The sequence below is a fragment of the Oreochromis aureus genome, linkage group 15, assembly GCF_013358895.1.
Source record: "Oreochromis aureus strain Israel breed Guangdong linkage group 15, ZZ_aureus, whole genome shotgun sequence".
In the NCBI taxonomy this organism is placed as follows: Eukaryota; Metazoa; Chordata; class Actinopteri; order Cichliformes; family Cichlidae; genus Oreochromis; species Oreochromis aureus.
The window spans coordinates 28,276,411-28,410,189 of record NC_052956.1 but is presented as its reverse complement, the minus strand read 5'-3'; the positions used below and the strand labels follow the sequence as shown (position 1 = coordinate 28,410,189).

Below are 133,779 nucleotides of genomic sequence, written 5' to 3'. Positions count from 1 at the left end.
CTAAGTGACTTTTCACCGAGTAACTTGTGTGCAGCTACTAACCGCTTCCTGTCTTCAGAGAACAGAGAAGTGAAACCTCAGCTCTTTTAGAAGAACATGCAAATGTAGTGAAGGGGAAAAACCAGCGGCTCTAAATGGCGTTGTTACCTTTGTACACATTCACACACACACACACACACACACACACACACACACACACACACACACACACACACACAAAACATCTTGTATAAATAAAGGCGCGGACAGTCGTGGAGGCGCAGTTCGTGCGTTCCATGACTGCCCCTCGAGTGAAAAACTTCTGCAGTGTTTGTGTGTTTTCTAACTCAGACGTCTCAGCTGAAGAACGGCAGGGTGATTTAAAGAAATCCCTGTCATTTAAATTGGTCCTTCGAACCTAGAGATGGAAACAGCAGACTCGTTTCTGTGACTCCAATAAGGTCTGACTTCTGCATCCTGACGCCTGGTGGTAAACCAGCACCGAAGTCTGTCGACAGCCCTCTCCAGGTAGAGGTGAAAGACCTGGGACGTAAGACAAATTCGGGTCCAGGCGGTGTAATAGTACTGGTCCACGATGTTGGGATCCAGCCAGATGACCTGACAACCAGCAAAGGACAGCTGAGGGGTGAGAAAACACTTTTGGTTTTAAACCGCGGAAGGGTTTAGAAGAGAAGCGCATAGGTCTAACCGCCGCAAGGGTTTGAAGAAAAAGCACGTGAAATAGGTTGAGTTCGCGGAAGGAACTAAGTTTAGATTGGTCCTAGAGGTGGCCGTCAAATACCTCGTGACAAATAAGGTTTAAGTTCGCCACAAGGAACTGTGTTTAGACTGGTTTCAGAAGTAGCCGTCAAATACTTCGTGACAAATAAGGTTTAAGTCCGCCACAAGGAACTGTGTTTAGAGTGGTTTTAGAAGTGGCCGTGAAATACTTCGTGACAAATTAGCGGCATAAATGTCTATCTGTGTGTATGTATATGTGTTTTGTGTATGTGTTTTGAAGTAACTTGATTTTACAGCACAATACGCTGCTGAACTACTTCCATTGTTTGTTTTATTGTTTTCTTTGTGTATCCTGCAAAAGCTCAAGTACTAGTGATAAAGGGGAAAGGTAGAAGGGCGTGTCAGCAACCACCCCGAGTTTAGTACCAGAGAAAGCTTTGCAGTTCTGTGATAATGGGGAATCAGCCCACAAAACTCACTGTTGACGAACAGTGGTTAGAGAGAAAATGTCCAGGCGCCGGACAAATTAGTACATATAGATGGAGAAATCCAAAGAACACCTAAATGTCCCAAGTGGGAGGAAAATGTATAACTGTATGTATAATGTATAACTAAATTATAAGAAACCCTCAAGCAGAAATAAATACTGAAAAGGAAGCTAAAAAAGAAATCAAAGCATACACAAGAGTTGTATTTTAAAGCATGGAAAGAGGAATGAAGTGGAATAAACAAAAGGTTAAATTAAGGTTAACTTAAATTAAAGTAGAGCTTATCTAGTGTATTCAACATGATAATAGGAGATAATGGGAAGGATAACAACCTGTAAATTGGTATTACCAAATGATACAAAATTGGGTGAACAACCATACCCAGAATGAATAGAATGAATGAAAGCAGATAATTCACACGAAACCATTTTAAATAAAATAGAGAAATGCATAAGGTATATTAAGGCTGTGTCATTGTTCAGCCAAAGAAAGAGTGTGAAAAAGCAGATGTCTCCAGCTTGGGAAGTGTGTGAAGCTGCAGGTTCACACAGACCCGTGATGGATACATAATAAAATATAAACTAATATACTATTGTATATTAGTAGTAAAGTAGTGAAGTAGTGTATATACTTTTGCTGTTATAAAAAGGAAGAACAAAACAATAATAACATTAATAATGACATAATATTAATAATAAGAGGCACCTCAGTCAGTTATGATGTGAGGTGGATAATTGTTAAAAGTAGTCTGATTCAAGCTTAAGGTTTGCTCAAACTCAGTACAATGATATATGAGATGAAGAAAATAAGGAAAATACCAAATCTAATCAAGTGCATAGAGACACTTGACTTGTTTGTAAAACTGTTAGCCTAGATGAGACTCTCTTGAGATGAAGAGCAATCCTATACTAACAACTAATAAGTCAAGCCCTGAATACAACAGCTAAAGCTACAGGTTTGAGACAACACAACAGTGCACTGGCTGCTGATTCTATTTTTTAGGCAGTGTGTGTGGTGAGAAGCTGTGAGAATGATGAGGTTTCAGTTTTTCTTTTCTTTTTACTTGCTCTTTCTGATTATGAAAGGCATGTTTTAAATTCTCGTATGAAAGTGTATTTTAAGTGATTTTAACCGTGTGAATGCTGTCAGTATTTGATTTGAGTGACTGTGTGATTTGTCTGAGTAAGTGAAAAGGGGAGTTTGAAAGAAAAGGCAGTGTGTGAGACGATTACTGAATGACAAAAAGAGGTTAGAATGTTTAAAAGTGTGAATGAAATAAAGGTGTATTGTTTTTAGATTAAGATTTAGTAGATTTAAGAGGGTCTGTAGATTATAAATACAAAGAAAAAAAACAAAGAGTTAGATTAGTTTGAAGAAACAGGAAATATGGCTCTGTGTGCCTGCTGTGTGAGAGGACGTGGTGGTTGTGTGTCTGGAACAGGAACTTTGCATGCCCATAAAAGGAACTGAGGGTGTAAAGAAAGAACACAGAGAGACAGATGAGTTACCTCTAGGCACATAAAGCAAATGAAGCCTTTAAGAAAAGAAATGAATATGATACTAATTGTATGCTTTAGTGTGCCAATACAGGTGGGCTTCTCTCAACATTGACCCTTGAGTAACCGGCAGAAAGTATAGAGGAACAATTGGGAAAAACAGGCCACATTTGGCTGAAATTCTACAGCTTCACCTGTCACTTTGTCCCTAAACTGAGAAGAAGTTCAAAGGACAGTTAATCGCCTGATGAAGACCGACAGAACATCGTGGACTTGAATACAGCAGGCAAACGACAGTGCCACTGATCCATTAACACTGATGACGACTGGCGACACCAGCAGCAGCATGTAAGAGTAATGCAACATGTACTGTGAAAATACAGGCTGGGCAGTTGAACAGTGGGATAAAGAATTGTGGAAAACACTGGACATTGAGTGTCATATTTGCCATGCTTGGAGTAATTTTGGAAGAGAAGACTGGAGAAGAAAAGGGGAAGGAACAAACTGTGTTTGCTGGAGCTTTGTAGCCCGAAAAGGACAATGTGAATGAAAAAGGGACCAGTGTCAGGTGAATGTGGACGAGTAAGACTGCGAGAATATAGGATATAATTGGATTGGAAAAATTGAAGCGGAACTCATGATTGTTTAGTGATGTCCACCATATCACGTTTAAAAGAGGTAAACACAAATAGACCACACACATACACAAATTGTTACATGTGCAAGTATTTTGAAATGAATTAGAAGTGAGATAGTTTGAATTTAGAACTCAGTGATAAGATGCATGAATTAAACCTTATTGTAACAAATACTTGCAATGAAGAAAGCAGCTTACACTCAATTAATATGAACACAAAGCCTTGGTGCCATAGGCAATTTGTTTTTGTTTTGTTTGTTTGTTTTGTAAGTTTGGAAAACAAATTTGTGATCATACTTGTGGATCACAGTGACATATAATGATTAGGCACATGATTTAACAATGGCGAGTTTTAGAGCTGTAAGCAATGCAAAGTTTTTCCTTAACTTAAAAGTTTGAAATATGTAAGATGTATGAATTCTTTGAGAAATAGGAATTGCCTAAAATGCCCTAAGTCAAAATGTAGTGTTGCATCTACAAAGAAGAAAGCAGAAGAAGCATTCAGTAACTTGAAACTGGCATTACAGACAAATACAGTTTTGGCTTTGCCTGATTATGATAAGCCTTTCTACTTACACGTAGATGGACGTGCAGGCCTGTGCAGCCGCAGCAGAAGCAGTAAGAAAGTCAGCTGACATTGCTTTAGGGCACAATTTAATCATCAGAATACCCAAAATAATATGATTTGATGACTTGTGAAGGTAAACCGATATTCCCCAAGTCCCTGTGCAGAACAGCAGCATTAGTGACACATGGGGTGACCCATGTGTCCTCAGGGGGGGGGATAGTCCAGGTCCTTAATACACACTTTTATACTCTAGTGATTATAGATTTATCCAGTGTAAAAAGCAGATGCAATCTCAGTTGTAAAAAGTGAACCTTTAGAAAAATCCGTCAGAGAAACAACTCTGGCAGAATGGATGGCAAAACTACTAGAAAATAAGGATATTGTTTTGAACAATAAACTGCCGTAAGACTCTCCAGTCTCTTGCAGGTTGACACCAAGTGTTATTGACGACACCCACAGCCTGTAAAATTGCAGAGAGACCCTCCTGGATACATCAGAGCCACTGCAAAAGGGTTGAGGTCCCGGGAAGCCCCATCACTAAGGAGGAAGCACATTAGGAAGGCCTCACCTACGTTTGGTTGCTTCGGGGGTGAGGGGGGGGTAGTGCGATTGGGCCCCCGTTGGGTAAGCCTGCACTCCACTCTCTATCCGATCAACTTTAGGGCAGCCAGGTGCAGGTGTGATGGACCAATGTGCAACAATGTGAAGGGGAAGCCTCCTGGTTACCTTGACTACAAAAGCTCACCCTTACATCCATCCTTGGATGAAAAATGCCTGATACAGACCACAGAGAAAGACTGTTATGTTTGCTCGCACATGCCGAGCATATTAACACAACCATATATGGGAAACACCCTGGAACAAGTGCACCAAATCTGATCTAATGACTTTTGTAAGGTGCACAACATCATCAACATCCTGATCCAGGAAGAAGCCCTGAACTTTAACAAGTTTTAAAGAGACTGTTGATCATCATTGAATTTTTCTTGATTTTATTTTGCTTTTCTTTACTTATGTTATTCTTTGTTTAAAGCTGTAATTTCACAGATGATAAGTTTATCATTCACAGCATACGCAGATGTACTGAAATCTATGAAGATCATGAAGACTTCTTTTCCTATTTGTCAGATGAAGATAAAGTGCTAATGATGTAGTAACTGAGAATGTGAAAGACAAGTAGTTACTCACAGATGAATTGTACATTTCATTTCGTGATCAACAGGAGGGAATGTCAAGAGAATATTGTATAATATGATCAGCTATATGAAATGTATCTTTTTATATTATTATTAAGGACATGTCTAAGTGACTTTTCACCGAGTAACTTGTGTGCAGCTACTAACCGCTTCCTGTCTTCAGAGAACAGAGAAGTGAAACCTCAGCTCTTTTAGAAGAACATGCAAATGTAGTGAAGGGGAAAAACCAGCATGCTCTAAATGACGTTGTTACCTTTGTACACATTCACACACACACACACACACACACACACACACACACACAGAGGGAGAGAAGAGCAACTTTCTAGGTCAGTCAAGCAGCATGGGAGCTGCTAAATTTGAATCCACCAATCAGAGAGGCTGTGTCCTTTTTCCCGCCAAAACAGGTGCAGCCGTTTTTACACACATGCAGCACAGAGACAGGATTTCTGCAGTGAATTTCTCATAGTGAGGATTCCTCTCAAACAAATGGCCATAATTTCCTAACCGTAGGGGCTAGAATGGTCATTCTTACACCGTTTTGTTCAGAAGAGATGGGGGAATCTTGAAGTGTTCACGATTTATCATTAAAATATGAATTATTGAAGATATTTGACTTCTAATGCACCATAACTGAGTAGAGGCGAAGCAAAAACTGCCTTGACCTGCCCTAAAACAACGCTTTCTAACTCTAAATCTATTTGGAGTATCGATATAATTCTTTCACCGTAAGAGACAGCAGGCTTTGGTGAACAGTCATGGAAATTTTCAGGTCTCTGTGGAAATCCAAAAAAAAGATATGACGAGAGAAAAAATGGCCTCATTTCCAGAGTTTGAAATCTGAAGAAATCTGAGCGAAGGATGAATTTCCTACCCTCAAACAAGTGTAACTCATCTCAGAACGGTAATAGGTGAGAAAAAAAATCTTGAATTGTGACCGTCAGGAGTGTCTGAAGATATACTCGGACAAGCCTCATGTTTTAACTTCGCTTCGTTGAGGAGATATGACGATTCGAATATGCCTCTCATTACAGAAATCAAGCGGTGATTTTGAACAAACTCTCCATTGACTTTCTATGGGGAGTTTTCCGACTTTGTGTTGGTCTGAGGAGATTTGCCAAAATTCTATAAATCCCACAACAATGATAGTGACATTTTCTGAAAGCCAGCAAAAATACCTACGTTTTGATGTATAATTTGTGGAAGTTGAGTGAAAATTGAGCAAATAGCAAGAAGTTGTTCGGACATGAAGAGAAGACTGCAAAACCTACAGTGGCACACTGAAAGCCAGGTGCATAGCAACCATAACAACGCATGTATTTTGTGAAAAATCACAAAATGAAACTCAAAACTTAAAGAGGATAAGATGAAAACGGTAACAGATATGAAAAAGCTGAATCATTCATGAATAGCCCAATAATTTGTGAACATTTTAAAATTTGAATGGTTGTTCTAGGCGAAAGTATGAGAAAGTAGTTAAGTTTCAAAAAACAAGCAAGTTTTTAGCAGAATTGTGGAAGTTTCCCATTCATTTCAATGGGACAAATTAAAGGAAAAAAATGTAATATTTTAAAAAGTATAATAGTATAAAATACCAAAAGATATAGCTGGAATTAGCAGAAATAGCAGAATATTGTGAAATTTGAACGGTGAAAATAGCACAAAAATTGTGGAAGTAGTTAAACGCCGAAAAAAATGAAATGGAAGCAACTTGAAACAGGAAAAAAACTAGAAAAATTTGCATTTCCTGCGAAAATGCAGTGTGGATGCTGTAATGCTGAAGCTGTCTGCTGAAACTAGCTGAAAAAGTTGAAAAGTTGCAGAAATTGTAAAACTTTGCAGAATCAAAGGAACTTTGCTAAAATGTAGTAACTTAGCAGAACTGCAATATCTTAGAGGAAACATAATACTTGGCAGAAATACAATAGCATAGCAGAACTTAGCAGAAACATTGTAACTTACCAGAAACACGATAACTTCTCAAAAATACCAGAATTTAGGAGAAATAGTATAAGATAACAGAAAGAATATATTTAGCCAAACATTCTTAAACATTACAGAAATACTATGATTTAGAAAAACAGTACAACATAGCAGAAATGCTGTGATTTACCAGAGACACTGTAATATACTATGAATATTTTAATTTTATATAAATACTATGTTTTAGCAAAAATACTCCAGTTTAGCACAAATAGTATAACATAGCAGAAATACTATTCTATAGCAGAAAATGCTATATTTAGAAAGAAAAATATAATATAGTAGAAATACTATGATTTAGCAGAAATCCTACAATATAGCTTAATAACAATGATTTAGAACAGATACTATGATTGAGCAGAATAGTAATAACTTAAGTGAAAATATTGGAAAGGTAAAATGACAAGCTGAATAAAAAGGAACATGGTTAAGTTTGCTGTTACATTTTTACATTTTTATCCAACAATGAGATGCTACCCTATAAAGGGTCTTTGTCTCTCTCTCTCTCTCTCTCTCTCTCTCACACACACACACACACAGCAGCAGAAAGTGAACAGGGGCTGTTAACAGCATGTTTCTAGGTCAGTCAAACAGCTGTGAGCTTCTCAATTTGAATCCACCAATCAGAGAGGCTGTGTGCTTTTTCCCGCCAAAACTGGTGCACCAAGTGCAGGCTTTTACACATGCAGCACAGAGAGAGACAGGATTTTTGCAGTCTATTTCTCATAGTCAGGACTCCCCTCAAACAAACAGCCATAAATTCCTAACCAGAGGGGCTAAAAGCGGTCATTCTTAGACCGTTTTGTTCAGACGACATGGGGAATCTTGAAATGTTGACCATTAAAAAAAAAAAAAAAAAAGAAATATTATAGATATATGACATGGATTATCTTTTGACTTAGAAGCCATGAAGGTCCCAATATGCAAATTTGAATGTCTCAGCACTCAGATATGATTGGCTGGCTGGGAAGCCATGAAGGCAACAATATGCAAATTTTAACGTGCCAGCCCTCAGATATGATTGGTTGTCTTAGAACCCATGAATGCCCCAATATGCAAATTTGAATGTGCCAGCCGTCAGATATGATTGGCTGGCTGGGAAGCCATGAAGGCAACAATATGCAAATTTGAATGTGCAAGCCCTCAGATATATGATTGGTTGTCTCAGAAGCCATATAAAAAGCAATAAAACTGTACTATGATTTGGTAGAAAACTATAATTAATCAAAAATACTATATTTGGCAGAAATACAATTTTTAGCAGAAACACTATAGTTAGCACAAATCTTATGAAATAGCAGAAATAGTATGATTTAGCAGAAATGCTGTATTTAGCACAAATAATGAACAGCGGCAGAAATGCTATGACTTAGCGCAATATGAATAACTTAAATAGAAAAATTGGAAAAGCAAAATGGACAGCTGAAAAAATCCTGAACATGCTAAGGGTCCCTCACATGTAATTGTTAAATGAAAACAAATCAGCAAAAAAAAAGTATAACAGTCACACAATCAAAAATATGGACACATATGGAAACACACAAGCACAGAGAGACACACAGGATCAAATTCAGTCAACCAGTCCAAATATATTGAATTTAAATCATACAATAAAATGCTCACATAAAAACTCTCTCTCACCCTCTCTTTCTCTCTCTCTCTGTCACACACACACACACACACACACACACACACACACACACTAGCAGCAGCAGCAGCCAAACAGCCTGGGAGCTGCTGAATTTGAATCCACCAATCAGAGAGGCTGTGTACTTTTTCCCGCCAAAACAGGTGCACCTGTTTTTACAGACATGCAGCACAGAGACAGGATTTGTGCTGTCTATTTTTCATAGTGAGGATTCCCCTCAAACAAATGGCTATAATTTCCTAACCGTAGGGGCTAGAACAGTCATTCTTACACCGTTTTGTTCAGAAGAGATGGGGGAATCTTAAGGTGTTGACAATTTATCTTGAAAATATGAATTATTGAAGATATTTGACTTCTAATGCACCATAACTGAGTAGAGGCAAAGCGAAAACTGCCTTGACTTGCCCTCAAACAATGCTTTCTAACTCTAAATCTATTTGGAGTATCGATATCATTCTTTCACCGTAAGAGACAGCAGGCTTTGGTGAACAGTCATGGAAATTTCCAGGTCTCTGTGGAAATCCATCAAAAAGATATGACGAGAGAAAAAAGTGCCTCATTTCCAGAGTTTGAAATCTGAAGAAATCTGAGCGAGGGACGAATTTCCTACCCTCAAACAAACCCAATTCATGGCCAAATGGTAATAGGTGAGAAAGAAATTCTTGAATTGTGAGCGTCAGGAGTGTCTGAAGATATATTGGCACAAGCCTCATGTCTTAACTTCGCTGCGTTAAGGAGATATGACGATTTGAAAATGCCTCTCATTAGAGAAATCCAGCGGTGATTTTGAACAAGCTCTCCATTGACTTTCTATGCAGTTTCCAGACTTTGTGTTGGTCTGAGGAGTTTTGGCAAAATTCTATTATACAGAAATACTGTAATCAGCACATATACTGTAAAATGACAGAAATTCCTCCAGTTAGTAGTAATACTATAACATAACACAAATATTATGATTTGGCACAAAACCATGATTTGGCAAAATACTATGATTGAGCAGAAGTACTAAGATGTAGTAAAAGTACTTTGATTTAACAGAAATACAATTATGGAGGAGTAATACTTTAAAATGGGAGAAATATTGATACACACACACATACACAGAGCCTAAAGGGAACAGTATTTGTGCCATGGAGTGTTAACAAGAATGTGAGGTCCATATTAGAAAAGCTGGTAAAATCATAAAAGTTTGCAGAATTGTAATAAATGATCAATATGAATTACTGGTCTGTGACAGTGTATTAATTTGTAGGTAAAAAACCATGTTGACTAAGGTGGAATTGAACCCACGACCTTTGGGTTGCAGACCTGTGTCATTACAAACTGTGCCACTGGGAAAGAGAACGAGCGCCTGGAAAACAGGGTGATCAGCAGTCAGAATTAGATCGCGGTGAGAGGCAAAGAGCGCCGTTTTTTGGAGTTACAAAGCGATGTGTAACTCAAAAACTAGGTGGACTAGAAGCATAATTCTTGTACTGGGTGAATCTTTGGTGTACTTTGACTGCGATTTTCATTGCTCTTTGTACATCCGTCGCTGAGATATGACGAGAGAAGAAAGGGCAGACCTCAGATATGATTGGCTGGCTGGGAAGCCGTGCAGGCCCTGATATGTAAATTTCAATGTCTCAGTCCTCAGAGGATTGGCTGCCTGGGGACCTGGCAGAAATATATAGTAATAGTATGATTAAGCATAAATACTAAATTTAGCAGAAATACTGTATTAAGCACAAATCCTATAAAAAGCAGAAATACTATATTAAGCAATATAAATATCCTATAAAAATCCTATAAAAAGCAAAAGTACTGTACTATGATATGGTAGAAAAACTATAATTAATCAGAAATACTATATTTGGCAGAAATACTATATTTAGCACAAATCTTATAAAATAGCAGAAATAGTATGATTCAGCACAATAGTAATAACTAACAGAAAAATTGAAAAAGCAAAACGGACAGCTAAAAAAAAGGTTCAACATGCTAAGGGTCCCTCAAATATACTTGTTAAATGAAAACAATCGGCAAAAAAAACATGTAACAGCCACACAATCACAAATATGGACAAATATGGAAACACACATGCACAGAGAGACACACACACAAGATCCAATTCAGTCAACCAGTCTAAATAAATTGAATTTGAATCTTACAATGAGATCATCCCATAAAAGGCTCTCTCTCGCTCTCTCTCTCTGTTACACACACACACACACACACACACACACACACACACACACACACACACACACACACAGAGCGACAGAGAAGAAAACTTTTAGGTCAGTCAAGCAGCCTGGGAGCTGCTAAATTTGAATCCACCAATCAGAGCGGCTGTGTACTTTTTTCCCGCCAAAACAGGTGCAGCCGTTTTACACACACAGAGCACAGAGACAGGATTTCTGCAGTGTATTTCTCATAGTGAGGATTCCTCTCAAACAAATGGCCATAATTTCCTAACCGTGAGGGGCTAGAACGGGTCATTCTTACACCGTTTTGTTCAGAAGAGATGGGGAATCTTCAAGTGTTGACAATTTATCATTAAAATATGAATTATTAAAGATATTTGACTTGTAATGCACCATAACTGAGTAGAGGCGAAGCAAAACTGCCTTGACCTGCCCTCAAACAATGCTTTCTAACTCTAAATCTATTTGAGTATCGATATCATTCTTTTCACCGTAAGAGACAGCAGGCTTTGGTGAACAGTCATGGAAATTTTCAGGTCTCTGTGGAAATCCATCAAAAGATATGACGAGAGAAAAAATTGCCTCATTTCCAGAGTTTGAAATCTGAAGAAATCTGAGCGAAGGACTAATTTCCTACCCTCAAACAAGTGTAACTCATCTCAGAACGGTAATAGGTGAGAAAAAATTCTTGAATTGTGAGCGTCAGGAGTGTCTGAAGATATATTGGCACAAGCCTCATGTCTTAACTTTGCTTCGTTAAGGAGATATGACGATTCGAAAATGCCTCTCATTACAGAAATCAAGCGGTGATTTTGAACAAACTCTCCATTGACTTTCTATGGAGAGTTTTCCGACTTTGTGTTAGTCTGAGGAGATTTGCCAAAATTCTATAAATCTCACAACAATGATGGTGACATTTTCTGAAAGCCAGCAAAAATACCTACGTTTTGATGTATAATTTGTGGAAGTTGAGTGAAAATTAAGCAAGTAGCAAGAAGTTGTTCGGACATGAAGAGAAGACTGCGAAACCTACAGTGGCACACTGGAAGCCAAGTGCATAGCAACCATAACAACACATGTATTTTCTGAAAAATCACAATTTTGCAACTCAAAACTTTAAGAGGGATAAGATGAAAATGGTAACAGATATGAAAAAGCTGAATCACATATGAATAGCCCAATAATTTGTGAACATTTTAAAGTTTGAATGGAGTTTCTACGTGAAAGTATGAAAAAGTAGTTAAGTTTCAAAAACGAGCAAGTTTTAGCAGAGTTGCGGAAGTTTTCCATTCATTTCAATGGGACAAAAAATTGCATAAAAAGCTTAATATTTTAAAAAGTATAACAGCAAAAATACCAAAAGATATAGCACCCATCTCCTGAAATAGCAGAATATTTTAAAATTTGAGCGGTGAAAATAGCACAAAAATTGTGGAAGTACTTAAAGTCCAAAAAACGTACGGAAGCAACTTGAAGAATAAAGTATAAACAATAAAGAGAAACAGGAAAACAATAGTGTGGATGCCTTAAAGCATCCACACAATAAAGTTTAAAGAGAAACAGGAAAACAATAGTGTGGATGCCTAAAGCATCCACACAATAAAGTTTAAAGAGAAACAGGAACTCAATAGTGTGGATGCCTCCAGCATCCACACAACTAGAAAAATTTGCATTTCCTGCGAAAATGCTGTGTGGATGCCTTAACGCTGAAGCTGTCTGCTGAAAAGCTGAAAAAGATGAAAAGTTGCAAAAAGTTGTATGGTGGTGAAAAAAAAAAAGTCACCCTGAGCAGGATTCGAACCTAGCCCTCCTGCTCTCAAGGCGACTATCCATTTCCCTGAACCAAAGTCATTCTTACAAAGAAGAGGTGGAGAGACGGACAATTCTGCTGAAATGAGCAGAAGCTGCTGAGAATTGTGCTGATAAGAGGTGAAAAGGCTGAAAATTTTGCAGAAAAGAGGTGAATCAGCAGAATTTCTGCAGAAAAGAGGCAAAGAAGCAGAACGTTGCGCTGAAAAGAGGTGAATCAGCAGAGTTTCTGCAGAAAAGAGGCAAAGAAGCAGAAAGTTGCGCTGAAAAGAGGTGAATGAGCAGAGTTTCTGCTGAAAAGAGGCAGAACAACCTGGTTCTGCTCAAATTCACCAATCAGAGGTACTGCCTCTGTCTGCTTCATTAGGCTGTGTACTTGTATGTATTTCGGTCCATATTAGAAAAGCTGCTAAAATCATAAAACTTTGCAGAATTGTAATAAATGATCAATATAAATCACATGTCTTGGATAGTGTATAAATGTGTAGTGAAAAAAAAAAAAAGTTGAACAAGGTGGGATTGAACCCACGACCTTTGAGCTGCAGAGCCGTGTCATTACTGATTGCGCCACCTGGGAAGGGAGCGGTCGGCTCAAAAACATAGACATGACCAGTCAGAAAATAGATCGCGGTGAGCGGCGAAAAGCGCCGTTTTTTGGAGTTACAAAACGTCGTGTAACTCAAAAACTAGGAGGGCTAGCAGCATAATTCTTGTACTGGGTGAATCAGCGGACTTTGGTGTATTTTGACTGCGATTTTCATTGCTCTTTGTACCTCCATCGCGGAGATATGACGAGAGAAGAAACGGCTTCATTTTCAGAGTGTGAAAACTGAGAGGAGGACAGATTTCCACCCCTCAAACAAACGTAATTTATGGCTCAACGGTAAGATGAATGTAAAAACTGCTTCCACTGTGAGTGTCAGCAGTGTCTGAAGATATATTGGCACAAGCCTCATGTCCTAACTTTGCTTTGTTAAGGAGATATGGCGATTTGAAAATGCCTCCCGTTACAGAATTTCAGCTCTGAATTTCAAAACCTCCCCACAGACTTTGAATGGGAGTAACCAGACCATGTGTCACTTCGAGGCCAATTGGGTTCACAATAAAGATAGTAACATTGTCTGAAAGCCAGCAAAAATACCTAGGTTTTGATGTATAATTTGTGGGGGTTGAGTGGAAATTGAGCGAGTAGCAAGAAGTTGTTCGGACATGAAGAGAAAATTCAGAACAGACCTGCGCTCACTGTGAGTTAATTGCATAGCAACCATAGCAACGCATGTATTTTCTGAAAAATCACAAAGCTGCAACTGAAAACAGAGAGATAAGATTAAAACGGTAGAAGGTCTGAAAAAGCTGAATCACACAGGAATAGCCCAATAATCTGAGAACATTTTAAAGTTTGAATGGAGTTTCTAGGTGAAAGTATGAGGAAGTAGTTACGTTTCAAAAACAAGCAAGTTTTAGCAGAATTGTGGAAGTTTTCCATTCATTTTAATTGGACACAAAAAGTGTAATATTTTAAAAAGTATAATAGTAATAAACACCAAAAGATATAGCCGGAATTAGCAGAAATAGCAGAACAGTTTAGAGTTTGAACGGAGAAACTCGGCTGAAAACTGAGGGAGTAGTTAAGCGGCAAAAAACGGCGGAGCAACTTGAAGAATAAAGTTTAAAGAGAAACAGGATCTCAATAGTGTGGATGCCTCCAGCATCCACACAATAAAGATAAAGAATAAAGAGAAACAGGAACTCAATAGTGTGGAAGCCCTTGAGGGCATCCACACAATAAAGAATAAAGAGAAACAGGAAAACAATTCTGTGGAAGCCCTTTAGGGCATCCACACAATAAAGAGAAACAGGAACTCAATAGTGTCGATGCCCTTTTAGGGCATCCACACAATAAAGAGAAACAGGAACTCAATAGTGTGGAAGCCATTTGAGGGCATCCACACAATAAAGAGAAACAGGAACTCAATAGTGTGGAAGCCCTTTGAGGGCATCCACACAATAATAAAGAATAAAGAGAAACAGGAACTCAATAGAGTGGATGCCTTTGAGGGCATCCACTCAATAAAGAGAAACAGGAACTCAATAGAGTGGTTGCCTTTGAGGGCATCCACTCAAAGAGAAACAGGAAAACAATAGTGTGGATGCCCTTTGAGGGCATCCACACAATTAAAGCTGCAAGCAGCGATATGAGGGCCCTCGCACCCCAGCACGTCGAGCCAAGCCCAAAACCTAAAACCAGTGCGTCCGATCTGATGTCACATTGATGGAATTCATGCGTTTAACCACCAGCTAACATTTCATCTCATTCAACCATTATTATAGTCGTCCCACTAGGTGGCGCTCTAACCATTAATGACAAATGGCATAACAAACATTTCCGAGCTCGAGTCTCATCATAACTGCGACCTTTGGGAGAGATTGGACATTGGCCGTTTATCAATGCCCAAGTACGCGAGTACGTACTCGCGTGCTCGGTGAGTACGTACCCGCCGAGAACGCACAGGAGTACGTACCCGCCGAGAACGTGAGCACGGACTCGTTGGCGCTTCTCAATTCTCGGCACGCGCGAGCACGGACTCGTGATTTGTACAGTCGGAACACCAGCGTGCGTGATGATGTCACAGGTCCGGAGTTTTTACTGCCGTCCCCTCTTAATGTAACTGTGAGTAACATGTTATGAAGCTTAACTTTAATCACAGCCAAACCGGTTTACTCAGGAACAAATAAAACACTCAAATAAACCAAACATTAACATTTAGAAGTGATCTACGTGACTTATATATCATTTTTAACCTCAGTAGTGAAACCTCTATTAATAAAAATAGTGTACATGTACATACGTGTACATACCTTAATAAAACAAGCAGGTGAGATGTTAGAACGCTTTTATTTCTATTCTAGTGGACACTCAATACTATAGACAGCTGCTGGGGTTTCTTTAACCTGAGTAGTGAGAAGACCCCATGGGGGGCGATGTGCCGGGAGTCCGCTGTTGAGTTTTGGACGAAATGCATTCTGGGATATATAGCTGTCCCAAGTCTACACCGATGCATGCTCGATAAAATGGGCGGATCGAGAACACATCCGGGACTTTTTCGCGTTCTCGGCGTGATGCGTGCCAATTGGAACAGTACTTGGTCTCCGACTGATGACGTATCACGAGTACACGAGAACGCAAGTACGCACAAGTACGCATATTGATAAACGCCCATTGTGTTTTGAGTGACAGCAGATTACTGCTTTTTGGCGAGTGATTGAAACTCCACATGCCGCCATGACCACCCCGTTTCCCTGAGCGTAAAAAGATTTGCAATTTAACATCACAAAGGTCTTTGGATTCCACGCACTGGAGATCGCGTAAATCTAATGAAATCCCTTGGAGGAGTTTGTCAAAGAACGGTGCCTGAAAAGAGGGGAAAATGTCGCAGAAATTACACATCAATTTAAAAATGGCTGACTTCCTGTTGGATTTGGGATATTGCTCCAACAGACTGTTTTGTACATCTTGATATCTTCCATAAGCTTACCAGGTTTCAGACTTATAGACAAAACACAGAGCAGGGGCTGTTGTTTTGAAATTGTCTAGGGAGCGCTGTGGAGCCATTTTGCGCTAATCAATGAAAATGGTAAAATAACAAGAAAGCGCTCATCACATTAGAGGTGTGCGCCAATTTTCACGACATTTTAAACTTTCCAAGCCCCTCAAAAGCCACTTCATTGTTCATGGTGAACCGCGTTGCCACCAGGGTGCGCCGTTCAGTTTAAAGTCACAATTTTCTCACTGAAGCATCATGAGGGACTGATGGTGATATTCACCGCTTTTGAGGTGGCCACGATGAGCCTGTGAAAATCAGTGCAACAAAATATAAGACATGACATTTCCTGTTGCCACTAGGTGGCAGTCTACGTATTCCTGACAATGGGCACATCAATCTGTTCAGGGCGGGTCTGACATCATGCCTTTAAAGTCTGGTGCTGATCAGACTGGATTTCATTGAGTTATACTAATTTGTTTCTTCATGGCGAGACATCAATGTTCGCCATGCTGCTGGGGTCACACCCTTTCGCGAAAAGTCACAGTTTTCACTGTAGGTCTGACATCACGCCTGTAAAGTCTCGTACTGATCAGACTGGAACAAGAAAGCCTTCATCACATTGGAGGTGTGGGCCAAATCTCAAGACTTTTTAAACTTTCCAAGCCCCTCAAAAGCCAATAATAAGAAACGGAGCAGATACAATGGGGCCTTCGCACTCTCAGTGCTCGGGCCCTAATAATAATAAACGGAGCAGATACAATAGGGCACTCTCAGTGCTCGGGCCCTAATTATAACATAATTGTTATCAGTTATTAGTAAGCAAGTTGTAATGAATTTGGGGACTAGTAACTGTGTCTTGAGCAGGAAACCCTTAGATTCAATTTCGTTAATGTTTGTTTTTTCTTTAAAACTCTTTTAATCTGGCCCCTCACCCAGAACCAATTTAGCCTAGGCTACTCTACTAGGGGCAAACTGCTCATGACAGCATGGCTCCAGTGATCACACAGGCACACAAACTCACTCCATCGCGATATGGTTAATGGAGAGGAACCTGAAAATAATGAATTCCAAGAATGCAGCTCAGAATAATGAATCTGTGAACTAGTTTTTCAGCAACACTCCAAGACAGCACATTCCTAATAATAGAGATATTTCACAGACAGTGTTGGGGAGTAATGAAATACATGTACCAGCGTTATGTATTTAAAATACAAAATATAAGTAACTGTATTCCATTACAGTTACCATTTAAAAAGGTGGTATTCAGAATACAGTTACTTTGTTGAAATAAATGGATAACACGGTCTTTTCCTGTTTCATATGTTAGGCTATGCCCTGTCTACTTTTGGTAATTCCACGCCAGTGGAAACCCAAACAAAACACGCATTAAGAGGCTCTAATGCCTGTGTCTCAAACTCGCGGCCAATGTCACCTCTACTTGTGGCTGCATAATGACTTGAAGAAATATTTTTTAAAAATCATTATTCAAAAAATGACCGACCTGAAACAGGAGATGGAAGCATGTAAATATAATACTGCAGTCGAAAAGAGTGCCTGACGAGCCCAGTTGTAAGTAAGCTCCCTCCGCCTCCTGCAGCAGTCCATAGCCAACAACAGTTCCCTGACTCGGTGACGGGGAAAGGCCCTAGGACGTCCCCTCCCACTCTCTCCATCGGGGCCCCCACCAGATACTACTGCAGGGGGGCAGTGGAGCATTGAATGGAGCCCTTTCGTGCCGTGCAGGTGTCACAGCAGTGCACATGAAGTTCCACATCCCATCGACAACCAGGCCAGTAGAACCGTCCCCTGAGACGGTGGAGAGTTGTGGCATTCCCATAGTGGCCGGCCCCCACCGAGCCGTGGACAAGCTTGAGCAGCTGCGACCGCAGTGACCGAGGCACCAACAGCTGGCCGGGGGCCAGCCATCTCCTGCATAGGAGGCCGTCGTGGGTCTCCAGACTGTTGTACTGGTAGTAGTAGGCCTTCACTTTGGGCCCCTGTCCCGACACCCCTGTCCAGTCGTTTCGAGAGGGGCAGCCGGTGTGGGCGTAGACGGATGGGTTGAGCAGAGCCGGTGTCGATGGTGTGCTGAACCAGCCGCGTCTGCCTGTAGTCTTCGTCACTAGCAGCAATGATGTCCACATTCTCGTCCGGGAGGCACTTCAACCGCTGGCGCTGGTCAACAGTGAGACCTACGCTGCTGCGCTGTCACAGGTCATCAACAGCTTGGGTAGTCTCGGTTGAGGGAGGTTTGTCGGGCCTAGAGGCTGGGGCTGAGGCGAGTAGAGATGGTCCAGAGCCACCAGCGTCCTAAGTCTGTTGAGCGGCAGCTGCCTGAAGCCCAGCTTGTCTGTCTCTGGTCCCCTCTGTTCCCTGCTTTTGACTGCACGGGAGGGCCAGAGTCTCTGTACCAAGAGTGATAGCCAGCTTTGCGGTGTCAACGCAGGCCCCTAGTGGGTCAGCAGATCAAGGCCAATGATGCACTGGTCTTGGATGTCAGCAAGCCAGAAGTCGTGCACCAGCTCCAGATCCTTCACTCGGATCTGCAACGGTTTCTTCCTCCGGATGTCAGTTCTCTCCCCCATCACCGTCATCAGCTGGGTGTCGGTGGGCGACCAACCCATCACAAGCGGCCCGGACATTCCAGGGAGCACACCAGGTCGTATTAGGGAAATGGTAGACCCCGTGTCCACCAGGGCCTGGCAGGGCTGGTCCTCAACACAGCAGCTAAGGTAGAGTCCCTTGAGGTGCCCGACTAGGCCCACCACCGTGCATCGTTCTTGGAAGGGGGCAGGAAGCTGGAGCGGTGGTCCCCTTGCTACACCGCTCCCCCTCACATTTCTCTGAGGCCACATAGTTCTGGTCTTTGGGGCGGTGGAGTGCCGCTGCCGAAATCGCCTCTCGAGTGCCATGGTGAGGGCCTGGAGCTCATGCTGCTCTGCCGGGGCTAGGTCAAGCAGTACCTGCAGTGCATCTCCTTCCAATGCTAGCGCTAGGTGCGTAGCAGCCTCTTCGTCGCTCCAGCCACTATGCCTCACTGCTAGCCGGACTTGTGAGAGGTAGGGCTATAGCGGGGTTAGCCCGTTGTATTTCGGTACCTTAGCTGGCGTTGTAGGCATCACTGCTCGCTGTCGGGGGCTCGGCATGTCGGTCGACAGAGGCAGCCCACGAAGTATTGTCCTAGCGTCTGTCGCGACGGGCTGTCGGGACCCCTTGGGGGACTTACATGGCCGGTCGCGTCCTCTCTCTTCAATCGCCAGCTCCCCAAGCGGCGAATGCTCTCCTCGACGGCTTGCTCCAGCCTCTGAATGTCCCTCTCCATTCCGGCGAGGGTGAGCTATCCCACTTCTGACACCAATGTGGCGAGCTCAGACAAGGAGGAGACAGAGGTATCGTTTGGTCTTGCTTCCCGCAGAGTTAGCCAGGGAGCACAGCCGTTTATTAGCATTCAACAGAACACACACGCTGCTACCTCCACTGCTCGGCGCAGCACTAGCATAACAACAACAACAAGGCGCTCTCTCCACCCAGAAAACACACAGTCGCAGAGAGAGAGCGTCATCTGTAACCATGGCAACATAACGCTGCCGCCTGGAACAACAGAACATAGCTGTCAAACCCCAAACAGCCCTGACCTGCTACAATATTAAGATTTAAAAATCTAGTTGTTATTGGTATGGTGAGTAGCCTTCAGTAATAGTAATAAATCACACAGCAATAGTACATTTCGGTAGTTTTAAAAACCACGACAATATATTAAGTAATCCACAGTATTCAGAATACGTTACTCTCATCGAGTAACGTAACAGAATACGTTACAAAATATATTTTGGGGCATGTATTTTGTAATCTGTAGTGGAATACATTTAAAAAGTAACCTTCCCAACACTGTGCACAGATGAACAAAAGCAGTACTACACATTTGTTTAATGTGTATGGTGAAGGACATGTGAAATGACAACAAGGTTCCTCAAAGTTTTACTGGAGGCCAGGGTAATGCATCCAGAGTAAGATTTTTCGGATCAAATATATTTATTTATGTCTTAAAGACGTCCAGTAAGGGGATCTGATTTGTATCATCTGGCTTTATGATATAGCTGCATAGCTATATAGTGTGAAGGGGCTTAACAAACAAATAAATATTACTCTGAAAATGAATGAAAAAGCAGCCAATGTCCAAAAGAAAACACTGAAATACCACCAGGAAGCATGGAGAACTAAGAACTGCTCAAAACTGTTTAAAAAAATTACAAGAAAGTCTGGCTGCTTGGAAGCAAAATCTAAAGAAATTAGAGTGATGACTCAAGACGTTTACACATATTGTAAATCTATAGTAGAACTGTGGTAACTTTCCCAAGATGCTTAGAGAACTGGCCTGCTATCATGGCTGTACTTCACTTTCAAGGAACAAAGAGTTTAATAATTAACAATGACTTTGTCGCTTTTCATATCAAAAGAAATGGCAACATTAGCCAACAGCCTCTTCTCAGTGTCATTTAAATTCATGCTTTAATGGACGAATGTAAAATATTGTGTGGAGCATTGTTTATATACTAAGAAGATGATATAATATAACTATATTTCATATTTCAGGGTCTTTTAACCTCCTAACACCCACCAAGTCAATTGGGGTTAGGTTGCTATCCACTTTTGTAATTTAAGGGCAATAGTTGGGAAATCTTATAACAGAGAGAGTCGACTTGTAAAAGCTAATATCCTCCTCTTGTTTCAAATATGGCAAATTTACAGGCAACATTATGTAAGTAAGGCACTACTGCTCAAAAGGCAGTGTCCATAAGAAAAAAGAAGTGTCTAAAAGTTGACTCTGTTCATCTGGATGTAGCGTTTTTAGTGGGAGAAATGTTTTGTCACTCATCCAAGTGACTTCTTCAGTCTCAGCTTACTCTTACTCTGTTGAGTAACATAGTGTTACTGGAGCCAATCCAGGAGAGAAGGACAGCTGCTGCCTAAGCAAAAACCCATAGTGATCCCGTATCTGTCAGGATTATCAGAACAGTTGAGATTCATTTTTTCAAAACACCGTGTCTCTGCGGCTTTTAAACCCCAAAACACGCTGCGCCAAAAATTGTTCCACCCCAAGGATTGGGTCCCCCGACACAAACAGAGTAACATAGTCTATGCTGTTAAATGCCAGTAGGATTGCCAGGACTTATACATCGGGGAAACCAAACAACCTCTGGTGAAGCGGATGGCACAGCACAGAAGAGTTACCTCGTCAGGCAAGGACTCTGCAGTCTATTCACACCTACAGGCCAGTGGACACTCTTTCAATGATGAGGATGTACACATCCTGGACAGGGAGGAACGCTGGTTTGAGGGCGGAGTCAAGGAGGCCATTTGCGTGAAAAGGGAAAGATCATCTCTGAATAGAGGAGGGCGCCTAAGGGTACATCTTTCGCCATCTTACAATGCTGTGATTGCAGACATTCCCCAGCTCTCTGTGAATGGTACTCATGGCCAATGTTCCCTCTAAGCTGCGCACGTGCGCAATTGCGCGCTGCTGGCACGGTCTCTGCGCACAGAAAATCTGTGTTGCGCACAAAAAAAATCTAACCTGAATTAAATAAAAATTAATACTTTAACAATTCTGTTTTGCAGTGTTAGTCAGTGAGTGACTTGCTGCTCCCATATGGGATTAGAACGATGCCACCTTATCCCATAGCCCAGCCAATAATGCGATTTACATTCGTATATACGCAGCTAATCAACGTCGTTGACAGGCTATGACAGTGTTCTTATGTGCCGACACCGGTCTTTTAGCTAGCAGAGCGGCGTGGAGTGAGCCACATTAATGACGATGTGTACAACCATTGGAGATGTGAGCAGGGCAGATGGAACAGTTGACGGAAAAAGTGGGGACATTATACCAGTTTTTAAATTGTGTTGATAGGCCACGTAAAACCAGAGTTGTGATAAAAATAATATGCAATGTTTGGTTTTCTTCCTGAATACTGTCGTTGTTTATATTTACTGCGGGAATAAACCGTAAAAACGGCGTTTTATAAGGAAAAAAGCTCGAAAGCACTCTCTGCCTGTGAGCAAAAACAAACTCCACCCCCCTCTCCCTTTCCTATTCGTCCAAAAAAGTACCATGTCGACCAATCAAAAAATGATATGGCAACGTGGCATCTAGTTGTTAAGAAACGGGAGGAAGTTTTAGGAGTGACACCGGTGCTTTGAGATGTGAGAGATTTGAGACGTTTAGCGCAAATCTTGTGTAGTTAGTGTGTAGTGTAGTTTTGTTGTGTGTGTCAGAACAATGAGGCGACTGCTGAATGTTACAGGTGTTAGAGGAGTGATACATCTCCTGTTGTCAGGCCTGCAGGCATCAGGCTGTTGTTCTCCTTTATCTCATAGAGGACAGAAATTATTTTTTGCAGTGGCACAAATGATTTGTGTGGCATCAAATTTGATGCAGAACAGCTGATTGTTCTGTAAATAGTTTGAAAGGTTTATTTAAAAACGCCTTGGCTGCATTTAAAAAAAAATAGCTGCAAAAAACTTTGTTGTTTGCCAAACCGAGTTACTTTTTTGAAGAAGTAATTATATAATTAATTGCCCAACACTGGTCATTATATACTATATTTTGCAGACAGAGAGCTACAGGACTCTCTCCCAGACCACAGACTCATAATACAAGTCAGAGCTTTTTTTAAAAAGAAAGAAAGTTGTGTTTTCAAAATTGGAGTTCAAGTTATTTTTGCTTCCAAAAGTGTTAACATACTACACAGGTCAATGACTAGATTTTTTTTTTTACATTTTCATTGTAAGTGGGCTAAAGCAGTTAATTAAAAGTAGTCTAACATAAATGTAAATGCTGTAATTTGATTATTTTAATAAACCATGTAACTTGGATGGATTAGATGCCGGCGTGACCACAGTGCACACGTCTGATGTCGCTCACAGTGGTCCAACGGACCGCTCAGGGAGTTTGTGTGTTCGCTCAGACACATGAAAAATTAGAGGGAACATTGCTCATGGCCATTGATCAGTGGTCTTGATCAGTGGGCTTGATCAGTGGTTGTTGATCAATGGTCATGAGAATTTACATAATTATGATGAAGGAACTGACCTCCCAGCCCATTGTTCCTTCAGTGGTGCTAGTTTCAGTCATTATGCAAATGTACTGTTTATAAGATTGGGGAAACCTGCAGTCAGCTGAGACTGAAGAAGTCACTTGGATGAGTGATGAAACGTTTCTCCCACTGAAAAGGCTACGTCCAGATGAACAGAATCAACTTTTGGAGATTTACTTACCTGGATGCATCAAGGCAAACAAAGAAGTGGTTAAAAACAGTAGGGGTTGGCATTTGGTTAACAGTTGGAGTTCAAACGTGTCTGTAATTGTCCTCATTTGTCTGCAGGGAGGGCAAAGGGTTTCCTTTCTCATTCTCTCAAGGGCTTGCAGCTCCTGCACACTTGTAGTTCGATAAACTGTCAAGACAGACCTAGAGACTCACAATACACAGGAAACACTACCCCTCTTCAAAATAACATTTTAGTGCCTCTTGAGAAGTGACTGCATCAAGGGCGTAGATTTGGCATGGACGGAAGGAACATGTCCCCACCAATATCCAGCCATTATTGAATTGTCCCCACCAATAATCTGATCTCTTCAAGTAAAGAAAAACAAACCCGATAGAAAGAAAAAAAAGATCTGTCAACGTCTCATTCACCTGCGGCGCAGAAAGAGTTAAATTACGTTCTCTACTGGGGTCCTACCTCATGTGACAAATATGGCCAATGTGATTGGCTGTGCCTTTCAGGGAGCTCTGTTTAGTTTTAGCAGCGGCAAGCCTGCGCTGCGAGGACGTGCAAGGAGGAGAGGAGGATGGCAGCAAAAAGGAAGAACCTGGATATAAGAAAGTATTTTTCAAAGAAACCTGTAAGTCACTTAAAGTCAGGTTCACTCATAAAATGTGTCCATCATAATAACGTTACAGGCTATGCTACGCCATACAGGCCAACCCTCCAGATTTTTCCAGGAGAATCCCGAATATCAGTGCCCCTCCCGAAAATTTCCCGGAGCCACCATTCTCCCGTTTTTCCACCCAGACAACAAAATTGAAAAACCATACACCAGATTGGCACTGCCAATTCCAGTTTCCAACAATGGCTACTACTACTGCAGCTACTTAGTTTTAATATTACTCTTATTACTCTTTCTGGGTTGCAAAATAAACTTTTAACATATTTTCAGTCGAGAATGTAGCTGTGTAAACGTCAAATATACGAGCCTGTGTTGTGCCAAAAAGTGATTGCCTGCCAAAAACTGATTTCCAATGTTTCTGTGTGTTTTTATGTGCAATATCGTTACGTATGTTGCTAAATAGACTTCTGTGAACAGGTATTACAAAGGGGTTATATATAAAATTAAAAAATTACCTGTTTCTCAAGTATCTTTGTAACTGTGTTATTGTACTTACATTATAATCAATCAGCTCCCTTTTGTCCACTTAAAATATGTTTACAGAACTATTTTTGCATTTGTTGCAATTTCAGCTGTTCTCTTGGCCAGATTACTCTTAAAAGAGACATTTTTAAAGTCAACAAGAATTTTTTTTAACCGCATAAATAAAGGATACATAAAAGTCACTGCCAAAAACTGATTGCGGCTTCTACCTTGTTGCTCAACATGACTTGATATCATTCATGAGGGATACATTTGACATATGTTTCACATATTATAGACCAACAAGTTATTTATAGCAGTTTAAATACAAGCAATCAGTTTTTGGCAGACAATCACTTTTTGGTACAACACCGAGTCCTCAGGCCTACAATAATAACGGTGACATGTAACTTATTTTATCCGATAAATAAACATTGTAAAATTCAAGTTTTTTGTACATATATATAGACATATATATATATATGTCTATATATATATATATATATATATTAGGGGTGCAACGATACACAAAATTCACGGTTCGGTTCGGTTCGATACTTTGGTGTCACGGTTCGATATTTTTTCGATACAAAGAAATGTTCATGCCTTTTTAATTTGTCATTTATTAAAATTATAAATATATATTTTAACTCAAAAGTACAGTTTTTAAATTTAATGTTGCTGAAACAACAAAATAATAAAAAAATAAATAAATCTATCAGATCGAGAAATCACTCATCTTTGGAAAAGAGTTTATTACCGAGAAAGGGCTCGTTCCAAAATAAAAGCTATACTATATGTTTCTTCTGGGGTATATTCTCAGCAGCATATTAAACATATCAGGTCCCCATAAGGAGAATCATGTGCTAACGGCTGTCTAAATGACTCGGGTAAAGTTTGTTATTACATTAGTTCCCACCAATGTAATTGAGCATTGCGTGGCACAGCCGACATACTGTTTTACTTTTGTCCATGACGCGCTTACCATCAGGGTCATGCTTCACATGAAAACCAAAATAGTTCCAAACGCCGGATCTGAATGAGGGTGGGGGAGATTCAATTTCGGGTAGCATTGAGGCAGTTGCCATGTTGCAACGAGCTTAACTTCTGTCTTGCTAGCTTGCGCTGCGCTCAGTGGATCTGCACTCGACAGTGCAGCCTAGGCGGAGTAGTCGAACGCAGATCCACTGAGCGCTCAACACAGACAGCATCGTCAGAAGAAAAGTTGATAAAATAAATTAAAAATTTTGTATTGTTCGATACATATGCGTACCGAACCGAAAGCACTATCGAACGGTTCAATATTGATACGAGTATTGTTGCACCCCTAATATATCTATATATCTATATAGATATATATATCTATATATCTATATATCTATATATATATGTATATATATATATATATATATATATGTATACATATACATATACATATATATACCCCCCTTGAGACCAATTCTGAGGTCTCAAGGTTGGCAATTATGAATTATGTGCTAGGCTTTGGCCCACATCAGTCTAAAATTGTATGTAACCATGAATAACGTGTTGCCATGTCCACCAAGAGAGACTGGACAGTATAGATGTAAAACAAATATGCCAGCAGTTTATCTCAGTTATCGAGAGGAGAAGGCATGTGTTTGGCTCCTTCACATAGTGGACATTGAGTTGTTGTGTGGGGCACCAGTAGTCCATGTCTGTTGCTGTAACAGTAGTTCATGTTGAGAATAAAAAATCCCAGCTCACTGATTTGATAGGGGCAATAGTGTGCCTAAAATGTTGCATAATTTTGCTGAGAGATCTTTTACTTTGTGGTAATCTTAGATGAGTAGTTTTATGGACAAAAACCACCAGGTCATTCAGTGGTCCCTTAGTGCTAATGTGTAATAGATGTTGGTGTACTATAACTGAAGTAATGTTGTTAAGTCCTTAAAGTCATATTCTTTTATTGTCATGACTGTATTTGAAACTATTTTTATTTTTGTATGATACCTGATTTATATGGACAATGGCTGAAATAAACTAAAGTCTAAAATACTTAGTCATTTGTTTAATAGTAATTTAACATTATATAATTCACATATAAAACTAATTTTAAATGGTTTAAAAGCATGTAGAATAGCATATGTAGGCAAGTATATTTGTCCTTTTTTTTTTTTTTTATCAAGAAGCAAAGACAAAAAGGGAAAAAAAAGAAACAGGGCAGGGTTCGGTGGTTGAATCATCTGTCCCCACCAATGCCAAAACCAAATCTACGCCCTTGGACTGCATCCAATGGTTATCCTTACTTTTACTATCATAGAACAGTAGTGAAGATGTCAAACTGTTAACATATGTGAAATTACATCAAAAAATAAACAAAAACAAAACAAAAAATAAAATTTGAGGAGCAGCTTATTTCATCAAATAGCAATTAAACACCCTGGTGAACTGTTTAGAGTCTACTGCTAAAAATTTAATAATGATTAAATGATGAACACAGCAAGCTCAGATCCCATGACTGTCATCTTTTGATGTCTGTTCTTTTCTGCAAAGGCATTTTGCTACTTCTCCTCCTCCTTTTGACTAATACAGTAGTAGCAGAAAATACAGATGGAAAAAAGTAGACATTTGGTTAATAGTAAGAAGTTTCATTAGTCTAGTCATTCTGTTTCTTGGTTCAAGCAACTCTCTTCCCCTAAGTGTCCTAGAAGAGCCGTTGCATGTCTGACAGCTGCCACATCGTCCTACCACTGATGTTTGCTCTCCTTTGTGGTCCCAGAAATAGTTGAGCCATTTACCCCCACAAATAAATAAAATCAGTATGATTTGCAAAAACCTGACATTTAAGAGCTCAGTGGTACATAAATAAAACTGAATTCAAGACAATAGTGCTTCTCGATTCCCAGTTCAAAATATTCCTTTTTCAATAGTAGGCTTTAGTACTTCACTAGGCTTTAGTTCTTCACTTCATTCATTGTCTAACTCGTGTGTTTTTAGCTCCTATTCCACCCTGAGGAGTTTTCAGTACCGTACTTTCTACCTACACAGTCATTCCTTTGTGCCTGGGGATATTAGGAATAACCCTGGTCTATGATATTATATAGAGTCAGGGCTGACGTTTTTTTCACATACACTGGAGTCAGGCAGGAGATGGGCTAGTCCATATTAAAAAAAAAAAAAAAAAAAAAAAAAGGGGAAAAAAAACTCTTGTGTTTTATTTTGAAAGTCGTGAACGGAACTTGAGTTGGTTGAACGCGCTTGTTAAAGCCGGGCTGCTTCCCTGACTTAAGGCTGCTGCTCGGCAGTGGAGCTTCAGAGCGCCTTCGCAGCTCAGGAAAGTAGAAGCAGCTTCACGGGATTTTTTGTGTTTCAGCCTCAGCAGCCGAGCGGTTTCTTTTCTAACACTGAAACGTGGGACCGTGGGAAATACAGTGACATCGGAATGACTGATGAGTGATGATCAAAGGGTGAGTAAAAAGCCGACCCTTTAACACCGTTTTTTCTGTTAAAGGCACGTGCGTCATGTAAAGCATGTTTTCTGAAAAGAAGGATTTTTTTACTTTAGTCATTTTTATTTTTCTATCATTTTCATATCGTTTTAGTCACAGGGAATTTCCAGCATGAAATAAATAAATAAAAATAAAATAAATCTAATATTAATAACAAATACATAAAGTGTCAGTTAAAAAATATTTTATAATTAACTTAAAAAAAAAGCATTTTTCAAATCATTTAAAATAAATATTCCTGTAATTACAGCGATTCTTTTTCTCATTCATTAAAAAATTGTTTTATTTATTTGTCTTTTTTTATTTTAGGCCTCCACAAATAAGTAGGTGAGTACTTAACTGCAATCAGCTGGGTCTATTTCACTGTTTTTTTCTTGCCTTAGTTTTGACCTTTTAAAACAAGAGGAACGCACCACTAGAACCTTTCTGAATAATTTTGTTACATTTAGTTTTTTTAATGAACAACAGCTTTTTTGTTAATTGCTGTTGTTTCTTTCTCTTTACTTGCTCATCATTGAGTCTGGGACCACAGGTTCCACCCCCCTTAAAGACACAGGTTTTTCTTGTCACTTGGCATGACCACTGCAGACATGTAAAGTAAAATGTTCAAAATAAAGTCATCCACAGGCAAAATTAATATAATAATTCCTTAGTGATGTTGGTCAGCTACTGTAGACCCCAGAGAGGCCTGTCTCCTTGTTAAACATAAACAGATGGTCATGCAACTCTAGTAATATTCTCATCTGGGATTTGGTGAGAGTGGTGCATCACAGTCACTGAGCAGATGAAAATCCGTTCATTATAGCTGTGTGTTACAGCTGAGATCACTACATTGTAAAATTAAGTTCTTTTCCTCATAACTGGCTGTAGATCAGGAGGTAGAGCTGGTCACCTACTGATCGGAAGGTTGGTGGTTCGATCCCTAGCTCCTCCAGTCTGCATGTCAAGTATCCTTGGGCAAGATACTAACCCCAACTTGCTCTCCGATGTATCCATCGGAGTATGAATGTGTGTGAATGTACTTAGAAAGCACTGAGTATAGATAAAGTGCTTGTGAGAATGGGTGTGATTGGGTGAATGTGGCATGTTGTATAGAGTGCTTTGAGTACTCCGTGAGAGTAGAAAAGCGCTATATAAGAATCAGTCCATTTACCATAACTTAATTTTTTTAGAATAATAAAATATTAAGTGATTGTATTAAAATGATCAGAAGTGTGGTATAGCCTAGGGTTTAAGGTGGGATTTGGCAGGTGTAGGAGATGTAGCAGTGGGAAAGGGAATCTCTTACAAATGACAGATGTAAAAATGTATGTTTTTAGTTCCAGTAGATTTTTCTTTGTGCGCAGGCTGTGATCAGCTGATCTGTGTCACAAAGAGCCATTATTTCCTTTAATAATAATCTTTTTTTTTTTTTTTTCATTTTTGGGTGTCACACTTTAATTATTTTTTTCTTTCCCTGATATGTACAGCATTTTTACACAGCAAAATTTCGCTTTTAAGACATCATGTGTGGCATATTGCACGAAACTAGAGATACACTGATTTAAGGTCTCTGAAAGTGTGACCCACTGATTACGTATTTTTGCAAATTTTCTCTCTAACAATTATAACTGACAACCTATAGAAGCAGAAATAAACTTATTTTCATAATAACATAAATGATTAAACTACAATACAAAACAAAAACCAGTATGTTACTTGAAAGAGATATAGAAAATTAACTGAAAATTAGTTGCTGTACCCCCATATGACATATTTTACCTCGCCAAACTTACGCAGCTGCAGGAGATTTCTATAACAAAACAAGTATCAGTTACATGATTTTTCAGTATGTTTATAACTTCATCAGATAAAAGGATTTGTCTCTATGTCTCCATAATTGTTCTCATAACTGCTTTGAACATTTGCTTATACCAAGGCTGCTGGCTTGTAGCTTGCTCTGAGTTTTGGATAGCTTTACCTTTAGCTACTTTCCTTTTTTAGCTTCTTTAAAATGTCAGTGTTCAGGTGGGTGAGGTTAATTTAAGAGTCTGGTTAGATTTGTTGTTATGAATACTTTTGTGGTGTTCCCCATATGGTTTAATTAAGAAAACTTTGTGTCTTTTCTCACAGTAAGGAGTTTCCACACTATGGACATGCTAGTGTGTGGCTGTGTGTATGCATGACTATTTCCCTGTGCCGCTGTACACATGTTGCACATGCATGAAATGCACTTGCTTAAAATTGGTCTTGAGGCTTGCTTACCTGCCGTTCATCAGGCAGGACCGATAACCCTGGAGATGGAGATGCATCTCTACAGAAAATAGGTGGATTTTGCTGATATTTGTTGAACTGTTTGAAAAGTTGTATTTTAAATTATCTGCCAAATATTATTCTATTCATGATCACTCCTCTTTTGTAGTGCTAGTTGATGCTGAAGCACTGCAAACGCAACTTTGACTGCATCATTTAAGCACCACAGGAATGAGACTGAAAAAGGAATCTTGAGGGTATAAACAGGCTGTAGGATGTCATTTTCCTATTATTGAGGAAGTATCTCCATGGATCACATCAGCTGGACCACATGTAAAGATAACAGTATTACATATTAACTTGCCTGTCAGATTTTGAATTTGAATTACTCATTTATTGAAGGTGTTACTCTAACTCGCAGCTGAAATACTTTATGTAATACTTTGTAGTGGAAAATCATATAAATGTAAATACCGCCTTATTTCAAGTTTACTCCTAGATTATGGAAAATACAGTGACTGCATGTATGTAAATTTCAACCTGCATTTCTTTCAGTGATTTCAAAATTAGTGCTTTTTTGCGACGAAATGATCACCAAATTCATTGCGACTTGCTCACGAAATTCATAATAATATTGTTCATTTATAATAACAGTTCTGTTATAAGTTAATATTGTAATTAGAGTTGATATCAGCTATTTGCTAATAGGTCAGTATTGGAGTTTATAACAGCCGAAATGTGAAAATTAAAAAAAGTAGTGTTCTGAGTTTTGACCTTTTCCACTAGAGAGCATTGTGCAACTCTCCTGTTGACAACACTTGTATTCGGAACCCCACAAACAGAACAGCCAGCTAATCCGATTAGAGTCGGGCAGAGTGTAAACAAGTAATCTATGAACTGTTCTGACAATCAAACAAGATTATTTTTAAACTGAATTGTGTTAGTAAAGACTCATAAATAACTACATGTAACAAATGTTGGGGAAATCTGTTTATGGTTCATGTGTCTAAAAGAAAAAAAAAATTGCCCGATATATTGGATTTTTGATATTACCAAGTATCAGTGTTGGGATTGGTTTTAAATCTCATACATCAGTCATGTTCTAATTAGTATTAAGTCCAGTCCATTCCCACACTCAGAAAAATAAAGGTGCCAACTGGAACCAAAAGTGGTTCTTTAGACTGATGCCATAGAGGAACCTTTTTTGGTGCCACAAAGAACCTTTCAAACAATGGTTCTTTGAAGAACCATTTCTTTCAGTGGTTCATTGAAGAACCTTTAAAGGTGCCCCAAAGAACCATCAAGAAATGGTTCTTTGGGGCACCTTTAAAGGTTTTTCAAAGAACCTTTTTTTTAAATGGTTCTTTGAAGAACTATTTTTAAAAAGGTCTTTCAAATGGTTCTTTAAAGACCCATCTTAAAGAACCCTTTTCTGAGTGGTTCTTTAAAGAACCATTTTAAATCTTTCAAAATAAAATGCATCTTAAATTGAATTAGATAGAGTAGGGTAAAATAAATACAAGCATAGACATATATTAATGGTTTATTGGCACTTTGTATTACAGAAAAAGACAAAAAGGCATTTTAACGCTAAGCACAACACCACTACTAATAATAGCATATAAGTAATTTAAACAGTAATAATTAAATATCTTTACTGTACTATAAATAAATACATATAAATATTATACTATAGATAAAACAACAATTATTACATTAGAAATAGCAATACTTTCATAACAGACAATTAAACAACACATTTTCATCAGCATGTTTGCATTTTCAGTAAAACTATTTCAAGAACAATCTTTTTATTTAAATTATCAATGAACTGCAGCCTTAAGTTATGTAAGTTAAGTTTAATGTGATGACTCATGGTCCTTTGTTAGTCCACATTGGGACAATTTCAGTCTCTCACCTGCACTATGCTGGCAATCTAGGAGATATTTAATGCATTTGCCACTCTTTGCACAGCTACTGGTACAGGTGTAGTCAGAGTTCCCAAGTTGAGAACAAATGCCTCCTAAAAGCAAAATGTCTTTTTTAGTTCACTTGGATAGGCAACATTGTAGACATGGTACAGGGAGAAGACAATACCCATCGCCAATGAAATGTCCATTTCCCCACTGTCCAGAATCATTTTTTGTCCATCCATCTGGACATTGACCTCAGTTGAATCACTCAAGGGCTTGCCGTCACTGCTGCTGAGTACGATTGTAGGTATTGGGCTGTGTGGATCCTGAAACAGAAATTAAATTCTTGAAATGAGGAGTATAGTTTAAATAAGTATAAACAACAGGTGTCCCAATGAAAGTATAAAACTCCTGTAAAATACTGGATTAGTTCAAGACTCCCCCCTCACCATACCAAAAAAAATCTAAATTTACCTGATTTATGACGTAGAGATGAGAGGCACTTTCTTTGAAAATAGATGGCAGGAGAAGAACAGCTGTGTTTACTATCTGACCTGGAAAATAAAGACAAATATGTAAATATTTTCTGGCCAATTTTGTTAATACAAAGCAGTAAAGGCCATATGAGTGCCTTCATCAGGAGTTGAATGTCTTGCAGAACATAAGCATTAGTTCAGTAAATGTATACCTAATTAACTTTTCAGTGTAATTCAGTGTAAATGTTAAGCATTTATACAAAACCCCCAAAATGTTGTTCAGTTCTGTAAGTTGCTAGCTTTAAATAATGTGAGTCCTAAAGAACTTGCAGAGCAAGTCTAGCTGCCTCTGAACATTTTTTGGGATAAACATTGTGTGAATGACTGAAAATCTTCATAGATATATATATATATATATATATAGCATCGAGGGTATATCAGTTAAATCTTAAGGTACATCAGTGCAGAGACGAGAAAGGAGAAATGTCAGTCTGTGGATATTGTAAGGGACACTGTGTTTACTAATGTGCTGTATGTGAAACCTTAAAAAGTGGTATCTGAGATAGGAGTTGAAAATGTTTTTGCTCATTATTGCCAAGTGCCCTCACCTTTTCTTTCAGTGTCTGTCTGGCTCTCATCAACTGATTTTAAGCAGAGGCTTTTAAGGTTGCTGTTTGGGGCTATTGACACAAGCTTCGCTGCCAACTTACTGAATCCTTGGATTACTTTTTTGTCCACATCAGTTTTAAGTAACATGGAAGCCTCTTCAAGAAGCTAAAATAAAGGATAAACATATACATATTAGCTTTGTACCATAATATATACCATTATATAGCAAACCAAAACAATCATTATTTCACACATCAATTATCATTAGAGAACAAATTATAATTTTGCATTTGTTTACTTTAATTCTCAAGTACACATTGCTGTGCAAAAGGGATGTTTAGACTATTCTTCCCAAAAAACTATCATTGGCATCAGATTGGTCCAAAATTATCCTGTAGCATGAAAATAAAACCAAAGAGAAAGACATAGTCAATGTGGCAATTTCTGTTAGTGTTCTGTTAGTGTACTTTTATTACTCATGAAATAAATCTGCTGGTTCAGTCACTTTGCCTGTCCTGTAGGTACGTGATTATTAGAAGTCTGTATAAATGTGCAGCACATCAGTAAATATTCGTGTTTTTGCCGTGCACTATTGTTATTGTTGTTTTTTGCTGCAGTTTTTGATAAAACACTCACCACAACAGGGATAGTGAGACATGGGAATTCTCGTAGAACCTCTTCAGTAGTATGCTGAAGAATGTAGTGTGTTCTGTACTTCTGTATTTTCCTGAGGTGCGTTCGAATGAAGGTGTCTTATAAACTCCAGTGTTGTGAAAAGTCTTCCAACAAGAAACCAGTTTGCCCTGATATACACAATCAGGACTATTTTTACAAACAGTGGAATTTGCTCTGCATGCACAAGTTCCAAAATGAAGAAATCTCCAACTGCATATTTTACAGAGTTTAAAATCATGCATTTACTCGTCCAGAGTTTCTCATCCACAGTAACGGCTGCCTCCAAGTTCTGCAAGCAAATCTGCAAGTTCACTGGAAGTTCTTGAAGTGATAAGTTATTAACTGCTGCTTGTGTATGATCGCTCCTGATGATCCGTTCAGGCTGCCACTCCCAGCATTGACGAAGCTGATTCCTCTTTGCCAAAGTCTGACAAATATTAATATAGTTATTGGTGATTCTTGCTACTGTCTTGAAATATTGATGTCTGGCTTCAAACCTCATGCACCAATGAGAGCGGAGTGACCCATAATCAAGGATGAGCCGAGGATAATGTAGCAGAAAATGCAGCTTGGGTGTAAACACACCAGGAAACAGATTGTTGAAATCTGTCAAAAAGTAAGTGATCAGTTCATGTAGATTACTAATCCAGTCAGTGCTGATGGTTGGAGCAAGAATAATCTCTCCTATTTCTCGAACCAACTTGTTACCCTTTTCAATCCTGGAGCCTATGAGGAAAGGCAGAGTCCTAAATAATGTCCATTTCTCAACAGCAGTTCCAGAGATATTTCCATCCAGTGCTACCTTCTCAGGTATTAGAGCAGGTTTGGAGGTGCAGTCATTCTGTCCAAAACTAAAATTCCTTATGCTGTCATTCACCTCTTGGATAGTAACGGTTTTGTCCTTGTGCAAGGCTTTTAAAACAGACTTCAAAACAAGAGGAATGAACCCCTCAAGAAAATCATGCATTACATCAGGTGGGAATGCATTTGTGGTATCAAAATATGACAGCTTGTTGAAGGCACATGGGCCAGTTACACCATACACTGACCTACAGTGGGGGTCATCTTTAACACATTGCAGATGGTATGCATGAATAGTCTTTGTCCTAAGAACACAATCTCCCTCACTAATGATCTTAGACAGGTCCTCGTAATGACACATACAAAACCTGCATATTCTACCATTACTGAATGAGCAGCTAAAACCTGCAAGTGTGTGAGAGGTTAGGTTGTCTGCAGATATTGTGGCCAGACCACCTTTGATGCAGTACTGTCTGTCTTCAAATTTTAATCGTAATCCACGTTCTTGCAAAACCTGTAGGTCACAAATTAATGGTTCTAATATTTTCTCAAATCCATATGTTTTCACCAATCTATGTTTGACAAGTATCAACAGATGAATATGTCTTAAAACAGATCTGTCTTTTGGTGGAATATTTCCCAAAGTAAAATAAAATGCAGACACTTTATGTAGAAGTTTCTTTGATCCGAATGGATTAGCAACTTCAAATTCATCACTATACAACTGAATTCTCAAATGTGGGTTGTCTGTGTTAAAAAAATCACTTTCTTTGTAAATTTTCCCATCACTAAAATCTGTTAAGGTTTCAGGAGCACGGGGATCTGGCCTAAAAATTTGTCTTAAAATGTTAGGATCATTACATATTAATTCTAAGACTTTTAGAAGTGGAATATACTGAAAAGTGTCCTGTTTCCCAGTAAAAGGATCTATCCCCAGGATACATTCAACAGGTTCAATCAAGTTTAATTTCTCAACACAGTATCTGTATAGTTATGTGTTGCTGACTGCACTGAAGCAATGTTAAAACAAAACAAAATGCCATTACATTGTTTTATTCTGTGACATCAAAAACTTATTTATTTATTTATTTTTTGTTCATTCATTTTCCAAGCCGCTTTATCGTCATAAGGATCGGAGGGGTGCTGGAGCCTATCCCACCTGTTTTTTGGGGGGTTTTTTTAGGCGGGGTAGACCCTGGACAGGTTGCCAGTCCATGGTAGGGTCGTCATTCAGATATGTATGTCTTTGGATTGTGGGTGGAAACCCACACAGAAACAGGGAGAATATGCAAACTCCACACAAAAAGGCACCCGGTTGACCCCGGGAATTGAACAGTCTTTCTAGCTGTGAGGCAACAGCGCTAACCACTATACCACCGTTTATTCTAACTTTTAAGCCTTCTTCAGATAAAAATTGATTATTTTATGCTTTGGATTATCTGGTCTTGTTAGTATGATGACCTCTTTTTTTGCCTAATGTATGATGTTGGATAAATGAAATGTACATAAAAAATTTAACTATATTAAAAAAGGACATTATCTTGGTAACATCAAATGACCGGAGCATAATTTGTCAACTACTCTGAAAATAAGTTATACAGTAACAGTCAAAGACACAACTTCTCATGTGTCACATTTCTATTTATTCAAAACACTTATGCATTGCTGTATTTTATACAGCTACTCCACAATTCGAAGTACAGGCTACTGAATTTCTGAGTTTTGTAGACCAGACACAGAGCTCACACAACAGGCTTCAGGCGCCATTTTGGTGACTTTAACAATATTATTAATTTTAATATCTGTCTAGCTGACATTAGTTTATGTACGCAGCACGCAATAGAGCCACATATTTTAGAGGCCAAATTAATTGGGAGCACCTTCATTTAATTGTAACAGTGGTTTTGTTAGGAAAACAGTTCTATATACCAGATACTAAACTGCGTTAACGTCAAAGGCTAACGTATCTAACATAGCTAACCATTACTGTTAGCACAACATTAACAGCAAGCTACAGTGACGAGTAAGAAAAACAAAACAATAAAAAGGTTTTATGAAAATGTTTTACCTTTTCCAACAGTCCAGGAATCCAGAATCCTTTAAAGACCAGCAGGTACTGAAGACTGAAGACTGCTATCCACTGGCACCGTCGGAGAGAAAGTTTTTTTTTTTTTTCCCTTAGAAAGTTCAAGGCTCGCACAATCTGTGTGCGCATGCGCATCCCTACAGTTGCCCCCCCCCCCCTTGGTTGTACGACGTGTTCTAACGTCTCTCTCACTCTCCATCTCTCTCTCTCTCTCCCTGTCATTTATTTGGCTCGACACAAATAATAATAAATTGCGCAGTGATAAACAAGTACTCAGATCACATGTGCAATTGTTATTTACTTATGTTATTTTATAATTTGACTTTACATACTGCTGGGTGGTTTGTAAAGTTCACAGTAACTTTTATTATCATTATGCTATATTTTCTAATATGTATAGAGAGAGAGAGAGAGAGAGAGAGAGAGAGATCTGATATAGATCAGTATCTGAATCTGTCTAATATCCCCCGAATGGATTGTTAATTTATAAATTCACCATATTCATAAACGTCTTAATAATAAATTCTATATTCTGTTACCACATTATTTGTGATCAGTGGGTTTGCAGGGTGGGTGCTGGGGGTCTTTAGGCTTTAGCCCCCAGCACCCACCCTGCATATTTTTAAGCAAGTGTTTCTAACTTTAATTTGAATATTCAGTATCCCACCATCTGCCCCCCCGCACACGCACACAAACAAAACACACAGTATAATTCACACCCTCATTGAAGTGAATGAATATTTATGCCATTTTACTAGAGTTGGATGTCTCGAGACCGGTCTTGGTCTCGAGACCGGTCTCGAGACCACTTTTACGTGGTCTTGGTCTCGTCTTGGTCTCGACGGACTTTTGTCTTGGTCTCGGTCTTGGTCTCGATGGACTTTTGTCTTGGTCTTGTCTTGGTCTCGACGGACTTTTGTCTTGTCTCGGTCTTGGTCTCGCTGTTTCGGTCTTCCGTTCTCAAATCGACATAGTGTTCGGGAGATTTGGAGTCAACCATTAGCGGAGCGGGGGTGGCTTACTGGGCTTAAGCCCGGGTCATTTTTTTTCAGAAGCATGGGGCACCGTCGTAAATTCCCCTAATTTTGGTATGATCCGAGCTCAGGCACTAGGCGACTGAGCACAGCACGCATGTGAGCGAGGAGGAGAAGCTGCTGCCTGCGAGTTTGCTGCAGACAGAGGACAGCTTAAGTTTGACCAGGTACCAAAGCAAATCATTCGTACTGAACTAATAATGTAAATATGACGGTGTATCACAAAAGATTGATATCAAACTGATCAGTTGGTTGCGTTACTTGCTCTTCGAGTGAATCAACAAATGGATAAATAAAAAGCCGAACAACAATGCTGATTTTTAGAGAGTCTTAGCTTACATTTCATATTTTCAGTTGTTACCCTCCACGGCTAAACAAACTCTCTAAATCGGTTTCAATTGTGTACTGATGAACACAACAATGGACATAAGAAGCTTCTTTCAAAGAAAAACTCAGGTAGATGTTATTTTATATATTATGCTTTGTATGTTGTTCAGTATATCTATGCAAAACAAGAGGAATTTCAATACACAGCAGTATATTCACAGATGAAACAAGATATTTACATACACTTTAGGTAGAAAACATAAAACTATTTTTACTGTTAAACATTAATTTAGAGTAAACTTTTGTTTTAGATAAATAAACTAATCTTTTGAATTAGTTTAATGACAGAATAAAGAGAGACAGAGCTGTCTATTTTTATCCCTTTCATCAAATTTAGGAGAACATATACACTAAGTTTATCGTTAATTAATAAGAAAAACTCCAGACGATTCCATTCTGAGCTTAAGAAGCTTCTGATAGGTTAGTAGAGTCCATGTGAGTAAATTGGTGGCACAGCTGTGGAAGCATATAAGGCAAAACACAGAGCCTGTTTCTGTGACATGTGAAAATCAAGAGATGTCAACCAAAACACCAGGAACAGAATTGTGGAGCTACATAAGTGTGGCTCAATTTTGAATACAATTTGGTGCCATTTGCAATTAAGAAATGCATATAGTTTTCTCTTTACTCTTAAAGTTAACAAATATGTTTTTATATTTATCAATCTAAAAAATAAACATTTAGTCTGATTTGATGTTACAATTAAAAAGTGTTTGTGTTTTTATCTGAAGAGTATGTAAATATCTGGTTTCAACTGTATATTTGATGATGTTGGTGTTTGGCTTGATTGTCAGCACAAAGAAGAGAGAGAGAGGAACAGAGAGGAGATGGAGAATGAGGACAGAACAGAGATGGAACAAGAGCAGGTGAGACACACATGTTAGTCAAATGGTTGTTTGCCAAAACTCATCAGAACATGTATCTAGTACCTGTTTTTTTAGATACCATTTGTTACTTTTCAAATTCTATATTTATTAAGTTATACAGGCTTGTTTGCACAACAAGGCTAAATAATTATATAAACTTTTCAGAATCTAAATAGCGTACTTTGGTAGAATTAAAAAAATAAGTGTAGTGCAGGTCTATGATGATTTTCAGTGCTACTATCATCTAGTTCTGATTCTGGTTCCGTCTTGGTTAAGTCCTAAGTAGTCCTGATTTTGAACTGTTGTAGTCCTGTTTTAATTCCAGATCAGTTCTGGGTCTGGTTGAATTGGGGTTTAGTCCCTGCGTCTTGATACAGGCCCGACTTTGTTCTGCCTTGCTGCTTAATTAAAAAACTAGTTTAAGGTGTCCTGCATATGTGATATTTATTTTTTTTCCTATATGAAGTCATTCTTTTTTGAACAAAACTCAAAACAGAGCCTAATAATCTTTCAGTCATTTCTACCCTCACTTAATTTCCTTTCGCTGCTCAGCTCTCACACAGTGGCTCAGTTATGCTCCAATCCCTCCATATTGTTGCCAATCACATGCGAGGATATAGGATAATATCATTATGTGAAAAACAGAGAGGGTGAGAGACGCGACAGTCAAGTGGAGCCGTGCGTCTGTCCTCTCAGCAAGTGAGTGAGACAGTAGACAGCGGTGAGGAGGGCTGTGCGAAAGCAAAAACACATAAATATGCCTGACACCTGTAAACGAAGCAGCATCTGGCTGCAGTTTAAAGACTTTTTTTGTCTCGGTCTTGGTTTTGGTCTTGGTCTCGTCTCGACTCGGTCTCGGTCTTGGTCTCGTCTCAACTTGGTCTTGGTCTTGGTCTTGTCTTGGTCTCGATACCCTCTGGTCTTGGTCTTTGTCTTGGTCTTGATACCCTCTGGTCTTGGTCTTGTCTTGGTCTCGGATTAGGCGGTCTTGACTACAAGTCTACATTTTACACCGACAAACTCAGATAGCTAAGGATGAAGAACCTTTTGTTCTTTAAAGAACCATTTGTAATAGCTAAAGAACCATCTTCAAAATAAAAAGGTTCTTTGACGTATGATGGTTCTTTAAAGAACCATAGAGACATCTGAAGAACCATTTAAGAACCCTAATTTTTCTGAGTGCAGTGATCATGAGAGGAAACACGAGACTGAGAATATTTGGGAATTAATTTATCTAATTTGTCAGAAAAGAGATTATCTATCTAACTATCTATCTAAATGTCTATATTACAAGTTACACTGAAATGCTTTTTGAAATAGAAGAACTAAGAGCAAGGACAGTGTAATTATTTTCATATTTTTCATTTTTTTGCTTTAGAAAGACTCCTCTGTAGACAGTGCTGCACCAGAAGGAAGAAGAATGGAACTTTGTTTTAGAAAGTACTTGAAAAGAGGGAGCATGCAATGGACACGTGATGAACTATTTTTTATCTCATAAGAAGCCTGTCTCTGTGCTCGGCAGTTGATTTTATTTTAGGCAAGGATTTTGCAAACAAATGTCAGTTAAATGTAATAACTGGGTAGTACAAGTTGCACAAACCTCTAGTACTCAGTTACAGTAAATGTAGTTCACAGCTGTGCTTAAATACATAAGTACTTGTGTAAATATATTGTAGTTAGTTACAGGTAGTTGTTTACCTTTTCAAACGTATGTATGGAAACTTGAATTGTTGTTGCTAGCCTCCTGAACTCATGTAAAGTGTACTGGTCTAAAAAAAAGTGTGTGGCATAAGTTCTTTGGCAAATTCTGAGGTACTTTTATCGTTGGAAATGATCCTAAATATCAGTTTTCTGAGAAGAGGAGTCTTTCAAAGAATTTCAGAGAAGAATGGATGCCACGCATGAAGTGCTACTGAAGTTACTGTCACCCATGAAAATTATGACGCCATTATGATCAGTGAGTGAATTCACAAAGATTCCTTGTATGAAGAATTGCTCCTAGAGCTGAAATTCTTAGAAATTCTTGGAGTTATAAGATTTTTCTAAGAATTTGACCTTAAAGCTGAGACTGTTTCTTGTAGCAGAAATTATTTGCAAACCATCTTAGCCCTTGGGAAAAACCGTTTGGTGAGAAAATGATGACTTGTTGGAAGCTTAGGATTTTGTTTTAAACATTTTTGGAGGACTTTTTTTTTTTTTTTTTTTTTTTTTTTTTTGCTTGTTTGTTAAGCCACTTAACACTGACCTATGAATTATTCAAGTGTAAAAAAGCTATCAAACTCAAGGGATCAACTAGTTTTGTGTCTACACAAAACAGAAAACTGTAGAGATTTTTATTTTAAATTGTATTTTTAGACACGTTGTTACTAGCAGCCTGTCCTGAGAGCATTTCTTTAGCTGAATCTACAAAAAATGCCCTCAAAGTAACACCATTTGACAGGCATAAAATATTATTTTTGTACCAGCAAAGTGATTCCCAAAGAGCTGTTGGCCAAAAACATGGCATATGTCAGCATGGTGTGCAGTGTAAAATGGAAAAATTGAAAAATCCCAACAAAATCATGACATGGGACCTGGGAGATGTATCTGGCCCTTCAGTTGATCAGTTGAGGCTGTAATTTTAGAAATGGTCTCAATGGGAGGTTTGCTGCCAAGAAGCCAATCTGAGGTAATCTGAGGCCAAATTACTCAACAACTGGACTTGAAATCAATGGTAACAGCTTTTATGGGATTATGAATCGAGATTTGGAATTTTTTGTTCAAGTCGTCACTATGTATGGAAGATGTCAGGAGAGAGGTACAACACTGAGTATCTACGCCCATCTGTTAAACATGGGTGTAGCAGCTAGAACCCTATATCACACAAGAATGACACAATGTTCCTCTTCCAAAAGTCAAACTTTTTCTCAGTTTAAACATTTGATATGTTTTCTATGTTCTATTTTGAATGAATAATGGCTTCATGAGATTTGCAAATCATGGCATTCGGTTTTGTTTTTACATGTTACACAGCGTCTCAACGTTTTCCAAATTGGGTTTGTAGATGGCTAATGACGTTAACATTAAGTTGTTTAACAGTTGTGACTTGTGTCTAAAAAACATCCTAAAAATACATCATGTGCAGATGTTTTGACCCAGCAGGGGTCATTTTAGGTCAGGAATAATTTAATAATAATAATTCAACTCTGCTGCAGAGAGAGGGATTTATACTCTGAGCTGTATTAGGAAATACTTGAGATTTTAGTAAGGAGACACTGACTAAATAGATTGTGCAGAAGCCTTAAGGAAAAACAGTACTCTTAATCATGCCATCAGGTACTTGCACTGTGTGAAGCTTTTTTTTTTTTACTTCAATGCCCCACTGTTAATAGTAGTTGATATGCTCCTTTCCAAATGTCTGCTCTCTTTGCTGCAATTCAGTCTATTTCTAGACTTTTGTTGTTTTAGATGTGCTAATTCCTTCTAATCTAATGCATCTAACAAATCTAATCTACCACATCATGTTTTGTCATTATACTCCTATAGATATATGGAGGGTCGATTAATCTTTGTTCCCAGTTCAGGTAGAAGATCAAATACCAGTAACTGGCAGTGCAAAATTGAAAAGGAGTTAAACCTTATTAAATTTTGGCTTAATTATCTGGAAAGGTGATGCAGTATTTCAGCAGCTAGCTTGCACCAAACAAAGGACGTGGGTTTTAAGAAAGTATTATTTTCTAAGTGACAGAAAAATGCAAACTTTCTAACAGCTCAAAGAACACAAACTGTTATTGTGTAGTTTCCCTTGGAGAGAAAACTTCTTCACCAAGAGATGGGAAAAAAAGACATAATGTAAAGTAACAAAAGGACTGACCAACTGTAAATTTAATGCTTAAATGTAAGGTCCTTGTTCTTTTTAACATCTTGCAGTACAAGTTGAAGTATAAGAATATTTTGTTGTTCGCATGTTCACTGAAAGAAATTTGGTGAAATTTGCAATGAAGCCCTGTGTTGGGCTGGTGCAGAGCAGCTGTGATGTTCATGGTCAATATTAGCGTATAAATGTAAGGTAATGAAGCTGTATAGAAAATAGATCTACTTTTTAGATTCCCTTTGGTTTTTTTTGGTTTTTGTAACAGATATTTAAGCATTATTATGGCATAATATGAGGTTCAGTTAGCTTGACAAAAAAATTACCTGGTATAAATGTCCTCCAAAGAACTACTTTTTATTTGTATATTCATCATTTATCTTTTACTTCAGCATTTACCAGAAAATTTTTTAATATTAGTATCTATACTTTGGCTTAAGTGACTAATGTGTATACTTTTGCTTACTTTTTCTTGGTTATAATGTGAAACAGTGAAACAAAAAACAGGTCTGACTGCTCTGCTTGTGTTTTTTCAGTTTTATTTTGTCATAAAAAATAACCCTAGGCTTTTCTCAGCATTATTATGTAAAGCATTCTTAACATAGAAGCCATATCCCAACTTTTGAGACCGAAAAAAACAAAGCAGATGCACCACAAAAGACAAATACTCTCACATTAAAAGACCCTTTAGAGCCTTGACCTTGACTGTGTATGCTGTGTTTTATTAGTTTTCCTTTGACACCTCATCTCAAGCCACATGAATGAGAAATGTTTGCACAAACAGTGCAAAGATATGTCTTCTCATTCTTCTTCTTTTGAAACCTTACCTGTCTGACAGCTTTTGCAATCAGAATTATGATCTGAATGAAACACATTTTGCTTTTCCAAGGTCAGCTCTATAAATTCTCTATAGGCTCATCTCGTTTAGGATTTATGTTTATTTCTTCCTTTCTGTTCGTATTATTTAAAGTTATATCTGGTATACAGTATGACAATGTCTAAGGCAGGACAGGCAGGAGAAAAAAAAAGGGGTGGCTAGGGGGTAGGGGAAGACGTGATAAAAGGACGTTACAAAGAGAAATGCATAATGTATCTAAGTATAAAACACACAGATACACAACAATGTTCTTGAGGGGTGTGTGTGTGAGTCTGGGAGAGAGAAGGAGAGCGTGTCAAGTGTTAGTGTGTATGTGTCTTTGTCATAAAATGTACTTGAAAATGAGGGTGGGAAGCCGCAATAACGCCCCCTAGGAGTCAGAGGCAGACAGAGATGGATCCAGGAGAACCAGGACTTTTCGGTACTCTTGGGGGGGCAAAGACCCCCAAGAATACAGCCATCCCTGTCTTCTAATTATTCTGATCAAACAGATAAGGTCAAAGAGCTTTGTGAGGACAGTGAAATGTTATTTTCCTTGCACATGGCACAATATTAATATAACCTCAGCATGTAGGGTGATTTGTGAATGCAGCAGTTTGAAAATAGTGAGGGTTATGGAAGCTGTGAGGCAGGTTTTGAACATCAGGTTTTGTTTTTAAAGATAGTTTTACAACTTAATACAACTATATATATATATGGCTCACTGTTTCATTCATACTGGCTGTATGTTGAGATGTTGATTAGTGGTTGATCAGTGATTTTACAGTGAGAATGTACTGAAAGCCAAGGTATGTACATCTTTTAAAGGGGCAAAAGTCACTGCAGCCAGTGCTTTATTAGAAAAAGACAGAGCAGATTAAGTCACTGAAAGTGGTTTGGAGCTTGATCTTTATGCCAATGGCAAATATCAATGACTTTCTGCCTGATAGACAAAGAGGATGGATGGACTTCATTATAAAGGTCACTAGGTTTTGGAGCTTGGCCAAACATTTGATGGTATGCGGTTTTACTGTGATCACTCTTACTACTAAAGACATGAACCGAAATGGGATCTAGCCGCATGCAGTGAAGGAAGGATGTGTGCTGGTCTTGTGATCTCTTCATTTAGTTCAGAATGCACAAGATTTCACAGTTCATGCTTAACGGTTGAGCAAAAAGCTTTCAATTCAAGCAAGAAGGACAGTGCTAAATAGATGAACAGCCTTCTCCATTAATATTTGCCTACCTTATGAGTTTGTTAATTAAACAAAATCTGATCAAAATAATAAAATATACATGAATCAGTATAATTAGTCATTATTAAAGCTACACTATTCATTGAAAATGAAGCCATGTAGAAACAAACCATTACCATAAATTTTTAGACCACACAAAGTACACCAAGTCTTCATGTAAATCAGTCAACTTTAGATGTGAAGCAAAGTGTGATATACAGTGCTTAATAAATGTATTAGGGTTAGGGTTACCCACTGTGGTTTATGCCACAGGTGCCCTGAATTAACAGCATTGGTAACTACCAAAATCATTTTTATGTCTGTAATAGGTTAATTCATTAGTATATTTAAGCTCTTTAAGTAAAATAATACTTAATTGCTTAAATGTAATTGTTGTCATAAAAAATAGAAAAAAAAATTAGCAGAGCACATTATTATTTTTTTGATGAAGATGAACCGTTATTTACTTGCATTCCAGAACAGAAACATTTAGCGGTTGAATGTTGTGCTTGAGTCGTTTCTGATTCACAGAGAAGACCCATGTGTCTGCTGAAATTTGGGTATAAAAACATTAATTCATTATGTTTTTTGCCTAATAAATAACAATACATTTTTTTGTTTTAAGTTTTATATTTCTATTATTATATTTCTATTTTTTCCTCCATGTTTTTATGGTAGGTGCTGTAAAAAAATTTGTTAAGCACTGTACAGTGCTTGTATGTAACGCATAAAACTTAACATTTCTCATTTCATTTAGCTGAAAAATCGATACACTTATGCATTTTTCTGATGACTGTCCTATAGATGATTGAACAGTATCAAAAGCTCATAGAGGCCCCCAAAACGCACATAAATATAATTTCAGTCATGCTTCATACAGCAACAGATTACACTAGAAAGCATAACACTTTTAGCTTCAGCTTTTGAATTAATACTGCACATAACAGTTTGAGTCAGAGCTTGGTATAGATGATGAAACTGGACTGAATAAAAACATAACCAAGACATTAAAAGAAGTTCCCTATTTTAGCATAGTAGTATTTGTTCACAGTGGGGTTTTTTTTTTTTTTTGTTGTTTTTTTTAAACACTGTGTTTTAAGGTAAACGCATTTTATAGTAGTGTTGTTTAAAAAGACACGTTTGAATGAAATAAAACTGGGTCTTGATTCAGATCAGTTCAAATTAATTTGGTGCTATATAAAAAAAACTTGAACTGTATTATAGCCCTAATATGTATATCTATGAAGCTTTGTGCTTATAACAACATGACTTTCAGGTTGGTATATTTTTTTTTTAAAGGCAACCAAATCTATGACCTCCAGTCAACATTTTTCCATCAGTGGCATTGTCTAAAATGCTTCCTTTTATTACATCTCTCATGGTATTGTCATTGTACTTGACTGGTTGTTAGACTTTTGACTGACAAACATGCTAATATCTTAGTAGACGTTCATGAGACATGAAAGCATCAGCATTCCCACTTAATCTCAGAGGCTTATTGGCTACCCACACATACTGAACATTACTGGCTGATTTAAGAAAGAGTTTTTTTGAACCTTCTGTTGTACCAAGGTAGATGTTGTTATTTGCTAAGACAGCATAACATTTTTCTTTTTTACATTATAGCTGTAATGAATATTTGACTGTGAGGTATAAAATTTTACAAATTCAAGTTTTCAAGTAGTGCCCACACAACCTACCTCCAAAAGTGCAAGTATATAATCTAATGTAACTTTTGGAATTAGGTGAGCTATTTTGCATGTCTTTTGTCATTTGGTTTACTGGTTTCCCACCTGCTGTAGTAGTTTTGGCTTACTTGGCTGCTTCACATTGCCATTGGTTAACAACATTAAAGGAGTTCTTCTCTGTAACTGCTATATTTCATTTTTGGTTTGCTGATATCATGTCTTACTTTGGGATAAATGAAATGGGCTTCCATGAAGGTTGTGCCAGCCATAAGCATATGATGGGAAAGCCTAATTAGATTCGAGAGAGATAACGAGAGCGGCTAGCAGTGTTGTGAAGTTAACTCAGTGTCAGTGCTAATCATGGCTCCTAGCTTGCTAATTAACCCTAAATCTGACAGATTTTTGATCTATGAATGTACCCCTAAAAAGAAAATGTGTGTGTGTATGTGTGTATATATATATATATATATATATATATATCTCCATTTATTATGATCGCAAAGACGATAACACAATTACTTTATATTTTTGTTACTTCTAATTATCCAAATTAATCAGGGAGGGACAATTTTCATGTTGGCAACCACAGCAAACACCAGAGCACTCAAAAACCAAAAACTCTGAATTTTCAGCATGCTGTCACAATGCTTTGTCAAGGTTCTTGCCCTGTTTTGTAACCCATGCGAGCACACTACAACTGTTATCAATTTTCCCCCCTATTTTTTAAATTTGATTTCTTTTGGTAGGCACTAGAACTTTAATGGAGGTTGATGTTTTCCTCTTCTTTGTGGGAGAGTTTTAATTTCGTTCTTTCTCTGGCAGTCAGGAAAACTGTGCAGTGAGTTTTCCTTGACTGCTACATTAATGTCGAACAGAAATGTTGACACTTGTGACATGTGCAGCTGACTTAGGCGCATATGGAGCATTCAGGTTTGTGTAATGCAGCACAAAAATGTACATTATGTGTCCCTTACCTGATGTCTGCATGTTTGTTTGTGAACAATTTTCATCTTGAGGAAACAGCTCCATTGTTTTAGCCTTTTCCTCTATTTCACAGGACATTCTCTGCTGATGGCAGTGATGGAGAACGCAACATGGCCACATCCCTCATACCTCCCACATTATCTCCTCCGTGGTGACCCTTTCGCCTCAAGACTCTCCAGGGAGGCGGACATTGTTGCAGCTCTTTACGTCTGTATCATAGGTGAGTCTTTTGTTAAGAAGAATCATCATGTTTGCATAAATGTCTGATTTTCTACCATTCTGCTCTATGTCCTACTTCTATTGGACGAGAAAACAGACTCAGGTTTGCTTTAACTAACTTTAACAAACGTAAAAACGATGCAACATACAGTTTGATCAGGCCATTGCAAGACCACTCAGCTCTCCAGATTTTGTTGTACAGGATGCACAGGATGTGGTCCAAAAGGCTAGGGTTTACTTTGGCTGACTCAGATGGAGGTGTACAATGGTCCTGTAGGGAAAATGGGAAATTCCATAACACTTTTGAACATGGTGTCAGTGTGACGTATATGATGAAAAATAATATGCTCTGCTGAACATAGCGTTGTAACTGAGACTACACAATGAAAACAATAAATAAAAACTCTGAGGTCTGAGGCATGATCGTGATGACACAAATCCTAACCCTAACTCAAACCCTCTACCTAAAAATCAATAGTTTTTGGTTTTATGAAACTGGTCAAAATTATTGTTCTACCTGAGACACATAAAAAAACTGTAGGATGAGGTTAGGGTTAGGGTTAGGGTGATGCATCATACTTCATGGAGATTTCAATTACTGATGAAAACCATTATTCAACAGGAATAAACGCGGGGCAGATATCTATTTATAATTAAAACTGAATTAGGATGTCTCTAAGTTGTAAACACTGCTCTTACAGTTTGGCTTTTCACTTCAGGTTTCCTCATTTCAGTCACATTTATACACATACAGGGAGTACAAAAGCCTCTGAGTGTCTCTACTTAAACCTACGGATGCTCCTTTTTGAGTTTGTTAGATTGCACGAGTCGTTATTGTAATGAACTGGTTGCCTCTGTGTCTATAAATTTGTGTCATGTGAGTGGACCATTGGCACAACTATCCACTCTCATATGTGCTCGATTGCAGTATAACGATGAGTCGTCCCAGCTAGTAAATCTGCACTGTGTATTTTCTCCAGGTACACATATGAGAAATGAGGAGCCCAGCAACTGGAAAGTATGCAGACTGTAAATTGTATCATTTGCGTGTAATGTTAAAGGCTGGTCTCCTGGTCTTTTTTTCCCAAAGAATGTTTTCTTAATGTGAAGATGAGTGACTGCAATTTCTTAAGCCCAACAGAATATCAGATTACTGCCTTTTTTCTGAGAAAATCAAAGTCCTTCTGGAGACGCTTCAAGCAGGAAGAAGTACAAAAAGTCATTGTTGAGATCACACTTGGTCACAGTAAAAGTTGTGAACTGACATACTGTTTGTCCCTTCGTTTTTTTGATTATGTAACCATGTTTTCGCAGAAGTACAAATTCAGGTTTGTAAAGGAGGCCATTTGTGCTAAATGGGGTTCATTGTAAGCAGCAAACTAAAAGAATACATTTCAGACTTTGAGGTAAATGACGCAAGCAAATGAATTTTCTGAGAAAGCTGCTGCCCTTTGATTACTTTCAACATGTGATCCATTACCATGGAATCCTAACTTTTGAGTTATCTTCTGTTGTTTTGACTTTATTTAGCTGGACAATGAGTATATAATAATGTGAACTGTATTTTCTTTCCTATTTCCATTCTTATGGACTGGTGTAGACAGTATGAAAAAAAAAAAAAAATACATAACATTTTTTTTTTCAAATCTCTGCTATAATTTTTGCTGCAGTGTTCCCTAAATACAAATTGGTATGTTTCAATTAGTTTTCTAGAAACTACAATATATAACATAAGTCAGACGTTCCCAGTTACAAGGAAAGTGTAAGGTAGGAAGACTTCAGGACTAACGTGTGGCCCTGATGCTTAGTACTTTGCATTTGTTAAATGACCCATGTGTAGCTATTATGTTATTACCCTTTTACTGCTTTTTTTTTTTTTTTTTTTTAAACTTGCTCAGCTTCTACCAGAGGCCTGAGAGTTTAAGAGTTCTGTGCAGTATCCTAGCTGTTCGAAGCACTGTTTTGGAGAACTTTGCTTTGCAGGGGGTCTTGCTGGTCACACAAAATGACTTTAGTTGAAAATAACAAATAACAAGAACACTACAACACTATTATTTGTAATGAAAACCATTTCACTAAAATTCACATTTTGAGTGAAACGAATGTTGTTGTGTAATGTCAAATTTTGCAATGGGGGTAAATTGTATATGATCTAATTAACAGGCCACCAAATTAAAATGTCAGCAGAAGACTAGTTTAGTTGCTGATACACATTTTACTGCGGAAATCTTACATATCACACACACTGACTCATTTAATGACATGTCATTAAGTCACAGGTCTGACAAAAAAAATGTAGTCAGCTTATTAGTGTGCTTTAAAATGTGTTGTCTATAAACCTGAATATCACTGGCAGACAGGGTCTGCTCTCTGTGAAATATATATATGGCAGGCATCCATGAAAGGGTCTCTAGCATGAAGGGTTGGGCAGCACCAGGCCATGACTAGGGATGGGTATCGTTTAGGTTTTATCCGATACCGGTGCCAAACCGGTACTTTTGAAACGGTGCCGGTGCTTAAACGGTGCTTGAACCGGTGCTTAAAGAATGGAGAACACAAACTTTGTCCAAAAACCTCTCATGTTTAGCTGTTTTTTTTGTAAAAAGATAACAATGTTAGCCTTTTCTGCAGCTATAGGGCATATATAGTATCACTCTTGGCTAGAAGCAGTGCTTAAACAATGGAAAAAACACAAACTTTGTCCAAAAACCTCTCATGTTTAGCTGTTTTCCACTTTTTCTTTGGTCAGTTTAGCCTTTTTGGCCAGGGTGACGGGAGTATTTGCCATCAAACAAGAAGACAGCCGCATCTAACTACGACGGTGTTTCCTAGTTCACCTTACATGCATTCATTTAGTAACGTGGTTAGCCTACTCAACGTAAATTACACACGAACAACATTAAGCTACTCACCCAGAGAAGAACGGCTGCTGCTGCCATCATCATCCGTCATCATTTCTGCTACAGTGGCAGGGCTAGGGGCCAGGACTCTCCTCTTCGGGTTCTTGGGGGATGTTGCTAACTCCGGGTCCGATAACAGGCACCACACCTGCAGTAGATGTGCTCGGTCTTGCAGCAAGCTATCAAATACGGTGCATTTCTCGGCTTTTAAAAAAACGCTATGCGTCGCCAGGTGTTTCATCAGATTCGAGGTGTTCCCTCCTTTGCACAGTATCACCTTAAAGCACTTGTTGCAGGCTGCTGAGTTTGCATCTTTTGCTGTGAAGTACAGCCAGACTTTTGACCGCTTCGCCTTGGGTATTTTTAATCTGTAGCTCTGCTCTAAAAGAACGTATGTACCTGGGCCCGCCTACTATTCTTGGAAATGTAAAATGATTGGCTAGAATCCAAAGTGTATGACATCTCAGGAAAAAAAAGCACCGAAATAAATCACCGAAATGTGCGCTGCTTTTCGGCCTGGTTACTACCGTTTATGTCAGAACCGGTGCCATAATGGCACCAGATACCGGTACCCATCCCTAGCCACGACATGGCTACTGGTTGAAGACGCCAACTGCACCCCATGAGCGTCTGGCAGCACAAATGAACCACGTGCTAGTCAATGAGAGACCCACAGAATGGCTAACTGAAGTCCTCCCCAAGGACCCCCAGAAGGGACTGGGCCCACCAACTACCAGCCAATAACCTACCTCAGTACCGCATGGAAGCTCAGAGCAGCTAAGATGAACAGGCACATGGCTCAATACATGAGTGCGGCAAAGAAAGAAATAGCCCATAGCACAAGTCACCATCAAGTGTGGGATCTACCAAGGAGATGTGCAGTCCCCACTGGTGTTTTGATTTATTATTATTGACAAGATTGACTACAGATACCGACTACGGAATGGAGCAGTTGTCAGCCACTTCCAATACATTGATGACATTAAGCTGTATGCCAAGAGTGAATGACACATCGATTCACTGATCCACAGCACCACTATATACACACTACATTTATCCAATCCAAATGTCCAAATGACATTCCAATGTCATTGGACATTTGGATTGCAGAAGTGTAGTGGGTTGGTAACAAAGAGAGAAGTTAGTCACAACTGAGGGGATCGAACTACCAGAAGGCAACATTGCAGACATCAAGGGCAGCTAAAAGTACCTGGGGATCCCACAGGAAAATGGGAACAACGAAGAGGCTGCTAGAAAAGCTGCAACCACTAAGTACACCGAAATTTCTCATCCGTGGGATAATAAAGGTTTATTCTATTCTATTCTATTCTATTCTATTCTATTCTATTCTACCTGCAGAGGGTTAGGCAAGTCCCGAGGAGTCAGCTTGAACGGTAAGAACCAGATCCAGGCTATCAACACCTATGCCCTGCCCTGATCAGTTATGCTGCTGGGATAATAAGCTGGCCAAAGGAGGAGATAGAAGGCACTGACATCAAGACCGGGAAGCTCCTGATACCACATGGAGGGTTTCACCCCAAGTCAACCACCCTGATGCTGTATGCTAAGCAGAAGGAAGGAGGCATGGACTAGGGAGTGTCAGAACCATGGTCCAGGATGAGACATAGAATGAGAAACGAACATTGATAAGTACATCAGGAAAATAGCTCCATCCGACCTTGTGCTCAGTGAATACCTCAGGCAGCAGAAACCCAAGAAAGAAGAGCAAGAGGAGGAACTATCATGGAAGGATAGGCCCCTGCACGGTATGTACCACCGGGAGATAGAGGAAGTGGCTGACATCCAGAAATCCTACCAGTGGCTGGACAGAATACTAACAAACTTCTATCGATGCACCATTGAGAGTATTCTGACTGGCTGCATCACCACCTGGTACGGCAGCTGTAATGCTCTGGACCGCAAAGCTCTAGAGAGGGTGGTGAGATCTGCCGGCCATGCAGGATCTCTATAGATGGCGCTGCATGAGGAAGACACAGCGGATCCTCTCTGATCCCAGCCACCCCAGCCACAGACTTTTCATACGCCTGCTGTCCGGCAGGCGGTTCAGGAGCATTCAGACCCGCACTAGCAGGCACAGAGACAGTTTTTACCCACAAGCCATCAGGCCTTTGAACTGCTGACATTCTATACACACGATTACACACTCACTACAATTACAGGACTACACACTGTCACTTCAACAAATGCCACTTAAATGCTCATTGCACAAGTTATGCCCAACCTGTAAATACTCTTGCACAAACTGTAAATACCAACTTGTCTTAAATTCTCTAAATATTTAATACTTTTTTTCTCTGTTGTTGTTGTTGTTGTTGTTGTTGTTGTTGTTGTTGTTAATAATAATAATAATAATAATATGATATTAATAATAATAATAATAATAATAATAATATTATTATTAATATTATCATTACTGCTATTTTCTGTTATTTTCTTCTTAATATAACTGCACACTTTCTATATGCTCGTGTAAAGCTCAGGAGCATGAGCCAAAGAATTTCATTATGGGTAAATGTGGCTACACTGTTTATCTGTACATGACAATTAAACTTGAAACTTGAAACAATGATGCAACATGTGAAATAACACAAGAAAGTCTTTTCTGTGGCACCCAGATGAAGCAAGCAGCTATATGTGATATTGTGATCTGGTATCTGGAAGTTTTGAAACAGTCTTGCTTTGCATTATTATTTTTATTTTCTTGCTACATATTTCAAATATTAGTAATAACAACTCATATTTTATTTTTGCTTTGAGATTGAACAGGACTCATCTCACTTCAACATGTAACATGTGGTAGGTTTTGTGAAAGGGATTATTTGTACATTAGGAAAGTGCTTTTCTTAATCTGTCATGTACTACTCATTAGTGTAGTGGATATAAAAAGTACTGCAGACTTGTTCTTGTTTCTACTTTTTCTTGTTGTACTGTACCATACATTTTTGTTTCAGTGTCTAGTGGGATGAGCAGACACTTTCTATTAGACATATTAGAAGTACATGTTTGGGGGATGTTTTTGAACTATATTATGGGCGGTATGATTGCACTTCAAGTGTTTGTTTGTTTGTTTTTCTTATCAGATTTCACTGGCAATTCTACATTGCACTGATCATTAGATTTGAATTTGTAGCTCTCTCCTGATTGATGTAGATTGGGGGATTCAAAGTAACCACCCAGATTTGTTATGAGGTCATGAGACTTGCTTCTAGAAGTCTTTGCCTAAACCTAGCCGCTAGAAATTCGTAAGTGAATTTCGGCCTGACAACTACAGAACAAACCACAGTCTCCTCAGTAAAATTCCTGTCATCTACATGCTTTGAGTGCATATTGTCACCCGGGGGAAAGTGTCAAAAAAATGTTAAAGAAATAGAATATTGGCAACTGTTGTTGTTCTTTTAGCTTAATCCCTACTTTGGAAAATACAGACATTAGAATAGACAAAGAACTTCTTTGTAGTGAAGTGAAAAGGAAAGTTAAAAAAATTTGAAAACTACAGTATTGTTCTGTTCTTGTCCTGTCTTATTTTTGGACTGAAACCACAAAACTTCTAGAAGCAAGTCTCATTTGAGCCGCATAATATTTGAGCCGCATAATGAAGATGCACAGTCTATTAAGTATTAATGGGCATATCAACAGCACTAATAGCTGTAATTAAATTCTTGTACTACACATAATTACTTCTTTCTTAATTGCAGGTATTAAATGAGAATAACAGTAAGGATGTAATTAGACCCCAGAGAGTTAAACACAAAATTGTCAGACTAAAGTGTATGAGACTTAATTAGAAATTTAACATCTTCTAGTTTTGGGGGGAAATGCCTATTTATCATGTGGCTTAAAGTCCAGCTCTAACTTGAGACGTTAAAGAGAAAACATGGGATTACAGCAGGCTAGAACACCTTTGACTGTGAATGCTTATCTCTGGTATAGGCTATAAGTGAAATAAACTTCTCATCCCCCACTGTGTTTTTAGAGATGCACAATTAGTCCATCTGTGGTTTCCTATTAGCAATGTAATTACTTGAGTGTGAATTTAAATCTTTCAACCACCCACATCTTCCCTGTCCTGTTCTAAGCTAAGTTAATGAGGAAGAAACCTTGAAAAGTATTTGTCATCAACAGAGACAAATCTCAGAATTCGGATAACATGTTAACAATGCTTCAAAGACCAACTTATAGTCAAAGAAGTTTTAATACACAGAAAAGAGTTGTCCTTGCTTTGCAGCAGTGATAGCAGTTCAAACTGATGATTTCTTCAAACAATGACAGACTTACACACATGCTGCAAGGATGGGAAACTAATTTTCCAAAGAGGCCATATTAGAAACTAGGACTGGGGATGTCGTGAAGGGCTGCACGAGGAAGCTCACAATTCACTTCATCTTATGCCATGGCCCTCCACAACAGTCCCAGTTTCTCATGCAGCTCCTTGGGAAAATTAAGTGCTTACTCTTGTTTTTGTGAGATTTTCATTGTTTAAAAGCTGAAAATAGCAAAAGGGTAATGTGCACAGAAGCAGTTTGCACAGCCAGTGCCTGGAACTCCCCACAAAAAGGAAAATGTGTTCTGATAACATCAGCTGGAAGTCACATGAGGCCTTCAGGCTCACATATTTTCAATCACACCAGTGTCTGTAGATTTCACTGTACTCTTAATCTGCAAAACACATGCACATGATAAAAACATCCTCACCAATTTGACAACACATGTGTAGGATTTTAAAAGACATGGAAAGATGGAAAACAACCAGGCACAGAATGCCCTAATACATAGTGGAAACAAATAATGACATCAGTGCCAGCACAGAACACAGTTGCTAACACAAACCACAAGCCAAACCTGAAACACACGGCAAATATAGCCTGTTATCGGACAAAGTGAAGATAAAAATGGAGTGTAATAAGTTAATGTCTGTTTGCTCTCACTTTGGCTCATTTCCATGAAGTAGGAGATTTGATTTCCCCAAACCATTTACTAGAGGTAAATCTGTCTGCCTGAATCCAACAGTAAATTCAGAACTGTAAGAGCAAAATATATGTGTGAAACCTTAACTGAAAAGTAACCACTTGTAGTTTCTGAAAATGTTCCTGTTGAGCCTGTGGCTGAAACACAGCCAGACTATGATGTTTCTGGAACTAATTTCAGTTTGCTGTGCTCTTTAATGTCAGGAATGTGCAGGGTTTTTTTCTGTGTTTTGTTGTTTTTACACTTTTCAGCTTATGTGTTGCCAGCTTGATGGTTTTCCCCCATCTTTGTCTCTGTTGAACTGTCAGGGTTCAGATACTGCCGTCAGCTTGTCATGACATGATTTCGTTGAGGAAAAAGTAAAAAAACAGCTGCAAGGTGAAACTAAATGAGTAACGCATGTTTAGATACATTTTTGGAAATGTAAAAATTTCTTGTTCTTTATATGTCAGGCCCATGCTGATAGTGTTCACTTTGAGTTCTGCAGTGTTTGTAATTATATGTTGATGACATTAACATACATTACCCGAGTTTGTCTGTGGCTGTAAATTTTTTTAATTGCTAACTACGTGCTCTTGACAGACTCTGTCATTAAATGATAACAACTCACACAAACATAACTCCTCGTGAATAGAAGGAGCACTAACCACAAGGATGGTAACTAATAACAAAATGTGTAATCAAAGTTTATGTTGGCATTTATGTACTCCAAGTGACTTCAGGACCAAAGAGCTCTGGAGACTCTCTGACAGATTCTCCCAGGTATGTAACTTCAGCACCTTTAAAGGCTTTCTCGAACTGCATGTGCATGTGCACTGCCATTGCCAGTAGAAATACAATTAGCAAACTGGCTGCAACAAGGAGGAGGAAATTGTTATTGGAGCTGTGTGATTGTTGTGTGTTACTGTTTTTATAATGACAGAGTAGCAAGAAATGTTGTTAACCCTCTGAGGTCTAAGGCTACGTCCACACTAGCCCGGATAGATTTGAAAACGGCGTTTTCATCTGAAAACGCTCCGCATCCACACTAGCATTTTCAGTTGTTTTCAGAGTTGTGCATTTTCATCCACATTAAAACGGATGAAAATGCTTACGTTCCAGTCCTGCGCATGCGCAAAAGCGAGTGAGAATTAAAGAATTTGAAGAAAAGCTATCTGGAGCATGTACAAACTGATATTCATCTTTTTTAGGGCTGTCAAAATTGAGAGCAGTCAAAACAACCGCTGTATAATGCACTCCGCTATCTTTGTTTATTTGGTCACATGACTGCATCACATGACTAAAATACGTCATCGTTTTAGAAAGTCTGCGTTTTCATGTGTCCACACTGCGATGGGACAGCTGCGTTTTGAAATGTATGCGTTTTCGAGAGCGTTTTCAAAACGCTGCGTTTTCCTTGAGGAAACCGCCGTGTCAGTGTGGACGGGGGGGCCAAAACGGAGAGAAAACAATGCGTTATCGTTTGAAAACGCATTAGTGTGGACGTAGCCTAAGTCATTATCAGTGATGACCCCAACCCTTAGCTCTGAACCCTAACCTCTTGTTAAGTAGATTTCTTTTTAATGTAAATAGGTTTTTCACATTACTGTGAAGAGCCTGGAGATTAGTGTAAAAAAGGTAATCAGAATGGGAGGAGGAAGACCTTTGATGGATACTGGAGCTGTGTTGGAGCAGCTCTTTGCACTCACAGTCAGAGTGAACTTGTACTTTCTTGCAATCCTATTTCTGTTTATTCTTTTTCTATTAATTCTTTGCTCTGTGTGTCAATGCCTCAGATACCAGTTTGAAATAGCGCAGTGAAAATGTTGCTGTATTTCTTCAATAACATAATCAAGTCTGAATGTCACTGTTGCTCCATTATGCCATGATTTAGTTACTTTAGTGGTTTGGAGTTAACTGGTACTTAGACACCAACATCCACACTGATCTAGATCAGTCACTGTACAATTAAGTCACTCAGAAGTTCCTCTTACAGTGGAGGTAGTACTACAGTAGTACTACAAATTACCCAAAAACTGGTTTTAAAACCTTTGATATTCCATAGTTCAGTGCTAAAACACAAAATAAGGAGATCCCTCCTTATAGGGATTTATAGGGTTATAGGAGCTGTGAGTTTGATATGTCGTCCATGTACCATATTCAGAAAATATGATAATTTTCCATTTTCTTTTAAATTTGCCTTTAATGTGGCATGTCAAGTGTTGGCTGTGTGACAGGCAGGTTGTGGACCCAAATGCACCACTTGGGAAACCGGTATGACTCAAAATATCAGTTTAAGTGCTATCATTCACAAAAAATACAGGAAAACCAGATTATACACAGGGCAGCGACTCAGAATATCAGTAAACTGTGGGAACAGAGAACAAGGAAACACAACCACGAGGGATGACATGACAAAAGACAAGGAGAGACCTAGACAATATTCTTACACTCACAAGATAGCAAGAGGAAAGGGAGTGGGTGGGAGCACAGCTGAGGATACTTAATATAATGACTCAAAGGGAAGTAAAACAAAAGAAAAAGAGACAAAAAGACTGTTAAAGACAGAGATTGAAGACACAGAAGTCAAGGAGTTAAATATAAACCAAACCATTACCATTAACAGAACTAGGTGAGTTCTGCTCTGAAACCAGTCAATATAAACATTTTAAAAAAACATAAGAAAAATACCGAATGATTCTCAAAATCAAAAGATTAATAATTTACTGATAAACTCAGAACCCTGAGTCCAAGACCCAGGGACCCTGACACAGCAACTTTTTTGGAGACTGTACATAAATCATATGGCAATGTTATTATTTCAGTGGTCTTTGCTCAGTTATGTCATTGTGTCTTCATCGACTGCACATTGGACTGTTTGACTAAACTAATAAACCAGCCAACCAATATTCATGTTATAGGACATGCACATAGTTTCCATTTTAACTAATTTTCTGGAAACTATTTTAGAGCATAATGCTACATATTGATAGGAAACCTATCGGCTTTACTGTAGTGCCTCATGTATCAATAGTAATTAAGAATGGAAGAAAGGAGGAAGTGAGAACTACAAAGACAATCTGGGGTCAACAAAATATTTGACTTAACAAGTAGGGTCCCCGTTTAACCAATGATAGTTAGATAACCTTAACCACATGATTATTATTGAAACTTTGAAGACGAAGGTCCTCTTTTCATAAACCTATTTCTTCTCACAGATGCTGTCTGCCTTATCTTTGTATTCTGCAGCTTATAATAGTAGATACTCATTTGTTTTTGTAGACTTTAATCTAGTTTGTGTAACAGACCCGGACACTACTTCATCTTGGAGATAAATTTTTTCAACACAAGAATTAGATAATATTTTTTACCTGGCATTGATGAGTTACTGTATATGCTTGTAAATTCAGTAAGACAGGTGGCCTAATTTGATTTTCATCTCACTTTCAATGTGACTGAGATACCGGCGAATAGAGCGGCTTAATGTATGATGACAGAAACAGATGGACAGAGCTAAAGGCAGCGTGGGGGAGTCCTGTTCTGTTTGTTGTGGTTTTCCATTGTTCCTTTCAATCTTGTGGGAATGCTCTTACAGGCCCTTCTTGGCACTCTGTCTTTGCTGTTATATTTATTCCTGGTGCTGTGCATCATATGAGTACATGGAAATGTGGACATATACACTCTCCTCATTGTGCTATTTATTAAATTATTTTTCCTTCAGTGCCCTTATAAATAAACCCTCATAAATGAATCTGGTTTATTCAGCAGTGAACAGAATGTGTGTGCAAGACAAACATGCTGAATAGGAAGCAGCTGACGGGGTGGCTGCTTTATCCCACACAATCTCTGCCATTTCAGTGGGGAGATAGAGTGTTACTAGACTCTGGCTTCTGCATGTCTTTGACACTTCTTCTGATTCACTATTTTCATTAATTATAAAATTAATAAAAATAGTGAGTTAATATCTGTTTGTGAATCTTTTTCATTTGATTAAAATAGTGGAGCTTTTAAGTGGAGGAGTAGATTTGCATTATGACAATGTATTCAGGCCTGTTTGATATTAAGAAAATGACAGCTTTCTTTTTCTTTTTTTTCTTTTTACTTTTTTTTTTAAATTAGATTTTCATAAATTAAACACACACACACACACACACACACACACACACACACACACACACACACACACACACACACACACACACGCACACACACGCACACACACGCACACACACACACACACCAAGAACTGGCAAAAAGAAAAAAACAGAATGAGGTCATGGAGGAGGTTCCCCAAAATTTTTTCATAAAAGAAAAAAAGTTTCAACGCCATTTTCCCCACCATTTTTCTCCAATTTTTAACAATGTTAATAAACTAGGTGCTTATATGTCAGTCTTTCTGGAACCAGACCTTAGTTATGAATTTTTTGCTGAATGCCAGCAGGGTCTTTAAAAGGTATTTGTCCGTGGGACAAATTCATCTGGAAAGTATCCAATTATCCAGAAGGCATGTAAAACCTTAAGGAATATTATTACCTAAACTATAAATATAATGTTTGATACTAAGGTTGTCAGAATACTAGAATTTTAAATTTGCTACCAATGCAGGAAAGTTCTTGATATGCATACCATTTTTGGTACCACAGAGAGGATTTTGACTCCGTTCTGCAACAACAGAAGTGACAAATTCATATCTCGAAAGTTAACTTGTTAATTTTCAACCAGTTCACCCCAATTATACTTAACAAATTAAGTGTTTAAGATTAAATTGAGAGGTTGTATTCATTTTACAAATCATTTAGATTATTTCATTGCTTTAAAGTACAGCGGTGGTGTCTGTTGTTGTGTGTTAGCTGGAGAAGGCAAAGATGCAAAGAGTTTTCAGTTTTAACTTCTGAGTATCAGGTTTTTTTTTTAACTATAATTGATGCTTATTTCCAAAGAAGTTCACTGGAGATGCAAATCCAGAATATGTGACTATGATCTTCCAGCATTTATCCACATTCTAGCCAGCTGAGTTGGAGTTGATTTAAATTTCTGTTTAACAACAGCTATATAGTAATGGCTATAGCTATATAAATAAGTTTGAATTGAACTGAATTAAAATACAGACATTGATTTTGATACAAAATGCTTGCTTTTGTTTTTGTAATACAGAGCAGGCTCAGGTTATCACATAATGAAGATAATTATGTATTACGATAAAATAAGGGTCTATGTCATGGTTTATTCTTTCAAAACCAAGCCCGTTTGTGCCAAGGTCAGTGCAGAGGTATTGGCAGAATAAGTATGTCTTGTAGTGAACTTTAAATGATTGGTATAATATGGTATTTTTTGTTGACAGCAAATCTTTTTGAGAAACAACTTCATAACATCTAAGCCAAGAACTCTATGGAGCACATACGGTTATATCAAGAACTTTATAAAAAACATTTTTTGGTAAGTGAAACAAATATTACTTTGTGCCAGAATGATAGGATAATATGGATAAGGAAAGAAACATCTAATGAAATGGGCTGGAGGTAGAACAGGTCGTCTGCTAATTGAAGGTTGGTGGTTTGATCCCAGCTTAGTCTGACGTGATTAACTGAATCTACACTTGACTGATTAATTTTGGAATCCAGAGTTTAGACAGGCAAAACTACAGAAACCATATTGTTCTTCAAATACTTATGGACCTGAGTTTACATTGATTGTATCTAACTGTATTTACTCTGGATGAACTCTTGCTGCCTGTGTTTTCTAAGAAGGAAACAAACCCTCTGGGTCAAAATAATCCTCGTAAAACATATTTTCTCCTGTTAAAGTTTTCTTTGACATTAGTTTTTATGTGTTTCATATTTATTGTTACAATTTCCAGAATAGTTGAACAGCCTGCACAAACAAGATTTTGTAGTGATGAATAGAGTACATAGAGTTAATGACTGCCTCTAGGCTAATGACACCATCAGCCTTCTTTAATAGTTAAAAAATATTCGAAAGACTTTTGGATTTGATTGTTCTGTCGGATTTTTATGACAACCCAGGCAATCATATTAGTGTTTATTGATAAGTTAAAGTGACTTATTTCTAGCAGACTATAATAGAAGCTCAGTTGGATACATGATTAGAGTTGGTTGAGATATTACGTGCAGTTTCCACATGTCTGCATTTGAATGAATCAAAGACACCCTATGCAGTTTTGAAATACAGAGAAAAACTATTTTGGATATGTATGAAAGAAAAAATATCAGTATTGAGATTTTTGTGATAGTGTCACATGGGGCATTAAACTTTAGCAGTTTTGAGGGGGTTGTGACACTGATTCTCAAGTCAAAAACAGCATCTTCATAACTTGTGTTTGTGTTCTTACTTTAAAAAAACCCAGTTAACAGTAATTTAAATAAATCCACTGTAGATTGAGCCACTGTATCCCTTTGCAATTTACTACAAATTTGAAGGCGCATTTAATGTTAATTTTTAAATAGGGAGAGAAGGAACTCACAACATTGTCCTGAAACTGGTGTTAATTTTGAAACCTTTTTATCATTCTCTTATAAAGTTGTCATGGCTAATGTGTTAGCTTTACAGGACTTGCTTGTTAAATTTTTAGCTTTAAGGTTTCATTTTATTTTTTCTACATCTTCATGAGTCATTGTTTGGTTTGCTTGTCTGACGTCTTTAACTGTTATGTTTTAGCTTCACACACTTTATAAAGTTGGGATATGTTCACTTTGTAGCATAGTGATATGTAGTGCAATTTTTGTGCAATGTTTGGTTATGCATTAGGCACTGGCCAGAAGCTTGTTCACTCATAGCAGATTATGATTACCGAAATAAAGCTGCCGTTTTATAGATATGCATGTGTTGGTAAAAGATGTGTGGAAGAAGAAAAATGTTTTCCTCTTATCACTCGCCACTTGACAAACTGAATTAGGGCAGAATTTGAGAGGATTTTGGAAAATCCAAAGCATAAGAGATCAAAAACAAGTCAATTTCTTTATTTTCAAGGTTTGAAACGAAGGAAGAAAACTGCCTTTTGGGAATCAGTTATGTGCTGCAACCATGGAAGTAATTCTTCTGGAGTTATTTACACAAATCATCAGAACTGACATTCTGACTATACCCTAATTATAAAAATCTTTATAATTATAAAGCTGCATTTGGCTTATCTTATTTAACTTTATCTACATGTTCCTGTTTCATCTTGTGATATTATCCATATCATTGGGAAAATTTTGTACAAGACATAGATAGTGAAGAAAGTACTGAGTGTCTCTGTCAACGAGTGAGAGAGAGTAATGTGTTCTGAGTTCCCAACTCATTTCCTGTAGCTGTATCATCACTGGTCGATTTGAAACACAGCAGATTGAAATGACCCTCAGACCACTGGGAAATACCCCAATGCCTTTGAGACGCTGTTTTATTTTTAAATCTAAAATAAAAATACCTATGCATGCAAACTGCTTCTACAAACATTTGTGAAAGAATGGGTGGCTCTCAGGAGCTCAGTGAATTCCAGCGCAGTACCGTGATAGGTTGCCACCTAAAAATTTCTTTGCTACTAAAATTTGAAAAGTCAGCTGTTAGTTCTATAACTCTAAGCTTCATGTGGCCTTCAGATTAGCTCAAGGACAGTGTGCTTATGGCTGAGTTTACTGCTATAGTATTTCACCATCGTCTGAGATCAGTTTTAATGCTGTTATTTCAGGGGGAATTGAATGTTACGTTGTGACATAGTTTGTGAGGAATAAAAGAATGGATTATCATGCCTTCTATTAATAGACGAACATATGTCTTTACACTTGGCATCCAAAGCCATGAATAAAATGGAACTGAAATTATGTAACATAAGAGCGTCCCTGTACTGGTGGCTGTATGCAGCATGCCCACATTCATTACCTTCCCAGCTGCTTTTAGCAGAAGTAGCAGACAGAAAATTCGTCTCATCACCAAAACACAGGGAGAACTGGGGGCTTCCCACGATGCATTGAGTGTTTCTTCCTTTTACCTTGAATTGAACTAAAATATTTGATATTAACCATAAAGAGTGTTGGCGGTGCCGGATCCAATTTTAAAGCACATGTCAGTGTAGATGTGTTTAGTAGATGCATTTAAGTCTAAATAAATGAGTCCATAATTCTTCAATATTTAAATCCAAACAGTGAGCCAGCTTTTTGGACTTTTTCAGTTTCATATTACAGAAAATCGAAAATTTAAGCAAGAGGGAATAACATTTCTCAGGAGAGAACTTAGCCTGTCCTGCTGCTCTGAACATGTTGAAATAATGAACATGAACACTCTGTTTTAGGTCTGATTTTAGGCACTAAAACTAGGAACAACAAACTCATTGTTTGAGTCTCAGTGTTCCTGTTGAAAATCATACTCACAAACTAACTTGTGGGGTAACTAACAAGCTAGTTTAGTTAGCCGTTTATGAAACACAGATGCTCTGTCAAGATTTGGGCCTGCAGCTTAAATAGTGGTATTGAGCATCTGGTCAAAACTGATGGAAAGTACTAAAAATACTGTCTTGATTTTGATCTACCATGAAGAATGATGGGAAAGAATCTGAACTAATGGATAATTGGTATGATCGCAGTCTTTCTTTCTCTTTTTCAGGAATCATGTCTGCAACAGGGAATGGATATGTCATTTATATGACCATGAAACGGAAGACCAAGTTAAAGCCTCCTGAGCTCATGACTGTTAACCTAGCCATCTTTGATTTTGGCATATCAGGTACTGCATCTCTCAGGTCTACAATGCAGCTATGTTTATCTACAGGTGATATAGACTGTGTGGTAGCTATTAGTATCACATATTATTTTTCAACTATGAGAACTACTGTTCATTACTTTATTATAAACTGTTTTGCATCAAGTCAACTCATGTGTCTTTACTCCTTAATTTGTACTTATTGTCATATACAATGCATCTAATTTCATTGCGTAATAAATACAATTATTATATTGCTTTCAAGTAACAGTACTACAACAACCCTGATGGTGCTTGACACTGTTTAGGAATCTAAAATCTTCAGTATTAATTATGCAATATCATTTGCTACTTACCTTTTTGCTTTGGACTCAAATTATAACTTGTATTTAATACAAGCATTAAAAGCAGGATCTAAACTTGGTGAAACATATAAGTCACTGCTCTCTCATCTACACAGATCGTACAGTGGTTGATTGATTAGGAGCTGCTGTGTTCCTGTGTCTTTAAGGTGGCAGATATTTTACACTTTAAATTGCAGTTACTCTAGAAAGCTGCTTTAACCTGTGTTAATGCACTTAAAATGAAAAGAAAACTATATTTTTTTTAACAATATGCAGTATTCCAATTACGTTTTGTCCTACATGTTTTTAGTGTCTACTGCAAGTTATATTGTAGTTACACTGATTGAGCCAGATCAGTCTGGAGATAAGCAGTAGTGTGTCTTGTGACTTATTAAATTTTGACATGTGCTTCCAAACAAACATGTTTCGTGCTTAAAGAGTTTTGATAGCTTTGAAACATGTCCTATCATTTCAGGTTTACCTCATGCCTGACTAAGTTGACTGTCAGGTCAGTGTTGCACTGCAGTTCGTTCATGGCTACCATCATCAGTAAGAGACCCGAAGGCAGAAATGAGATTCAAGTCCTACTCCCTACTTGTTACATGCTGTAATTCTGTTTGTTAAAAAAAAGACTAAAAGAGAAGAGCTGAATAAATCAAAGCATAAACATGATAGAATAAGAATCTTATATCTAAAATGATTACAGACACCACATTCAGCTGCCAAAAGAGAAAGGAAAAACACCAATAGATATGATAAAATGCCTTTAGCTGAGTATTTTTTCATTAGTCCAGTAGAGTCTAAAATGAGTTTTTCAATGTCCATTTCACACATGATGAGACTGTAGTCAGAAGTGCTCCGCTGCTAACCCTTTGCTCTTAAACGTGATGAAGAGGGTGGTGGATGTACTGAATGCAGTTCCTTGTTTTGCAGGAACCTTGCATGCTGAGGCTTTTCTTAGTGAGCAGCATTGTTCCTAATCTCAGTTTTATGTTGAACGCTTTTACACTCTCAAACACCACATTGACTTGTTTGTTTGAACCCCGCAGGTTCTAATTGAACATGTCACACCTCTGTATAGTGTCAACTAAAAAAAGATTTTGACCCACTTTGATTCAGTGAGTTGAGAAACATGTGTCCTCCTACATGAAAGCTTTGATTTCCTCTCTCAAGCGCTGCCCCTGCTCAGCCAGCTCAGCAAAGAACAGGACATCCCTTTATGCTGCTTCAATTTCCTGACAAGAGGGCAGGAAAAAAACAACACTTCATGACTCCTGACCTGATGTCGCACATCCATTTCACTGTCTGCTAAGGCTATAGTTGGTGTATTCTGGTCCGAATCAGTTGATGAGTTTATAAACATATAGCTTTTCCCTGTGGTTGGGTTTGTTTTCACGCTGCCAAACTGTGGTGTTAATTTCTTTATTAGATTTATTTTTGCCCTACAGTTAAAGGTTTAATTAATTAAAAAGAGAAGATATAAAAACTCCATCTCCCTGATGAAGTCAATGGAACCACATCATCTGCAAAAAGCAGAGATGAGATCCTGAGACCACTTAAGCCTTCAGCCACTTGGCACCAAAATATTCTGTCCATAAACATTATGAAGACAAGTGATAACAAAGGGTGGCGAGCCGAATTTTTTGTCAGCAGTGCGATTCCCCCCCACTTCTTTAAGTCAGCAAAATACATAATACAAAATACAAATAGACTGGTTGGGCAAAGTTCCACACATACTCAGATATCCTGGAGAGAAAAAGGAGGCGGACCGACGTTCCAGGAGCGGAATGAAAACCACATTATTCCTCCATAAACCGACATTTGACTAACAGACTCTCTTCTGGAATCTCTTCTCCAGTACCGTGATGAAGAACTTTCCAGTCACTGGGATTGAAATTCTTGATCCTTCCTTCCACAACCCGACTATATCCTCAGTTGAAGCCAGCAGCACCAAAAAACCACTATAAAGTGTGAGCAGGACAGTGTTTCCCACCCCTGAGTTGCCAGATAAAAGGGTGATGGAAAGTCTTGTTCCATGGTTATAAAAATATAAAGCAATATTAAAGTATCAGATACGCACAATAGATTTCAGACTTAACTATTCGAGGGAAAAAATGACAGCATATTACTGTGAAAATGTTAGGAGATGTTGAGAACTGGTATAACTAAGTGATGAGAACTAACGAACAACAAGCAACCTTGAAAACCACTGGAAAGTCAATCACCTATCTTCAGTGTAAAGGAAGGTGATCCTAGTGCAGGGGTGTCGGACTCCAGGCCTCGAGGGCCGGTGTCCTGCAGGTTTTAGATCTCACCCTGGGTCAACACACCTGAATAAAATGATTAGCTCATTACCAGGCCTCTGCAGAACTTCAAGACATGTTGAGGAGGTCATTTAGCCATTTAAATCAGCTGTGTTGGATCAAGGACACATCTAAAACCTGCAGGACACCGGCCCTCGAGGCCTGGAGTTCGACACATGTGTCCTAGTGTGTTACAAAATGTAACTGGTCCTTCATGTCCATGTATTTCTCATGCTCCACCTCTCTACAACATTTCTTGTAATTTGGGCTGGCCAGAATAATGATATTAAAGATTAGGTGTGGATGTGTATCTAATGTCCAACAACCCCTTAAGCAAGAAGTAAGGTGGAATTTTTATCGTGTTTCTTACTGCTTCCCTAACCCGACCTGAATATAAATTGCCCAGCATCAGTCAGCTCCTCACTCAGGACACCTTCACTAAAGCTGTATTAGCTCACCCTTAGCATTTTCATTGATTCATTTATTCATAGACACGGGACAAATGAAATAATTTCCATTCCAATAGCTCTTTCCTCTCCTGGTGAGATTGGGCTGTCTGTCCGTTTCCTGGCTTTACATTTCATTTTAAGATTTTAGTCCTGTTTGTTGCACTGCATCCCATATGTTGTTGTCCAGCCTGAAACTGTTTCAGATCAGGTTTAGTTTAAATCCCTTCAGAACATTTAGGAACTAGTGTTTTTTCTTTTTCCAGATGAGTGACTTGTTTTCCAATGAAAACTGATGTGAGATGCCAGACGAATATGTCTGACATTTAGAATTTTATTTGGGATCTTCTAAACATTGAGGACTGTCACATTATGTTGCAGATTAACACTTGTCCGGCTGGTAGGAGGTGATGGAAAGGTCATTTGTCTTGATGAATACTTGTCAGAATTTGAAAACAATTGGGAGTGGAGTGGGGGGGGCATCGTTAAACTCATTTTATCACTTTCTCTGCCAGATGCCAGTCACTGCCAGCATTTTTAATGATATTCTCTAAAGTTTCAATACTGCCTGTTTTGGAATACAAAACATAATTAATTTGAACATAAAACTAAAACATATTTTCATGTTTGTTTGTTTGTTTGGTTTTTTTTTGTCTCGTTTTCATAGATTAAATTCAGTCGTCTAGCAAAAAACCCCAAACAAATAATTATACTACTACTACTAATAATAATAATAATGATAGTAATAATGATAGCAGTAGTTTTGTACAGTAAAAATGTAAAATGTAATGGGAAACCCCAGCCTTTAGAACACTAAAGCAATGGCCTTCTTGCAACCTTTACTTATAGCTGTATGGTTATATATTGTTTTGCTTGTTTGGAGTTATAGGGACCCCAAAAAAGTTAGATCTTTGAGTGGTGCATTGGGTAGCATTCCCCAAAATGCAAGGGGACACTAGAACCTTTACAGTAGTAAGATGTTTCTTTCTATACCCTCTTTCTAGCACAAACCCTGCATCTGCAGCTTGGGTCTTGCTTTTTGGGTGTTAGCAGGATTGGCGTAAGTGCTACAAAATTTGCAAGCTCTTGTATGAATGTGCGTGAAACTGGGTGAATGATTCTTGTAGTCAAAAGCTTATTGAGTGCTCATTTAGAGTAGAAGAGCACTATATAAGTACCAGCCCATTACCATCCAGTTGTGATTGTAGAATGCCTGTAAAGTACTGACATTGATGAAATGGCATACACCTTCAGTGTGCTTTTTATATGATTAGTTTTGATCATCATCTGCCTGCTGTGCATGGATTCTGATGTTTGCACATATTAGCGTGGGATGCTGACCTGTGTCTGCCCCATGCTGTGCAGACACAGTCTGTAGTTAAACCAAAAAAGACCATGTGCACACTGAAAGTGAACAGAGCCAGCTTATCAGTCCATGTGTTTCCCCTCTAGCTACTTGCGCAGTTGTCCTGCCTCACAGTAAGTGTTTTTCAAACCATCCTGCTGTCCTCTGCTGCCTTGTGATATGAATGATGACATCGCTCTATTGAGAAAAACTGAAGACTTTTATTCAAAACTGGGTCAGTTGAGTACTCGCTTAAAGGTCAGAATGTCTTGGTACACTTATGAACCATATCAGCCAAGAATTCTGAATCATGCTGCAGTGATTCACAGTGTTTTGGAAGACTTAATTATACATCTTCATTAGCTGTACATTCTTCTTGTCTCTTCCCCTCTTCATTTAATTAAATTTGATTCTTCCTGAAAGTGTGTTTGCCGAAAGCCACAACACTGGGGACTCAAAAAATGAAGTCAAATTCACCTGTTATTTTACTGACCAGTTGAGGCTAGCTTCTCTTTGACTAAGAGGGCAATATGAAGCTTTGTTCCATTATAGAAATGTAATTGATAGTTGTCTGCAAGGCCTCAACTTCACTAACTGGACCTCTCAACTGTGTTTGTGCTGTCGTTGCCTTTAGAAGCATTTCAGTGGAGATACCTGACAAATAAGCTGCTTTGTAAATGGTTAATGGAGTAGTTCTTATATAGCGCTTCCCTACTCTATCTGAGCACTCAAGGCACTTTACACAACTTGCCACATTCACCAAAGCACTCTATTCTAACATTCACATGCCAATGGATGCATCGCTAGTATCTTGGATATTTGGCATGCAGACTATAGCGGACAGGGATCAAATAAAAACCACCAGCCTTCTAGTTAGTAAGTGACATCCTCTGTCACCTGACCCACCCCAACTTAGCCCCAGTGAGGATTGATCTCACAACCCCTGGTTTAGAAAGCCAGTGTTCTAACCACAACAGCTATGGAGCCTTTTCAGTACAGCCTATAAGTTTAGTACTTAGCAGTGTGTCTATGTACTGCAGCTTTTATGAAGCTAGCTGGCATTAGCCAATAGCATCACAGTCTAGTTCAAATATCTATCTCCAAAAAGCTAACACAGTTTTCAAAGTACTAACTCTGAAAAGTCCAAAAATCAATGGTTGATTTAAAAAATTTATATTTTTTGTAGGTATTAGTTTTTGAAAGGAATATCATACACCACATTAAACTATGGTCAATTTAAAGGCCGCTATTTTACTGCTGCAACTACTACAAGGATAATTTACAGTATGTGCTTTGCAGATCGGGGTTGTGTCCCTCAGGCATCAATTATTATGATATCTTGCTAATTGAGATAATATTATGCATATATTATATAGTTTATAGTTTCACTGCATCTTTGTAGATAGCTAAGATGTAAGTGTGTGTTTATGGTGATCAATTTTTTTCTTTTTGCAGCAACCCAAGTTGATCTCAAGATGTTGTTTAATCATGTGTTTGTGTATGTATAGTGGAGGGCATGCTCAAGAGTGGAGAAGAGACTTATGAAAACAGGCTTAATTAGCTTATTAGTTGAACTATAGGTCTAAAAAAAGAACCAGGCAGATTTTATGACATTATAAAGTTTAGCTGTTAAGACCTGTCACCGTATGGTCACTACTTAGTCTAATTTGTTCATTGCTGTAGGTCCACGCTAACCCTACTTTCGAACATACTTAATTGCAGCTATACAGGGAGTGCAGAATTATTAGGCAAGTTGTATTTTTGAGGAATAATTTTATTATTGAACAACAACCATGTTCTCAATGAACCCAAAAAACTCATTAATATCAAAGCTGAATGTTTTTGGAAGTAGTTTTAGTTTGTTTTTAGTTTTAGCTATTTTAGGGGATATCTGTGTGTGCAGGTGACTATTACTGTGCATAATTATTAGGCAACTTAACAAAAACAAATATATACCCATTTCAATTATTTATTTTTACCAGTGAAACCAATATAACATCTCCACATTCACAAATATACATTTCTGACATTCAAAAACAAAACAAAAACAAATCAGCGACCAGTATAGCCACCTTTCTTTGCAAGGACACTCAAAAGCCTGCCATCCATGGATCCTGTCAGTGTTTTGATCTGTTCACCATCAACATTGCGTGCAGCAGCAACCACAGCCTCCCAGACACTGTTCAGAGAGGTGTACTGTTTTCCCTACTTGTAAATCTCACATTTGATGATGGACCACAGGTTCTCAATGGGGTTCAGATCAGGTGAACAAGGAGGCCATGTCATTAGTTTTTCTCCTTTTATACCCTTTCTTGCCAGCCACGCTGTGGAGTACTTGGACGCGTGTGATGGAGCATTGTCCTGCATGAAAATCATGTTTTTCTTGAAGGATGCAGACTTCTTCCTGTACCACTGCTTGAAGAAGGTGTCTTCCAGAAACTGGCAGTAGGACTGGGAGTTGAGCTTGACTCCATCCTCAACCCGAAAAAGGCCCCACAAGCTCATCTTTGATGATACCAGCCCAAACCAGTACTCCACCTCCACCTTGCTGACGCCTGAGTCGGACTGGAGCTCTCTGCCCTTTACCAATCCAGCCACGGGCCCATCCATCTGGCCCATCAAGACTCACTCTCATTTCATCAGTCCATAAAAACCTTAGAAAAATCAGTCGTGAGATATTTCTTGGCCCAGTCTTGACGTTTCAGCTTGTGTGTCTTGTTCAGTGGTGGTCGCTCTTTCAGCCTTTCTTACCTTGGCCATGTCTCTGAGTATTGCACACATTGTGCTTTTGGGCACCCAGTGATGTTGCAGCTCTGAAATATGGCCAAACTGGTGGCAAGTGGCATCTTGGCAGCTGCACGCTTGACTTTTCTCAGTTCATGGGCAGTTATTTTGCACCTTGGTTTTCCACACGCTTCTTGCGACCCTGTTGACTATTTTGAATGAAACGCTTGATTGTTCGATGATCACGCTTCAGAAGCTTTGCAATTTTAAGACTGCTGCATCCCTCTGCAAGATATCTCACTATTTTTGAATTTTCTGAGCCTGTCAAGTCCTTCTTTTGACCCATTTTGCCAAAGGAAAGGAAGTTGCCTAATAATTATGCACACCTGATATAGGGTGTTGATGTCATTAGACCACACGCCTTCTCATTACAGAGATGCACATCACCTAATATGCTTAATTGGTAGTAGGCTTTCGAGCCTATACAGCTTGGAGTAAGACAACATGCATGAAGAGGATGATGTGGACAAAATACTCATTTGCCTAATAATTCTGCACTCCCTGTATTGGCTGTCGGCAATCTAACAGCGAGTTGATAGGTGGTGTCCAAAACAGTACAGGTGGATGTTCAGTTCAGTTCATTTTTATTTCAAACATATACATTCACCAACATTCCATAATATCATTACATTCAGTTGTTTGAAAAGGAGTAGGCAGAAGTATCTACTTTATTTGCCCCCTTATTTCTTTTTTGAATTGTATTTTAAACTGGTTTAAACTGTTTATGCTTCTGCCGTTAAGAATATCTATTAAAAAGTCAATCTATAATATGAAGTCTTAGTTTTGCCACTGTCAATTTAGCTTTTTAAAAAATTTCAGTCACAGTGGTTGATAACCAATAAGTACCTAAACCATTACACATGAATGGGAACAAAATGGGGGTCTTTGGGAACTTCTCAACTGATTTTGATTCTAATTCCAATATGTCTGTTCAAAACCATCTATTCATTGATGCAGTAAATAGAAAGGGGCTTGGGTTTGCTTTGAGAGTCTCTCGCACCAGTGAAATGCTAAATGAAACATTATTTATAGAGTTAATTTTGAGGGTGACCATAGATTGATTCCAGAAAGACCTGAAAATAAACAATAAGCAATCCTTTAGATGTAAGGGAAGTGTTAGGGCAGCATGACAGGACAAAATATGTGTAACTGAGTGTGGACATTAATTCAACTAAGTTAACCCTAACTGAACAATGGTTTTACAGTTTAGAAAAGACAGGCATCCTTGGCGTGACCCAAACAGTGAGGGTTGCCTCATACGACATGGGTGCATATGCCCTGAGCGGCTTTTCCACGGTGTGACTCCTGGAGCTTTTGCTTCATGTCAGCCCCAAACTCTTTTTCTGTGCTTCTTGTGATTCTTTCAATTTTGAGTCAGATGTCAAGATTCAAGATTCAAGATCCTTTTTTTTTGTCATGAACATGTCAATATTTTAAATTATGATTTTAGTCTCAAGCCAGTATTTTTGTAACAAAGAAATATGGCAAAATGGAAACTTTAATAGCAGGATGGTTGGGTGGGTGAGAATTGCATAGTTTAAAAGTGATTAGAAGGAAACCTGGGGCCAAAAAAATAACTTGATCAGCTTTATTTCTGCCACCAGCAGCTGTTATCATTGAATCAGCTCTGATAAACTCACTGTAATGTTACTACATATGTATTGGATCTGGGAAGGAATACTAAATGTTGGTACCACGATGCATCAGTGAAAATGAACAACATTTAGTATTTAGATGGAACAGTTGAGATCATTGCTAAGATAACATGGATGGCTGTGTTAATTGTTGGGGTTTTTTGGTCTACAACTGCAACTATATCTTTTTTTATTTCAGAAGCTGCTTCTGATGGTTTCACATCTTCACTTTATTTTGTTTTGCTTGTGGAAACATTCAGTTGATTGCAGTGAGGTGCCTTTTATAAAAAGCCCCTTTTATTCAGCAGTGATTTCACTATGTTTGTTGGTCTGAGGGTGTCTTTTTAATGTAATTGATGAAAATTGTCTCAAAAAATGCACAGAATACATTTTCACTAAACAAGATCTACATTTTTGTTTGTAAAACACTCCCCTATCAAGGCAATTTTACTTGAATCACTGAAAAAAAATGGTCAATAATATATGTAAGTGTAGAGATGGAGTTTTAGACTCAAGATCGATAGTGTTAGTTTAGTCAGGCCAGAAAGTCAGGCTTGGATGTAGTCCCAGCAGGTCATCATCATCAGCTGATAGCGTAACTAATCGCCTGCTACACATGTTGTTCACTGCTACATATAGTGCGTCTTAAATCAGCTACTTTAGCTTGCCTACAATTCCTGCACAGCTGCAAGCCACTTTGCAACCCACCTCTATCTCAGTTGTAAACTCATGAGCCATTTTTATTTTTAAATTTCACACTGTGCAAATTTCAGTGTTATGCATAAATTTAATCTCATTTGTTCATCAGTATTTATTTTTTCCTGATAGTTATCAAGTGATTTTTGTACTGTTACTTAAGATAGGGTGACCATATTTTGATACAGTCATAAAGAACTTTAATAATACTGTTTGCATAAAGAAAATTTTAACATATTCAAATGATGCTGTCTCTGTGTGGTTAATGAATGGTGAAATAAAAAAATGTGATATAGGCTTTTACAAGTCAACAAGGGCAAAAAAAAACAACTTAAAAACCTCTGGAATTAAATAATGGTACTGTGGTGGACCACTGGAGGGCTCCACTCACACCCAGTTCTCAGGAAGTGTTGTTGCTATGTTTTGGAGAGAAAAGTGTTCAGTTGTGTTGTGATGAGGAATAAACGAGGAGTGTTAATCGAGAGCTCTCGTGTCGTCTGTGTTTACCTCCACATTGGTGACCCCTGACTCGAACATGCTGCAGTCCAATGGTGGCACCGACTCCGCTCTGGATGCATCAGCAGCCGCCAGCCCTCTGCCTCTGCCTCCGGCTGCAGCTGCGTTTGCTGTGCCGCTCGAGCTGCCGGACTTTTGGCTTCACGATCCCCCGTCGTGGTTCGTGCACGTGGAGGCTCAGTTCGCCCTTCGTGGCATCTCGGCTGACGACACGAAATATGACCAGGTGGTGGCCTCTCTCGACCCGCTAGCCACCTGTCGTGCGTTGACTCTCCTCCGGGACCCACCCGCCCGAGGGAAGTACGCCGCCCTTAAGGAGCTGCTTCTTTGGCGCTATGCCCTCTCCGACGCAGAGCGAGCCGAGAAGCTCCTCTCCCTCTCAGGCCTGGGTGGCGGTACGGCTCTCGAACTGATGGAGCGCATGCTGTCCTTTCTCGGTCCGGACGACGGGGGATTCCTGTTCGCCCACATCTTCCTCCGACAGCTGCCGGCAGCCGTGAGAGCCGGCCTCGCCAACTCTCCGCTTCTGGGCACGGCGATTATCGCTCCCTGGCTGAGGACGCGGATCGTATTCTCTTGGCTACCCGCGCTTTCCACGATCACGACCTAGTTCCAGCCTCGCCGGGCGGCTCTTCTACTCCCCGCTGACCTGCCCTGACCGCCCGCGCCTTCGCTGGCGGCAAAGGTCACGGCACAGCGACACCGCGGACGGGACCTCTGTTCCTACCATCAGCGTTTTGGCCCCAGAGCGCGCCGCTGCTTGCTGCCTTGTGCTTTTCTGACCCTGGGACACGGGCCCCGACAGCGCGCTGTAGCGGCCGCGACCGCTGGCGACAAAGAAAAACTGCTCTTCATAGAAGACTCAAGGCCCGGGAGACGATTCCTGGTCGACTCCGGCTCCCAGAAGAGCCTCCTTCCCCCGTCCGGCGCTGACAGTTTAGCAGCGGGCTGCGGACCGCAGCTTATTGCGGCTAATGGCTCTCCCATCGCAACGTTCGGGGAAAGGTTCGTGACTGTTTGGTTTCATGGTCGGGATTTCCAATGGACCTTTGTTGTTGCCGCTAGCTCTGTACCTATTTTGGGCGCTGATTTTCTTTGTGCCCACGGACTGCTGGTCGATGTCGCTAACAGACGCTAATCGACGCCCGCCCAGTCTTTTTCTTCAGTGCCCTGTTTCACTCGCGCCATCAAGCCCCTGAATCGGGCTAATTTGGTGACTTCTGGGAATGTTTTTCAGCGTTTGCTCTCTGAGTTCCCTTCACTGACTGTTCCTAATTTCTCAAACACGGCAACGAAGCACGGGGTTGAACATTATATTCCGACGGTCGGTCCCCCAGTGTTCGCATGCGCGCGCTGCCTTGACCCCGCGAAACTCTCCGTCGCTCGGGAAGAGTTTGCCGCTATGGAGCGCCTCGGCATTGTGCAGCGCTCGAATAGTGCCTGGGCCTCTCCGCTACACATGGTGCCCAAGTCCGATGGTCGGTGGTGGCCGTGTGGGGATTTTCGCCGTTTGAATAATGTCACGGAGAACGACCGTTACCCAATTCCCCACATACAGGAGTTTTCCGCCCACCTCGCTGGCACCTCGATTTTTTCTAAAATTGACTGCGCGGGGTATCACCAGGTTCCGTCGCGGCGCCGAAGACGCCCCAAAACTGCCGTTATTACCCCTTTCGCCTGTTTGAATTTTTGCGCATGCCGTTCGGCCTGAAAGGCGCCGCCCAGACTTTTCAGCGGTTGATGGACTCTGTCTTGCGCGGGCTGCCTTTCATCTTCGTGTACCTTGACGATATATTGGTGGCCAGCTGTTCTGAGAGTCAGCACGCGTCACATTTGCATCAGGTTTTCCAGCGCTTGGCGGCACACGGCCTGATCGTCAACCCTCCAAGTGCCAGTTCGGCTTGCGGTTCTGGATTTCTTGGGCCACCGCATTTCCGCTGACGGTGTGGTTCCATTGCCGGACAAGGTCCGGGGCGTTTCGGCTTTTTCCGCCCAGCGTCCGCTAAAGCGCTGCAGGAGTTCTTGGGGATGGTCAATTTTCTACAACCGCTTTCTCCCCAGAGTTGCGCACCTGCTGCAGCCTCTCTATGCTGCTTTGAAGGGTAAAACTGCTAAGGACCCGATTGATTGGCTCCCTGAACGCATCCAGGCATTTTCTGAGGCCAAGGCCGCGCTGGCAAACGCCGCCCTGCTGGCCCACCCGTTTCCGTCGGTGGAGATTGCGTTGACCACCGACGCGTCGGACGTGGCGGTGGGCGCAGTGTTGGAGCAGCGGGTCTCCGGTGTCTGGCAACCGCTTGCCTTTTTCAGTCACACGCTTAGGGACAGTGAGCGCAAATATAGCGTTTTTGACAGGGAGTTGCTGGCCCTGCACCTCGCGACCTGGCATTTTCGTTTTTTTCTAGAGGGTCGGAGTTTCACCGCGTACGTGGATCATAAACCCTTGACATTCGCGATGTCCAAGGTCTCTGACCCGTGGAGCGGGCGCCAGCAGCGCCAGCTGGCAGCCATTTCCGAGTTCACAACTGACATTCAGCACGTGGCTGGTAAGTCCAACTGCGTGGCTGACTGTCTATCCCACGCGCTGGTTTCTCTCGTTTATGTTGGCATAGACCTTGACGCTATGGCCGCTGACCAACGGGCGGACCCGGATGTCCTTGCCCTTCGGTCTGAGCAAACGGGCCTTGTACTGGAGGACAGACCCGTTTGGAACGGCGGGCCTAGCCTGCTTTGTGACGTCTCCACCGGCCGACCACGCCCTGTAGTTCCACTTTCGTGGCATCGTCGCGTTTTCGACTCCGTACACGCCCTCTCTCATCCGGGCGTCCGGGCGTCCGGGCCTCGGTCAAGCTGGTCAGCTCCAGGTTCGTTTGGCCGGGCCTTCGTAAATCGGTGAAAGACTGGGCAGCAGCGTGCATCCCATGCCAACGCACTAAGATCCATAGGCACACACAGGCGCCCCTCGAATCCTTCCGCGTTCCAGGGAGGCGTTTTGATCATGTACATGTGGATCTGGTTGGTCCCCTGCCGCAGTCACAAGGTTTCACGCACCGTTTGACTGTGGTGGACCGCACAACCCGCTGGCCTGAGGCGGTGCCTCTGGTGTCCACTACAGCAGCAGCAGTGGCCAGGGCATTTTGTCAACGTGGGTTTCAAGCGTTTCGGGTCCCCTGCCGACATCACCTCAGACAGGGGCCCCAGTTCGCTTCCGAGCTTTGGTCTGCCATGGCTGACGGCCTGGGCATCAAGGTCCACCGAACCACTGCGTACCACCCGCAGGCCAATGGGATGTGCGAGCGTTTCCACCGGTCGCTTAAGGCCGCGTTCCGTGCTTCTCTCACAGATGGCAACTGGGTTGACCGCCTTCCATGGGTTTTACTGGGGTTGCGCTATGCGGTTAAAGAAGACCTCGGGTTTCCCGGCTGAACTTGTCTCGGTCAGCCCCTCCGGGTCCCCGGGAATTCTTGCCCGAGAGCCCACCTCCGTGCTTCGCTCCCTCTGTGCTGTCTCTCCGTCCCCCGAGAGACTCGTTTTCTCTTCCTGGCCCAGTGCACCATTGTCTGCCCGACACCTTTGTTCCGAGGTCGTTGGACTCTTCACAGTTTGTTTTCATCAGGCATGACGCTCATAGGCCTCCGCTGCGTCCACTGTATGACGGCCCCTTTAGGGTTATTCAACCGGGCCGGAAGCATTTCCTTTTGGACTTTGGGGGTCGTCAGGACACTGTTTCTATTGACAGACTTAAGCCGGCACATGTGCTGCAGGATGATCAGTTGGTGCTGGCTCAGGCCCCCCGCCGTGGCCGCCCGCCTTCCACTGGACTGGACAACCCTGCTTCTTCCTCTGGGAGCACCCCCCACCTGGCGGGGCCCAAGCTATCTTCAGCTTCTCCTGGCCGCCCATGCCAGCCTGGTCCTCAGGCTCGTTTCCCTCAGCCAGCTCTCCACCTCCCGGTTCAGCCGTTCTGGACGTTTGATTAAAGCGAGGGTTCTGGACTAGGGGATGACCCTACTGGGTGTTCGGGGGGGGCATGTGTGGTGGACCACTGGAGGGCTCCACTCACACCCAGTTTTCAGGAAGTGTTGTTGCTATGTTTTGAAGGGAAAAGTGTTCAGTTGTGTTGTGATGAGGAATAAACGAGGAGTGTTAATCGAGAGCTCTCGTGTCGTCTGTGTTTACCTCCACAGTACAGAAATAAGGCCTCATCTGTATAAGAAAAATTACCAGTACCGGGACGGTACGAGGGAAATTTTTTTTGCAGTTCATCTGAAAAGCTGCAGCCGTGCTTTGGCATCTTTTAAACATCACTAGGCGCTGCTGCACGCTGTCTGTCCCGTCTGTGAGCGCAGAACAACCACTCACAAAGCAGCTGCTCGGGGATGAAGTCACACATATGGGTCCTCTGTAGGAAAATCCGGACATTTTCATTAATCTCGAAAATCCCCCCGGGCGCCCTGGACAGAACGTGAAAAGTGGACATGTCCGGGGAAAAGAGGACGGTTGGTCACCCTACCTAAGACTGTAAATAAGAAACTGACAAAGCTTCTGGACCTGCATAGTGAAAACAATGCTTAAGTGTCTTAAACCTATTCTGTCTAATGGCCATTAGGGGGAGACTCTTCTGGTTGCAAGAACACACAATTCCATAAAAGTCTATGAAAAAATGGCCTTTAAATTCAATATAATATTGATTTTCTAAATTATGGTTAAAAAAAATGATGAGAAAGGTGTGCTTTAGGGTGGGCCTACTGTTGCATTAACAAATCAGTACTGTATAAGCAGGAAGGTCCCTCACTCATCACATCCAGTTTCCAAACATCATGACAGTGCAACTACTCAGCTTAAAACCTCACAACTAAGGCTGTTCAATATAACCATATATATCGGATGACGATATGCAAACGTCTATTGTTTCATATTACGCTATCATTTGTTTCGTGGTGTTGCAAAATAAACGGCAATATTTTTTCATCATTTTTATAGTCACTGTAGTATTAATTTCTAAAAGTTCTCTTTTTCTCTTATATTTAATATAACCACACTACGGATGGACAAGTGACTGCTTTTATGCGTTGTCTTTAGCAACAACGACGATAAAACCATCGCATGGCTCCGTCGTCCGCTTGTTTATTTTCCACATAAAAATTTTTCACAATAAAGCTGAAGATCCTGTTGAGATTTTTCAAAATAAACTGAATCACGTGAAAGAGTGTGCAGAGTGTTTACAGATGAGAAGCAAAAAAGAGCCGTCAGGTGCTAAAAAATAAACCTTAGACTCAAACGTTAGAACAGCCTTTTTCTCGCAGCACGCCATCTAATACATACTCACAAAGAAAATGGCAGCAGTTACAACTTATGTCTAAAAATATATAGCTTCATGCATCGGTCAAAACACTTGACTCCAGGTACATGATGCCCAGCTGAAAACACTTCACGCAAATCGAGTTGCCCGAGATTCACAGAAGTTACAAATTTTTGTGATATATATCATTGTCGGGACGATAAATGTCTTATATCCGGATATGAGATTTTGGTCATATTGCACAGCCCTACTCACAACTATTGTGCAAAGTCACTGTGGCTAAGTATATTCTTTAGCATATACAGTATATGTACAACCAAAATGCAGAAGCCCTTTTGTTCTAAACTAATTAACCATTACTTCCCAATATATGTCCCACTCCTTTGTGCATTTTTAACTCATCTTAAAGGGAACTTTCTGTCAGAAATAATCTTTAAATATACTATCAGCAGAAGACCTCAGTGTTTTTTGTTTTTGATTTTACTGTTGGCTTTTAATTACTTTCCTGTCAGCTTACACAACTATGGATCAATACATACATATTTATTACATTTTAAAAATGAATGAAAATAATTCATTATCAGACACCATTTAAGTAAAATTACATCACCTCCATCACCATCATATAAATTGATTTAAACATTGTTACATATTTATACCTTCCATAATGCTCCATCCTCTGTTGTAATCCTGACTAATCCTCTTTGGTTGACTGGCTTACTCACTAAGCCTTTTTCACTGGGCCTTACAAGGACATGCTGTGGTCTCCCTGATCATTGTAAAAACAATACACCATAAACAAAAGCTAGTACAGTTATGCTTCTGAATCCAAGATAACACAATGGTCAGTATAAATAAAAAAAAAGAAAGCTTTACATTTAGTCATATTCATAATGGAAGAAGAGTCCAGGACCAGTTTCTCTAGATTAGAGGACACATACATTAACATTATGAATGATCTCCATTATTGAAATCATTTTTTTTTTTTTGCAGTACAGGAATTAAAGATTATGAGGTCATTCAGACGTGCTTGTCATGTAGGATGGATAGTAACATCAAAAACTGGTTGCCATAATGAATTACCATTAAAAAATATTCAATATATTCATGAGCAACACTTAGACATCCCATTAATTTAATAAAGGAAAAATCATGTTATCTGGTAGTTGCGACGAGGAATGTGATCAGAACCAGTGCACAGGGGTTTTGGGATGTCTGCTCCGAAGTCCAAGTGCAACGTTAGAGTTTTATCCCTGTCTTCACTGAGTCCTCACCCTGACTGTTGAGAGCCTGGCCTGAAATAATTTTGGTCTTCACTCTGCTTTGATGTAACAGAGCAACTTTTAAATGAACTGACCTTAATGTGGAGCACTGGAGGGAGGACAAGAATCCTAGTACGGATTGCATATAAAACATGCATCTTGAATTGGTTATCGTGGATGGCTGAGTATGGGAGAGCTCTGTAAAGTTTGCGGTTTCCAGTTTGCATTGCATTTTTTCCAAGTTTCATACAGCTTGGAGAGTAAATAGTGAGTGAAGGCACTGACTTGCTACAGGGGAGTCAGTGTCTTCCATGCAAACTGAATGTGGAGGTCTGCTAAAGACTTAACCAATCACAGATTTTCACCTGATGACAGCCAGCAGCCTCCAAATACCACTCACCACCACTCAGAGAATAAAAATCCCCCCTTAGATACTGGAGGTTGACTGGAGGTTGTTAACCAGCTTCTAGGCTTATGTGACTGAGGTCTTAATAAATCTGGCCCTTAATCAACTGATTGTTTCATTCCAGCAGAATTTCAGAATGTAAAGCTTTGAGAGATGATTTTTGTTATTGTCCTTGTGCTGCCTTACCATGCCACAGCCTTGCTGCTATATCTCTGAATAGAATAACAATTTACATATTAATCCTTTCCTTGTGACCTAGGACAGCAATGGTCAACATTACACAAACCAAAGAGCAAACAAATGTTATTTGTTTATGGGGGCAGGAATCATGTCATGACTGAGAAATATATGTAAATCTTGTTAAGGCTACAAGCATGTGAGCAGGGGTGTGGAAGTGTGTGTATAACCCCTGCTGAGTTTCAGTGAATCCAAGTGAGCATTTGGGTTATCATGTCTGGAACCGGTCGCAGCAGATGGCCGCCCCTCCCTGAGCCTGGTTCTGCCGGAGGTTTCTTCCTGTTAAAAGGGAGTTTTTCCTTCCCACTGTCGCCAAAGTGCTTGCTCATAGGGGGTCATATGATTGTTGGGTTTTTCTCTGTATTTATTATTGTGCTATCTACTGTACAATATAAAGCGCCTTGAGGTGACTTTTGTTGTGATTTGGCGCTATATAAATAAAATTGAATTGAATTGAATTGAATCCCGACTAGAGATTCTTGGAACGCGGTGGCTTTTTGCCCATCCAGCTATCTAGGAAGAGGGCCCACATTTGACACAACAGTCAGGAAGTCAGTGTGGTGTGAGCGATACAGTGGATCTTTGTGTTGAGCTCTGTAGCCCATGTGGTGTGTGAAGGATATTTTGATCTCAAATCCCAAGACAATTATCTGTCCACCATAACCTTCACATAAACTGTCTGGATTTTACGGAACATTCATTACAAGAATTACTCCTAATGCTAAAGTCAGTATTAGCATCTTTTCCTTATTGCTGTTCAGTAATGAGAAACTAAAGTGAGTTGTTACAAGATCTGTCTCATGTATTCCTTAATTTTCCTCAAACTTAAGATCAAAGAGGCTTTTGCAGCCAGTGATACAGGACATGGAGGGAAAGGTCACGTTTAACTTTTACCTCCTGTTGCTTAAACATGCAGCACTCATAACTGTTGTTAAGGCTGCAATCAAAATTATTTTCCCTTGCTGGGTATATGATGAAAAATATATAATGGCTTCTTTTTTTTAGTAGTATGTTAGATTGCTGTATTATAATTAAAATCCATATTAGAATGTGAGGTTAGCATATGCGGAAAAATTCAATTATCCTTTTGGATACTTGAAAATACAACAAGTATTGCTTAGGTTTGTGCACTTAGCCGTAAAGAGAAAAACTCACAGTCACAGCATAAAGAAAGTATCCCTTTTTTATTATGAGGCTTTATGTATTAGGGCATAATTTTAAATGCCATTTTACCATAATGAGAAAATCATCAACTTTTAGCAGGTCTCAAACTGAGGTAAATACAACCTCAGATGAACAACAACACCTGATATGTACTGGGCCATAGCAACACATCCTGTTGTGTCAATGTGCTGACACAACAACAGCACGTTGTTATTTATTTAACAGAAATTGAACCAAAATACAGAAACAGTGAGTGAAAGTCCCCCCTTACTGCTTCCATAGGAATTAAGAGAGTAAGTAGAAGCCAGATGCTGCTAATCAAATGCACTTGATTAGATGATCATCAGTGAGTGTGAGCACCTCTGTAAAAGCAAAGCAGACAGTTTGTTGGTCTGGGGTTTTTAGATGTGGAAGACACGAAGAAAGACATGAACAGTGTTCTTAAAGAAGCCAATAGAAAAAGCCATCAATCTCTGAAGAATTATAAGGCCAGCTTCAAACTATTTGAAGTCCATCTTTATAGAGCTGAAAAGATTATTCACAGATGATTGCCAGTGTTTCCAGAAGTGGGAATCCCAGGAAATTCACCCCAAGGGCAGACTGTTGACACAATTAAAACACACACACACAAACACACACACAAAACAAAAACAAAATCCATGTCTGTCAGCCTCAGTTAGTGCTTAACATTTAACATACTATTAGAATAATACTGAACAAATACGGCTTGTTTTCATGCAGCCATTCTGTTCTCTCTAACAAGAACAGCATGGCTGCATGACTTAGATTTGTAAAGTTGCATCTGACCTCTTTTTACCAAAATATTCTTAAGTCAAATGTGAGACTATCTATCAGTGTTGGGCAAGTTACTTTGAAAAAGTAATTAATTATAGTTACTAGTTACTTCTTCAAAAAACTGAGTTAGTAACTGAGTTACAAGACTCTAAAAGTAATTGAAAAGTAACTATTGCATTACTTAAAAAAAAAAACAAAACATTTAACCCTCTGGGGTCCAGGTTATGATTGGCCATTTTTGAGTACTTTTGATTTTACCTCTACATTTCACCTTTAAAAACTATTTACTTTGCCTTGTTTGGTATCATCCTTTTCAGCACAACCTCACATGTCTGAATTTACAGTTAGTTTTTCATTTTGACATACTGTATTAATACAATTGATCTAAAATCAGACAAAAAACATAAAATCCGAGTAGAAGAAGTTATATTCTTTACTGTAACAACCACAAACATGTTTATTGAATCATATTTCAGAACTTTAAATGCAAATATAAATTGTCAATTTTAAAATCACATGGACAAGTTTTGCAAACAACAAAGTTATTTGCAGCCATTTACCTTTTACCATTTTTTTAAATAACCATTTCAAACTATTTACATAACAATTAGCTGTTCTGCATTCAATAAGATGCCACACAAATTATTTGTGCCACTCCAAAAAAATAGTTTCTGTCCACTATAAAGGAGAACATCACAGTCTGATACCTGCAGGTCTGACAGCAGGTGTATCACTCCTCCTGTTTCTACCTGGAGACATCAGTCGCCTCATTGTTCTGACACACAACACAAAACTATCCACAACACTACACACTAACTACACAAGACAACACATTAACTACACACTCCAAACACGCTAAACGTCACAAATCTCTCACATCTCAAAACTCCCTCTCTCACTTTTTCTGCTGTCTTTCTCTCGCCGTCACTCCTAAAACTTCCCCCTCTTCCTACACAACCAAATGTCCATGTTGCCATATCAGTTTTTGATTGGTCGACATGGTGCATTTTTCCACCAACACAAACGGGCAGTTTCTTGTTTAGTTTTTTTATTTTTTGGTCATAAGCAGAGATTGCTTGCTAGCGCTGTCCTTAAACAGTAAACATAACCAAACTATTCAGGAAAAACACATGTATATATTGTTTATCATGACTCTGGTTTTATGTGGCCTATCAGCACAATTTAAAAACTGGGATATATAACCTTGTTGCTTCATTATCTTAAAGTGGTCATGTGATTGGCTTACCACGACTACTTTATTCTTCCTCAGTCAAACAGCAGCACTCATGTGATCGTTTTGCCCCTTTAGCTCCAGGTGTTGTGCCAAAAAGTGATCATTTGCCAGAAAGTGATTGCCGCCCACGGGAGCATGCGCAGCTGTTAAACACTGTAGCGCCCAGATTACTTACATAGACAGCTACTTCCGCGCAACTGATATAAGGTGCGTTAGACAGCTTCAACTGTCTTTGTTGAAAAATAGTAACGCGACCGCACCGCATTGTCTTATTAGTAACGGTAACGGCCTTGTAATGATAGGAATAGTAATTAGTTAGATTACTCTTTACTGATAAACGTAACGCTGTTAGTAATGCCGTTACTTGTAACGCTGTTATTCCCATCACTGCTATCTATACAACAGCTACTGCTTTGGCCAAATTGGACCATGCAACAGGACAGTGATCCCAACCAGAGCAGCAATCTACAACAGAATTACTGAAAAACAAATGAATCAGGGTGGTGCAGTGGCCCAGTCAAAGTCCAGACCTCAATCCAACTTGGACCTTAAATACAAAACTCAATGTAGCAACGTTGTAAAGAAGAGTGGGCTAAAAGTCATACAGGAATCTATTACTTCAAGTCATTGCTGCTAAAGATGGTTCTACTACCCAATTGACTATGGGGTGTACTTAGTTTTTCACACACTGCTTCTGGCTTAGTTTTTGTCAAATAAATAATCCCATGGTGTAATATGTCATGTGTTGTTGCTCATTTCTGGTTGTATTGACTTAATTGTAAGGACTAGATATTTTTTGATTATGCCCTGATACATAAAAGCTTAGAACTGACAGACGGTGTACTTTCTTTTTTACCATGACCAGTGTTGGGAAGGTTACTTTAAAAATGTATTCCACTACAGATTACATAATACATCCCCCAAAATGTATTTTGTAGCTTATTCCGTTACGTTACTCAATGAGAGTAACGTATTCTGAATACTTTGGATTACTTAATATATTATCAAGCTTTTTACAACTACATAATAATAATAATAGATTGCTTTTATATAGCGCTTTTCTAGACACTCAAAGCGCTTTACAATTCCACTATTCATTCACTCTCACATTCACACAGTGGTGGAGGCAAGCTACAGTTGTAGCCACAGCTGCCCTGGGGCAGACTGACAGAAGCGAGGCTGCCATATCGCGCCATCGGCCCCTCTGGCCAACACCAGTAGGCGGTAGGGCCCGTCACTACATGAATGTACTATTGCTGTGGAATTACCAAAAGTAGACAGGGCATAGCCTAACATATGAAACAGGAAAAGACCGCCATGTAATCCATTTATTTCAACAAAGTAACTGTATTCTGAATACCACCTTTTAAAACGGTAACTGTAACGGAATAGAGTTACTCATATTTTGTATTTTAAATACGTAACGCCGGTATGTGTATTCCGTTACTCCCCAACACTAACCATGACTGCGTCATAATGGTAAGGCTCTGTTAAATAAAGGTTACAAAGACAGTTAAAATTATTAAATTATGTAAATAAAGAATGACATTTTGAATTTTAGGGTTTAGGAATTGAGTCATTTAACGTTTGAGCATTTAAGCATTGCAGAAGGAATAGAGTGTCGAACATAAAGGGTTTGCCAACCTTTAGCTACAGTTCAACGCCAACAAACACAGTAATGTTAAATGCAAGTAACCTAGACCAGTACTGGTCTAGGTTACTTGCATTTAACATTGCTTCAAGCAGTTTCTCCTATCTTTTGCTCTCCTACATCCAGTCATGGTTCTGATCTGTAGCTATTTAGCTCTGTTGTGATATGTTCCACAAGGTTTTCTCCCCGAAATAATAGAATGTATGTTTCAATATGCTACATGTTGTCTGTTTACCATTTTCAACCAAATATTTCTCTTTGTCCCACCCCACTCCAACACTACCTCCTTTTATGATCTTTGTCTTCATCCCTTTTCTCTGCCCACACACTCTCTTTTTCTGTTCCATTTCCCTTTCACTTCTCCTTCTTCTCTGTCTCCTATATTTTTTCCTCACAGTGACAGGAAAGCCCTTTTTCATTGTGTCTAGTTTATCCCACCGCTGGCTGTTTGGCTGGGAGGGCTGTCGATTCTATGGCTGGGCAGGCTTCTTCTTTGGATGTGGGAGCCTCATCACAATGACTGTGGTCAGCCTGGACCGGTATCTCAAGATTTGCCATCTCCGATATGGTGCGTAACTAACAACTGCCTCAGCAAATTTTCATAAACATCAGATTTTCACGTACACTTACATACTTTAAAGTGAACTAAAGCATTTTGCCAGTAGCTCAGAATTAAAAATACCCTAATTGAAATTTTCTTTCTGAGAACTATACCTGACTGCATATAAAAGCAAAAAAAATATATTTTTAAAATATAGTAAATTGTTAAACTTTCTAACTTCCCCTGTAGTAAGATACAGGATACTCTCTCAGTTAAACAAAATAAAGTAAACTGTAAATGGATTGGTTCTTATATAGCACTTTTCTACTCTATCTGAGCAGTCAAAGCGCTTTATACAACTAATTCATTCACCCAATCACACAAACACTTTTTCTAATCTGTTAGTGCCTATCTCTTTTTTTTTTTTTTTTTTTTTTTTTTTTTTTTTCTGTTAGTGCCTATCTAACATTCATACACATTCACACTCCGATGGATGCATTGGAGAACAACATGGGGTTAGTATCTTGCCCAAGGATATTTGGCATGCAGACTAGGGGGAAGCCAGGAATAGAACTACCAACCTTCCAATCAGTAGAGGAGCTGCTCTACCGCCTGGGCTACAGCCATGAACAGAAAATGAGTTGCTAATGCTTGAATCTTATTCGACAGATTTTACCTAACCGAACAATGGCAGAAACAACTGCCACGTACTTACTTAAATTCACCACATAACAAGACATCAACCCTTTTTTTCTCCGTTTTATCTCTGTAATTTTTTTTAATAATTGATTTGATCTTTTGCTCATACTGAGGCTGCTGGCTTGTGACTAGCTCTGCGCTTTGGGAAGCTTTAGCTTTACAAACTTTTCCTTTAGCCTCTTAAAAATGTCCATTTTTAGCTGGGTGAGGTAAATTAAGTTTCTGTTTAGGTTTATTGTTGAATGTTTTCATGATGGGCCCCCCGCAAATAACTGTAATAAATGCTTTCAGTCACAGTTACAATGCTAATTCCATTTAACATGTACTGATGTTGCAAACCTGGAATATGTACAGTGGTCTCTCGCTATAATGCAGTTCACCTTTCGCGGCCTCGCTATTTCGCGGATTTTTTTTGTGCAATTTTGCATGTTTTTTTTTGTTTGTGTGTTTTACAGCGCATGGTGTTCTGGGTACTGATTGGCTGTAGACCATTGTCAATCAATCTTGTGTCGTGTCTCCTGTACAGTACAGAATGCGTTCAGCTTGTCAAATTTACATACATCTTCGATCACTAGCAGTGTGTTTCTGAAGTGCTGTACTGTATGTTTGTAAGTTTTATCCCCAACAAACACAACGTCAACGAAACGTTTTTCACCGTCAAAGGCACCTGCAGGTGCCTTTGGTTTTATTCTTTGGACTTATTTTTCAACGAAGGTTTGAACTTTGAGAGTGTTTAAACAATAGAGAAAAGTGTGAAAATTTCCATGCCTGTCTGAGAAAAGTGTATAAAGTGTGTAGTGAGGGGTTTTACAGCCTTAAAACATCTATAGTAATTGTAAAAAAATAAATAAAACTGGCTACTTCGCGCATTTCACCTGTCACGGGTTATTTTTAGAACGTAACTCCTGCGATTAACGAGGGACCACTGTATTTGTTGACTTTCATGTAAAAAAGATATGAATAGGTCTGCAGTCTAGATCCAAACCTGTGACTATGTTTTGTGAAACAAAACTGTGCAGGGATGGGGCTTTTAGACTCCGGAGCATAGTATTTGTTATTAGCTCATAACCACAGGTAAGCCGTTATAACACTCTATTGTAATTCTTTTAAATTAAATTCCTTTTCAGTCATTTATAGTCAAACACAATAATACAAATGTGTAAGATCCCAGAATTAAAATATTCCACTATGGTAGTTTAATACTTTTTTTTTGTTTACTGATGTCAACAGCATACCTTTTGAGGTGAAGAGTCATTGAGTACAGATGATTATTTTTTTAATACTCAGTATTTTTCTAGGAATTTTTGTGAGTCTCCTACTAAATTTAATGATCTGAATCCTTTTTATTTGTGGCATAGAAAATTAGTCCAGCAGTCAAAATGTACCATTTGACCAACATTAGTCTTGGGGTTTCTTTCTCCAATCCTAGGCGCATGGCTAAAACGCCACCACGCGTTCCTGTGCCTGGCCTTTGTATGGGTGTATGCAGCCTTCTGGGCCACAATGCCCCTGGTGGGCTGGGGAAACTACGCCCCGGAGCCCTTTGGGACCTCTTGTACCCTGGACTGGTGGTTGGCACAAGCCTCAGTGTCTGGCCAGAGCTTCGTCATGGCCATTTTGTTCTTCTGTCTTATACTCCCTGCAGGCATCATTGTCTTCTCTTATGTTATGATCATCTTCAAGGTCAAGTCATCTGCTAAGGAAATTTCACATTATGATGCACGCATCAAAAACAGCCACACCCTTGAAATGAAACTCACAAAGGTAGGTCCAACATTAGCGATCATGGAATTGGAACAAAGAGCAAAGATTTTTGAGTGCTACTGAGTCCAAATTTATGATCAGAATATTATTTTGTGTCCAGGTGGCAATGGTGATCTGCACAGGCTTCTTGATAGCTTGGATCCCTTATGCAGTGGTGTCAGTGGTGTCAGCATTTGGTGAGCCAGACTCAGTGCCTATCCCTGTGTCTGTTGTTCCTACGTTGCTGGCCAAATCCTCCGCAATGTACAATCCCATTATCTACCAGCTTGTGGACCTGAAAATCTCAGCCTCCTGTTTTAAGGCCATGAAGAAACGAAGGCATTTTAGAAAGTCAAGGTAAAACTAGCCTTTATACATACATCAAGACATTTTCTGAAAGGTTTTAGCAGATGGAAAAAATTTGCCTTGAGGCTTTCTGGTAGAAAACAATCTTTAGCCCAGAACAGATCATGGTTATAGGATTTCACCCTTTCAAAAACCTCTTATGGAGTGGAACAAAGCCTTGGCAATCAGGATTCAAAGAAATTAATCTGTGCTCAAAACTATTTCCAGAAAAGTGTTTAGCACAAAATATAGGATTAATGCTGAGGCCTTGAGATTAGTCAGCAACCCTCTGGCAACCTCCGGTCACTGGGAAAAAATGTGTATTCCTTGAATAATTGACAAGTGGTTAGAGTTTGCTAGCTATTACTGGGAGAAATCCCAGATCCTAAATCAAAGAGTATGGTGCACCAAAAATCTCCTTGCAATTGCTTTGGTGACTAGCAGATTGCTGTCAATGAAAGTTTGCATGGCACATGCCAGCCTGTCCACCATGCCATGCCGGCCTGTCTGTAAAACTTAGTAACTAACCAGCAAGCAGTGATGAAACTTGGAAATATGTGATGAAAACTGGAAACAAAGACCATTTACCATGAAAGTCAATGTTGGACCTTTTGAAATGTGTTCAATTCAATTCAATTCAATTTTATTTATATAGCGCCAAATCACAACAGCAGCTTTATATTGTACAGTAGATACAGAGAAAAACCCAACAATCATATGACCCCCTATGAGCAAGCACTTTGGCGACAGTGGGAAGGAAAAACTCCTTTTTAACAGGAAGAAACCTCCGGCAGAACCAGGCTCAGGGAGGGGCGGCCATCTGCTGCGACCGGTTGGGGTGAGAGAAGGAAAACAGGATGAAAGACATGCTGTGGAAGAGAGACAGAGATTAATAACAGATATGATTCAATGCAGAGAGGTCTATTAACACATAGTGAGTGAGAAAGGTGACTGGAAAGGAAAAACTCAATGCATCATGGGAATCCCCTGGCAGCCTACGTCTATTGCAGCATAACTAAGGGAGGATTCAGGGTCACCTGGTCCAGCCCTAACTATATGCTTTACCAAAAAGGAAAGTTTTAAGCCTAATCTTAAAAGTAGAGATAGTGTCTGTCTCCCAAATCCAAGCTGGAAACTGGTTCCATAGAAGAGGGGCCTGAAAACTGAAGGCTCTCCCTCCCATTCTACTTTTAAATACTCCAGGAACAACAAGTAAGCCAGCAGTACGAGAACAAAGTGCTCTAATGGGGTGATATGGTACTACAAGGTCCTTAAGATAAGATGGGGCCTGATTATTTAAGACCTTGTATGTGAGGAGCAGGATTTTGAATTCAATTCTGGATTTAACAGGGAGCCAATGAAGGGAAGCCAGTAGTGGAGAAATATGCTCTCTCTTTCTAGTCCCTGTGTTGGTTGCAGCGGTAAGGGTACAAGCAACTATGGGCAACCTCAGCAACCTACTACTAATGACCAAAACAATCACAGGGAGATTTTTACAATGTATTCTTTTTGTGACCAGTTTCACCTAGTGACAGTATGGAACCGCCCCCAGCCACCTGCTAGCTGGCCACATCTGGAACATCAGATTTTTCCCTGGTAATCAGTGCTTATTAGAGGACTAGTGACTGGTTTCTAGGCCTGAGTGACTAGGTCATAGCAATCTATTTCACAGCACTGCACAGAAAAGCAACCTTTAGTAACGACTTACAGTTGGTCAGGGAATACTCATTTTTCTCTTGTGACCTGTGGTCTGGTTGCCCACTGACCTCTAGGTTTGTTTGACTGGGGCCTTAGGTTTTGGAGCAACCTGTATAAGGTTAGGAATGGGTTTTATTTTAGCCACATGCTAAATAGGTACATTTCATAAAGTAGAGACACAAGCCTTTAGGTGTTGCGTCAGGAAGGGCATCTAGTGTAAAAAATCAGATCATATATGCGGAACTACCTGTTTTGACTACCCCTTATGAACATGGGGGCAGCTAAAAGAAGCTAGTTAAACTTTCAGATAATATCCCAAATCTTTTGATCATAGTTTTTATTGTTAAAACCTTTTGCATTTGGGTGTTTCAAATTGACAGAAAAGTGGACATTAACCAAACCCAAGCCAACCCTACTGGTAAACAATGACCTTAGAGAGTTTAAAAGTTTTATACTTAAAGGTTTGCATCACAATATATATATATTTTTTTTGCTTGTATATTGGTGAGCTTTTTTGGTCTGACTATTCTATTGTATGTTCACGTCTCTGCAGGTTCTATGCCATCTCTGGCTCATTAAAAGACACACCACCAGCCAAAGAAGCCCACATTGAGGTGTGAGACAAATTATGAGGCTACATGACCTCTTCTTACCTCTTCTATTTTGGACAGTTTGCCTTGTTCCCTGTCCTATGTGCTCTACCAATCACTCTCGCCATTTTCTGTGACATCATGGACTGCATACATTTGTTCCCAAGTATCACAGCTTGGTTTTGCATCCACACTGGATATCCATGTAACCCTCAGCTCCCAACTTCTTAGTTGGAAAACATCTTTCCTATGTGGTTTTCTTCCCATGTGGTCACTTGAATGGTGTTGTTTTACATTGGCAGTTTGCATGTGATAAACCTACTCTTTCAGCTTTTTCCCCCTCATTATTACAGACACATTGTTTGTCAATGCTATTAGCAAACAATGCACATCTTACTGTCTTACCAGCATTTTTGCTACCAGCTCTTAGCCACTGTAAACCCAAAACTTAAGATATACCTTTTTTGGTGGAGAAAAAAAAAGTAAACCTATTACAAATATTTCAAAGGTTTAATTTTAGCATATTTCAAATGCTCAACTGCAATTTAACACTGCAACAACCTTAGCACATGTAAGCCATGTGCCAGTGTGCCCTCAAGCTCAAAGTATCTTTACTGTTGTCCTTCGTACTCTTACACATGTGGCTTATATATATAAATATATATCAAAGTCAAAAGGCACTGGATCACCTTAGTTTCTATGTTTTCTTCAGCTTTTTACTACACAGAACCTGTTATGTCACTTTGATTCATAAAAGTAGTTAAACTAACATTGTTACTTTTAAAACAAAGCCAATTTATCTAATTGTAGTGAATTTTTGCTGAAACCAGTCAGTTAAAGTGATAACACCTAAAGTTTTTTAGTTTTGTTTTTCAATATTAACTGTTGTGGTAATGGGCACAGAAATAATAATAGTTAAATCAGGGACAATTTTTTATGTGTTCATTGTTGGGTGTCTTTTTTTGCTAATGCAAGAAATAACAGAATCCATTAAAGAGTAATGCTGAGAATCAGATTTAAAAAAAAAAAAAATCTTGTGTATGTGTTATAAGTATGAAACTATAGCTCAGAGGCAATTAGCTTATCTTAGTAGAACAACGAGTAACAGTAACTACTACTACTTGTTTAATCCAGGTACCAGTTGATAAGTTAAAGGTGATAAATTATTGTTTCTTGGGCAGTTGTGTACTAAAACCAATTGTGACATTTGTTAAAGATGTAAGTTGAGATTTCAGTTAGTCAGCTTTTGATTTCTCTGTAGACTAGATTTTAAACTTTTTGACTTTTCATCTAGCCTTTTCTTCTTGACAGCATTTTTTTGCACATTTGTGTTAAGCTAATTTTGTTTCTCAATTGTAGCTTCATACTTATAGATACACGAGAGTGACAACTCTCAGTTGACTGAGAAGACATCTAATTTAAGGATCATGTGAGACAGTGCTATTGCTGGCAGTTAATTGGCTAGCTAGCAATTGCTTGCTAGCCATTGCTACTTATATGCTAATGGAATTGCATCCAAACATTGGGAAGTCATTTATATCTAACTCTGTGAGTTCTAAGTCATTGTCAGTGATGACCTTAGCCCTAACTAGGGATGGGTATTGATAAGATTTTCACGATTCCGATTCCATTTTCAATTCTGTTTAACGATTCGATTCTTTATCGATTCTCTTATCGATTCTTTTTAAAAAAGGAGAACACTAAGGTCGATTAGCTGGACTGGAATCGATAAGGGAATCGTTTGCGAAAATGGCAAACAATTCCAAGGAATTGAAACAGTGGGAACCGGTTCTCAACAAGAACCAGGTTTCGATACCCATCCCTAGCCCTAACCCTGTGATCTCATAATGTATGATTTTTTTTAAATTTTTATTTTAAAAATAGTTCTTAAGTCTTGGCAGTGAGGGGGGAAAAATTATTTTTCAAAAAGAAAAAACTTTTAGCATTTCTCCAAAACATAGAGTTAATCTTTGGATTAGAGTCATTACTGATTACATTTGGGGCTGAAATAGTTACGTAGAGCCACACTGTCTATCCTGTTTGTGCTGTTTTATGATCTTTGATGTTTTTTTCGTGTTTCTTCTTCTACGTGGTGAACCCTGCTATTGCTCCTCTTCCGGCTACACTTCTCAACCAGTTGGCATTCACCCTTTGCACATGGTTATCTGCATCGAACAATGTGTTGTTTTTAGGAGGACTACATGCAATCATGTTTGTGTATTCCTTCCCTTAGCATAGCCAAATACCTACCCAAAGAGATATAAACGCGGTACCATGAATCTCCCATTAGGCCCCAGATGGGGAAAAACTGTATCTATGTGTTTTTCAAAAATTATGACTAGAAGCAAGTTGCTATCAGCAATCTTCTCAACTTTGGTGTATTTGGTTTATTATTTTATGTTTCTATACATACTTGAGGTCTCTCATTTATGAAAATGTTTATGGAATTTATGTTTAATGGTCACATGTATGTTTCAGGTTGAAATATAAGCAATGGTTAGAAATGTGCTTCACTTGTTTTAGCATTTATAGCTTACACAGCTTAACTCCACAATAGCTACTTGGTTATGGGGGAAGGAATGAGACTGAAATGGTTGATTCTCCACTGGCAAACAGAGGATCTCTTTGATGCTCTGAACATTCAACGGCAGAGTCACCTGGAAATGAAATAGATGGAGTGGGTGGAATCAGATCTGCTTGCATCATTAGAGTAAATCATATTTCACTGTGCTGGCAAACAAAGATGGAGACAAAGTGGTTGATAAATTGATAATTGATAATAAGTCCTCATAATGAAATGTTAATTATCTTTTGAGATGGTCTGAGGTATAATTTCTGATTAAATAAATCTAATCATTATGATAAATAGATTAGCAATAATCTTCGAATTAGTAAAGTCTTGCATGAGAGTCAGGCATACTTGAAGTCTGTATCTTCATATTGAACATTTGTTAATTTTTTAGCATGAAGATTATGGTCATGGCTAATGACCTTTACATTTTTTGCATTAAAAAAGTACTATAGCAGTTTTGAAAAGGACTTGTCTTGGCTTATTTAACATTGACATGTTACAAAATGGCATTTACTATTTTGTTGTTTTTACCTTTAATGTATGACTTTAGGAGCTAATTATGTATGTCTCCTATTGTGGTTAATGTAGCAGATTCCTGAGCAAAGTAGCAAAAAAAAAAAAAAAGGTTATAGATTAGTTGCTGGATGCTGGAACCTCGTTTTGAGTTATAGGTACCTTTTAGTTGTTAGGGCTTTAATTTAAGAGATCACCAAAAGTTGGATTTTGGTAATTTTTTTTTTGTTTGTTTATTAAGGATTTACACCTGGGACACCATGGACTCTATGGGACACCATGCAGAGACTCTGGCTTCTGCTGAAAACTTCAGCAGCCACTTTCTCTTCCAGTCTAGAATTAAATGCACATAGTGTTTTTAGCGCTTGTTTCTTGCTTTGAGAAACTTACATTCTTGGATTCAATTTCTGTGTTTCCTCTTTAGCCACATAAATGTTATTTACCTCACATTACAAGATGTAATGTGGGGTTTTCGTTTATAGAACAGCTTAAACCACAAAGACATGATACTGATCCATGGTGTCCTTAAAGCTTCATTTATGAGTACATAATGGAAGTGCATGATATCTTTAAAGGTACTGATTATAAATGTATGTTTTTTAAGAAGTTTTTAAAATTTACTAAAGAGATTTTAAAGAAATTTATTTTTACTCAATAGAATTTGAAGAAATAAGCTGCTCTGACTTAATGTTCAAAACATCTGTGTATTCTATCAACGCAATAGTCAATCATCTGAAGTTGAACTAGAGCTTGATTATATTTCAGTGTAAAAGCCAATTTTACCACAAGATTTTGCAGTTTGTGAAGTGAGTCTAAGCAAATTGTTAAGACATATTATTTAAAATGGGCTAGGAAAAGGCAAAACCTCTCGATTAACTGGGAGAAGAGTTAAAAAGAAAAAGTTAAAAGAACAGCAGCACACGTCCATTGGTGGTAAACATTTTAGTCAGAATTTGCAGATGATGGTTACAAAAATGACCTTTAAAGGTGGTTAGTTTTTGTTCTGCTGCATAACTTCACCCATAACCAATATGCTGGTCACGTTTAGGAGCTGGTTAAAAAAAAAAAAATCACAAGTTCAATTAACCCTTGGTCAAATTGTGTCACTTCAGGAAAGGAAAAAATCCATTTTAACATGTAGTACTAAATGTACAGCAGTTTTATAAATTATGCAAAATTAAGCCAGTTTGTGTTTTACCAGGCAGAGATGACTTTGACTGTATAAGAAACTTCTGAAAGCACTGTATTTTTTTTGTGTGTACGTGTTTACTGTTGTTCAACTGAAATATTTTACCCTTTTGTTTCACAATATTCAGTCCAGTGTTGTGCTCAACAAAAACACGCCAGTGTCAATCACAGTTAGCTTTCTCTACAAGTCATCTAAACATGGCACATGTAGAGCTAGAAAGCTGAAAACCAATAAATGAGGTTTACCACTCAGAGAATGTACCTGTTTTATTACTTATCTTCTTTTTATCAAGTCTTTATAACTAGACCATTTTTAAGTTCAGAACACAGAGAAAACTAGTATAACTAAGCCAGTCGGCAACAATTTTTCAGTTTGATCAACCCAATCCGGTCAAATCCAATCAAGGCGTTCTTTTATATGATTAGATGTAGGGGACTGCATTGTATTTTTGTATTTTAATGTATTTTTATATTTTGCATAACCAGCTGCACTTTACAATATATATTCTTGATAAAATCTTCACAGAGATATTCAAAAAGTGGTATTTATTGAAGGTTGTTGTATTAGATTACTTTTGGTTCTCCTTTGTTCTCAGTTTCCTTGGTATGTTTTTAGCTCCCTGCTTGCATCTATAAGTGCTTGCTGAAGTATTTATGAATTATTTGACTTACAGTGTACATATTATTTTGGCTTAAATTTATTTAAATAATTTTGAGAAAACTGTTTTATTTCTTCATTCCTCTTTTTGTGTTTTAAAAGATGTTGGGATTTCAGTCGTGTCTGCATGGGTGAGTTTTCTTTAAGAGTCAGGAATAATCCAGCTGATGATTATGCACAGATAAAAATTCGAACACAGGTTGTAATCTGGTTGCCCTCAGTTCATGTGTAAAATCTTTCGCATCCATTACTAAGTTTACAAATGAATTATTTGAAATCCTGAATGCTGGGAATCGAGCCTGGCCTGTCGGATAATGGTGACTGTATTGGTGTCTTGTTTGGCTTAGAGATGAATCTCAGGTATTGGCTGTTAGTTGTTTTAGTGTTTTGCTAGACTTTTCAGAATGGGGTCAAAATGTGTAAATTGTATTGCAGAAAGAACAGGGAATTTGAAACACTTAAATGTTTGTAATGCAGTTTATTGGCATACAGTAATTATATAGATGTAATGTGGTTTTGAGCAAGTAACAGAACTAAAACTACATAAAAAAAAGTCAAAACAACATTAAATCAATTGATGGATGAAAAACGGCTATCAGTATTACTACTACTACTAATAACGATAATACCAGAGCAAAATATTTAGAAATTGAGATATTTTTGGCAGTAATGAGACACCATTCATAAGGCACATGTGGTTATTTTGTTTGCTTGGTTTGTAGAGTTTTGAAGGGAGTCAATGGGAAAGATTACCTTTATCTTATGCCAATGTCAGTAGAATTTGTAGGTTTACTATATTCATATTTAGTCTAACTTAAATTTAAAGCCCACCTTAAATTATTTTTATTTCTTTTATTTTTCTGTCTCAAATTGTAATTCTAATGATTAATTTCGAAAGCTCTTTAAGGGGTCAGTCACACAGACCTACAGTATAGATCATTTGGCAACCATATGGCAACCTGGGGTTCAGAAGTAGATTTCACAGTGACAGTAAGCAACCTCTTGCAACTGGTTGGCAAATACAAATATTTCTCTTGTGCAGTTTCCAACCGGTCTCTAGGTCTGTGTGACTGAGGGTTAAAGTCTTATACAAACACTGTATGCACATGACACTGTGTCCTCCAAAGAAAATCAAATGTGATATAAAATGTTGCTTTTATATACATTTCTATGTCTTGTCAAAAGGCTCACATATAGTGCCCAAAAAGTTGATTCCGTTGATCTGAACATAGTATTTGTTATCATCAGTGGGAGAAATGTTTCAGTCATTGTGCAAATGTACTGTTTATAAGTTTGGGGAAAACCTGCAGTCAGCTGAGACTGAAGAAGTCACTTGGATGAGTGAATGTTTCTCCCACTGAAAACGATGTCCAGATGAACAGAATCAACTTTTGGAAATTTACTTACCTTGATGATTGAGCATGCATCAAGACTCAACGTGATGAGACTGTATAATAAATGTGTGTCGATAGTTCTGTGCCATTCCAGTGAGTAACAGTTGTGTGTTTCAAGTGTATTGCACACTGAGTACTTTGTTTTGATCCCCTGTTATATATTGCAATCATGCAGTAATTTGCAACTCTCTTGTGTTATGTGAAGTCTTGAAAGATGGTGCAAATAAAGGTGGAACAGTGTATTTTGATGAAAATGGTTTTTCCCCTCACTGTGTATATCTTTCAGCACTGCTCCCTCAGTTGAATACATTCTCTCTGCTTTGAGCGTTGACTTATGTGTGTTGAATTGTTACGTTTAACAAATGACCTGTTTTGCATTCTGAAGATGTGAGAAGTTTCAGATGAGCAGAGTAGATGATTTCAGTTTTCCAATATTTGTGAGCAGCTATCAAATCCAAGTTCAGCTCTTTAAACGATATTCAGATCTCATGAAATACTGAGGGAACACTTGGCTATGAAACTCCTTTTTAGTCAATTGTCCAATTACAATTGACTAAAAAGGTGGCATGGTGGTAAGTACTGTTGCCACACAGCAAGAAGGTCCTGAGTTCAATTCCAACATCAGGCCGGGGTCTTTCTGTGTGGGGTTTGCATGTTCTCCCCGTGTTTGTGTGGGTTCTCCCCGGGTACTCCGGCTTCCTCCCACAGTCCAAAAATATGCATTTAGTAGGGATAGGTCAATTGGTCAATCTAAATTGCCCATAGGTGTGAATGTGAGTGCGAATGGTTGTCTGTGTCTCTATGTGTTAGCCCTGTGACAGACTGGCGACCTGTCCAGGGTGTACCCCGCCTCTTGCCCCTATGACAGCTGGGATAGGCTCCAGCGCCCCTCGCGACCCTGAAAAGGATAAGCGGAAGCAGATGGATGGATGGATGAATGTCCAATTACATCTGAATGTAGAGGACTATGTATACAAATGGCTGTAAACAGTTAATGCAGTACTCTTATTAAACCTCTTGAATTAAAGCTAAAAGTCTGCACTTCAATCACATCTTGATTGTGTAAGTTAAAATCCTTTCTAGGATTGAACAGAGGCCAAATGACTAAAAACTGTGCCATTGTGCAGAGACTTACCAAACTAGCATTTTTCCAAACATATTCAGGTAACAAACCTTCACATATATAAATGTGTTTGCACAATGCAGCTTTCATATACATACTTTTGGTGTAGGAGCCATTAATCACAGCCTGGCCTTGGGCCACAATTCCTATTAAGAAAAAAATCACAACATTATAGATGTTTTTAGAGACTGGAACATTGCTGTTTTGACGGGATGCTGCCCCCATGCACAAACACATCTCCTTTAAAACACTATTTCCTACTTTAGTGCATCAGAACAGAGAGAGAAGAACCTGGATCAACATCTTTGGATTGACATGGAAATTTAAGCCACGCACGATCACTTGTAAATCTCACTAATACTTTTGAGTAGCACCAGATCAGTTTGCCCATATACTCTAAATAGAATGCTACGATGTAATACGTGTTGTAATAGACTACACTTCTGACAAACTGTGTACACAACTACACAACTTGACTTGCAAAAGTAATTATGCAAAGTTCTTATTCTTCTGGGTGTTCTAAAGTTGAGTGAGAGCTCTCTGTTATTGTTAAGTTATTGACTGGACCATGTCTGATCAATAACCCTTTATAACTCAGTGGTGATTGGTGAACGTAAATCTTCCTGAAATGGACTACTTTGCAGACTTAACTCTAAAAGCTTCTGCCATTGACCTGATGAGTGAGAAATGCTGTGTACAAAATCAAAATTAGGTTAAGGGAATTAGGGCTAGCTAAACTAAGGAATGTGTGCTTGTCTTAAAACCAAGGAAGCAAATCAGGGCAAAGAAGTTCATACTGTACCACTTGGGATTGAGAGTCTTATGGTCAGCATAAGTCTCCTGCTAATGCTCGTGTTACTGTATGACTGAATTTGACATAAAACCAAATCTAAATGACATCTGCAGTATGTGTCTTGATGATGCAAAATGTACTGCTCTGAGCTTAAGGAGGGATAGTTTCCTACAACTTGAGCATACTGAGCACAATGTGACTTTAAGAAACACACAGTCCTGTGAAAAACTCATCATAAATCTCCACTGGCTCTTGGTCAAGCCACACATTACTTACAAGATCCTACTTGTTACTTATAAATCCCTCAATGCTCTGGCTCCTCAATACCTGTCTGACCTGCTGCATCCACACAGTCTCTGACACTATGGTCCTCAGCTATGGGTTTGGTGCCTGTCCCTCGGACCAACATCTATACCTTTGAGGACAGAGCCTTCACTGTGGCAGACCCCACCCTCTGGACCTCTCTCCTATTTGAATCTCTAACCTTTTTGTTTTTATATACTCTTTGGTAAAGAATTATTGGGTTTCTTGAAAGGTGCTTTACAAATCTAAGTCATAATAATGATAATAATAATAATAATAATAATAATAATAATAATAATAATGATAATAATAATAGATTTGTGGCAAGTTTTAACTGTTAATCCATAGTCCATAGAGCATAGAAGTGACTTTGACCTGGTGTAGTTCATGATGAACTCTGTGACTGCAAGATGCTCTGGTCCACTGGCTGCAAAACAGATTGCATCACTCCGCTACCACCGTGCTTGACAGTAAGAGGTATTTGTGCTAATATTCTGTGTTTGGTTTTCTCTAAGCGTGGTACTGTGCATTATGGCCAAACATCTCCGCTTTGGTCCAAAGGAAATTTTTCAAGTGGTGTGGTTTGTTCAGATGCAACTTTGCAAACCTAAATCATGTTGCCATCGTCTTTTCGGATGGAAGTGACTTTCAGAAACTTGAATATTCTAGAGTCATTTTCTCTGATTTAGTGATTAGTGATTTAGTATATGTGATGTGTTGAATTGAGGGGCATTTTTACCATTCATGCCTCAGATGGCAAAGGACACCTTATGCATTTCTCTGAGACCTCAGTGGTTAACTGGAAAATCCTCAGAGGTAAACTCATTGCCTTTGGAATTTCTGACTAACTCTGTATTCTTATGAAGTAATTTAACCATATCCAAATCAAAGCCCTCCGCACCCCTTGTTCTCTGAGCAAACAAATATGTACATTTTTTCCAGCTCGGTCTCTGGCTTGATTCTTTAATATCTATATCTTGAGAAAAAGTAACCTGTTTTCTGTGCGCTCTCATTATAATTCTACCTTAATCTCTGAAAACATAATACTACCTGTAACACAGTTGTTGTGTGGCAATAGTGTGCAGAATGTCTATGTTTGATCAAAAGTTATTTACTATAGGAAGAAGCAGTGTGTAAACTAAAGAAAATAATGGGGTGCTACCCCTCAGCCTCCCAGTAGATGCACCTATGGCATCATTTGGAAAATCCTCGGTCTTTCTTGATTTATTGTGTTCACAAAATTTCAGAAAACCTGACCTCTGACCTTGACCTTGAGATCAGGGTCAGAGTCAAAGTTGTCTGAGATTTTTAGTAGATGTTTCTGTGATAAGAATTTTAAAATCCCACATTGCCTTTTTCTTGCGTTAACATATTCACAAGATTTTCAGAATTGTGATGGGTTTTGAACTCATCTGAGATTTTTAGTAGATGGGATTTCAAATCCCTACATCGTGTTGTTCTCAAGTTATCAATTTCACAAACTTGAGTGTCCAGGACAACACCCTATCAGCCTATTATGGATGAGGGGTAAAAAAGGTGTCGAACAAATTGTTGTACTGGGACTCTAAGAAAGAATGGATCTGCAGATTATTTATGACCAAAGATGATTTATTATTTGATTAATGAATTTGAGTGTTCCATCCATCAAAATTACGAGCCAGTAAATAACATTTTTCACAAATGAAACAAGCTTGGCCCTTAGGCAAGTAATTATTTTCTAAACAATCATTGTCTTTGTTTAGTTAATTGAATTATTCTGCTCAGTGTGTAAAATGCCTACAAATAGGAAATATTCAATTCAATTTCAATTTTATTTATACAGCGCCAAATCACAACAACAGTCCCCCCAAGGCCTTTTATATTGTAAGATAGACCCTACAATAATACACACAGAAAAAAACCAACAATCATATGACCCCCTATGAGCAAGCACTTTGGTGACAGTGGGAAGGAAAAACTCCCTTTCAACAGGAAGAAACCTCTGGCAGAACCAGGCTCAGGGAGGGGCGGCCATCTGCCGTAACTGGTCGGGGTATGACAAGGTAAACAGGATAAAAGACATGATGTGGAAGAGAAGCAGAGATTAATAACAAGTATGATTCAATAAAGAGAGGTCTATTAACAGATAGTGAGTGAGAAAGGTGGCAAAGAAGAAATACTCAGTGCATTATGGGAATCCCCCAGCAGCCTAAACCTATAGCAGCATAACTAAGGGAGGATTCAGGGTCTAGGAACAACAAGTAAGCCAGCAGTATGAGAACAAAGTGCTCTAATGGGGTGATATGGTACTACAAGGTCCTTAAGATAAGATGGGGCCTGATTATTTAAGACCTTTTATGTGAGGAGCAGGATTTTGAATTCTGGATTTAACAGCGAGCCAATGAAGGGAAGCCAATATAGGAGAAATATGCTCTCTCTTTCTAGTCTCTGTCAGTACTCTTGCTGCAGCATTTTGGATTAACTGAAGGCTTTTCAGTTTTTAGGAGTTTTTAGGACATCCTGGTAATAATGAATTACAGTAATCCAGCCTAGAAGTAATAAATGCATGAATTAGTTTTGAGCACAACTCTGAGACAGGAATACTAATAATATATAAAACAAGTCTTGTCAGAGTGCTAGTTGCATTGTTAGAGGCGCAGAGCAATGATTATGAGCACAAATGTTTAAAATTCAAAGGTCTTACAACAATCAACTTACTGGACAAAGAAAGGCCATTCCCAAAAAACAGCTACATCTAAAGTACATAAGTGGGTATACATATACAGAAAACATTTACATTCCATTTCTACAAGAAGCATGTTTAGAAAATGACCACACAGTTCAGTGATATTTGAGTCACCCAGGGTTTTGTGTACACTGCCCTCTAGTGGTCACCCAGGAGAACAACATGAGCTTGTTTACACAACAAACATTTAAATAACATAACATGTGAGGTTGTTTTTTTTTTTTTACAGCTCTTTTTGAACAAATGACCAATAACAGTAAAACATACAGCACACACAGAGGAGGAGGAATTTCTTTTTTAGAAAAAAAGCTAAAAAAAATCAGCAGCGAAAACACTGAAGTTCACATCTGCTTTAACTCTGATGCAATGCAAAACTGTAATGACTGTAAATGTTCCTGCTGATGTTGCTGTGATGAAGTTAAATAGGCTCGGGTGTGTCAAGCTTCACAGAATGTGCAATGTACAGATTCCAATCAAGGTTAGAACCTGGACTGTGGAACAAGCATCCACCCAGGATATCGACCCAGGATAACTGAAGGAACTGCAGTCAGAGTGAGCAGTTATCATCTCTTAAAGTTAACCAAGGTGGTCTCAACCTAGTGATGAGTGCCTTCACATAAAAGGGCTCAAACTTCCATCTGTTTTAGGATTGTGTTGCAATACAAATACTGTTAGAACAGTCAAATCACAGTTCCCTCTAGTGATGATCTCTGCTATCAGTGCTTGTCAGAGAAAGTCATTGTTCTGATCATCGTCCACTGAGCTTCCAAGAACGGTAACACTGTGTGGAGTTTACTCTCAGTGTGCCTGTGTGGGTTTTACTCATGTTCTCTGGCTTCCTCCCACACTTCAAATACATGCATGTTAGGTTAACTGGTGATTCTAAAAGGATCAAATTGCACAGAATAAAATGCTGTCTGAATGCATTTCAATAAGGAGAGAATAGTTGTGTGTGGCCATTCTGGTGATATGATAAACAGATTTGATGCATTTGTGATGTCTTTACTGAAGACTCCATAGCTTTTCTTCCAATGTAGTTTAAAAAGTTAGCTGCTAATCCACATTCCTCAAAACTTTTCACTCCCTTCTCAAAACCTGAATGAAAAAACTAAAGTGACAAAAATTGCAAAGGGCCTAATTTGGTCCACAAACCCCAGGTTTGTTAAACTAAGCATTTACAAAATATCATAAACATTAATTGCACTTTCAAATAACCTTAGCTGCTTACTAAAAAATATCATTTCATTTTTGTCAACAGGACAATAATTCCTTAATAATTAACTTTAATTAACTGTCTAATTACCATTTATTAATGATGGTTATTATACAGCCATTTAAAAGGCTAGAGGTGGCCTTTAATCTAGTCAATTAAAGGGCGACCTTTAATTTACAAAACTGCTGACTAAAAGCTCAATATTTGAAGATAATCTCTTCCTTTTGTGTACAGTTCTTTGTGACTGCCTGTCAATGAAAAGAACTTAATAAATAAACTTTACTTACTTACAACTGGTCGATCTACTGTCATTAAAATGAATCGATCAGAGTGGATCTGTCTTCACCTGTTTTGTTTTTGGAACTAAAACTAATTTCAAACCTGACAACCTGAGATCCAGAAATACTTCATGTATAGTACTGCTGGTTTGCCAGCAGTACTATACATGAAGTGCAATTTTCATATTTGGTGAAGCCATCCAGTGGGCTGGACTGGATGTTGTGGCAGCCCTGATTTGTTCCTTTACCTCCCGAGCCTTAGTGAACAGTTGGCATACTGACCAGGTAGTGTGCACAGGATCCACTAGGTGGTGCGATTGCTCTTCCTCTCTGAGCTCAAAAGCTGCTGAGGCTCAGAAGAAGCAACTTCAGCTTCCCCAGCATGACTGATAGAAAAATCTCTGTATTTCTTTAAAAGAGCTCTTAAAATGTAGCAGGAGTGTTCTCTCCCTCTAGTGATGGAATATTTTTCCATATTTTCTCTGCTGGGAGGAAAAAAAAACACGAGCTGCTGTGATTTTAGGAGATATAACAGCCACATAACTGTGCTGTTCCCACACACCATGTGCAGTATCCTTATTCTTCTCCCTTATCTCATCCCTCCTGCCTTTCAATTTCTGTGATATTGGCTCCCAGCAAGAAACCCTCCACACCCCCCAACATGTTTATTATTATAGAAGTTGGGGGTGAAAGGAAGTAAAAGGGGAAGGAGGCCTGCCCTTGAATGCATGCTGGAGCTCTTTAAATAACAGTGTGAACTTACAGGTTGTGGTTATACCTCCTGTCTCCAATGTTGTTGTTGTCGTGGCGATTGCAGCAGTACCAGCTGAAGTAGGAAGCTGGCGAGATGATAAGGAGATAAAATCCAGGGCTTCCATGAATATTTTATTTTAGGAGAGATGCAGGAGGTGGGAGAGGATGAGAAGCAGTTTGAGGTAATTCAGCTGGCTTCAGCTGCTGTGTCTGTCTCTCTTTCTCTCTTCTCATCTGCTTGTCTCCTTTCCCCCAACCAGATGGACTAGCTTCATTATCTAACCCTAGCATAGACTCTACCATAGCACATGGACACAAGTAAGGTGGTGTAAACTCAATGGTAAATAGAGCCTCCAGAAAAAGCTCAGAGCTCCCTTCCAGTTCATTCCTTCTGCTTGAACACCATTCTTCCACAAATGTGTTCCTTGATTTGATGTTTGGATGGTTGTGCTCAGCTTGTTGTGGCTGTGAAGGCTACAGCTGTGTGATTTGTACAGTCACCAACCATTCAGTGACCTGAAGGTCTATGTGGAAACACCTCAATAATTTTATTTATCTCAATTATTTATTTTTTCCTAACTCTAACCTATCTAAACCCAGTGTAAAATGCTGCTACTTAAGTGTGTATGAAACCATTTCTGACACTTCTTAATATCTTCTTCTTAATGGGTCGGTCATACTGGAGAAGAAATAGGACAGTATCCTCCTTGTGGCCAGGAAATTGGTGGCTGCCCAATCAAGCATGAATTTATGTGTTGAGTTACCAATGTGTTGGAAAAAAACATCTGCAGTGCAGCTACTATTGCAATTCTGATGCAGTATCTTATAGAATTCTTTGTCTTTCTTCTGTTTTTGACAGAAGAGTTTTTATTTATTTACCCTTGCATATATTATTTTTTTTTGCTATAACTGCTCATCTTTATAGACTATGAACAGATCACAGTTTCACTGAAATCCAGTCTGTAGATGTGAAGATGTGCCTCAGGAGGTAAATGAAAGGAAAAACTAAAGAGTCTCTCTAACTGTGATTATAGAAGCATAAATTAGTCATATTTTTATAGTTTATTTCAAGCAAATTGAACAAACTAATTCTCCATATTGCTCAGCAATGTTCCATGTTTCCATATTTTTATCCTTACCCAGATGCATTATATGCATGCCTTTAACTTTGATTTATGATGGGAAGCTTTGCTAAGTATACACATACGATTTGTTTCAGCAGTGTTCAACTTCCCAATTTAATCATTCGGCACTTTCACACACAAGGAAGGTGCCCAGTAAAACTTCCCTTTTTATCCGTTTGTCAAAAGGTGGCAACGCTAAAGCAGTTTAATTAGCTAAATGATCTCAGTCTGATGAAGTCAGCAGCAGCTGGCTTTTGTTTCACTGCACTTCTCAAAAGATGTCAAATTTTATTTTGCCAAATTTTAGTCTTGCGATAAATTAAGTAATTGATATTTGCTTGCATTTTCTGCTTCTTGTTGACTACAGTACAGCACCAGTAGTTGAGATGTGATTCCACAGGCTTGGCTGTAGAAGGTAGCATCTGTGAGACGAAAGCAGTAAAACACAGAAGCTTACTGGCAGTCTGACTGCAGCTTACTTTTTATGACATTATCTTGGCCTGCAGTAACACTGTGACGTTGGTCATTTTTGAACAGGATATGTCCTTTAGTGCACATATTAAGCAAATATGTCAGACTGCATTCTTGCATTTAGGCAATATCTCTAAAATTGGAAACATCCTGTCTCAGAGTGACGCTGAAAAACTAGTTCAAGCATTTATTACTTCTAGGCTCGACTATTTCAGGTTGTTCTAGAAGTTCCTTAAAAAGCCTAAAGTTGCTAAAACTTTGAATGTGTCCCCAAGTGTGGTCACAAAAACCATCAAGCGCGATGATGAAACTGGCTCATATAAGGACCGCCCTCTTCCGAGTCACGAGCCTTGGAAATCACAAGTTAACAACACAGGACTGCAACAAGCAGAAGAGATTTGTTTGGGCCAAAAAACACAAGGAATAGAAATTAGACCAGTGGAAATCTATGCTGTGGTCTGATGAGTCCAAATTTGAGATCTTTTGTTTCACCCACACAAATCTCTTCTGTGTCTTTGTGCGACGCAGAAAAGGTGAACAGATGGTCTCTACATGCATGGTTCCCACTGTAAAGCATGGAGGAGGAGGTGTTGAGGAGGTGGGGATGCTTTGCTGGTGACACTGTTGGGAATTTTTTCAAAATTGAAGGCACACTGAACTACCTCATGAGGGTGGCTATTTTGAATAATCTAAAATAAAAACATGTTTTGAGTTATTTCACACTTTTTTGTTTACTGCATAATTCAGTGTGTTCATTCATAGTTTTGATGCCTTCAGTGAGAATCTACAATGTAAACGGTCATAAAAATAAAGAAAAAACATTAAATGAGAAGGTGTGTCCAAACTTTTGACTGGTAGTGTAGTGATTCTTCAGTTGGGACATGTCATCCTGAAAGTAAACATGAACCTGTTGTGTTTTAAAACAGTTTAAAATCTGATGTTTTTCTAAAAATAACAAAGTCATTTTTTAATGCTGAAACCTAACCAAGTCATTGTAATTATAATTAAGAAGATATTTTATATTAATAACATATTAAAAATAATTGCAATTACAAAAAGTAATACAGATGGAGTGTAAAACTCTGTCGCATGTATGATATAAATTATTGTCTGGGTCAGCTCCCAGCGATCATTCTGTTCCATGTTGCAGTTTATGCTTTGATTGGGACCTTATATCATTGTGTTAACGAGATCTCTCTTCTCCGTTATTCTGACCTCATTATGAAGCATTTGAGTCCTAAGGGAAGATCGCTTCAAGCAAAACGAAAAGAAGTGCTAACCATATAGAATCCAAAACCTCCATTCTAGTGAAAACTAAAATATATTCCAAGGGGGAGCATGAAGACATACATTAGAGATGTCAAACATAAGGCCTGGGGGCCAGAAAAGACCCCAATCTGGCCCAGTGGATGTCTTTGGAGATTTTGGACTTGAACTGTATTTTCAAACGTTTGATAGCTTTTCCTACCCATTAAACCCTTCCTCAGGGCCATTCACAATGCACCACAGCAATTCAATTACAGATGTCTGTAATTTTACACACATTCTTACAATTTAAGCTAAAGAGTCATGCTGACAGATTTCTTTCATTTACTACAGCAGCATTTGTTTACCATGTAGAAACAAATGATTTACATAAATAGTATAATGTGCTTTTTTTCAATGTGCTTATTAGCCGATTTATGGCCATCTGGCAACATAAATCTTGTATGTGTAAAAAACACAGACAAAAAAGGCAACAGTTAATTTATCAATAAGTAGGCTAAAGTTTGCTAGAGAGATTATCAGTTTATATCTGCATATTTAATAGTCTTCAATACTCTTTCTTAGTATAACCCCAATTCTGAAAAACCCATATCTTAGTCACAAGTAAATACTTGTGAAAACGCCAAATGTCTACAGTGAGAAATTTACCCTTTTGAAAAAAAGAAGGTAATTTTAAATTTGATGGGAGCAACATGTCTCAGAAAAGTTGGGACAGGGCCACGTCAGCAGCTCCAGCAAACAGAATAATGCTCTGATTACACCTGGTTGTATCAAACGTATTTGCTTTGCTAAAAGGAGCTCTATTAACTCTCTATAGGGTCATCTTGGTAATCAATTTCTTTTAATCATATTCACTTTTATAACAAGGATTGAAATTACAAGTAAGAAGAAAGGAGAAGAAAGCAAAAAAAAAAAAAAAAAATAGAAAAGAAAAAACAAAAGGTCCAAGATTCATTTCCTGCATCCGAATCAGTACAACAGGTCACCAGCTGCTACATCTGTACATCATTTTAGTTCTGTGATTAGGTGTGCCCAGGTGTGTTTTGCCACCTACTTGATAATCAGCCCCCAGAAAGAGAAAGGTCCAAGAGACCCAGGCCATTCAAAGCTCCCCAACACCTCCCAATGACACTTCCCAACCTGTATGCAGCAACCATGCCAAATCATCTGGCCATGCACCTACGAAGTACGCACATCCTGGGTGAAGCAGCAACCAGCAGTTCACTGTCCTCCAGAGTGCTGAAGTTAGTGGAAGGACCCAAGATATATTTTCATGACCTTTAATGCTGTCTAGAGATTAACTTGCAAAGAAAACTGATCAGTGAAATGTTTGAAATCAGTGATTCGTTAAATCTGGTTATTAAGTGTTTATTGAGAATTCAGTTTCTCCAAACGCTCCCGTGTTGATGTGAGATTAGTGCAAGTGGGTTCTTACTTTAGTTAGCTAAGATAGCTCATTTTTATTCCTCCAAGCAAAGACTGCAAGCTAGGGGTCAACTGCCAAGATCCTCATTTAAGTCCCATACAGCATAGACTAACATATCACACTCTCTTGTTTTTTTTCAAACAGGAAATCCCCTCTTCTCTTAAGAACAGCCGCTAAATGTCTGGGAATACTGGAAACCAGCTACTGGACTTTTGGAAGACTTATTTAAATTGGTGAAAGGTTTGGACTGCAGGCAGGCTAGTTCAGCAGCCGGACTCTTGTACTACAAAGCCAAGCTGTTGAATAGACAAAATAGATAGAATAGGTTTAGCATCAGGCATTCAGTGTTGGGATGGGAGCATGTGCTGCTTTAAAACCTGCATATATCTTTCAATACTTTTCTATATGTTCACTATAGCTACCAATTCCATAATGTCTCCCCATACAATCTGAGATACAGTTCTGATAACAAGCAGGATGGTCCCCCTACTCTTTAGTGCAAAAGAGGTAAAAAGAAAGCCGAATTTTAATTCATCTGGTCACAGAACAGTTTACCACTTTGCCCGAGTTCATTTTAAATGAGCCTGGCTTGGAGAAGACAGCATTTCTGGATTATCTTTACATATTGCTTCTTCTTTGAATCACAGGGTTTAACCTGCATTTGTGGATGGCACCGCAACCTGTGTTCACAGACAGCTCAGGGCCTGAAGGTCATGTGGATCTTGCATTGATTTTCCTTGCACATAGAGATTTCTCCAGAATCTCTGAATCTTTTGATATGACGTTAAGCATTCTAGAAGATAAGTTATTCAAAGTCTTCACAATTTTATGTTGAGGAACATTATTGTGAATTTTTTCACTATTTATAGATTGGTGTAATTTTTGGTAGATTGGTTACCTCTGCCCATCTTTACTTCCTCTTTAAGATGCTCTTTTTATTTCCAGTCATGTTACTGACTTGTTGCCAGTACTCCTAATTAGTTGCAAAATATTCCTCCATCTGTTTCTTTTTAGTACCACTTTTCCAGCCTTTTGTTGCCCCCGCCCCAGCTTTCCCCAGGCGTGTTACCGCCATTAAATTTAAAATGTGCTAACATTTTTCATGAAACAGAAAATCTCTTTCCACATTCAACAATGAATAAATGATGGGTGTATGAGATAATTTCAGTGTGTGTGTGAATGTGATGACATTTATCGAGTTTGACTGTGATTGCCATGTTAGCTGCTATGATCTGTGCCTGAAAAAATCTTACATTGATAGCTTGCTAGCTAAAATATACATAGCATCTTTCTATTAGCTGACAGTTGGTTTAGTGGTCTCTTAGCCAAGATAGCTAGGTAGCAAATTGAGTACAAAAGATCTAGGTACTTAGGATACTTTATGTAGCTGTTCTCTATTCTAGCCCCGAATCTCTCTGACTAAGATGAGACCTTTTGTCTCTTTTACTCTTTACTGCAACAGAATATCAGCATCACTGCAGACACAGTGCCAGTCCATCTGCCAATCTGTCTGCTCCACTATTCCCTTACTCATGTAGACCCTTGGGATACTTTAAGTCTTCCACTTGAGGCATAAATTCCATAGCTCCAACATTTTGCTGGGCTGAAGGCTATGGCATCAGAATCAAATGCTATAGACCTGAAGATGCTAATACTCTACAAATAGCCCTAGTGTAAAGCCCTAGTGTAAGTTAGAGGACTGGATCTTCCTCAAAAAGCAGAGATGACGTTTATTATTATGCATGTCATTTTAGAAAAAGCATTACATGATTATTAGATAAATTGAAGTCATTCAGCCTATAGCACAGAAACAAGTGAATATCATGGTAAATGGTAAATGGCCTGTATTTGTATAGCGCTTTACTAGTCCCTAAGGACCCCAAAGCGCTTTAGACGTTCAGTCATCCACCCATTCACACACACATTCACACACTGGCGATGGCAAGCTACATTGTAGCCACAGCCGCCGACACTGACTGATCATGGGTAGTAACATACAAAGTAGGGGTGGAACCGAACTCGAATACAGTATTCGGAAAGGCACAAATAACGTGTTTTTTACAAATAATTATTTCGAACAAATACTTAAAAAAATATTTGTATTCGGGAACAAGAAAAACTGTATATCAAAAAGCTGAGTTTCTTCATGAGACCGCAAAACATGACTGGATGAGTGAGTGATGTGTAAAAGGTGACTGACACAGGCTGCTCCACACAGCAACAGAGACAGCTCGGCTAAACGAAAAAAAAATGCACTGCATCACTATTTTTGTTGAATATATTTTTTTGTACCTTAGCTGGGTTCTGGTTTATAACTTTCACAAAGATCGGGAGATTATTCCATTGCGCTGCATTATTGACGTCTGCAGTCGGGTGCTCTCATGTTCGCTCTGTTTACGTAGCTCTGTTAGCTCGGTAATTTAGACAATAGGCTGTTTACAGAGTAACATTAACGTTCGGTTACAAAGGTTAAAACAATGCTTGTGTAGTTGTCACTTATTAACTTAGCTGAAACTCCCCACATGGATTTGGGGAGCCAAATAGAAGAGTGTTGCGGCTGCTGAGCCATCTGGCAATAACATAAATAACAACAGTCAATGGCTGTTATGTTATTTTCTTTTCAATGACGTTCTTTGTTACATGTTTATTACTGGATTTATGGAAAACATCAACTAATATTGCATATCCATAATTATTATAATGGATATAATTAAAGAATACTTACACTATAACGTTTGTTAGAAGTGTAACGCAAAAAACTGGATTTTTATGCCTATTTTCAATTTTACTCGAATACAAATACAAATACCTTTCCCTCCTCAACAAATACAGATACAGATACAAATACCGGCTGCTTTGCACATCTTTAATACAAAGTCAATAATAAAGACAGTTTTAGTATAGTATGTAAATGTATTTAAGGTATAAAAACTTAAATGAAATGGGACCACTGAGAGATTATGATTATGACTTGGCTTTCATGGGAAGACCTCTGTTTCTGTGTTGCATGACACAAAGACATGGGCTACATCCACACTAATGCGTTTTCGTTTGAAAACGCATCGTTTTCTCTCCGTTTTGGCCTCCCGTCCACACTGAGACGTCATTTTCACTCAACGAAAATGCAGCGTTTTGATTTGCACAAACTGCACATATGTCTTGAAAGTATGTGAGTAAATGTCACAGAAACAGCTGCTGCTACTAATGCCTAATTTTGCTAAATGCTAATGTGTAATATCATGCAAAAAACCCTTTCCTGAACATGCTGTGCCATTTTCATCACACATCAACCTGGTGGGTTCCCTTTAATTATGATTGCTTTTAGGCTCTTTAATAGCTGTCAATGTAATGGCAGTGATTATAGGCTCTTTGTGCAGAGATCTATGAGGTTGACCCATAAAATTAACTGCATTACACTGATAAAGTCATAACAAGGCATGGTACAAGTTAAATATATAATAGTAGCAGAATGATTTGCAAATGGTCTGTTAGCTTTAAGATTCACTTGGGGCAGGACAAAGAAAAACTAGCAAAGTAGTAGTACAGATGCCAGAGTGTGTTTTCTGCAGAGTAAAAAAGACAAATGAGTTCTCCCTAGAGAGATAAAGCAGTTTAAACCTGCACTATTCGTCAGTGATATACATGTTCATATGTAATCTTAAACACAGACAATTATCACCTAATTCTGTGGTTCCAGGGAGCTGTGTGAAACTTTTGGGCCTATTTGTAGCTCATAGTTTCAGGTCTCTTGCCTACAGCCAAAATGCTTCTGAGGAGAATGTAAACAATATATTTTGGCCCAAATGGTGTTAGGTGCTAATTTTCAGATAGCAAATCTCCCTAAACTATTTGTGTAGTTTTGATGCAACTGGATTTGTATAAACAGGACTTGTATCAATTATGAGAAAAATTTCAAATCTATGATCTATTCAACCAGAATTTGACCTTCCTAGAAGTGGGGAACTTAAAATGCTACAAAGTTAGATGTTATTTCTTTAAGAAGATTAAAATGTCCCACAATTATAATTTTTTTTTCCTTTTCTTCCCTTACAATTATGTTGAAAGTACTGTAAAAGTACAAAGAACTTTCACCACTGTAATCACATGAAGCCATCGTAAACAGATGAGAAGATAAAAGCTTAAAATTTACATTAAAACGAGTCTAAATATAAAAAATTAAATATCTTGGAAATGGTAACAACGATAGTTTGTCATATGAAATAACACATTTTGTCTCCAAACCAGACAACTTTTGAAATATTGTTAACCAGTCATCAGCCTGCTGAGGAGTCTTTCACTAAAAAGAAGCAGATAAATTTTCACATCAGCTCTGGACTAAATCACAGAGAAATGTTAACAGTTAGCATGTTACAGTTAAGTTTTACAAACATAATATTAACGTAATAATTCAACTAGGCACTATTAGTGTCAAACACTATTATTTTTGTGCAAAGAATTATTTGCACCAAAAACTAATGACTGCTAAATGCTTACTAATATCTTAGCTAGATATAACTTTTTTATTCAGTTTGTTTTTATTATTAAGTTTTTTCTTGTTTGCAACTTTTTGTTGTTGTCCTAATGTAGATGGACCCTAAAGCTAACAACCAAAGTCAGTGTTTATAGTTTGAGGCACCAAGACCATTAAGATGGTTTCTAAAGAGATGTGAAGAACCATGGAGTCCTTTTTAAACATATGTCTTCTTTCATCTGTGCAATACCTCTAAAATGAGAAACGAATCTCAAAATGATGCGAAAAAAGTAGTTTATCCATTTGTGACCTCCTGAACTACTGTAACTTTTTATTAGCATGCTGTTGTAAAAAGCTCCCTGAAAGACTTTGTTATTCCGCTTTAAGCCCCTAGTCTGACCAGTTTTATGTCAGCATTTTCAGTAGGTGTTGTTTCTCAGTTAATGAGTAAACTGCCATTTTATCCAATATACCTTCATGCATCATCACTCTACTGCCCGCTATCATCATCAGTCCTCTTCTTTGCTTTGTTTGTCTCACTTTCAGGTTTGCCATCACACAAAAATGAAGAGGCAAACATCTATTTTGATAATTACTATTAACTAAACCTAAGTAATAAAGATAATGTCACAAGAATAAGTTCCTGTATAGTTTTTATTTTTATCTAAAACTGGTTACTAGTTTTTTCAAATTTTATACATTTTTTAAAAACTAATTTTGAGCAAAAAACTCACACATAAAGCTAAAGTGTTTCTTGATTAAAATGTTGCCATTACATCATTAAGTCTGAAAGCAAGACAGTAATATCAGATGAGATATAGTCTATGACTCTTCTAAAACAGTTCACACATTTTGGGGTTCTGTAGTGTGTTGTGACAAAACCCATTTAAAAACAGTCAGGTGCTCTCTGTTCACAGATGTATCAAGTTTTACATCAGTCTCTCCTCCTGCAGCAGTACTATTTTTTAACAGCTGGTGGAAGCCGACATGCTGCCAAGCTGCACTTCAGTCAGTGAGTGTGTTTACATGTATCGTTAAGAGGCCTGTCATGTTTTTGCTTATTCAGAGTTGAAGATATGATGTAACCTTTATGAAACACAGACACATTTGCCCTGCATGTCCATGTATCATGAGTTTTCTAAGAACAAAGCAGTAGTTTTAAAATCGGTAACACTTTAGAATAATGTCACACTAATAAGGATCAGTCAGGTACTAGTAAGGAGCATTACTCCTCCTTAGTATGTAATTTATAAATATAGATATAAATGTCTCTTCTTGTTTAATAAACTGTTATATAACTGTTTCATTGTATTATTTATAAAGTCTAAATAAGTATTTAGATGCACATTTATATATATAATGATCAAGATATGAGCTAATTTTGAGTGTGTTAATAGAGGTTTTATTAATACTTATTTCATAGTGAAATTCATGATTAATAAGGCAGTTACTAGTTGTTAGTTAAGCAGGTCATCTAAAGTGGGGACTTTGCCTTATAAAGCCTTTATAAGCATTTAATAAAAATGAAAGTACCTCAAGACTCAGCTACAGTCATAACAGAAAAATGACACATACCACCCATAAAGAGAGAAAATATTTATTTCCAGATGCAAACATATTGCATTTGAGTTTGCAGATAACATAATGATATAGTCTGTGTAGTGTGAAGTCAGGGAGAATGCCAGGGTTGCACTTCAAAGAAAAAGGATACACACTCGGAGGGCGTAAGTTATATATATTGCTGCTATGGTTGTTTTAAACGTTCAAATAATGTAGTTTATTTCTGCCTTTCTTTGTTCTTGATGCTAGGTTGCTTCATTACAGCTACGCCTTTTACAGCTACAGGGTCTTCCTGATGCAAACATCCTGACTTTATCTGACAAAGATATCTAACAAACCACAGGACAGCTAAACCTCAGGAATGAACTAAGGAATTCCCAGAGACATTTTCTATGCCACACAGAATTAAAGCAAATCTGACAGCAGAATTGAACCCAGTAGTAACAAGGTGTATCTAATGAAGTGGCCAGTGAGATTCATTGCTTTCTTTTACATAGGGATGCATTACCATTACGATTTTTAAAAATGTCTCACATTGCCCCATAAATACAGGTTTGCTTTGAAGTTGCCTTATAGCAGTCTTCTTCTAGAGCTGTAATCAGAACGAACTACTTGGCTTGGCTAAATTTTGTAGATGCTAATATACTTTTATCCTTGTTCAGACCTATATGTGCATAAGCTTTATGCGAAAATGAAATGTAAACATGTAAACAAACTGAATGCTAGTACTGAGTTACAATTCTGCAGTCAGTACTCTATTAACATTATTCAACAATTTTGCATTTAAATATCCAAGCTTCAGTCTTAAGAAAACAATCAATAAAAGCAAACTGTGCAAACAGTTTGTTTTGTTTTTTACTTATGGACTGTCCTATAATTAGCTAAATTTTAAATAGGCCCTTTGCTTCCTATTTTAAACATTCTAATTTTGGAATGGATGATGGACTTGGTGGACAGAAATAGATGGCAGGCAGACTTTTTTTTTGTCACTGCATTATCCTCTTCTTTCTTCATAAAACATCAAGCGATAAAGTATACAGTCAGCTGTACGCCAGAGACAGGGACACAGCAGGGGAGCTGCGGCATGAGGAACGATAGAGACTGTGTGATGAAATAAGTCATGAGAGAAAATATCTCAGAGGGATCCATCATTCTTGTCTTTGCTTTTTCTTGAATTGGGATGTTTTAATGCCGTCACTGAGAGTTTGTTAAAAGAAGCTTGGAAGAATAATGAAAGTCTCAGAACAAATTTGGATCTGTGATATTCATTACTGATGTCATTATGCACAAAAAACTGAAGTATTTTAATTTTTACTATGTTAATGAGTCGTTTAGATTGGGTTTGCTCGGGATCTATAGCACACATAAATCAAATGTTTTGAAAAGTGCTGCTACGCTAGCAGTTAATCCTAAAAGGCTAACCTCATAAGTGTTTACTCTCCATCTACAGTAGTGGCTGTGGGAACTATTACACTGTTATTTCATATGAATGCATATGATACTATTATTATCTTCATATTACAGTTGACAATGGTGTGATTTAAAATGATAATATTTTTTGCAGAATTGTACGAAAAACGTTATTAATCAAATTATCAACACATGTTAGTTATTAGTTTGATTCCCAGTTTTCACATATAGTTTCAATATATATATATATATATATATATATATATATATATATATATATATATATATATATATATGAAAGGACTTGTATGGAATGATATTTATGTTATAACATATGCACGAGCAAAAATATCTGAGCAAATAATTTCATTTCACAGGCGCAATTAAATTCCTTGCGTGTAACTTCAACAAACCGCGCGTGTAGAACTCGGCAGCCACGTGCACAAAGAGGCCAGCGCACACGTGATGAGCGTGTGATTGGTCACTTTGACGGACAGTTAAGCTGCATTATATTGTGGCAGCGACAGAAACGCTGTTTTTAAACTGTATTTGTTTATATTTTGAAAAATAAAGTTTGCCGAATTAATTATAAACAGTTATGGTTTGCTGTGCGGCAGTGGAAATACTGACTACTGTCACTGGATTACTTCACTGCTCAAGAAATCCTTTAAACAAGAGGATTCTAAGGCAAGTTCTCTGCTGTCCCATTAATCTGTTATACAGTATTACGTAGCTTCTACGATTTAAAACCCCCCAAAAAACTCGTAATAACTGTGCATTAATGTTCGCAGAGAGCTACCTGCAAGAGCGTCAAACTGCAGCATTGGGTGGCAAGCTGACACTCGCGTGTGCAATGGCCTCTTTGTGGGAGCGGTTGGAGTTCTACGCGCATGGGTTGTTGAATTTACGTGCAAGGAATTTAATTAAGCCTGTAAAATGAACTAAGTTGCTCAGATTATGTTTTTGCTTGTGCATACTTATGGCATAAATGTCATTCCATAGATTTGATGCCTGTGTGCTATCTACAGAACACTGGTATGACCTTAGGAAGTGGCAATGCAGCAGATTGTGATTTTGTTTTGATGAGCTGCCAAAGGATGGCAATGCCTATCTCATCCCTGCAGCCTGTTAAATTAGAACATATTTCCTTCTTTTTTCTAACTATTCATATCCACAAAGGGAATCTCAGCTCTCCCTGCTTCTCTTTGATCTCTGAATAGTGTGGGAGGAAGCTTGGCGATACAGCTTATTCCTTTTCATGGAGCAGTGGATTTAATATATTCTGTTACTCCTTTTTAAAGTCACCCAAGTTGGCCCTTGATTTTTTATTTGTTTTTATGAACTACACCATCTGGGAAGCAGTGTTGTATGGGAGCCTCTGGGAAAGCTGCTCTGTGCCTCAAGAAACCTCTAGCTGACCCCAGGTTGGTCTATGGGAGAGGTCAAGGACCAAATCAAGGTGGAAGACACAGCCAGAGGAAAAACCAATAACCATGAAATTGCCTTACACTCAGGTGTGTCCCAGGCGAGGATCACTTAACTCGTGGCTTCATACACCTATCAATTTGTCTTTGCGGCATTCCGCACACTGCTTGGGAGTGATCTTGTTGTCACTATAAAACACAAGCACAGGCTCAAATTACTGCATGGTACAATAAGCTAGTTTAACTCAAAAGCTCTGCAAAATGACATATTGACTAGCCATTAATTCATCTTTAGAATTATTAATAAATTGTGTCTTTGTCTATAAATATCTTTTATTCTCTCAGGAAAGAATTGCTCATTATGATTCCAATTTTCTCTTCCCCATCACCTTCATTCACACAATTTATTCATATTCAGCTACAATCCAGATTTCCCCTGAAGCAGGTTTCTATTACCTTGTTAACAAGATTAGTCTCCTGTTCTCCTGTTGAATTTATTTCTGACTTAGGAACCATCAGCGCCAGCTGAATACATGGAAGTATTACATTTTTAAAGTGCAGTTTAACTAAGTAAGGTGTTGGGGATGAAGGTGTTGTTACTTTTCGAAAGCTTATCTAACAAAGGAGTCACGTAGGGGAGTGTGATCTCACACATTGCACGTTGTTATTTAAGTTTGCAGAGTGTTGCCCGAGCTTTTAAGAACACATTTTATACAAAAGATGGAAAAATACCACTTTAACTTCACCCATTGAATATCTGGACTCTGCAACATTAGCATTTTGACTGCCACCATAACAGAATTTAAATACAGAATTGACCCTATTCAGAGGAGAAGATGGTGCAAATGCTAGCAAGCTTTTTTAGAAGAGCTGGTGACCCACATCATTTAGTGGTTGTTTTTGTCCAAAAAAACAAACAAAAATGGTCGTTGATGAAAACTATGGGGAAAATTATTGGTCAGCAAAATTACCACTGTCTGGAAGCATTGTAGACGTGGGCTGATGTCTGTGCTTTCTCCTTGAAGTATAAATTTTCTCTCTGTTTAAAGAACTCTTGCTAACCTACAGACAGATATTAACTGGAAGACATGCAAGCACAGGCTGCAATGTAAGTTCAGAAGATGTATCCATGCCCCCAAGGTTCCCTTATGCAAAGCATTTAAGGGAGAAACACTCAATTCTGAAATACGAAATTCAAGCCTTATTTGTTAGATGACTCACTTAAAATAAAATACAGTAAAAACATAGCTTTTGAAATACCCAAATGAAAACCTTATAAGAGAAGAAATGGACAAAATGAATACAAGACAGTCGATTAAAAAGCTAAAATCTTCTAATATCTGAAAATATGCTTGTTAACATGTGGCTAAAATGCAGCAAAGCTCTAAGTAATTCATTAGTGACCTGCTGGATGCTAAGTCTAAGGAAAAACTGAATGAACTACACAGTAAGTGGCTACAAATTTGAACTAAATAAAGCGATTTGCATTAGCAAAGTGATACATTAGTCCCACTTCTACTCTCTGTTTTTTAATGATTAATTGATTATTGAATAGCACTTTGACTCCATTAGAATCCAGCTTTCTCTGCTTGAGGTATTTTGTTGTGTTTGCTTTGGCTGCACATCATACTGTGGATGCAATTCATGCAGAAGTAATCAAGGTAACAAGGGCAATTATTTATTCAAAATCCATCAGCTGCAAGTTATTAACCTTGAAATACAATGTATGCTTTCACCTGAGTCTGAAAAATTACACTGGCTCTAAGGAAATATTAGAGAAGAAATGCTACAGTTAAAGTCTTTCTCTTTAAGCACATTTGTGGTTTTTGCATGTCTGTGTTTTGTGGCGATGGTTCCTGTGGTGGATGACTAATGAGTTTGTGTGGATGTGTGTAAAAGTTGGGATGTGGAATTGGTGGTGGAGTGTGCATGTGAGCCTCAGACAAGCACAGATTGAGAGTGATTTCCCTTGTTTGACTTCTTAACCAGGAGATAAATGTCCTCATGTATGTTAATGCACATGTGAACACGTTTAAATGACCTGGTAAATAAGATATGGACAGGTAAGGAGAAAAAAAATGGCACGAGTAAAGTGTTGATATGTAATCACACACAAACACTCCCCAGCTAAACTAACACCAAGCTGGCGACCCACATCCATCCCTCCATGTGGCACACAGCACATTCAGATTTGTCACTGTCAAACATGTAATTTCAGCAGCAGTCAAAATAAATTGCCCAGCCTCCCACAGTACTTTATTAATAATTTACAAATCACAGTGGAGCAGAAAATGGGTGCACATAGCCCCACCAGTGTGTGATCAGGCTGGGATGTGTGCCATTTCTCAGCAAGCCTGTCAAACACTGCTCCCCACCTATGAAAATTGTGACATGTCAGTGGTGTAATTGTGTATGTACGGCATATTTGAGAGTGCACATGTCTGTAAATATGTGTTAAATTAATATGTGCATTTCATTGTATGTGATTATATATGAGTGTGTTTGTGTGTATTTTTAGAGATTTGGCCTTCATGTGTTATTCATATGATATTACTTAAGAAATAATATACGTGGACATGTTACACATAGCCACTAAGAATCAATGGTGAAACTATATTAAACTGCAGGTAACCATAGCAACCACTCCCTGTCACTTGTCACTAAACAGGCAGCCAACTGACAACAAATATGCAGGTTTAAAAATAGAACTGGCCAATACAGGCACCAAATTCCAGAGCTGAAATATAAAGCATTCGTAAATACTAGAAACTGCGTTTTCTCGGGTCTAAAAATGAGCTGCTGTCCATAGAATTCTCCTCTAAAATATGAAACCTTAAAAAAGAAAATATTAAAAACAAATAAGTGAACAAGGCCTCCCCACTGTGTTTGTACTGCTCTGTGCTCTGCACAGCTCTTTTAAGGTCTTGATGTTGACTTTTTTTCTTTTTCACTCATTCAGAATCATTGTCCTGTTGCATGAGCCAGACTTGTCTAACCTGCAGCTGTTGAACAGATGGTCTCACCTTTGATTTATTGGTCTACAGAGGATTTTGTGATTGACTCCATGACTCCAAGGTGTTCAGGTCCTGTGGCTGTAAAAAAAAAAAAAGCCCAAGTCATCACCCCACCACCACCGTGCTTGGTATTTGTTATGGGGTATTTGTTCTCATATGGTGTATTTGTTTGTTTATTAACAAACGTGGGACTATCTATTATAGCCAGACATCTTACTTAGGTCTCATTTGTCCAAAGGAAGGCAATTTTTTTTCAGACTTTTCTGATTGTACTCTGATGAACTTTATCATGTAATCTGCTAACCGAGGCCTGTAGACTCTGAGATGTAGTACTAGCCTTTTTTGCAGTTTCTCTGAACACTGGGATGAATTTCCTGCCGAGTCATAAAGACCAGGTAGATGTAATAATTAACACACACTTCCTAAGGGCATGATAGCGAACCTGGATAAAAAGAAAGGCAAAGGTACCACCTATAGATCTATCTAAAAACCACCTAAAATTGTGGTTTTTAGATGTTAGTTGAAATAATGATAATAATAATAATAATAATAATACTAATAATAATAACAATAACAATGGATTTTTAATCCTGTCAGGTTCAAGTTATCAGCACCAAAAACCCCTACACTAGCCCCTAATCCATCCTTTGGAGAAAAGCAGGATGTGCTTTCTTTGAAATAAGGAAAAATGTTTTCAGTATTTTTATAATGTCAAATATAATTTGTCCCTTGATTGCAAAAATTTTTGACAACATCCATCCATCCATCCTCGTCCACTTACAGATACAGCCACTCAAAACCGAGGTCAGCCAGCTGGGAGACCACCCTCCTTTCTTTGGGGCGTATCTACTTTCCACTATAAACATAACACTTTTACTCAATTGCAGAGTGTCCAAGAGATGGCGGTTTCTTCAAATAAATTGGACTTGGATAGTTAGCTATCCAAGCCCTTTTTTTGGTCTGTTGTTGAGTGCAATGTTAAAATAAGTTCTTTAAAAAGCAAAAAATGATTTAATATGAAGGCAACATGAGCAGAGAGTACAAACATGTTGATGGTTTGGCTGTGTTAGTTCAGTGAGAGAGTTATAAAAAGAAATAAGTTCGCGTTGTGCTTTGACTCAAGAAAGATGGCGCCTGTCACGATCCTAGGTCTTTTGAGCCTGCTGAACTTCGTCCGCCTCTGGTTTGGCGTTGGCGGCCACCTACCAGGACCTGCCAAATTGCCACCGCTCGCTTTGCGGCCGGCCTCCTGAAGTGCTTTGTCGCCACTGCTGGCTCTGCTGTTGGCGCCTGTCTTTCGTCGCCCCCGCTGGCTCCGTGGCCGGCCTCCTGAAGTGCTTTGTCGCCCCCGCTGGCTCCGCAGCTGGCCTCCTGAAGTGTTTCGTCACCACCGCTGGCTCGGTGGCTGTCCTCCTGAACTGTTTGGTCATAGACTCCTGTGCCATCAGCCTCCGGGTCGCCCCCCTGACCTAATGAATTGGACTTTTATGCCATCACCATGGTGAGCTCCTGTGTGTCCTGAGCTCGAGTGCCTTTCATAGACTTTTGTTATGAAGTCCAGTTTTTTTTTTTGTTTGTTTTTGTTGCACTTTTGCTCTGGCTCTGGGGTCCGTTCTTCGTACCTCGCTAAGTAAGTTAGCTGGATTTGATTGTTGACGATTTCGCGTGATCTTGGATCATTCGGTTCTCCGAAGCTCATCCGGGACTTGCTGTCATAGCAACAGATCCGTAAGCGTAAACCTGCTTGGGAGCAGGCTTACTTTATGTAAACAGGATTAGATCGCGCCACTCAGGTATGTCCGCTTCATTTATACTGAAAGCAACAGCGATATTTCTCCACTGTTTTTCCATAAATAAATATTATCAATGTAACTAAAGATAATGTATTTGATTCTTTTATTGATTTCATACAGATACATACAGGTCATTTCCTAAAAATAGGGAAATGTACTATTAATCATTCTATTTCATGATTATTTCAGATGTAATTCATATTTTAGAGTAGTAATAGTAAAACACTTCGTGTAATCAAGATGAGAGACCACGGCTATAAAAGCGAAGGTGGATTTGGGAAGTCTGTCGCAGCCATGTCCTGTCCGTTCTGTGAGCAACCCATTGCGGAAGGTGCAAGATTGATAAGGAGAGTTTTCAGAATTCAGCGGATATTGCGGGATAGACAGGATCCTTTAGCTCAGCGCGACAGTGTGCTCATAGAGAGATATCGATTTTCCCGTGAGGGTATTATTTACTTAACACGCTCTCTCTCTCTCTCTCTCACACACACTCTCTCTCTCTCTCTATATATATATAGATATATATATATCTCCCAACTTACTGTGCATGCTTCAGTCACCCCTTGCATGGGAACAGGTAAAAGTGATGGAGTGTTATGTAAAACTACACACAAAAAACCCACAATGTCAATAAATGTCACAGTACAAAAAGTGTGACGAGGGGGTGCAGGACCACCACCTGTCTTTATTTGCTCTGCCCTTTTCTTGGTTGCTGTTATAAACAAACAGATTATTTCAGGGTCTCTTTTCAAGAGACTAAAAGCAATATAAGTGATAAATATTACCATTCTGTGGAATATTGTTATATTTCACTTTTACTTGTTCCCATGTTCTTGTGGGTCCTGTTGTGGCTCTAATGTGAAAGAGGATATAATGTAATATAATATAATAAATTACTTACGAGTTTAATTTGTCAGCAACTTTCTGCCAGCCCTCTCTCCTTGCTTTTGCAGCCTTTGCAGTGTTCCCTTGCATTTTAATTAAACTCTGAAACTCCTGAAATCCCTCAATCAAGAGTTCTTGCTCTGCTGCCGAAAAATACTGAGCGCGCTCCTCCGACATCTTCGCCGACCAATCAAAGGGTTGCCGATCAATGTTTCTACTATCGATGCGTAGCCCCTTTTAAGCCACCCAGTGATCTCACATTACTTCATCCAGCTATACTAATCGTCAACAACAGGTGTGTTCGGAGAACCGGATTAGCGAGCTCAAAGTTGGCGCGATGATTTGATCTTGGATGTGTCATTTGATCTTGGATGTAGTAAGCGAGGTACGAAGAACGGACCCCTGGTCAGCTTCAGAGCCAGGTATCCACGTATCCATACCAGTTCTCCATGTTTAAGGTTTTTTCATGATTTAGTTTAGTTCACCCAGTTTAGGTTTTTGTTTAGTTACCCATGCCCTTTGTTTGTATCTATTTTTGCCAGCCTTAATAAACGGCTTGTTTTTGTTAATCCACGTCACATTTCACGTTCTGGTCTGCATTTGAGTCCTTTTCACAATACATACAGACTGTGACAGCGCCTGTGTGTGCGACTTGCCGTCAGCAGTTATCTGTGTTGTTTCTACTAGCCCTGTTAGGATCAGTTTTCTTCAACAATTCCTCTTCTCTCTATGACCTTGAATCTATGACCTTGAATTGCTATTAAATATCCGAGCCACTGTGGAGGAGCAGTATCGAAGGCCCCTTGGATGTGCGGATTTCCCAGTTCCACCTGTGGTAGATTGTTTCTCCGCCGTTATCCACCCTCAGGAAGAAGTGCCACAGGAGGCAAATGGTAAATGGACTGGCTCTACTCTATCTGAGCACTCAAAGCGCTTTATACAACAAATTCATTCAGCCAATCACATAAGCACTTTTTCTAAGCTGTTAAGTGCTCCCTATCTAACATTCATACTCCAATGGATACATTGGAGAGCAACATGGGGTTAGTATCTAAGGATATTTGGTATGTAAACTGGAGCAGACTGGGATCGAACCACGACCTGCTCTACCACCTGAGCTACAGCCACCCCACCAAAGGAAACTGGCTGGAATACTGGTCAAGCTCAAAAATTTTGTGGCGACATCAACGGCTACATTCTCAGCCACTGATCCTCGTACTCTACTCAAGAACCTTGCCCTGGACAACAAGAGGTTTATTTCCTGGCGTGGAATCAACTCCCCGTTGGATCATACCAGTGATTCCACATTGTAATATCCAACACCCATGACATCTGTCCCCATGTTTTCTTTTTTTTTTTTTTTATCACCTGTCCTGTTTGATTCTTTTGCCATCAGAATTATTGTCTAAAGGACAAGAAAGATGCCCAATGGATTTTCTTTACCAAATGGACCATCCCGGCCTTGCCGTATTGGACCATAGTTTTTATTGTTTATTTTATTTTATTTTCACTTGCTACACACAGGACAGTCATGACTGGGGGAAAGAGAAGGGAGAAAGAAAGAGAGGTAGGGAAAGAAAAACAGCAGGGAAGAGGAACGGTGATAAAGGGCAAAAAACAAAAACAAACAAAACAAACAGACAAAAAATACATATCAATCACCTGGATCACCTTTTGAGAAAGAAAAAAGAGAAAAGCAAAAAAAGAAAGCAATATAATAAACAACATCATCACGATAATCAATGTGTATATAACAGTAAATACTAAATATTGAATATTATTGTGCAGCATGTAAGATCGATAGCGCATAGTCTGCTTTGAGGTAGCAGCCAAAAAGGGTGTAGTTTGTGTGTGTGAGCACCCGTGTGTACACCTGTGAGCATGCGCGGGCTTGTATTCAAAAGGTTCCTTCATGTAACGATCTACTAGAGGGTGTGGGGAGCCATAGCCCCGTCCTCCAGGGCATGAAGCAGGTATGGAGGAGATCCAGGCTCCAGACATCCAGAGACCCTCAGAGCACAAGAGACCAAGGAAGACCAATGGAGGGGCAACCGTGCCATTCTCCCGGAAAGAGCGGAGGAGAGCCCCAGATGAGAGGTCACTCAGCAGCAGTGGAGCAGAAGCCAGAGGGGGTTGCAGTGACGTGCCCGTGAGCTCCGCCAGCAGCCAGCTGTGCCAGAGTGGACTGAGCCCCAGGCCCACGGGCCGAGGGCACCCCACCCCCCAAAGGGGCCCAACCAAGCCCCAGGTTCCAGGCCCCGACAAGCAGCCACCAGGAGTGAGCCGGTGCGTACCTGAACGCCCATCCCCGGACACCAAGAACCACCAATGCACCGATGTTTGAGGGTGTCTGCCACCGGCAGGGGGAGTGGTGGGGGGAGATAGGCCTCCATACCTTGGAGGGCCTGAGATGTCCCTAGAGAGGTGGCGCCTGATACCCAACCTGACATATAGACACAGACAAACAGGCACATACAGATACGAACATCCATTCCCACCCTCATGCTCACATATGCAAATCCTCAGCACTCACCCAATGTGGAGACAGACATAAATAGACACTGTACACACAATCACACTCCCCAAGCGTACTCTGTACCGCAGGACTAGGTACCCTTGCCCCTAGAGGTGGAAACGGCACCCAGACCCAGGTAGTGTTACCCTTCCTCCTGGGGTGGAGAGAAGCAGACTGCCCCGACTCCGCAGCAGCAGGGAGGCCCCACATTCCAGACCCCAATCGGACGGCCAACTCCTCCTCCCTGGGAAGAGGGAGGCAGCTGGAGATGGGGAGGGAAGGAAGGGAGGGGCAAGTGGCCCCTCCCTGGGGCCAGCTCCCCCGCTGACCCCAGTAGGCACCCCCATACTCTGCAACCCACCAGGGCAAGGGGGCCCAGGCCCATACGGACCGGGGCCCAGGTCAGCAGCGCCGTCCAGCCCCACAGAGGCCGGGGCAGCCCACCCGACCCCACCACAGAGAAAATTGCACCCACCCCATCATCCACTCATCTCCCAGACTACACAAGACAATAGACACCCAGGTTGAGTTCTTCCTCCACTTCTCCCATCTCTCTCCCCCACCTGCAGAGTGAGTTCCTGGAGAGAGGAGACCTACTGCAAAGGCCTCCAGCCTCCCCACCAGTTGAAGAGCCCCTCAGGTGGCTCGATGCACCGGCGGCACCCAGACAGGGCTGAGCCCCCATATACCCACCCGCCCACAACCCCGGCGACACACCAACCAGGACCCAAGCCCCCAAGGCCCAGCCAGGGCCCCAGCCCGGAGACAGAGCAACCCCAGAATCCCACGCCCACCCCGGACCCACCCAGGGCCAGCCAGGCTACCAGGTCAGTAACCCACGTCCATCAGCACAGACCCTCCCCTAGCCCTGCTGCACGCAGCCACGAGGAAACCATCGCCTAAGAGCCAACAGAGCCCTTAACAGGCCATGACCGCGACCCCGGGTTGAGCCCTCCAAGGAAGATTCTCCTGGGGAATCCCCCGACGCCCCAAGCCTGTCCCTACCCCCACACCAATCACAACAGTGAAGGTGGCACCAAACTATCACCCCCCCCCCACCCCCACTAGGTGATGGAGCTGATCAAAGGAGCCCAGAACAATTGATCTGATGTGGTGGCAGAGGCTGTATCAAGACTAATGTAATCTATTAGACAATTGATTGATTGATTGATTGATCATACTTTATTCATCCTGAGGGAAATTGGGTTAAGGCTGCCAGCCGTGCCAGCGCCGTCTTACCCATCCGACCATACATACATTACACAAACATCACATGGGGAAGACAGGTCAGAGGGGTATAACATGGAAAAGCACCACATGAGGAAAGATAAGGAGAAAAAAATAACTCCCCCCAGACTGAGCTCCAACAGGGAGATCAGTTTGAGAACAGAAAAAAAAACACCTCTGCACATAGCACATGAAAAAAACTCTAATACACCAAAGAAACACATGACAAGCAACAGGGGTGGGTAAAGGGTGAGAGACAGCCAATGTAGACAGTACATCCGGGCCTGCAGCCTATGCGCTGGTCTCCATGATCCACCGTCAGCATCCGAAGGGAATGAACATCGAAGGCGTTTGGAGGGGGGAGGGGGGATGAGTGTACATCTTGCATGTGTATATATGTCTGTGTGCGTGTGTGTGTATGTGTCCAGAGTTCAGCTGAGACAGTGTCCTTCGCCCTGCCAGGCTAAGTAAACAGTCTTCCAGCCAACCCAGGTGGCCTTGCGTAGAATGGGAAGAACAGTCTCAACACAGTCGTTATCAGGGTGTTTTGTTCAGCTCCAGCCTTGAGACCACAGCTGGCACCGAAGGGGTATCCACATGAAGTGATGGTGGTTTTAACTTTGCTGCGAACAACTCATATGAATTTCAAAGCTGTTCTAACAGTCCAACACTGGTCACTCAATCTCCCGTTGGAGAGCCGCGAGCTTCTCCATGATGTTATCAGACTTATGCTCCATGATGTTGTCATTCTTGTGCTCAAAGAGCAGGTTCTGAGAACTCACGACCGCAGTGCACTTCCCAAGATGTGATCCAATTTGCGCTCAGAGGTGTTATTCCGAGCGAGCCCCTCCAGATGTAATCCCGTTTGCACTCAGAGGTCTTGTTCTGAGTATTCACGGCAGCCGTAAGCTTCTCCAAGATCTTATCCGTGCTGCACTCAATGAGCCCATTTTGAGAAACTCACGCCTCGTCCCATCGTTTCAATCCCAGCGGGCAGCCTTATGGGGGTTTGAACAGCCGGTTCCGCTTCCTTAATTCTTCGATAAGCCAGGGTCAAGCCAGCTCCGATCAGCAAGAACCCTGTTATCATGGTTCCAAATAGGTAGATATCTTCAGCAGTCAGGCTCACCCGAGCCCAGACTTCTCGTTGAGAAAGGGGTGTCAATTGCATTCAGGGACCAGTTGATCAAATCCATAATTCCTCTTTTAGGTTTTAGAGAACAGACTGTGAGAGAGTGTCCCAGGGAAAAGTAATACAAAAAACACGAGACTAGACAAGGACACAAGAGGCTAAGCAGGGAAGCTAAGAGAGAGGAGAGGAGGAGGAAAAAAAGTGCGACCGCCTTCGCCGAGAGCAAGAGAAGAAGATTTCTATATTGGTTAGAATTAAGGTTATTTTTATTTTTCCAGTTCATGAGGACTGTTTTCTTGGCAATGCATAGGGCAGTGAAAACCATATGGGCTATATTCTTTTCTGTAGTGACATAATCTAAGCTGCCCAACAAGCACACTAAAGGGGAAGTTGGAATGTTACATTTCAGACACTTTGATAAGTCTTCACATATCTCACGCCAGAACTTCTGAACTGGTGGACAGAACCAAAGAGCGTGGATGTTATTGTCCGGTGTATTGGCTTGACAGTGTGAGCAGTTGTTGGAAGACGTAAAGCCCATCTTGAACATCCGATGACCTGTATAGTGTACTCTATGTAATATTTTGTATTGAATTAATTGAAGACTGGGATTTCTAATTAAATGAAAGGTTTTTATGCATATCTGAGACCAGACGTTTTGGTCTAAGTTAACTGATAAATCCGCTTTCCATTTTGAAATAGGAAGTGATATTGATTCATCTGTTTTAGAAAGCATTCTGTATATTTTGGAAAGTAATTTTGGGGTTTTAAGAGTAAGAAATTGTACCACACTTGATGGTGTTTGTAGTTCAACTTGACCAGGTTTAAATTTCTTTTTTACTATGGATTTAATTTGTTGATATTCTAAAAATCCCCACGTTTTCGCAGGGGTGGAGTGGATTATCAAAACCTTCGCCCCCTATGTCGATCATCTCAGCCGGCAGGGAATCCTGTGCTAGCTAAACTGGCCCTGGTTAACCCTAGGTCGCTAGCCAATAAAACCTTCATTTTGAATGATTTTTTCATCTCTCGTAACTTGGATTTTCTCTTGGTGATCGAAACTTGGCTGAACTTGTTGAGCCCGTTTTCTGAACTTGTCACCCCAGACTGCAACTACCTCAACTCGCCCCGAATGACGGGTTGAGGCAGAGGATTACCCACTGTTTATAAAAACTGCTTTAACTGTCGACACTTAACAGCTGACGCTTGAACTGCAGCTATTTGAATTGCACCTGCCCACACCGGTGCTATGTGCACTGGTGTATCGACCTCCTAAATACTATAATAAGAACTTTATACAAGACTTTTCTGAATTCTTGGCAGGAATTTTACCAAAGTATGACAGTGTTTTAATCATAGGGGATTTTAATATTCACGTTTGCTGTGCTGCTCTGCTGATTGATGATTTCTTAGACCCTTATAGACTCTTTTAATCTTGTTCAGTCAGTCAAAGGCTCAACGCATAAATGCGGTCATACCCTGGATCTTGTACTTTCTTGCAGCCTGTCACTCTCTGACATTGAAATTTGTAACATCAATTTTTCAGACCATATGCCTGTACTATTTGAGTTTTCTCTTCAGGTCAGTCAAGTAGATCAGCTATGCCCAAACTTCGATCTCGTACGATCAATTCAAATACAGCAGATCACTTTGCCTGCTTCTATAAAAATCGAAATCATGCATTACCTGCCAATTGACCCACCTACTTGACCACTGATAGCCTACTTTCCCAATTTAACTCAGCTTGTTAGGAAATACTTGACTTCATTGCTCCGTTCACCAACAGGTACCTAAAACCAAAAACCCAATGTGGTTGAATAATGATACCAGAAAATACAGACAGGCATGTAGAAAAGCGAAATGAAAGTGGAAAAAGGACCGACTCCAAGTTTTGTTTGAGGCACTTTGAGAATCCTTGTCAAGCTACCAGAAAGCAGTAAGAGCAGCAAAAACAAAGTATTTTTCTAAGGTTGTGTCTAACAACTATTATAAACCTCGTATTTTATTTGGTATTATAAATTCAGTTCTTAGTCCTCCCACTAGTGATTCTCATATAGCAGCGAACATAACATGTGAGAATCTAATGAAATTCTTCATTAATAAAGTTGTAGACATTAGGTCTCACATTATCCCTCCCATTTTTGACCCATGTGTTTATACTCCAACTTCAGCCTTTTTTGATCACTTCAAGCCAGTGTCCCTTTCATTACTTAATGAAGTAATTGAAGCCTTCAAATTGTACTTTGGATATCATTCTACCTAGCTTACTGAAAGAAGTTTTTGATTCTGTTGGTATATGTTTGCTTTCTATTGTTAAAAGCAGTCTTCAGTCTGGGTTCGTCTCCTCTGATTTTAAACATGCTGTGGTGGAACCCATCCTTAAAAAGCAGAATCTGGACGCAACAGTCGTATCAAATGACAGACCAATCTCTAAATAGCCTTTTTTGTCAAAAGTTCTGAAGAAAATTGTCCTTCTACAGCTCCAGACCTTTTTAGATCAACATGACATTGGCGAAGTATTCCAGTCTGGTTTTAAAATGCACCATAGCACTGAAACTGCTCTTTTAAAAGTTTTTAATGACCTTTTAACTTTGAACCTCAACTTCTGTAATAGCCTCTATTCTGGTATTACCTCTACATTAATTGGCCGACTGCAGCTAGTCCAAAATGCTGCAGCACGGCTCCTAACTGACATGTGCAAGTGGGATCTCATATCTCCCATACTTCCATAATTACATTGGCTGCCAGTCAACTTTCGAATTGATTTTAAGATTTTAACACTTGTTTTTAAGGTGTTACATGGACTAGCTCCTATATATCTTGCTGATCTCCTAACCTGGTATTCTCCCCCAAGATCGTTGAGGTCCGCGGACCCAATGCTTTTGGTTGTCCCAAGGTCCAGATTAAAACACAGAGGAGACCGGGCATTTGTTGTGATTGCTCCTAAATTATGGAACACACTGCCCCTGCATATCAGGACCTCCCCAACACTGGATACTTTTAAAACCTGTCTAAAGGCCCACTTTTATTCTCTGGCCTTTAAATCATTATGAGTCTTTTACTATTGTTCTTTCCATGATTCTATTTTCTCTTAATCTGTATTTTATTTTATTTGGTATATCTTCTGATTTGACTATTTTATTGTACAGTACTTTGGTCAACAGCTGTTGTTTTTAAAAGTACTATATAAATAAATAAACTTGAAACTTGAAAAAAAACCTAATGTGTACACTTATGTCTGCATTTTTATTTTGTTAAATACGAACAAAATTATAGCAAAAGTGTAGTAGGTTGCGACTTCATATTTTCATTTATTTCTTTAAACTCCTATGTTGTGCAAACGTCTTGAGCAACCCATAATATGACTTTATTTTGCAAAAGAGAGGCAAGACTTTCACTTAGTTTTTCTTTTTTGAAGTTTTCTCCAGGCTTTATGGCAGTGTTTCACAACCAGTTTTTTCAACATTAGCTGCTTTTTAAATAATTTCCAGTCCTGTCCTCATACCTTACAGAGGAACGTTTGTTTAAGCTCTGTTTAACCTTCCAACCATACTAATGAAAGTGTGTTAATCCAGTGTGAACTTGATGCATCTGCCTGGGTGTGTAACCTATCAGCTTTTTGGGCTGAGTGTTATGGGGGCGGGAATGCTGTCTTTGGAATTTTGGGACAGGACCTTGCCAACCGAAGCAACTTCATGGTGCCTTCCCAAAAACGGGACATTAGAAGACTACCAAAAAACCAGTCTATACTACTTTGTGAATTCCATAAATTTAAAGTTTTCCAACTTGATATTCAGTTTTTGTTGTTTCTGTTGAAACCTTCAATTTTTTTCAAGCAAGAGAGTTCACGCTGTCACAGTTATCCCAGAATTTTAAAAAAAGACTGATATCTGATGTCGGAGTTTTCATGAACGCAGCTTTGTGTTTAAAACTGTTTCTTGACTGAGCGGACATAAACTAAACAGGCATGTTCTGGCTGGTCAGATCATTAAATCAAGTAGAAATTACTTAAGCATATTTTAAGTTACTCAATGTTATAAATTCAACATGATGTTAACAAGTTTGCAGATGTATTAACAACAGTTTTATTAACATACTCTGGACTGCATACTAACAGTGTAATGTAAAAATCTAAAAATCCTTTGTGAATATTTTTTTTAAAG

At 39.2% G+C, this 133,779-nt stretch overlaps 1 protein-coding gene across 3 annotated transcripts; it reads left to right on the top strand.

Moving 5' to 3' along the window:
* The first annotated feature begins 27,956 nt into the window (after positions 1-27,956).
* opn5 (opsin 5) lies at positions 27,957-94,087 on the top strand. 3 transcript variants are annotated; one of them, XM_039598414.1, is made up of 8 exons: positions 27,957-28,138; positions 28,490-28,503; positions 47,946-48,092; positions 64,555-64,674; positions 87,167-87,337; positions 89,439-89,773; positions 89,874-90,109; positions 92,349-94,087. In XM_039598414.1, the coding sequence occupies exons 1-8, from the start codon at positions 28,128-28,130 to the stop codon at positions 92,413-92,415; spliced, it is 1,101 nt and encodes a 366-aa protein (XP_039454348.1). In that variant the 5' UTR covers positions 27,957-28,127; the 3' UTR covers positions 92,416-94,087. The 3 variants fall into 3 exon arrangements, with proteins under 3 accessions (XP_039454348.1, XP_031586022.1, XP_039454349.1); XM_031730162.2 differs by having other exon boundaries at positions 28,490-28,507; XM_039598415.1 differs by lacking the exon at positions 28,490-28,503.
* The last annotated feature ends 39,692 nt before the right edge of the window (positions 94,088-133,779 follow it).

What these genes read in the sequence shown, in the direction of transcription:
- opn5 (XM_039598414.1), top strand. An exon ending in TCTTTACGTCTGTATCATAG is followed by an intron (nt 48,093 to 64,554) that starts GTGAGTCTTTTG and finishes TCTCTTTTTCAG; the next exon opens with GAATCATGTCTGCAACAGGG. An exon ending in GATTTGCCATCTCCGATATG is followed by an intron (nt 87,338 to 89,438) that starts GTGCGTAACTAA and finishes CTCCAATCCTAG; the next exon opens with GCGCATGGCTAAAACGCCAC.